At 40.2% G+C, this 143,331-nt stretch overlaps 9 protein-coding genes across 17 annotated transcripts; 6 read left to right on the forward strand and 3 right to left on the reverse strand.

Moving 5' to 3' along the window:
• Positions 1-8,199: 8,199 nt before the first annotated feature.
• On the reverse strand, positions 8,200-9,418 carry LOC120104484 (probable sugar phosphate/phosphate translocator At1g12500; the record flags this gene model as incomplete). The annotated part of the gene is made up of 1 exon (XM_039115680.1): positions 8,200-9,418. A coding segment is annotated over one exon (1,053 nt), but the record flags the coding sequence as incomplete, so codon positions are not given.
• A 2,695-nt stretch (positions 9,419-12,113) lies between these two features.
• Positions 12,114-17,951, forward strand: LOC103697129 (probable 6-phosphogluconolactonase 4, chloroplastic). The gene is made up of 3 exons (XM_008778928.4): positions 12,114-12,508; positions 12,592-12,727; positions 17,251-17,951. Exons 1-3 carry the CDS (start codon positions 12,129-12,131, stop codon positions 17,737-17,739), a joined length of 1,005 nt encoding a protein of 334 aa, XP_008777150.2. The 5' UTR covers positions 12,114-12,128; the 3' UTR covers positions 17,740-17,951.
• Positions 17,952-22,324: 4,373 nt separating this feature from the next.
• LOC120104435 (DEAD-box ATP-dependent RNA helicase 7-like) lies at positions 22,325-30,823 on the forward strand. Its single transcript, XM_039115601.1, has 14 exons — positions 22,325-22,946; positions 25,067-25,201; positions 25,296-25,436; positions 25,560-25,671; positions 27,994-28,064; positions 28,160-28,314; positions 28,406-28,517; positions 28,663-28,764; positions 28,885-28,945; positions 29,020-29,191; positions 29,284-29,380; positions 29,467-29,561; positions 29,791-29,924; positions 30,326-30,823. Exons 1-14 carry the CDS (start codon positions 22,422-22,424, stop codon positions 30,544-30,546), a joined length of 2,133 nt encoding a protein of 710 aa, XP_038971529.1. The 5' UTR covers positions 22,325-22,421; the 3' UTR covers positions 30,547-30,823.
• A 17,167-nt stretch (positions 30,824-47,990) lies between these two features.
• LOC103721385 (DNA-directed RNA polymerase II subunit RPB7) lies at positions 47,991-55,571 on the forward strand. Its single transcript, XM_008811578.4, has 6 exons — positions 47,991-48,267; positions 48,402-48,567; positions 48,677-48,727; positions 48,916-48,981; positions 54,525-54,593; positions 55,237-55,571. The coding sequence occupies exons 1-6, from the start codon at positions 48,152-48,154 to the stop codon at positions 55,300-55,302; spliced, it is 534 nt and encodes a 177-aa protein (XP_008809800.1). The 5' UTR covers positions 47,991-48,151; the 3' UTR covers positions 55,303-55,571.
• Positions 55,572-61,490: 5,919 nt separating this feature from the next.
• Positions 61,491-62,520, forward strand: LOC120104452 (dehydration-responsive element-binding protein 2F-like). Its single transcript, XM_039115645.1, has one exon. The coding sequence runs from the start codon at positions 61,561-61,563 to the stop codon at positions 62,470-62,472; it is 912 nt and encodes a 303-aa protein (XP_038971573.1). The 5' UTR covers positions 61,491-61,560; the 3' UTR covers positions 62,473-62,520.
• A 1,551-nt stretch (positions 62,521-64,071) lies between these two features.
• LOC103721384 (spastin) lies at positions 64,072-87,942 on the reverse strand. Of its 3 annotated transcripts, none has more exons than XM_008811576.4 (14): positions 87,667-87,942; positions 87,235-87,559; positions 87,056-87,147; positions 86,893-86,951; positions 82,422-82,659; positions 82,250-82,345; positions 82,044-82,159; positions 81,860-81,940; positions 74,838-74,961; positions 70,637-70,686; positions 66,861-66,951; positions 65,860-65,895; positions 65,670-65,770; positions 64,072-64,492 (listed from the first exon to the last, which is right to left on the reverse strand). In XM_008811576.4, exons 2-14 carry the CDS (start codon positions 87,555-87,557, stop codon positions 64,376-64,378), a joined length of 1,524 nt encoding a protein of 507 aa, XP_008809798.1. In that variant the 5' UTR covers positions 87,558-87,559; positions 87,667-87,942; the 3' UTR covers positions 64,072-64,375. The 3 variants fall into 3 exon arrangements, with proteins under 3 accessions (XP_008809798.1, XP_008809796.1, XP_008809799.1); XM_008811574.4 differs by having other exon boundaries at positions 86,893-86,954; XM_008811577.4 differs by having other exon boundaries at positions 86,893-86,909; positions 87,667-87,940.
• A 10,484-nt stretch (positions 87,943-98,426) lies between these two features.
• LOC120104436 (pentatricopeptide repeat-containing protein At5g66520-like) lies at positions 98,427-102,347 on the forward strand. 2 transcript variants are annotated; one of them, XM_039115604.1, is made up of 3 exons: positions 98,427-100,473; positions 101,409-101,515; positions 101,603-102,347. In XM_039115604.1, exon 1 carries the CDS (start codon positions 98,496-98,498, stop codon positions 99,804-99,806), a length of 1,311 nt encoding a protein of 436 aa, XP_038971532.1. In that variant the 5' UTR covers positions 98,427-98,495; the 3' UTR covers positions 99,807-100,473; positions 101,409-101,515; positions 101,603-102,347. The 2 variants fall into 2 exon arrangements, with proteins under 2 accessions (XP_038971532.1, XP_038971531.1); XM_039115603.1 differs by having other exon boundaries at positions 98,427-101,515.
• A 3,913-nt stretch (positions 102,348-106,260) lies between these two features.
• LOC103721382 (cytochrome P450 704C1) lies at positions 106,261-122,379 on the forward strand. Of its 4 annotated transcripts, none has more exons than XM_039115605.1 (6): positions 106,262-106,685; positions 120,193-120,408; positions 120,564-120,845; positions 121,044-121,382; positions 121,485-121,688; positions 121,886-122,379. In XM_039115605.1, the coding sequence occupies exons 1-6, from the start codon at positions 106,359-106,361 to the stop codon at positions 122,063-122,065; spliced, it is 1,548 nt and encodes a 515-aa protein (XP_038971533.1). In that variant the 5' UTR covers positions 106,262-106,358; the 3' UTR covers positions 122,066-122,379. The 4 variants fall into 4 exon arrangements, with proteins under 4 accessions (XP_038971534.1, XP_038971533.1, XP_038971535.1 ...); XM_008811568.3 differs by having other exon boundaries at positions 106,266-106,685; positions 120,564-120,836; XM_039115606.1 differs by lacking the exon at positions 120,193-120,408 and having other exon boundaries at positions 106,261-106,685.
• A 5,004-nt stretch (positions 122,380-127,383) lies between these two features.
• Positions 127,384-134,964, reverse strand: LOC103721381 (transcription factor PCF2-like). Of its 3 annotated transcripts, XR_003388357.2 has the most exons (3): positions 133,679-134,964; positions 130,371-130,477; positions 127,384-127,608 (listed from the first exon to the last, which is right to left on the reverse strand). XR_003388357.2 is itself a non-coding variant. In XM_008811563.4 (2 exons), exon 1 carries the CDS (start codon positions 134,786-134,788, stop codon positions 133,679-133,681), a length of 1,110 nt encoding a protein of 369 aa, XP_008809785.2. In that variant the 5' UTR covers positions 134,789-134,963; the 3' UTR covers positions 131,401-131,601. The 3 variants fall into 3 exon arrangements, 2 of the variants coding, with proteins under 2 accessions (XP_008809785.2, XP_008809784.2); XM_008811563.4 differs by lacking the exons at positions 127,384-127,608; positions 130,371-130,477 and adding an exon at positions 131,401-131,601 and having other exon boundaries at positions 133,679-134,963; XM_008811562.4 differs by lacking the exons at positions 127,384-127,608; positions 130,371-130,477 and adding an exon at positions 133,190-133,541 and having other exon boundaries at positions 133,679-134,963.
• Between the last annotated feature and the right edge of the window lie 8,367 nt (positions 134,965-143,331).

Here is a 143,331-nt window from a genome sequence, read left to right on the forward strand (position 1 = left end):
AGCCGAGGCGACCGGTCGGGGCTTCCGGCTAGTCTGCTCCCGGGATGATCATCGGGTTAGCCAGGCATCCGAGGGCCGAGCCTCGGGACATTCCACTCGTTGGTCGGCCACTTGTCGCTCGCCGCCCATCGGGGTTTCTCTGTGCCCAGCCGCGACCGTGTTTCTCCTCTCCTCCAAGCGTTGCCTGGGGGGAACACGAGAAGGGTATTAAACGCTAATTAATGCGTTACCTGGGAAATCGGATCGCCAGTTGCTGCTGGTGAGGAGTGTTAGTTGAGCGGCCGCGATACGCGGGTTCTTCGAGGAGGATGCGGCCTGGGCGCGAGCGGAGACACGTGGACCTAGGGGTATACGTCACCCGGATCGTCCTTTTTAAATTGTCTTTCTGGCCTTGTTGTTCTACTGGTAATACATCCGCAGGTTAGCGGAATTCCAGCCCCTTGGAATTCCTCGGCCATCTAGGGCTTCCAACTGGTAGGAGCCAGGTCGGTTTACCCAACGAACTTTATACGGGCCTTCCCAATTTGGCGCTAGCTTCCCACCTTCCGTAGGTTGAGATGCCTTAGCTCGCCTCAGCACCAGATCTCCAATTCTGAAAAGCTTCGGTCGGACTTTGGAGTTGTAATATCGGGCCGCCCTCTGCTGATACATTGCCATCCGTACCTGAGCCATTTCCCTTGCCTCTTCCAAGAGATCCAAGTTCCCTCGGAGTTGCTCTGAATTGGCCTCGGGTCGGTGCGCGGCCACCCGAGGCGAGGGGAGTCCGAGCTCCACGGGGGCAACGGCTTCCGTGCCATAGGTTAGGCTGAAAGGCGTCTCTCCAGTAGGAGTCCGTTGTGTGGTCCGATACGCCCAAAGGACATTCTCGAGTTCCTCGACCCAAGCTTGCCCCGTCCGGCCGATCCGCGCTTTGATACCTTGGAGGATTGTCCGATTTGTGACCTCGGCCTCGCCGTTGGTTTGGGGATGCGACACGGATGTGAACCGATGCTCGATCCCGAATTCCTCGCAGAAGTCCCGGAAGTGCTTGTTATCAAACTGTCGACCGTTATCCGAGATGAGGACCCGAGGTACTCCAAATCGGACAATGATGTTCTTCTTCACGAACTTCCGGACTTGTGCCTCCGTGATGGTTGCCAGTGGCTCTGCCTCCACCCACTTGGTGAAGTAGTCGATGGCGACAATCAAAAATTTCCGCTGGGCCGAAGCGACGGGGAATGGTCGAGGATATCCATTCCCCACTGTGCGAAGGGCCAGGGCGCGGTGATTGGCGCCAAGGGGACAGAGGGGACTCTCTGGACGTTGGCGTGGCGCTGGCAGGCGTCGCATTTCCGCACGTGGTCCTTCGAGTCCTCCAACAAGGTCGGCCAATAGTAGCCTTGCCTCATGATCTTATGCGCCAAGGACCTAGCCCCCAAGTGCGATCCGCAAGATGCCTTCGTGGACTTCGCCGAGGGCGTAGGCCGCTTCCGCGGGGCGGAGGCACCTTAAGAGGGGGGCGGTAAACGAGGTCCGATACAGCCTCCCTTCATAAAGTACGTAGTGGGCGGACTTCTTTACAAGCCGCCGGGCCTGATCTTCGTCTTCAGGGAGGATTCCTTCGGCGAGGTAGGCGACGAGCGGGTCCATCCAAGACGGCTCCGGATCAATTGCCATCACCGCTCCAGCCCCGTCAATGCTCGGGGCATCCAGGGTCTCCAGGTAGATTGCCCTCGACAAGTTGTGCGCGTCTGCGTCCACTAGGCGGGACAACCTGTCGGCCCTGGCATTTTCGCTCCTCGGGACCTGCTGAATGTCAACACTGCCGAGGTCGGGAATGAGTGTTTGCACCTTCCGGACGTAGCTCTGCATGGTCGGGCTCCGCGCCTCGAACTCCCCTCGAACCTGCCCGACCACCAGCTGGGAGTCGGTGAAGACTTTCAGACGCCGGATGCCGAGCTCCTTGGCGAGTTTGAGTCCCGCGACTAGGGCCTCGTACTCCGCCTCATTGTTGGTCACTGGAAATCCGAACCTCAAGGCATACTCGGCTATCACTCCATCGGGATTGGTGAGGACCAGCCCAGCCCCTCCACCTTCAGGGTTCGACGACCCGTCAATGTGGAGCGTCCAGATCGGGAGATCGAGGCTGGGTGTCTCCGGCGGCTTAGGTTCCGCCTCCTGCACAGTGCACTCAGCGAGAAAGTCCGCGAGCACCTGGGCCTTGATGGCTGGTCGGGGCTGGTAGCGGATGTCGAACTCACCAAGTTCTACTGCCCACTTCACCAGCCGTCCCGCATTCTCTGGATTGCTGAGAATCTGCCGCAGTGGGTTGATCGGTCAAAAGGGTGACAGAATGAGCCTGGAAATAGGGGCGAAGCCTCCTGGTCGCAGTCAGTAGCGCGAAGGCGATCTTCTCAGCCTTCGTGTACCGCGTCTCGGCATCCCGGAGGACTCGGCTGATGTAGTATACAGGCTTCTGAAGTCTTGCCTCTTCCCGAACCAGTACTGCGCTGACTGCGGTTGGGGAGACCGCCAGGTAAAGGTAGAGCATCTCCCCCTCTTGCGGCTTGGACAGCAGGGGAGGAGACGCCATGTACTCCTTGAGCTGGTCGAACGCCGCATGACATTCGGCCGTCCAGAGGAAGTCTTTTGGGCGCTTCAACACCTTGAAGAATGGTTGGCAGCGTTCGGCCGACTTTGCCACAAATCGTCCGAGCGCGGCGACCCTTCCAGCGAGCTCCTGAACCTCCTTCACTTTGGTCGGAGGGGACATATCTTGGATGGCTTTGATCTTGTCCGGGTTGGCCTCGATCCCGCGCTGGTTGACAATGAAACCGAGGAACCTCCCGGCCGAAGCACCAAAAGCGCACTTCGCTGGGTTTAGCTTCATGCGAAACTTTCGCAAGGTGGTGAAAGTCTCCTCCAGATCTGCAATGTGCTGGTCTGCATGGCGGCTTTTTACCAGCATATCGTCCACGTACACCTCCATATTCCGGCCGATCTGCTCCTTGAAGATTTTATTGACGAGGCGCTGGTAAGTGGCGCCAGCGTTCTTCAGACCGAAGGGCATTACCTTGTAACAGTACAGCCCCGGTCTGTTATGAAGGCAGTTTTCTCCTCGTCCTGTGGAGCCATCATTATTTGGTTGTAGCCGGAGAAGGCGTCCATAAAAGACAGTAGCTGATATCCGGAAGTCGCGTCGACCAGTTGGTCTATCCGTGGAAGCGGAAAGCTATCCTTGGGGCACGCCTTGTTCAGGTCGGTGTAGTCGACGCACATCCTCCACTTCCCGCTCGCCTTCCGGACAAGTACGACGTTTGCCAGCCACTCGGGGTAGCTCACCTCTCTTATGAAACCTGCCTCCAAGAGTTTGTCTACCTCCTGGTCGACCACCCGGATCCGATCCGGGGCACAGTGTCTCTTCTTTTGCTTTACTGGTCGGTGGGTCGGGTCGACGTTGAGGGCGTGAGAAACGACCTCCGGGTCGATCCCGGGTACATCGGCCGCCGACCAGGCAAACACATCTGCATTGGCTCGGAGGAATTCCACTAACCGGAGCCGAGCTTCCAAGTCGAGGTTGGCACCGACCCGGACCGTGCGGTCCGGGCGGCCTTCTTCGAGGGGAACTTCGATTACGCCCTCGGCCGGCTCCCCGTGCCGCAAGGCCACTTCGTCTCTGGCGTCAAGTGACTCGACGCTTAGGGCCTCCATGGGCTTCTTCCCTTTGAGAGTTGCTAGGAAACACTGCCGTGCGGTCAGCTGGTCACCTCGGACCTCTCCAATCCCGGCCGCTGTGGGGAACCGCATGAGCAAATGGTAGGTAGAAACCACCGCGCGAAGGGCGTTCAGTCCGGGTCGTCCGAGGATAGCGTTGTAGGCCGAGGGGACACGGACGACCAAGAACCCGAGCCGCACCGTGGCTTCTGCGGGTGCAATGCCCGCAGTCACAGGCAGCTCGATGACACCTTCGGCCGAGATAGCGTCTCCAGTGAATCCTATGAGGGGGGTGGATGTTTTGTGCAACAATTGTCGGGAAAGGCCCATCTTTTGGAAGGCCTCGTAATACAAAATATCAGCTGAGCTTCCACTATCCACAAGAACACGCCTTACATCATAGTCCGCCATAGTGAGAGAGATCACCATGGCGTCATCGTGGGGAGTCTGAACCCCTTTACATCTTCATCACAAAAAGTGATTACATTTCCGACCCGCTGCCTCTTCGCGACGGCCACTCCTGATACTTCCGCCGAGCCCCCTGCGTTCCTCACGGGCCGAGCAGCAGCCCCCAGTGATGGTGTGGATCACTCCCGCAACGGGTCGATTCTGCTCCTGAGGCTCCTGAGGGGCCGGGTCGGCTGGACGCGGGTCTGCGGGGGGACGTCGGTCGTTTACATATCGACCGAGACGCCCTCGGCGAATGAGAGCCTCGATCTCGTCCCGAAGCTGGAAGCAGTCTTCGGTATCGTGGCCGTGGTCTCGGTGGTACTCACAGTACGCCCGAGAAGGCTTCCTCCCAGGGATCTTCTTCATCTGCCTCGGGACCGGGAGGTCCTCCCGCCCCTTGACCTCCATGAGGATCTGGGCCCGGGGGGCCAGGAGTGGGGTGTACCGGTTGAAGCGTCGGTGCGGAGAACGAGGGCGTGTGGCGCCGTGGTTCCTTGCTGGTGACGGGCTTCTGCGCCGGCGTTGAGGCGTCGGGCTCCTCCTCTGGGGTGCCTCTTTTCGCCTTTTCTTCCCGGGCTTTAGAGGGGCCTCGGCGGCCTCCTTGTTCCGGTGGGAGGCTGCCTCCTCGGCGTCTGCATACTGGTTTGCCCGAGACAACAGCTCCGGGAAGCTCCGCGGCAGGCGTTTGTCCAGGGAGAAGGTGAGTCTGCCCTTCCGGAAGCCTCGCTTCAGGGCTGAGAGAGCCACCTCCTGGCTCAAATTCCGGACCTCCAGTGTTGCCTTGTTGAAGCGGGTGAGATAATCCCGCAGGCTCTCTCCCTCGTTCTGCCGGACATCGAAGAGGGAGTCGGAGACCAGTCTTCGCCGGCTACTGACGGCGAAATGGCTGATGAAGAGACGGGTGAACTGGTGGAAGGACTGGATGGAATTAGCCTCCAGGCCGGCGAACCACGCCCTTGCCGGGCCGCGGAGGGTCGCCGGGAAGGCCTTGCAGAGGAGAGGATCCGATGCTCCATGGAGGAGCATAAGAGTCCTGAAACTCTCCACGTGGTCCCGTGGGTCCGCCGCCCCGTCGTAGGGTTCGATCGCCGGCATTTTGAACCCTGGCGGGTTTAGGGTTCGCAGGATCCTTGAGGCAAGCGCCGGCTGGGAGGAGATTTCCAAGTCGGCGAAGGGATCTTTGGAGTGGCCCTTCAGGACCTGGAGCTGTCTGTGGAGATCGTCCACCCGCCGGTCCAGGGAGCGCGACCGGTGGGTGGGAGACAAGGAGCGGCGCGAGGGGGACCGACTGGAGTGCGGGCCCCTCGAGGACTGGGGTGTCTGAGAACGCGCCCGGGTCCGCCTCTCGTACCCCGCGCAGCTCCGATGAGAAGGTCCTGGCAGAATGGACCGCACTCGAGAATCCTCCCCGCGCCGGCGCTCCTCTCCATGGGAGAGGAAGGAGCGCGGGTTGTGAGGAAGAGGCGAGTGCTCGGGGAGCAGCGGCTCCTGAGCCCGCTGCGGCACCCGAGAGATCACACCCTGCAGATTCTGCACTGCCTCCGCGAGGGTGCGAACCTGCTGGGCTAGCTGGTCGAACTGAGCAGGTTCGACCGTCTGAATGGGAGGAGAAGCGGTGGAATGCTGCTGAGAGTGTGTTGGGGACGCAGCAGCCTCCCGGCCAGAGGCGCGAGAGGCTCCGCGACCGGAAGCATTGGAAGCTCCGCGACCACCTCGCCGTGCCATTACGATCGTTCTGAGATTCGGTCCCTTCCTCTAGCGCCAACTGTTGCTGGTGGTCCAAACCGAGAACGATTGACACGACGGTGTGAACGGGGTTCCGCCTGAGTTGTCTTGGTTGGTGCTGGTTGCGCTCCACCTTCCGCCAAGGAACCTGCAAACAAGCCTTGCACCACCACCAGGGTGGTGATGGCCCTCCGACGGTCAAGTCAGAGGAGATTGGAGGAGGAGAGATGATAATCACAAGTGGGAGAGAGTGCTCTGGGAGGTATTGCTTACCCCCCCCTTCTCCCCCAGCCGCATATATACCTGGCTGGGAGGTCTCTCAGGGGGGTTTGTCGTCGTGGGGCACGATAGAATGGCCACTGACATGGCCGTTACGGGGCGTCGTGGAGCAGCGCTGGGTACGGTCATGGCAGGGCGTAGTGGAGCTCCGCTTTGTACGGTTGATACAGGAGATCGTGGGCAGCATCGGGTACAGCCGTTGCAGGGAGTAGTGGAGCAGGAGGCCGCGGCGTGCCTCTGGAGAATAGCCTGTCGTTATCAAAAGATCTCCGACTCGGGGTCGGAATGCTGGATCATAGGGCAGCCGACCCGGGGTCGGGCTGCGAAGCCGAGGAGGTCCGACTCGGGGTCGGAGTGCTGGATCATAGGGCAGCCGACCCGGGGTCGGGCTGCGGAGCCGAGGAGGTCCGACTCGGGGTCGGAGTGCTGGATCATAGGGCAGCCGACCCGGGGTCGGGCTGCGGAGCCGAGGAGGTCCGACTCGGGGTCGGAGTGCTGGATCATAGGGCAGCCGACCCGGGGTCGGGCTGCGGAGCCGAGGAGGTCCGACTCGGGGTCGGAGTGCTGGATCATAGGGCAGCTGTAGCTTTCCTGGATACGCGTGCCGATCACGTGGGGCATGGCGGCTCAATTCCCCCATAACACTTCTGATTCGGCTAAAATCTGTATTGCAGTATCTTCGGATCCACATAGATTTTGAATCATGGCTGTTCTGATACCATTTGTAACAACCAAAATCTCTTCCAAAAAGATTAGTCGAAAAATATTATTTAAATTTCTTGATATATAAGTATTCAAAATCTACCGAGTAAATAATCGATGCGGAATTAAGCACATATCCTCCTAGCGTACACATGTGGCCAAGAAGATTGTAGGTATAGGTCTTGTTATCCTTTCATCTCCCAGTAGCACAAAAATTAAAGGAAATAGAAAGACCACTGGATAAGCTCAGGGTTAGAGAAGAAAAAAAAATCTATAAAGAAATATTATTTCTAAAAAAAAAACTAGCACTAAAGGGTAGGGCTAATAATTGAGTAGGCTCCCATTGCCAGTCTATTTTTTCACAGCCCTTAGATTTTTGTGTGAGAACAGGGCTAATTGCGTGCAAGACCACTCATAAAATGATATTTTATAAACTTTCGATCATGAGTTGGCTTTCAAGTACACTAGATCCAAATGTCACAGCTTTCAACTTTTTTTATTATTCTATATGTATATATATTATTACTTTTTGAAGGCAATCCAAAACACGTTCCAACATCCGCGCATAATGAGATCTGTTTGTAGATCTGAAATTGGATGCTTGGAGTGAAGTTTTATATCGTAGTACCAATTTATGATTTCATCCAAAAAAAAAAACTAAACCAAAAATATTATTTGAGTTTAAATATTTAAAATTTATTCAACGAATAATTGATGTGAAACTAAAACACACGTCCATATAGATCTTCACATACTTCCTCTATTTAAATTCTGATATTTTCGTTAGGCTAAAATCTATATTGCAGTATTTTCTGGTCCGGCTAAAATCTGTATTACAGTATCTTCTGATCCACATAGATTTTGAATCACGTCCGTTCTGATACCATTTGTAACAACCAAAATCTCTCCCAAAAAGATTAGTCGAAAAATATTATTTAAATTTCTTGATATATAAGTATTCAAAATCTACCTAGCAAATAATCGATGCGGAATTAAGCACATATCCTCCTAGCGTACACATGTGGCCAAGAAGATTGTAGGTATAGGTCTTGTTATCCTTTCATCTCCCAGTAGCACAAAAATTAAAGGAAATAGAAAGACCACTGGATAAGCTCAGGGTTAGAGAAGAAAAAAAAAATCTATAAAGAAATATTATTTCTAAAAAAAAAAACTAGCACTAAAGGGTAGGGCTAATAATTGAGTAGGCTCCCATTGCCAGTCTATTTTTTCCTACCTTTGGCTTAAAGGGATACATTATCAATTAAAGGGCAAAAGCAGTGGAGAAGTCCCTTTCCATCCTCTCTTTCATCTCCTACCTCTCATGGCAATGGAAGAAGAGAAGAGAACATATGAAGGAAAAAAATGCAGTCAAATATATTGCAATTGGAGACCAATTAAATTTTTTTTTTGGCAAGAAAACAACGACAACAACGCATTATGTGGGTAAGAAATAAAATTTGAAGGAAGAAAAAAATTGTTGGGGATCGGAATGGGAGGTAATTGATGGATGAGAGAATTACGAGGAGGAAGAAGGAGACTTGGACCTCTTCTTCGCCTCGCCGTATAGGACGACGCCCATGATGGTGATGGCGAAGCCGGTGATGCCCATCACGGTGACGGGGTTGCGGAAGATGAGGACGGAGACGATGGCGGCGACGGCGGCCTTGGCGTTGCCGAGGACCTGGAGGGTAAGGGCGCTGGTGTGCTTGGTGACGAGGAAGTTGGTGAGGTTGACAAGGTAGGCGACGGTGGCATTGGCGAAGAGGAAGAGGAGGAGGCGGGGGTCGTCGGCGGCCTTAGCGGCAGTGGCGGCGGCGACGTCGCCCTCGGACCAGAGGGAGAGGGGGAGGAGCATAGCGGCGGCCATGGGGGCCATGTACATGAGGAGGTTCATGGAGTTGAGGCGCTCGGCGTCGGAGGTGAGGAGGAGGCCCTGGACGACGGACTTGAGGGCGCGGCCGGCGGTGGAGCCGACGCAGACGAGGAAGCCGAAGAGGTGGAAGAGGGGCTCGCTGTTGCTGGCGAGGACGATGCCGAGGACGACAGGGAGGAGGGCGAGGTAGACGGTGGCGGACTCGCGGCGGCAGGTGACGAGCAGGGAGAAGACGGCGGTGAAGAAGGGGGTGGTAGCGCCGATGGCCTGGTTGAAGGAGACCGGCAGGTAGCGGAGGGAGGTGTTGCCGCAGACGACGGAGAAGCAGAAGATGGCGCTGAGGGCGGCGATCTTGAGGAGCTGGCGGCGGGAAGAGACGGGCTGGAGGGGGACGAGGCGGAGCCACCGGACGGCGGCGGCGCTGTAGGCGGAGCAGGCGAGCATGTGGAGCGTCGTGAGGAATATCGGGTAGCGGTAGCCGTAGATGCTGAGGAGGTATTTGTTTAAGAGAAGGACGCCGATGTTGGAGAGGTACCAGGCGCCGATGATGAGGGCGGTGGAAACGGTGGAGGAGGAGACGGCCGCGGCCGTGGCAGCATCGGAGGTGTGCGAGAACAATGGGAGGAGGAGGGAGACGAATGATGAGGGGCCGGCGCCGGGGAGCTTGACGCCGGGGCGGGGCGTCGCCGGGAGGGGTCGGAGGGATGTCGATGACCGGATCGGCCTCCAGCCGGGGGTTGCTCCCGCGCCGCGTCGTCCCGTGCCCTTCCACCATCCTGTCTCTTTTCTCACTCTCTCTCTCTCTCTCTCTATAACTGGAGAGGGGGAGAGGAGAGAGGAGAAAGGGGAGGAGTGTCGGCGACCGGATCTGGAGGATTGGGGTAGCTCTGTCTGGCTGAGGAAAGGACGGACGTGATCGGACTGGGGGATAGCAGGAGAGATGAGGGAGAGCCCGCCGTTGGATTCGAACGGTAGGATGATGGATTGCTTCCGGTGTAGAGTTAGGAATGGAAGGTGTTATTTTACATTACTTTTGTGTCGGTAGATGATGGTGCTAGCTCAGCTTTGGCCTTGGTGATATCTTAGTTGGCATTGACCATTAATCTTTCATTCGTAATTTTGAAAACATTGCTAAATATTATTGATATGAAAAAAAAATTAATTCATGGAAGTATTTCAGCAGGTATTTTGATAAGGGTTTCTATGTATCAATTAAGATTGCAGTTCATGTCGATTCTTTCTAATTTTTTTTTATTATCTCATCTAAGATTGGTTGGAAACCTTGGTTTAGCTTGGTACAGCAACCTATTTACATGATTGGGTCCATAGGTCCTTTCAGAACTTATGCAGTGTATTGTTCCTTAGTTACCATTCAAATGCTTTTGAATGTCTATGGTCATGATCCAGGACAAGCAAAGTATGAGGGGAAGAAGGAGAATAGGTCTTTCTACGATGGACAGGAATGCTTGCACGAGAAAGGTGATCAGCATCCAAAAAGTGGTCTTAAAGTGGACTTAATTTTGATTGATCACTATTTATGGAACTTCATTAGGACTCAGTCCAAGCTAGTCCAAGCACGGCCTTTCCAATTTTATCGGGCTTTCAAGTTGGCGGTTCGGGTCAGCTCAAAGCATTGACCGCCCTAAACTTGTTACAAGGATAACGAGACATATTGCCTGCTAATGTTTAAATGAACCTTTTCCTTTCCTTTTACTTTTTCATCTTGAGGTGGCGACAAGGAGGAGTTAAAAGGTTAGCAGAAGCTTTTGCATGGGGGTTTCTTTTCTATTTTGTATTTCCTTGATGGTTCTCCTATGACAGTGTTAGACTTGCCTAACAAACAGGCCGGGTTGGGTTTGGACCGGGCTCAGCCTAAGATACCCCTTAATTTTATCAGGCCCAGATCCAATCTGGCTTTGATTTTCGGGCTTACTTTTCAGGCCCGAGCTTGCTACTTATCGGTTTTGGCTTCCGATGCAAGCACTGAGCATTGCCCAAAATTCTCTCTTTAAAAAAAATAAAAATGTATTTGAAAAAAAGGAAACTGATAGGGAAGAGGAGGAGGAGGAGGAGGAGAAAGGAAAGGTGGGACGAGAAGCAGCCAAATGGATGTGGAGGAGGAGGAGGAGGATGTGGGATGGAGGATAGTCAGACAAGCGGGGAGAAGAGGAGGAGGAGTGGGAGGTGGGACAGAGAGTAGCCGGACGGGTGGGGAGGGAGAGGGTGAGGAGGAGCAGGACGAGGAGGAGGGAAGGGAGAGAGAGACTGACAGAGATGAAGAAAAAAATAAAAAATATTTTTATATTATATTTTTATAATATATTTTATATTATTTGTGTTATAAGGGGAATTAATGGATATTGTATATATGTTATATAAATATCAAGCTTGGGTCGCATCAATGTAAAACGGAGCCCGGTCTTGAATTTTAGGTCGACATGGACTTGAGCATGTTGGGTGGGCTGCCCAATTTTTTAGCTGGTTGAGACAAGGTATAGTTATAGTTATTAAAGTATTGTGCCACTTTAACATATGCTCGGTAAACTAACTAACAAGGTACTTTTAGTATGGGAAAATGATTATAAAGGACAACGGAGCATAATAAAATATAATATGTATTAATACATAATTATATGATACAGTATAGTATTATTGTAATATAATATTATATCATTATAACATAGTAATATAATATTGTATACTATAGCATAATAATTTAATAAAATATTAAATTATTTAACATAATATATCAATATATTATGATATAATGTAATATAATATTATATTTAATAGTATAATATAATAATAAAGATATAAAATATTATAATTATTTACGTAAATTAATTTTATATAATATAAGAAATTTCGCAGCTATGTGATAAAATTAGTTAAAAAATTATTGAAGGGACATTTTGTGTAATTGTTATATTTTATCACGGGTATTTTCGTAAAAAAAAATTTTCCGACTAGGCCTTAAAAGTGTTCTTTTGGAAAATTCCAAATTGAAGCTTATTCTAAAAAGCTATTTTTAGCTTTCTCGAAAAAGCTAACACAATTTTTTAAAATTTTTACCAAAAATTTTTATTTCATTTAAAAGTGTTCCCCCAAAAATCCGCCAAATGGGGCCTAAATAAATGATATACCCTTGGATATTGATCGGTACAACCCAATTTACTTGCTAAGGTTTTCCTGTCATTACTTAAGAATTTTAAATTATTTTTAATTAATAAATATTAAAAATTAAATGATGTTTTTATTTTTTTTATTATATTAGCTGAGATTTTGATGCCTCAGATTCTCTGTTCGAATAAATCGGCAGCCAATTTCCTGTCAGAGCCACGTCATCTGCCGTCGATCTAGATCTCAACGGATATAAATAACGCACTACCCGAAGGCACCCTACAACATGCGTTTTTACGCCGTCTCCCACTCTCCCGCTGTCGTCCCCTCCCACCGCCGGCTGCGCCCGCTGCCAGCCCGTAGCCTTCCGGCGATCCCCGGGTCGCCGGTTCGGACAAATTTCCTGCTTGCGGAGAGAAAGATTTCTCTCGGCGTTGCTCGGAACCCCGTCCGATCCGGCCGGAGACCGATCTCCGCCATGGCTTCCGAAGCGATCTCCTCCACCGCGGCGGCGAAGGGGAAGAAGGAGCTTCTGGTATTCGAGAGCGAGGAAGAGCTCTCCGTCTCTCTGGCGAAGTACACGGCGGAGCTGTCGGAGAAGTTCGCCCAGGAGAGGGGGGCCTTCACCGTCGTCCTCTCCGGCGGGTCTCTCATCAAATCCCTCAGGTATCGAGCTTGGACCATCGTTTTCTTTGGAATTTTTGGAGTTTTCTTCGATCAGGTATTTGAAAAAGCCTCTGAAATTATAGGAAATTGGTTGAGCCTCCGTATCTGGAGTCGGTGGATTGGACAAAGTGGCATGTCTTCTGGGTGGATGAGAGGGTGGTTCCGAAGGACCATGCTGATAGCAACTATAAACTAGCTTACGATGGGTTTCTTTCTAAGGTACATAAAACCCTAAATTTTAATTTTCTTTTCTATTCTTTTCAAAGGCTGTATTTTGAATTGCTGTGATAAATGTAGTTCTTGGTGTTTGGAAAATTTGTTGGTCCCAGTTGTATTTGAAGTAAACCTCGCCGTGAGGCTGGTGATCACGTAGGATATGTTTATGGCTGGTGCCAAAATGACAAGGAATTTTTTCTGAATAATTTATGGTAACCAAGGAAGCAGAAAAAAATGTTTGAAGGGTTTGTTATTTCTTTTGAACGGAACACACCCCTGGCTCCATGCATGCAAGCATTCACCCCTTTGATCATAAACCAAAAACTAATGACTTTTCTTGGCTTCCTCTAACCATTGCATCCTTGTTTTTTGAGGGAGCCATTGCCTCACACCAGCCTATATCCTACAGGAAACTACTGGTTTTACTTGGCCCATTTTGGATTTGTCATCCAATGGGCCAACCCAATGTCTAAATATGATTGTTTATTCTATCATCTCCCACCTGATCATGTTTAGACATGTATAACATTATTCCGTTTCCAAAGGATAATGCTGAGTTTGGTCACACTATATAGTTCAATGCGAACCCTTATTTTATTCTGATTCCCTTAAATTAAGTGTGACCATGCTAACCCACCATTACTTTCTTTCAGGTGTCCCCGAAAACCTATATAGCTATAGATTAATCCCATTTTCTCAACATGCTTCTAAAATCTTCCAATGACAGTGCTTTAGTCATAGGATTTGCTGTCATTTCTTCAGTGGGTATATAGTTGACTTTAATCTTCCTCTTCTCTACCATATCTCATATAAAATGGTAGCTTACATCAATGTGTTGGCCTTTTGAACTCATTGCACCATTCCTTATTAGTAATATTGCAACCTTATTATCACAAAACACTTTCATTGGCCCAATCGATTCTTTAATTTTCAAATTTTCAAAAGCACTTATCCAAACTACTTGAGTGGCTGTCATGCTGCCGGCAACATATTCAGCTTCGATTGTATGTCTAGCAACACAAGTTTGCTTTTTTACTTGACTATGAGACTGCACCTCCTCCAAATAAAAATATATTACCACTAGCAGAGTTTTGATCATCGTGATCCCCGGCAAAATCCACATTTGAATAACCATAAATTTTTAAATCACCATGTCCAAAACATAGTTTCATTTTTCTAATATCTTGGATATGTCTAATTTTTTTTTTTAACTGCTTGCCAATGCTTTTTATTAGGATTAGCTTGATAGTAACTAACTGTTCCAACAACATAGCATATGTTTGGCCTGATACAAATTATAGCGTACATTAAGCTGTCTATAGCTTGTGTATAAGGAACCATTTTCATTACCTTAATTGCACTTTCTGTTTTGGAATATTGTGATTTTCTAAGTATCAAACCTTTACAAATTTGTATAGATATTGGCTTGTATTAATGTGGAATTTTTTTAATATCTCTTCTAAATATTTTTCTTGATCCAAATATAATAATTTGGATTTTCGATCCCTGGTTATTCTGATGCCTAGCACATGATGCTGGATCTATGTCTTTCATTTCAAGTTTCTCTTTAAGATATGACTTTGTTCTCTCTATTACTTCCATATTATTGCCTGTCGATAGCACATCACCGTCACACAATGATAGTATCACCAAACTACTTTGACCTTTCCACACATATATGCAATTATCCATAGGATTGACCTCATATCTAATTTTCATCATAACCTTGTGGAAAGTCAAGTATGACTATTTAGAGGATTGTTTTAAACCATAGAAAGGCTTACTTAACTTATAAACTTTATCCTCTAAACTTTTTTCTTTGAAACTCTTTGGTTGTTCCATATAGATATTTTCCTTTAGTTCCCCATTCAAGAAAGCTGTCTTTACATCAAGTTGAAATAATTCAAGATCTAACTTAGCAACCAAGGCCATTATATTTCGGATGGACACAAATTTTGCAACAGGGGAATAGATATCTTCATAATCTATTCCAGGTTTTGAGTATACCCCTTTACAACAATCTGGCCTTATACTAGTCAAGAGTTCTATCAGGTTTAATTTTTTTCTTGAAAACCCATTTGCATCCTGTGGATTTTCTTCCTTGGGGTAGTTCCACCAACTCCTAGATCTTATTTTCTTAAATAAATCCAACTCTTCAACCATGACATTCTTTCAATGAGTTGATTCACTTGAGGACATAGCTTCTTCATAGGTACATAGGTCCTCTTGGTTAACCATGCAATTAGTATTGAGAACATAATAATCTTTAAATATACATGATGGCTCTCTTTTCCTTTTTCTCCCACTATTTCTTGCATTTTCATCACCTTCCTTTGAATTTTCAAGAAGTGTAACTCTCGGAACACCATTACTTGTCGTGCCTTTAGACAATTCTTGTTCCTTCGATGGTATCAACTTTTCCAAAGGTGTGACTTGATGCACATATTCTATAAAGATAGCATCTCTGATACTAAGAATGGTCATTAGTTTTTGGTTTGAAAAGACATAACCTTTGGTCAAAGGGGTGCATGCTTGCGTATATAAAGCATGCATGGGGCCACAGGTGTATTCCATTCCAAAAGATTCCGCCCATCACTTTTGTCAAACAAGACAAAAGTAATAGCAACCCCTTCAAACCTTTTTGTGATTACCCTATTTAGGAAGTAATTTGCAGTACTTAAAACCTCTCCCCAAATATTAAGAGATAAATCCATATAAGCCATCATAGATCTAGTCATATCCCTGAGTGTCCTATTTCTTCTTTCCGCCACTCCATTTTGTCCTCGAGCATATGGCATAGTATTAAAATAGCGAATCCAATTTTCTTTGCCAAATTTTAAACTTTGTTTCCATGTATTCACCACCTCTATCATTGTTAAGTCCCTTTATAGGTCTCCGTTTGACCAAATGTCATATCTTTTCAAACCAAAAACTAATGACCGTTTTTGTCCTCCTCTAACTATTACATCCTTGTTTTTTAGGGAACCGTTGCATCACATCAGCCTATATCCTATGGGAAACTACCAGTTCTACTTAGCCCAGTCTGGGCTTGTCATCAAATGGGCCAGCCCTCCTTTATCAGCTTTAGTCAGCTGGAAGGAGATCGTACCACCAGATAAGATTTCTAGACATCCTAACAGGCCCTTAATGGTGTCCTAAAGTAATGCCAATGGAGGTCTCTACATACTGTAGCCCTCATCATAACCTTGGCACCATTTGTCCTGTGTGACTTGCCATGTCATTTGGCTGCAAATTATGTATCTTGATCTTTTAGCTACTACTGGACTATCCATTTTGAATCTGTCAAGAAATCACAAGCCCGTGTGTAGCATATCCTTGATTTCTTCAATACAATCAAATCTTGAACAGATTTTAGTGCATAGGCTTTGAACAATTCTCCATTTCCAGAGGGCAATGTTTTCAGGCTTCATCAACTTAGCATCAAACTTGAAGATCTCTTGCTTCCTTACAATGATGACCAAATGTGTAGGCTCCAAGTGACTGTAGTAGCAAATAACCTGATTGTGTTATTGCATCATCACTGTTTGTGTCAACTACTATATTGTTGATATATTGGCCTCATATGAAGATTTGGTGGCAATTACACTTGACACTGTAGGTATGAAGGGCCCAACTTTATGTCTTTGCCAACATGTCAACTTGTTCTCCTTGTAGCATTTTAGTAGCCTAATAACTTATGGCATTCTGGACAAGCAAGAGATTTATAGCCCTTTTTCCCATTCTCGATCTCATCCTTGGCCATTGGGAATCAACTCCCAAAAAAGGTCCCCGAGTCCTTTAGTTGGCCTAGGTCTGTTTGGCTCAAAATTTAACTATACACAGATTGAGATTGAGACAAGCTAGAAATACTTGGCTTGAACTATGCTCATTTGATCCTGAGCCAACTCAAGCTCGCTTTCTTATGCTCAAACTTTCATGTTAAACTGTGCTTGTGCTTGCTTAAGTTACTTCCAACCAGGGTTGGATACACTGTGAGGAGTAGTGGAGGCATTAAAAGATGGGAGAGGAGGAATGTGCGGCTGTTGGACAAGGGCCAATGGCTTTGTGTGTTTCACAATCACCAATGTAATCAAGAAGATGTAAGATTTTCATCAGCCTTCCAGGAAGAAGGGAAGGAGAGAGATGGCATAGTAGGTTATTAAGTCAATGATTAGGGTGCAAGAATTCATGCTTCCTCTCCCAGACACCATATCCATCCCTTCTTTTTGGTGTTTCACCCTAAGTCAAGCCAGTTGCAGGAACTTATTTGTAGGTTATTAGTGAAAATTTAGTTGAGTTAGCTTACATAGTTTCAACTTCTTAATTCCATTTTTCCTACTGTATTTTTTAGTTGTGATTTGAAGTCGTTTTCTATCATGTGGAGAACACCAAAGTGATGAGAGATACATTCAATTGACACAGCTGCAAGTTTTAAATTTTTCTTAGTGCTTTTCACTTTTCGTGTTTCTATGTAATGGTAGTTGAGAACTGCATTGTAGATCACTGTTTTATTTTTCAAATGATAGGTCCCAATTCCACCAGGTCAGGTTTATGCTATCAATGACTCCTTATCAGCTGAGGGTGCTGCTGACGACTACGAGATCTGTCTGAAGCAACTGGTTAAGACGGGGGTGGTTGCAGCATCCTCAGCAACTGGGTTTGCGAAATTTGATCTCATGTTGTTGGGGATGGGCCCTGATGGTCATGTAGCTTCTCTTTTTCCTGAGCACCCTCTCCTTAATGAGAACCAGCGATGGGTTACCTTCATAAAGGACTCCCCAAAGCCACCGCCGGAGAGAATAACCTTCACTTTCCCAGTAATTAACTCATCGGCATATGTTGCACTTGTGGTCACTGGAGCTGGGAAAGCTAGTGCAGTACATAAGGCTCTAGGGAGTGGGCAAAGTTTATCGGATATGCTGCCCGTCGAGATGGTTTCACTTAAGGATGGTAAATTCTCTTGGTTTACAGACAAGGCTGCCGTTTCATTGTTGCAGGATAGAGCAAGTCTATGATTATGTAAGTCGAAGATAGGCTCTATGATAATGGTTTCACTCAATAAAATTTCTGCAGGGTTTGTGCTATTCAAATGCTTTGGAGCATGCCTTGGCATAGTTAGGACTCTGGTTCATGTATGGAGAATAAAAATGTTTAACTTGCTGTCTTTTTTTTTTTCCAATGATGTTTATTTGACATTAAGAGTATCCACAATTTGCAAGTGTAGCTATTTAGTAGCACTAAAAACGGATTAAATACAAATCGGATATCAGTATATCCATATTCGTATTTGCTTATATTTGACAAATACGGATACGGATATGGATTAACCGATGCAAAAGTTTATATCCATATTTGTTTTAGAATGGTACATATTACAAACACATATCAGATATTGATGCATATGAGATTTTTAAAGTATGAACATAAATACAGATGTAAGTCAGATGGTTACACTTTGTTATCATGAAATCAAAGATATCATTACATAGTAGGTAAATTAAGTAATATGTTAATATAGTCATTTATTTGCTATATAAGATTAAATAAGATTATAAATGAAATCAGCTATTTGGACATACATTACATAGTTATCATATCTATTTTTTTTATGGATATAAATATGAATATGGATATTAGAATTTGTATTCATATCCGAATAGATTTGAATATAAGAATGTATGTAGATGGATATTATCCGGTTCATTTTTATTTAGGAGATTTCAACATTGGCTTTAATGCTCAGACTAGTTTGGCAAAGATGCAGCTTTCTGTGCAATGGGTAATACAAGAATTAAAAATGCCATTTAAAAGGCTAACTTCAAAAGTTAAAGTACTTTAATCTTTTAAAAGACTAATTTCTAAAATATGGAGCTCTAATCATGAGGACTTACTGCTTGGAGCATCTACCATGGCTGTGAAATATGTATTTACTTGACATCTGAACTATATTTTTATGGTATATATTAATGGGTTAATCAAATAATGAAAACTCTCTGTACCATGTCTCCTGACCAAATTACTGGAGTTCTGAGCAATGGGGAATATTTTGTAACTTGTTTTAGCAGATATTCACACTGTTTCAAGCTATTCTTTGAAACGCTTTTGTAGAATGTAGATTTAAAAGAGTATCTATCGAGGCTTTGACTTGGTGCGTGATCTTATGGGTGGGGGAATATTTGTGCGCTTTGAAGAAGAACAAGTGTTTTCCTTTGTAGCTTTTTCTATCTGATGACAAAAGAGTAATTCTATCATCAAAATACATGAAAATTTGTATGCATCTGATAGGAGTGTCATGTCCAGGGAGAGGCAATGCCTTGTATAATGTCATGATGAATATATAATGTGTTTTGGGTGCAATAAAGTATTGCAGGTATGGATTCATAAAAGTTTCTATATTGCATAAATTGAAGATGCAGCAACATAACATGCTCAACAATGGTAGTGAGATCTTCAACAGACAACACATAACTAAAGATGTTTGGATACTTGAGATGCTGATTTCATTAACGATGTAAATCAGAGCATAGGGATGAACAGGCACAAGGAAATTTGTGGCTTTGTACTACTTGAAGCCATGACAATGGGACAAAATGACTAGTCCATGTAAATTAGTAGCCAGAGGACTTCCTAACTGCATTGCTGATGGAGACTATAAAACCTATTGCGGTTTTAAACTCAGCATAAATATTTAGTGTTTCAGTCCACTCACATCTTCCTGGTTGTTTGATAAGAAACTTTCTCAGATAACATGCATGGTTGTGTGATAAGAAATCAGTCATGATTCCTAAGCCTGTGGTCCTTCCAAATTGGACTTTTTTTTCCCCAGTAATTTGGATAAATTAAACCAATCGAGCGTAAATATATTCATGAGAATCAGCATTTTGGATAGTTTTCTTTCACTAATATGCAATAATGTACATTGGGGTGCATGTGTATGTGAAAGAGAAGGTAGTGGATTAGGCCCGCTTAGCATGTGCCATTGTCTCCAAAAGAGAACAAATTGTTGTTAAAATAGTCTTTTTGGCATGACCAGCAACAACTCTGGGTGTTGGTTGTTCCCTCCCTCCTATTAGCATGACCTACTGCCACTGTTTTTCTTTTGTTGATATGCGAGTAAAGAACACGCCAAGAGTGTCAAAAGCAGGGTAAAGTCGTGTAAAAATGAGTAGTTTGCTGCATGACCTATTTTGAGCCGGTGTAGTTCGCTACAGGTAAAGCTATCCGATCAGCAGCATTGTTTGCTTTCCTATAGATATTGGTTATTCTGATGTCATCCCGTGCCATTGATAGTTTTAAAATCCAAGTAATGAATGCTTCGGAATTCTGCTTCAAGATAAAGTTAGGTCTTCCGAAGATTGAAATAGAATATACCGAGCCTTCCAAGACTCCCCTTAAACTTTGCTAATGGTACTGAACAATTATAGAGATGACAACCACTTGTTATCAGAGCTGATCTATGTGTGTCTTTTCAAGTAGCAATTTCGGTCTTATTGTAGTAAAGTACACATATGATGACTAAAATATAACTTTTTTTCTAAAATATTCTTATAGTATTTTACTCTCAACAAACTATGTGCTTTCAGCGTGAACTGTCATTATAGTGCAACTTTATGATAATCTTTGTGCGACTTAAAAGCCTTTCATCTTCTGGTGTGACTCTAGATGGTTTTAAATAAAGTTGGTGCAACATCAATGAAAATATAGGTAGCTTGATTGATGATTGATTCAACTTTTGTGGGATGGAGAGATTCAATCAATAAGACTCCACTTAGTTATCATGTTTAGATTTTGCTACTTAATTATTCTAGATTAACCTTTAATTATTCTCTTGCTTCAATAATTATTATAAAAATATATTATTATTATTATTATTGTTATTATTATTATTTATTGATTTATTATGAAATTTCAATTTTTTTCCAAAGCAGGATATGTGTCTAATCGAGAAGGTTGGACTCTTCCAACTTCATGACCCACGGTTGTAGCAACCCAGGAGGATACAAAGTCCAACGGAGTCATGCATAACTCCATGGACAAGAATACTTCCAGTTCCCATGTTGTGGAGAAATCTTGAAGAACCACCCCAAGGGGATCCCTCGAATCATTGCCTGCAGATAAGCTGAGAGGGAGGTGAATCACATCATCACTTGAGTTATATCCGACGCTCCTTGCCTACATGTATTGTGGTACTGGAGGGCAATTCGATGACAGTCATCAGTTGGATCTAGAGGAGCGCAGGGGTGTGGGCGATAGCCACCCGTTGCTTAGGGACATTCAAGCTATGGTGCGGGGGGATGGCCGTCCAGGCTAAGCATGTGTATCGTGATGCCAACAGAGCAGCAGATTGGGTAGCCTCTTATGTGGCTAATCATTCTTAGGATACTCTTTGGCTGGGGGAGGAGGACTTACCCAGAGCACTCCGGGATGCATTATCTTTTGACTTTCTTGGGTGTATCCGTACCCATCGTGTATGATACATCCACTTTAGTAAAAAAAAAAAATCATATCATCACCTCGTGGAGCTTGCAAACGAGATCAATGACATGCAAAAAAAAGAAATAAAAGCCATGAATTTCTTGGATAAGTGGTAAATTCACAACCCTATGGCGCATCATTCACTACAAGATGCATGGCCAAGACATAATTTTGCAAATAAAATTGAAAGCCATGAAACCAGCAATAGAAAATAAAACAAAAACTGACAAGTTTCATGCATATATTATACGGCTTGAACCCAAAGCATGTAGTTTTCACACCTAAGCATGGAATAATCATGGCAAGGCAACTATAAGCAACATTCAAGGAGAACCATGGAAGAAATTTAACAATGAAAGCGGCGTGGATGGATTGGCCGGCCGAGATTGTAGGCGGCACAAGAAAGACTGATGGCGTTGAGATCTAGATGGCGACAGGGAGAAGGGAAATAGAGGGAGGAAAAAATTAGGTTATATTTGCCCGAGGGGAGTTGGGAAGTCTCGGAAAATAGTTAGCTAGGGCTGAACTCTAACTTGGTTTGTTTTATATCGAGCTAAGCTCGAGCTGTTATCGTATTTTTAAGATATCTAGTAAGAGTTTAAGATCATTCAAGACTTTCTTCTATATAGTATGGAACAATAATTCTAATTATATGTTAATCTCATAGTTGAAATATGTTCAAATCTATCAAATCTATATTAATTTGTAATAGATAATTATAAAATAATTATTTATTATTCTATAATAATAATTAAAACAATATATATTATTTATTTTAATATTTTGAATTTGAGCAAGTTAAGTACAATTTTAGTTTTAAGCCATTTTCAACTGATCTCGAGCTAGCTCGCGAACAGCTTGCTCGTTTGCTAGCTCTACCATTAGGGCTTGAGTAGATTGGGATTTGGGTTGGACTCATCTCATTCTCACCTAATCAACCTTTGGGCCGGGTATCAGATTTGGGCCCAAACATGGCGCGAAAATTGTCGGGCCTCAGATTCCAAGTCGAAGGCCGAAATTTGTCTCGTCCCTTCTTGCCTTCTTGGGCACGTGCCAATTTTCCTAAGGTTTCTCATCTCACCAAACCTATAAAAGCCAGGCCCTAGTCCTTCTTTCCCCCTCTTTCCTCCTGCGCCGCCCCCTTTCGCAGGGGAAACAGCGCCCTTCCCTCTCGCCTTCACTGAGCTCGTCCTCCTCTCTCTCTATCCCTCCCCCATCCCTGATGCCTTCTCTCCTCCTCTCCTCCCCCTCGGAGCTCGATGAGCTCAAGAAGTTGACGCAAAAGAAGTCCAAAAAGGAGGAATCCATGGCCGCCGAGCTCTACCAGAACGGCTCCTTAGAAGACGAGAAGAAGAGCAAGAAGAAAAAGAAGCACAAGAACCTCGATGCTGAAGACGGGGAGATCGACGACAGCGACGGAGAAGGCTCGGAGAAGAAGATTAGCAAGAAGAAGAGAAAGGCTTCTGATGAGGAGGGGAGCAACACCATCATCGACGCGGCGGCGGTGAACGGTACTGCTTTGAAGAAGCTGAAATTGAAGAAGAAGGATGAGGATGGGGAGGTGATCGCGAGAGGAGAGGACGAGGGTGCTGCGAGCCCGAATGCGGTGTCCAAATTCAGGATATCGAAGGTCCTGAGGGAGAAGCTGAAGTTGAAGGGGATCGAGTCGCTGTTCCCCATTCAGGCGATGACCTTCGATTCCGTACTTGATGGGTCTGATTTGGTCGGCCGGGCCCGGACTGGTCAGGTAGAAATCGACACCTTTTTATATTTTCCGTTCTCAAATTGTTGAAATATTAAAAGGCAACCGGACGACAATTGTTATTTCTACGAAACATCTTGCCTGTGGTTGTAGAACGCTCATGCTGACCTGTTTTTAAGTGAGCAGTCAATTAATTTGCTCGCTTGGGATTTGTGAGGAACTTTTCGAAGATAATTAAGAGTGAAAATGTCGGATATTGAAAAACATAGTTGGAAGAAAATACGATAAGTAATCGAGTTGAAATTAGTTTATTCATATCATTTTTTAACATCATATAGTTAATACATGTTTAAAGTTTAATCTGTCTAAATCAACATTAAATTGGATTATTCATATAATACTGATTTTCTGAAATGACCATGGCATCATATATCTGCTTCAATTTTCGCATCTGTAGATGTTGCCGGTCAAATGTTTCATGGGATAACTCCATTATTTCGTGAGGCAGTGGCCTGGAGTTTTGTGTGAAAGTTGAAAACTTGAAAATTTTGGTTTTGCCTAAAACAATCCAAAATTGTGGCTGATTGTGGAGTTTTGACCAAAACAAGCCCAGAAGGCCAACATTGTATATGCACTTTATTTATATAAACTTGGATTTTATGCATTTTAAGAAGATTAAAAATTATCAGACATTACATTTGAAAGAGATTTAGAAGAAAATGAATTTTTTGACATAGTTTTGGCTATTTAAGAACTCAAATTTCAGTGGAAATCTAGATTACCACCAATCATTGAAATAATATATGTGTGTGTGTGTGTGTGTGTGTTCTTTATTTTATATTTTCCAAATTATTTTTTTGACATCTCAAACTGAGCTATTGAAATGATATATCTGGAGTTCAAAACAAAAATTCTTCAAAATGATGTTTGTTTTTAAGTTTAATTTTCTCTGGTATTTTTTATTTTGTTTCTAATTTTAACCAACATATTTTATTTTTTGTGCCCATTGAATTAACTATTTAACATTAAAGCCGGCACCCACTCAAACCTTCAAATTGAAACAAAAATTCATCAAGCCAGGCAAGAACTGAAATATGGTTTTCAAGCATTGTGTGAGACTGACTGGACAGACTCAAGAGGATAGTATTGATGGTGTGGTAGTATTAAAATTTCATGACATATCTGTATTTAATGCCATGCCTTTATTTATTGCAAACTAAGCATCATCTTTCTTTTCATTTCTTTCCAATCTTCAGTCCTCGGTTTACTCATTTATGAGCCAATCCAGAGGTTCCCCCTTTATGTGTTATATTCTAATCCAAAACTGTGACCCCCTTTCTTCAATCTTTTCATTTAAACCTTGCTATCTTATAAATTTTCTCCCTTTACAGGATTGTACCCAAAATTACTATTCTTTCTGTCTGAAATTTGTCACAGTCATATTAGCATCAGTTTTTAACTTTTTTTAATACTCATGCTTCATAACACTCAGTTTCTACTATTCAACTTGTTGGTCAAACCCATATGTTTTTCCTGCCAAACTGGTCTTTAACTTTTTTATGTTCTTCACCTGAATTCTGTCATTCTGATACTTGCCCCTTGCTTCCTAACCCTCTCTATTTTCTTGTTATCATTATAATGCTATGAATTTCATCTCTGCTGTTTTTGAATGCAAGCTGTCATTACTTAATTCATATCTGGAAATTAATGAAATGAGATTTGCTTACCTGTGTCAATAATTAGATCGCATTCATATTTTATCTTGTAACTTCTGTTTTAGGCAATGCGTGAATTGGTTTCACAGCTTTATATCTACTTTAGTATCATCCAATTGTCAGTCCATTATTTGTCTTTGGACATCTCACATGATGTTTATCTTTGAATCTGAACTTGCAAGGTTGTTTGTGTAGTTGTCTGGTTGGACACCCAGGTTGCTAGGTTGCTTGTATAGTTGTCTGGTTGGATGCCTATCGTGTAAGTTAATGAGTTTTTGTTACATTGAATTATTGTCTGACTTGCTGTTGCTTGTTGATTGATTGTTCAGTGGTGAATTATTATCACATTTTGATGTATTTCTCTTTTTGGTAGTCTCAATTTTCTTATTTATCGTTGTGTTTCCTCTATCCTTGATACTGATGCTGTACATATTCATTTAATTTTGATAGGGTAAAACCTTGGCCTTTGTGCTTCCAATTTTGGAATCTTTGACAAATGGGAAGTACAAAGCAGCCAGGAAAACTGGCTATGGAAGGCCTCCGAGTGTGTTGGTACTTCTGCCCACTAGAGAGCTTGCAAATCAGGTAAAATGATACCAAATTTAGAGATTTTTGTTGAAACTGCAAACATATTGTCTTTCTTAGTGTCAGGCATTATTTGACACTATTATATTTTCAGGTGTATGCAGACTTTGAGGTTTATGGTGGTGCAGTGGGGTTATCTGCATGCTGTTTATATGGAGGATCTCCTTACCGTGCTCAAGAGCTTGCTCTGAAGCGGGGGATTGATATAGTTGTTGGAACACCTGGGCGGATTAAAGTAATCTATTTCATTCTTTCATAGATTTCTTTGGCTCCTTTAGGTCTATGATTTATCTTGTAACACTAACTACTTTTTGAGTAGTAATAACATGTACATGTATTTAATGCTTACTGGTTGCAGGATCATATAGAGAGGGGAACTCTTGATCTAAAATTTGTGAAATTCCGCATCCTTGATGAAGCTGATGAAATGTTGAATATGGGCTTTGTTGATGATGTTGAGCTAATTCTTGGTATGAATTCTCTCTTTGAAGCTTGTATAATTGTTATTTAGGTCTCTGCTTTTCTGCTTGTAGTTCAATTTATTTATGTTAAGTTAATCTGACTTGATCATACTTAACAATTGAGCTATTGCTGCCAAAATATTATAGAAGATGCTAGTGAATCAATAAGACTGGTATGTTGTTGATCGTTGATCCGCACTATAGATAAGATCACATGTAGTATATCTGTACAGAAGCATTTGTGGCCATTATACTTGCTTCAGTTCATCCTAACCACTGGTTTACTCCAATGATCCAAAAGCGAGAGGGTCCTATGTAAGTTTCCTAAAAACGGTCTCTATGTTCCATCTAACTATGATACATTGAATTCAAAATAAGTCAGTTTTAGACTAGCCCTAAGTTCCTAACCTAATCAAGTTGTTTAGTTATGAGGCCTGAGGATTCTCTTCCCTCCCTTATATTTTTTGTATATTTCTCCTTCGGTTTTGGGTATTGGTGAGACTTAGCTTACTCTAACCAACTAAAGTCCTTAATGATCCATCTAGTCCATGAATACCCTTTACCTTTGATGCAATCTATGATAAAACTTGAAGATGGAAACAATTATCCTTCTATAGACATGTATTATCGATCATAGTCCCACGTAAAATTAGATAGAAAATAGGCCATACATGTTTGCATAATAGCCAATATGAAAACATCATGAAAAGAAAATCTGGACAAACAAAAGAAATTTGATATTTGCATTAAAAAATTCAATTACAGCAAAACAAACTTAGGAGGGGGGAAAGGACAGAAAAGTTGAAAAGGAGGCCCTATAGCATTTCTGAGTAAGTTTTTTCCCCCTATACAGTAATATACTTCTTTTGTCATATATTTCATGTGCTTATGCTGAAGGCAATGACAAAGAAAACATTTTAGATCACCAAGTATTGTATAATTGCAAATATCTATCTTAATAAGGGTGTGCTAATAAGATCCAATGCCCTCATGAACTGCCTCTTCTGGGTATGGTTCAGGAAATTGGTGCAATACACAGAGGGAATTGGATCTTATCACAACATTGCAATCTAAATTGGTTCTAATCATAAATTGTTGAATGCCCCTTTCATATACTTGCCCTGATTCTTTTATAGAATTTGAATTTTTTAATATTTCTTAGGATTTATTTTGTCCTTGCTACAAAAGGGGTATGCTACAAAAGGAGCTGAGTCCAAGTGGAAACAATATAATATTTCCTTAACAAATTCTATTGCTATTTTCTGACTCAACAAAAATCAATACATGTCCACATCAAACAGTGTGAGAACACTAGGTGATAGGATTCACTCTTAGCATTGCCTGGGGGCTTTTCGTCCCTCGTGACAAAGCACAAAATTTACACAAAACTTTGAGAATAGTGCTCGAAACATTATATATTCTCTGAGGCTTTAATGGTGCACAAGTCAGATGGGATCATTTTCTACACCTGATTCTCAAAGTCCTTGATGATCTGTGCTACAAATAAGGTTTCTGCTGCAAACACAGGTAGAAGGGGGATAGGGAGAGAGACATAGCAAAAAATTAGGTAACTGCAATGGATACAGCAGATTGTCAAGTAGACTCCAGTTCCGTGTATTTTATTGGCATTAGTCCATAAGATCCTTTTGTATTTTTTATTGAGACTGCGCAGGTTATAAACAAAAGAGTTAATCGCTAGAATTTTCACCATTTTCACTATCTTATACATTTTGATTTGCAATTTGAGTTCGCTAATTTCATTTTTGCTGCTGGTTATGTGCATTTGAATGTTTTTATTTACCAGTGTATATAAGATGTGTAAAGTATTATTAACATTTATCTTACTGCAACATGAAATCTCTGTACTGCATTGAACAGGAAATGTTGATGGATGATTTGATTTTTCTTTTCTTCCCTTGTTTTTAAAGCACTGAAGCCCTGCTTCAAATTCATCTTGTTGTATGGTAAAATGAAATATCATCATAACTTATGTACATCTAAACAATTTAATGCAAATGATGTATTGGATCTGGTGGAAAAGTGTCACTTTGCGCATATAGATCCTATCCATATGCATGCTATAAAATTTAATAAATTAATGCTAAGATAGGCTTTCTGCACTTCAAGATGATGTTTAAATTAAAGCCCTGCTTTGTTGGATTGTTTGTGTATCTTACAATAAGTTGTATGCCTCTAATAATAAGTATAGCTTGTGCCTGCTTATAATTTGGGAAGCTTGGGTGTGGGTGATAAGTAACTGCATGAGTAAAATTACATGTATATACAGCTAGTATTAATGAAGGGTTTCCCCTTCTATCCTTGATTTTGCAGGTAAGGTTGAGGATGTCAGTAAAGTCCAAACACTTCTCTTTAGTGCTACCCTGCCTGACTGGGTGAAGAAGGTATTTTAATCTGTTGCTTCAGATATATCCAATTAAGGGCATACAAGCATTTATGTCTCATTCTGCCTATTTAATATGTTACCAAATTTTGCCAGATCTCTGCAAGGTTTCTGAAACATGATAAGAAAACTGCCGATCTTGTTGGTAATGAGAAGCTGAAGGCTAGTGCCAGTGTTAGACATCTTGTTCTTCCCTGTACGCGTCAAGCAAGAGTGCAACTTATTCCAGATATTATTCACTGTTATAGCCGGTTTGTAGCTTTTATCGGTCATATTTTTATTGTTTTCCTTTTCTGCACTAAATTTTCTAAATGTTTTCTATGTCAAAATTTCCTTGCTCAGTGGAGGCCGTACCATTATTTTTACTGAGACAAAAGAATCTGCATCTGAACTTGCTGGATCATTACCTGGGTCGAGGGCTTTGCATGGAGATATAGTGCAAGCTCAACGGGAAGTAAGTAGTAATGATGATATTAAAATTATGCTTCACCTGGAATTACGCTGAATGCACATGAGGCACCTAATAAATTTTACCACCTGCCTCAGTGACTTTTCAGCAATATAATCCTTCATAATTTGTAGGAGTTGATTTTATGCAGGTTATACTTGCTGGATTTAGGTCAGGCAGGTTTTTGGTTTTGGTGGCCACAAATGTGGCTGCACGTGGCTTAGACATCCAGGATGTGCAATTGATTATTCAGGTATTCATGTAAATCCTGGACTGTGTCATGTTAGTTATTGATCTATAAGTTTCAGACTTCGTAATAAAAGGTTGGTTTATTAAGTATTTGGGTGGTAATAACTATGTTTACATTTCCCAGTGTGAGCCCCCACGTGATGTTGAAGCCTACATCCATCGTTCAGGGCGAACTGGGAGGGCTGGTATTTTATCACTTTTGATTTCAATAATGATTTTGGAGTTTGATGAGTTGCTAACAGATCGAAGTTACTCTCAGGCAATACTGGAGTTGCTATATTGCTATACGAGCCCAGATATTCATATAGCATTTCTAGATTAGAAAGAGAATCAGGTGTCAAATTTGAGCACATCTCTCCTCCGCAACCTGCTGATGTTGCTGAATCTGCTGGTTCTGATGCGGCTAAAGCTATCTCAAACATCTCTGACAGGTAATGCTTCTGTTACTTGAAAAAGTAGAATTGCCTTTAATAAATATATGTTGATTGTTAGCTCAGTGCATAAATTTTGGTTTATAATGCAGCGTGATTCCAGTTTTTCAGTCACAAGCAGAGCAACTTTTGAGTTCCTCTGGTTTATCAGCTGTGGATTTACTTGCAAAAGCACTGGCAAAGGCTGCAGTAAGAAATACTGTTATTCTCTCCGGAGCTCTTAATATTGCTAAAAATCCTCCAACCATTATGATAAGTTCCTTTTCCTTTTGCAGGGATACACTGACATAAAACAAAGATCCCTGCTCTCTTCTATTGAGAACTATGTAACCCTACTTCTTCAGGCAGGAAAGACAATCGACTCACCAGCGTAAGTATAGAACTTGATTCCCACCAATTGCAGTTTACTTTTTTTCTAAAATAACCATTCGAAAAAAATACACAACATTCTTTTCCATGCTTGCTAAAAACATCAATTGCTCGTTAACAAAGGGCATGATGACATTCTGTATTGAATGGTGGACCCATAATCATTTTTCCAGAAAATTAGTCTTATAGTGATCCTTATCTGATTCTGGTTTCTCTGATATCAATCTCAGGTTTGCTTTTAGTATCTTGAGAAGAGTCTTGCCTAATGAAAATATTGGCGGGGTGAAGGGCCTTTCTCTTACCGCTGATGGAATGGGAGCGGTGTTTGATGTGCCTGCTGATGATGTGAATGCATTCGTTGAAGGTATGTTGAATTATACCATTTAGAAATTATCCGGTCTGTGTTTTAATTGTGCCTTAGTTTATTTAGTGTTTCTGTATTCGGGTGCCAATACATGAACTATTGTCTAAGTTCGGTGTTGGTGATTGTCAGAAATGTCAATCCCAGTATATACATTGTTCTGGTAAACTGGCAAAGAATTATGTTGTTCAACTAGTAGACCTCAACAAATGAATTATTAGGATGCTAAGACAATTTACAATTCAGATTTTGTCATTGTTAATAAAGATACTGTCTACATCTGGAGCTTGGATATGGCTAGTGCAAGATATTGGCAATGCATAGCATTTTTTATACGTGGTTCTATACCAAAATAATAAAATATGCTAGACAAAATTTCTAATATCAATTTTTTTGAACTTTAGGTCAAGAAAATGCTAACATGGTGACCATTGAGGTCTTGAAAAGCTTGCCTCCTTTGCACGGTAATGATCAGTCCAGAGGTGGTGACACAAGACGAGGTAGGTTTGGTGGTGGCAGATTCTCTGGTGGGAGAGGTGGCAATGGCAACTCAGGCAGAAGAAATGGAGGTCTTCATGGGAAGGGAAATGGTGGTGGCAGAAACAGGTTTAACAAGAGGTGGTAATGCAGTTTTTGTTGGCAAGACATTCTGAAAAGGATAATCTTAGTTTGTATGATTGAAAATTTTGAGAGCTTTTCCATGGAGGAATTCTACTGTCCTTGGAGAGATTCATTCCATAGAATTGGTTTAAGATTAGGCTTTAGGCATCTTTTTGTTTTGCTTTTTAAACAATTCCTTACTGTTATTATTTAATTGGATTGCCAATGGTTAATGTTCTAAAATTATTGTAGAAGGGTTTTGTTGGAATACAAAGGTATGAGATTCCATATAGTTTCATGAATAAGGTTTTGTATGGGTATGCAGATGTGTGGTTTAGTTTGCAGTGCGCTGCCTGTGAAGCTGCAAACAGCCTGCCACAGCAAGATGGGGCTGTAGATCAGATTCAATGGTCCCTTGTGAATCCTTTCTTCCTTGCTGATTTGTTTCCTTGGACGCATCAACATAGATGCAATCAACGTCAGCAATCAGAATCCTCTTTATGCTGTCATCCTTTGTTTGCGAGTTAGCAGGAACAATGCTCTGTATGGTTGTCATCCTCCGTTTGTAACCCAGGGAAAATGAAACATAACTGCAACCTTCTTGAGCAGACCTTATTCAGATAGCCATGGAGGATATCAGGTAGCCCTTTCGCTGTGGACGACATAAGGCAAGATCAGGGGGGGCGAAGAACGTGACAAAGCAAATGTAGGAACATGATGTGCAGACTCTGATCTACCCTTCCGATGACATTGGCCGAATGCATCCAATCACCTCAAACTTGTGTCCCAATCTCAGCAGCACGACCACAAAATTAGTGCAGTACAAGTTGCGGATAGTTTACTTAAAAGCATAACAAGCCATTTGTTGAAAGCATGATTGAATTATTGAAACAGGTTAAAGCAGGATGATGAACGTATCCCTTGCTGCTGTCAAGGGTTTAAGCTTTCATTCTCAATACAGACATTTCAATGCAAGGGATAAAATTTAGACTGATAAACATTGTTGGAAAAAGAATAGATTGTGAAACATTGAATTCCAGGTAAAACCCTATTAATATGCTAAATTATGTAAAATGAAAAGCCCTTACATGTCTCCATATGAGGGATAAATGTTAACATCCTACTTGGTGAGCTTGCAAATGTATTAGAAAGAGGTTGCAGCAAAAATCAAATTTTGAGGTTGAATCTGATTAGAGCAAATTTGAAGATAAGGTTCCCAAAGATCCAAATCAATAATCTCAATCTGCATGTATTTGATTGAATGCTAGAAAATTTTAACTATTTTGGATGTTTTCAAGACATAAATCAAATTAAAACAGTATATTTGTTATTTGAATTATCTGTTAAGAAAACAAGTCTCAGTAAATGCTTTCTTGTTTGATAGATAGCTTAGAGATAGTTGATTACATTCAATAGTTTGAATTTTCATTTTCACACAACGGATCATGATCTACACATCTAAAAATGGCAAGAAACTAGAATATCATGCTTTTTGGAACCCAACTTGGTGGGGTGGTGGGCTGTAAAAGAGCAAGAGAGTTTCTTTGTGATTAATATTGTGAAAAATTGAGAGTAGACCTTGGTGCAAAATAGAAGCTATAAGAGGAGACCTTAACATGTATAATTGGTTATAGAAGAGGCTTTGACACAGTGATCATAAAAGGCAAATACAATGTTGATACCAACTGAAGAAGCAAATATAAGAGCAATAGAATAAACCAGCTTCAATGAAAGAAATTAAAGATACCAACATAAGTCATAAATTAACTGACATATAGCCTCAAATAAGTTGATATATACTAAATAAATAGCTCATAACTTCAAAATCTCATAGTATGGCAATATGTATTTAGGCAATCGGATGACATTAATGGCTGAAGTATCTGAAGAATCCATCTCAAACACTTCAAATATATGTCATGAAAAAAGAAATTAGCTTGAATTTGCGATCACAAGTTTAACTTATGATGAAAAGCAGGCTAAGCAACACATCGAAAACAAACCGGCATGTTTTGAGAAAGGATAGGTTAGACTTCCAGAATATATGTTAGTCAATAAAATTTTTCAGATTATACAAATGACCTAATAAGATCTAATTAGATTGAAATCATAAATATCTAGAACTCCATGAGATCTACTTAAGATATTGCAGGAAACAAATTTGATAAGCCAACTAAAAGTTTATGTTGTGACATGGCAAATGCATAAAATTCCCATTTCATAGCCTCTCATCTTTCCAATAAAAGAGTTCCTACCATTATATTCACAATCAATGACCATAAAGGCTTCCCCAAGTTTCATTCTTGAAATAGAAGCAACTAATACGTTAACTATCAGCGTAATATCTGATATCAAAGAATTAAGAGGTTGTTTGGTTACCTGCATCTGGGCCTCCGATGTTACATTCCGGTTGCAGGTAGACAGATGCAGGTGTTTGGTTCTTTGCAAGAGTCATTAAACCATCACCTCCTTTTCTTCCCAATACTCATATGATAATAACATTGCTATGATTACAATAATTCAAAAATATCATGATATTATTATAATCCTTATAATAATAGTTCTTACATGATGAAACAATAATTATCATGATATTACATAGTGTTGCCCAGATAGACAACCCAAGAGGGGGGGTGAATTGGGTTTTAAAATAATTTGGGTATTTAAAACGATGTGGATAAGTAATTAAAACTAGTGTAAGTTATTTAATTAATTACTATGTGCTGTGAGTGATATGAAAGGAAGAAGAATAGAGACACGCAATCACAAACACCAAGTTTTATAGTGGTTCGGAGCTAACCCTTGCTCCTACGTCCACTCCCCAAGTCTCACTTGGGAATTCACTATAACCCGCTTGGATTACAACCGGTTGTTTTCCAAGCTCACAACCAAACTTGTTGTTTTACGAGCTCACAACGAACTCGGTCGGTTTTTCCAGGCTCACCGACTAGAACCACCCCGATTGTTTTCTCGGGATCACAATCGAACCCTTACACACGTTGGTTTTACACTCGGCTCACCAACCAACCTCAAACCCCTTGATTCAGTCCCCCGATTGAACCAAGCAAATACAATGTGTAAATAAAAAGAAGAAACAGAAAAATACAGCTTCTCAAAAGCAGATAAAAGACAATATGAACAATAAATGAAGTTAAGAAGCCTCAAACGCTTTTAGGTTGGAGAAGAGGAATGGCTTCTTAAACTTCTGGTCTCCTCTTGAGTGAGTAGTCGACTTGAATGCAGGAGGAGAAGGCTTTAATTGCTGGGAAGATGTAGGTGGATGCAGTAAATGCAGATCTTCCTCTTTTTCGTTGAAGAACACGTTGCAGAGCTTGAATGCTTGATTTGTTGGAGTGGAATAGTTCTTCTCTGCCTTGCTACAGTCTTTTGTGGTTATTTAAACCAACCCCCACGGAAACTAGCCGTTAGAGAGCTTTTTCTGCCCGTTCTGCACACTCTGCGCACCCTGACAATGTGTCCGTTGGTGGGTTAGAGTCGACTCGCGCGATCAGGAGTCGACTCGGCGGTAGCGGGAGTCGACTCAAGCTTTTCCGGAGTCGACTCGGCAACTGTTCCAAATTTGAATTAAAGTTGCCTTCACGACTGGGAGTCGACTCGTCTTGACCTGGAGTCGACTCGCCAACTTCTGGAGCTGACTTGGCAATTTCGGAGTCGGCTCATCCACTGAAGTCCGTGGATCCAATTTTGAATTTGATCCACTCGAGTCGACTCGACTGTCCTGGGAGTCGACTTGAATCTCAGAGCCCGAACTCCCGATCCTCTGTCTTTTGGCTCGTCCAGTCTTGGAGTCGACTCGAGCTTCCTCGGAGTCGACTCGGCTCTCAGTTTCCGAAACTTGGTCTTCTGCCTTTTTGATGTGAAGCTGTCTTGGAGTCGACTCGAGCTGTCTGGGAGTCGACTCGAATCTCAGAGGCAGTAACTTGGTCTTCTGTCTGTTGATGGTCGCGGAGTCTTGGAGTCGACTCGCGTATTGCGGGAGTCGACTCGAATCTCAGAGTCAATAAAATGCTCTCTGACTTTTTCTTTGTGTACCGCTGAGAGTCGACTCTTGCTTTCTTTGGAGTCGACCTGCCAACCATCGGAGTCGACTCGCGTTCCACTGGAGTCGACTCGAATCTCAGACCCGAAAACTGCTCTCTGACTTTTTCTTTGTGTTCCTCTTGGAGTCGACTCTTACTACCCTGGAGTCGACTCGGTGAACATCGGAGTCGACTCGCGCACTTTGGGAGTCGACTCGTTGACAGGTTCTGAGTTGAAGCTTTCTGTTCTTCTGTCTGTTCTCAGTCGGAGTCGACTCGTACTGATCTGGAGTCGACTCGAGCTCGTGCCAGTGAACTTGATACGCTTGGAGTCGACTCGTGATACTCTGGAGTCGACTCGAGTCTCAAACTTTGGTTCAGACTGATTTCTTAACTTATCCAAAATACTATGAACCAAGTCTAGAGACACGTAGACAGTATTTTCACTGAAACACTTAATTGAATTCATTAGTAAACAAGAATTATACTCAAATGCTTTGAGCTCATCAAAATCAAATGGGGTTTTAATCAATCACTCCACAATCTCCCCCTTTTTGATGATGACAAAACATTGAGTATATGTAAAGTGAATTGCACAATAAACAATGAAATAAAATCCATAAATGAATTCAAATGTCTGGTAATTCAATTTATCCAAGCTTGAAAGGAGTGAAACAATAAATTTCGGAGTCAAAGCTCCCCCTTTCATTTGGAATTATATAAGCCTTCATATCATGCAATCAATTGTTTGGCTTATATATGTTTAATAATTTAGCTTGCTTAAAATTCAGATTCTCCCCCTCAACATATGCATTCTACTATGTTTTGATTCTCTGAATTTTCTTTTAATGCTTTGAAGTTTATGAACTGAAATTTTTAGTTTTTAGAGGGAAAATCTGTCAATTTGTTCTTGAGTAGGATTCAGCTAATCTCCGAATATCCGTTGAATAGATTCTGGAGATTACTCCATTAGGAGCCCCAAAAGAGAGATAATGAGCCTCGAGGTACCGAATCCACTAAGAACAAATTTGTGTGTTTTAAGAGTTTATCTTTTTATTGATTTCCATTGATTCCTTTTACATATTTTATGCATATTTCTCCCCCTTTTACATATTTTATACATATTTCTCCCCCTTTTTGTCATCATATCAAAAAGGAGGTAATCAAAACACACAATCAAACATAAATCAAAAGACACAGTATTGAAGAAAAATGCGGCTACTCATTGTATTAATTTGTATGTAAGTACATTTCAGAATACAATAAGTAACGTAAAGCAATACATGTCAAAGCAAAATACAAAAAGTAGCTACGGTCTTCTCGAGGATGTAGCTCCTCCTCTCGAGGATGTGTCTCCTCCTCTCAATCTGTTCTCCTCCATGAGGAGGGTGACCGCATCTGTAAGATGCCCGAGCTGAGTGATGATGGATGAGGTGGCCCTGCTGTGTGTAGTGGAGAGCTCAGTCACCGACGTCTGAAGTGTATCCAGCTTGTCGATGAGCACATTCGACAAGCGCTCGGCCCCCTGGGTGGTGGTGCTCATGTCCTTCTGGATGTCATCGCGCATCTTCCGAGTGATGCCCGTGACCTCACTCATACTGGAGGACTGACCCTGGACCAAACTCCGGACATTGTAGATCTCTTCCCGTACATGAGCCGTCATGTCAGTCACGGCTGTCAAGGAAGGGACCAACTGAGAAGATACGGGTGCAGGAGTGGGAGCAGGCACCGAACCTCGGAGCTCCTGGAGCAGATCTCGGACTATCTCCTGCCGCAGCTCCCGGAGCTGCTCAGACGAGATCCGGACCTCCATAGGCTGAGTGGGTGGAGCTGAGGAGGAGGGTCCGGCGGAGGTGGTAGGAGCAGGAGGAGTGGATGGAAGGTCTGGATGGTCTGGAAGGTCTGCGTAGTCTGAATCGGGCTCAGGACTGGGGGAAGGTCTGGTGGTCTGTGAGGTGAGGGACGACTTTCTAACCCAGATCCCCTCTCTCTTCCGAAACCCCATCCTGTGTAGGGTCCCTGCACGCGTGCGATCAGTCCATCGCAATGCGCGAAAGGGCTCCCCCTCAGGAATGGGAATCTCGTACTCCCTAAACAGAAGGGTGAATATTATGCCGTATGGGAGGGTGAGCCTAGGTCTATCTAGGGGCTCACACATATACCTATAGATGAGTTTGGGGAAGTTGATCGGGGTGTCCTGAAGAATATAAAACATAAGAGCTAGGTCTCTCTCATTTACAAAATCAAATCTCCCTGTCTTAGGGAAGATGGACCTAGACAGTATACTCAAAAGGATTCTCACCTCAATCGGAAGTGAGCTAGCAGAAACCTCGTCTAGAGGTGACTGGGGTGGATGCCCTAGAACGGCCGTAAGGGCCTCAACCCTGTCCTCAGGGTGTGTGGGAGCCACCCCTACTAATGGAAGGTGGAGGATGTGGGCAATAAGATCCTCCGTAACAAATAGAGGGACACCGGCTATTGTGCCCTCGATACCCCCATCTCCCCGATGGACGGTACCATAGAACTCTCTAACAAGGCCAGGGTAAGTGGGGAGATCTAAAGTGAGGAAGTACTCTAATCCCTGTGTCCTAAGCCTATCACCTATGGTGAACCCTTCCCGGGAGAGATAGTCAAAGTCGACATATCTCCCGGTGGTGACGGCCTTCCCGGCCAATGGCCTCGCGGGAACCGCCCTAGGCGGAGAACGAGCCGGAGGTGGTTGCCTCGCGGGATCGTGCCGTGCCTTGGAGCGCCGCTCGGGACCGGCCTCGGGTCGGGACCTCTTCCGGACAACGGTCTTACGCGGCATTATGACCTAGACGGAATGAAAAACCTAAAGGACGGAGAAAGGTCGACGGAGGAGGCTTGGGACCGACCGGGGGCGACCTAGGAAGGGATGAAAAACCGAAGAACCGGTGAAAGATCGACGGAAAAGGGGTTGGAGACGATCGGGGACGACCTAGGAGTCGGCTCTAGGGCTTTTGAACAGTGGCGGCTTGAGAGAAAAGTGTTTTCGAAACGACAAATCTAGGGTTAAAAAGTCGGATCCCGACTGCGAGTCGACTCCACTGAGTCGCGAGTCGACTCGACCTCGAGTCGACTCCAGAATATGCGCGAGTCGACTCTCCTTATGCGCCTGTAGACTTCGAGTCGACTCCCGACTATATGCGAGTCGACTCCCCCTCTGCTGCCATCTTTGCGAGTCGACTCCCGCAAATGCGCGAGTCGACTCCCCCTTAGGAGCCGACTCTGAAACTTACTCGAGTCGTCTCTAACCTTGGCACGCACCTAAAAATCATGCTATAATCATGCCAAATGAGGGAAAAACACTAAAGTATGATCTGATTTGATGATTATTGAAAAGAAACTCTATTTTAACCACAATCTAGTCATCAAAATCAATGAATCTAGTGGAAACCACCACTAGGATGGATCAATCACTCCTAATCCCCTCCTAAGCACACTAAACCTCTCTTCACTTAGGGGTTTTGTAAAAATGTCTGCTAATTGATTATCAGTACAAACAAATTGGAGTGTCACATCACCATTCAATACATGATCTCTTATGAAGTGATGTCTTATCTCAATGTGTTTAGTTCTTGAATGTTGAATTGGATTTTTAGTTAGATTAATGGCACTTGTATTATCACAATTAATGAGAATTTTATCTTGTTTAATGCCATAATCTTCTAATTGTTGTTTAATCCACAAGATTTGAGCACAACAACTCCCGGCTGCAACATATTCAGCTTCAGCAGTAGATAATGCAACCGAGTTTTGTTTCTTGCTAAACCATGAGATAAGATTTTCTCCTAGAAATTGACACGATCCACTGGTACTTTTTCTATCAAGCTTACATCCAGCGAAGTCTGAATCTGTGTATCCTATTAAGTTTAGGCTAGATTCTTTAGAGTACCATAGCCCTATGTTCTTAGTTCCTATTAAGTATTTAAAAATTCTCTTAACTGCAGCTAGATGTGATTCTTTAGGATTAGCCTGATATATAGCACACATGCAAACACTAAACATAATATCAGGTCTACTTGCAGTAAGATACAATAAGGATCCTATCATACCTCTATAAAGTTTTTGATCTACAGATTTACCTGATTCATCTTGATCTAATTTGCATGATGAGCTCATGGGGGTGCTGATTGACTTGTTTCCCTCCATATCAAACTTCTTGAGCATCTCTTTGATATACTTGGCTTGATTGATGAAGATGCCTCCTTCAGACTGTTTGATTTGAAGCCCGAGGAAGTAGTTCAGCTCTCCCATCATGCTCATCTCAAACTCACTCTGCATCAAATCAGCAAATTCTTCGCAGAGGCGATTGTTAGTAGCACCGAAAATGATATCATTAACATAAATCTGTACTAATAACATATCTTTGTTTTGCTTTTTCAGAAATAGGGTTGTATCTACATTTCCCCTAGAGAATTCATGTTCTAATAGGAATTTGCTAAGTCTCTCATACCATGCTCTAGGTGCTTGTTTTAAACCATAAAGTGCTTTGTTCAGTTTATATACATGATTAGGGTATTGATGATTTTCAAAACCAGGAGGTTGTTCTACATATACCTCCTCATTAATATACCCATTTAAAAATGCACTTTTTACATCCATTTGAAAAAGTTTGAAGTCCTTAGAGCATGCATATGCTAATAATAGTCTAATAGCCTCAAGTCTAGCTACAGGAGCAAAGGTTTCATCAAAATCTATACCTTCTTCTTGATTATAACCCTTTGCTACTAGTCTAGCCTTATTCCTTATAACAATTCCATTTTCATCAAGTTTATTTTTATAAATCCATTTCGTGCCTATAATAGGATATTCAGAAGGTCTCTCTATTAGATTCCATACCTTGTTTCTAGTAAATTGGTTTAATTCTTCTTGCATTGCATTTATCCAATTTACATCATTTTCGGCCTCTTCTATGTGTTTGGGCTCAAAGTGTGAGACAAAAGCTAGATGGTTATTTAAATTTCTAAGGGATGCTCTAGTCCTAACCGGTTGAGATGGATCATCTAGAATTAGTTCCTTAGGATGCCCGTGAGCATACCTCCAAGCTTTAGTTAGCCCATGATCCACAATAGCCTCTTGGCTTGATGGTGCTCCTTCACTCAACTTTTGATTATCATCTTGTAATGCCATCTCATCTATCTTTTCTTCAAGAATTTCAACATCATCATCAAAATTAACTTTCTTACTAGAGGAGATGTCACTAGAGTCATCAAATACAACATGTATAGATTCTTCTATAACTAAGGTTCTTTTATTAAAGACTCTATAGGCTTTACTAGTTGTAGAGTAACCTAAGAATATTCCTTCATCCGATTTAGAGTCAAATTTACCTAGATTATCTTTTCCATTATTATGAACAAAACACCTACATCCAAAAACATGAAAGTAATTAACTTTTGGTTTTCTGTTTTTCCACAGTTCATAAGGTGTTTTCTTTATGATGGGTCTTAATAAAACTCTATTTAATATATGGCAAGAAGTATTAATGGCTTCTCCCCAAAAGTACTTAGGGAGGTTACTTTCACATAACATAGTTCTAGCCATTTCCTCTAGAGTCCTATTTTTTCTTTCCACAACTCCATTTTGTTGTGGTGTCCTAGGTGCAGAAAAATTATGGGTTATCCCCTTTTTACTACAAAATTCCTCAAATGACTGATTTTCGAATTCAGTTCCATGGTCACTTCTAATGGCTATGACTGAAGACTCTCTAGCATTTGTTACTTCCTTATGGAACTTCTTAAAAACAGAAAATGCTTGATCCTTATGTGCTAGGAACATGACCCATGTGTACCTAGAGTAATCATCTACAATAACTAGACCATATTTATTTCCACCTAGGCTTGTTGTTCTAGTTGGTCCGAATAGGTCCATGTGTAATAATTCTAGAGGCCTAGAGGTAGAGACACATTTTATGGATTTAAATGAGTTCCTAGATTGTTTGCCAAATTGACATGCTTCACATATTTTGTTCTTTTCAAATTTTAATTTTGGCAAACCTATCACGGAATCTCTTTTAACTAGTTTAGTTATTGTGTCCATGCTTGCATGACCTAACTTACGGTGCCATAACCAACTAGCATCATTATCTTTAGTTTCATTAACAACTAAACATTGGTTATGTTTTGCAAGATCTTCTAGGTCAACAACATATACATTTCCACGTCTAATCCCTTTAAAAACTAAACTATTGTCATTAGGGTTTGTTATAATGCATAGTGATGGTTTAAACATAACATCATATCCTTTATCACATAATTGACTAATGCTTAACAAGTTATGCTTAAGACCATCAACATATCTAACATTATCTATAAAAGTTGAAGGGGTGATTTGAACTTTACCAATACCAATGATGTGAGCTTGGTTGTTGTCTCCAAAAGTCACAGCACCTCCCTTCTTAGCTTCAAGGGTGAAAAATTGATCCTTATCACCCGTCATGTGCCTTGAGCAGCCACTATCCAAATACCAGCAGTTTTTGTTGACCTTGGCTGCAAGACACTCCTACACAAGCAAATCATGTCAACTTAGGTACCCAAGTTTTCTTGGGTCCTTCATGGTTAGTCAAGTTGGTTCCTTTTAGAACCCATACCCTTTTAATTTTCCTTCTTGATTTACCTTTCCTAAAATTACACACATTTGCTTTATGACTTATAGTTCCACAACAAAAGCAGGTTATTTTCTTAGTTTTAGTTTCCCCAGCTTTAACAAAGAAGTTACTAAGAAGTTTTTGTTTATTTCTTGGTTTATATCCTAAACCCGCTTTATTAAATACTGCTCGTTGACTATTGAGTATCATATTTAACTTTTCAGAACTATATGTAAATTTTCAACTAAGGATTTGTATTTGTTAAGTTCTTTAGTTAGTGTTTGATTTTCTGTTTTTAGATCATTTAGTTTGTTTGTTAGATCCTTGTTTAAGATTTGTTTATGGTTTTTAAATTCTAAAAATTCCTTAGTTAGTTTTTCATTATCTTTAGTTAAGGTATTAGTCTTTTGAGTTAAAAGTTGGTTGCTTGTCTTAAGTTCTATATTTTCTTTGGTGATTAAATCCTTATCCTTAACTAATTTATCGTATTTATGTAGGTATGATTGATTAGTTATTTTTAGTTCTTTATTCTTAAGATTTATTGCCTTATATTCTATCATTAATTCATTAAAAGCATCATAAAGTTCATCAAATGTAAAATCAAGCTGTGTTTCGGAAGTTACCTCATTTTCATTGGCCATGAAGCAGAAATTGGCCTTCTCTTCTTGTTCTTCATCCGATGATGAAGATGATGTGTCGGAGTCCGATAGGGTGGTGACAAGGGCTTTCTTCTTCTTGTACTTGCTGCCCTTCTTTAGTAAGGGACACTCAGCTCTGATGTGTCCCGGCTTTTTGCACTCATAGCACCCAATCCCCTCATTTTCCCTTTTCTTACCTTTGTCCTTGCGGTAGGAATTTGAGGGGCCTCTCCTTTGATGATAAGCCTTCTTGTGGTTGATGAATTTTTTGAACTTGCGCACAAGAAGTGCCTCACCATCATCTTCCTCATGTTCTTCTCCTTCACTGCTGCTACTGCAAGATAATTCCTTGTTAGATGAAGTAGATTTTAGAGCTATTACCTTTTTCTTGTGGGAGGACTCTTCCTCGTTGTGTTGCTTCATGGTTAGCTCGTGCGTCATTAAGGATCCAAGAAGCTCCTCGAGTGGTAATTTGTTCAAGTCCTTGGCTTCTTGGATTGCCGTCACTTTAGCTTCCCACGACCTTGGTAGACACCGAAGGATTTTCCTGACAAGCTCACTGTTAGTATTGTTCTTGCCAAGGCTTTTTAGGCCATTGACAATGTCAGTAAACCTAGTGAACATGCTAGTGATTGTCTCATTAGAATCCATTTTAAATAGTTCATACTTATGAACCAATATATTAATTTTGGATTCTTTAACTTGATTTGTGCCCTCATGGGTCACTTCAAGTCTATCCCAGATCTCTTTTGCAGAGTTGCAAGTAGAGACCCTATTGAATTCATTTCTGTCTAAGGCACAGTAAAACACATTCATAGCTTTAGAATTTAGTTGTGCCTTTCTCATGTCATGTTCATCCCAATCCTTTTCTAATTTGGGTACCGTGATACCCTCTACATATGTGGATGGGATGTATGGGCCATTTACTACAATGGTCCACATCTCATAGTCTTGGGCTTGGATGAATATTCTCATCCTAGCCTTCCAGTATGAGTAGTCGGATCCATTAAAGAAAGGGGGTCTTTGGGTGGACTGACCCTCAATGTGGGAAGATCCAAATGGGGTTATCATTTTGATCTTTTAACTCTTGAGTGGAAGAGTTTAGGCTCTGATACCACTTGTTGCCCAGATAGACAACCCAAGAGGGGGGGTGAATTGGGTTTTAAAATAATTTGGGTATTTAAAACGATGTGGATAAGTAATTAAAACTAGTGTAAGTTATTTAATTAATTACTATGTGCTGTGAGTGATATGAAAGGAAGAAGAATAGAGACACGCAATCACAAACACCAAGTTTTATAGTGGTTCGGAGCTAACCCTTGCTCCTACGTCCACTCCCCAAGTCTCACTTGGGAATTCACTATAACCCCCTTGGATTACAGCCGGTTGTTTTCCAAGCTCACAACCAAACTTGTTGTTTTACGAGCTCACAACGAACTCGGTCGGTTTTTCCAGGCTCACCAACTAGAACCACCCCGATTGTTTTCTCGGGATCACAATCGAACCCTTACACACGTTGGTTTTACACTCGGCTCACCAACCAACCTCAAACCCCTTGATTCAGTCCCCCGATTGAACCAAGCAAATACAATGTGTAAATAAAAAGAAGAAACAGAAAAATACAGCTTCTCAAAAGCAGATAAAAGACAATATGAACAATAAATGAAGTTAAGAAGCCTCAAACGCTTTTAGGTTGGAGAAGAGGAATGGCTTCTTAAACTTCTGGTCTCCTCTTGAGTGAGTAGTCGACTTGAATGCAGGAGGAGAAGGCTTTAATTGCTGGGAAGATGTAGGTGGATGCAGTAAATGCAGATCTTCCTCTTTTTCGTTGAAGAACACGTTGCAGAGCTTGAATGCTTGATTTGTTGGAGTGGAATAGTTCTTCTCTGCCTTGCTACAGTCTTCTGTGGTTATTTAAACCAACCCCCATGGAAACTAGCCGTTAGAGAGCTTTTTCTGCCCGTTCTGCACACTCTGCGCACCCTGACAATGTGTCCGTTGGTGGGTTAGAGTCGACTCGCGCGATCAGGAGTCGACTCGGCGGTAGCGGGAGTCGACTCAAGCTTTTCCGGAGTCGACTCGGCAACTGTTCCAAATTTGAATTAAAGTTGCCTTCACGACTGGGAGTCGACTCGTCTTGACCTGGAGTCGACTCGCCAACTTCTGGAGCTGACTTGGCAATTTCGGAGTCGGCTCATCCACTGAAGTCCGTGGATCCAATTTTGAATTTGATCCACTCGAGTCGACTCGACTGTCCTGGGAGTCGACTTGAATCTCAGAGCCCGAACTCCCGATCCTCTGTCTTTTGGCTCGTCCAGTCTTGGAGTCGACTCGAGCTTCCTCGGAGTCGACTCGGCTCTCAGTTTCCGAAACTTGGTCTTCTGCCTTTTTGATGTGAAGCTGTCTTGGAGTCGACTCGAGCTGTCTGGGAGTCGACTCGAATCTCAGAGGCAGTAACTTGGTCTTCTGTCTGTTGATGGTCGCGGAGTCTTGGAGTCGACTCGCGTATTGCGGGAGTCGACTCAAATCTCAGAGTCAATAAAATGCTCTCTGACTTTTTCTTTGTGTACCGCTGAGAGTCGACTCTTGCTTTCTTTGGAGTCGACCTGCCAACCATCGGAGTCGACTCGCGTTCCACTGGAGTCGACTCGAATCTCAGACCCGAAAACTGCTCTCTGACTTTTTCTTTGTGTTCCTCTTGGAGTCGACTCTTACTACCCTGGAGTCGACTCGGTGAACATCGGAGTCGACTCGCGCACTTTGGGAGTCGACTCGTTGACAGGTTCTGAGTTGAAGCTTTCTGTTCTTCTGTCTGTTCTCAGTCGGAGTCGACTCGTACTGATCTGGAGTCGACTCGAGCTCGTGCCAGTGAACTTGATACGCTTGGAGTCGACTCGTGATACTCTGGAGTCGACTCGAGTCTCAGACTTTGGTTCAGGCTGATTTCTTAACTTATCCAAAATACTATGAACCAAGTCTAGAGACACGTAGACAGGATTTTCACTGAAACACTTAATTGAATTCATTAGTAAACAAGAATTATACTCAAATGCTTTGAGCTCATCAAAATCAAATGGGGTTTTAATCAATCACTCCACACATAGTAATGTAATAATACTATATATTCGTAATCTAGTAATATAATGATAATACAAAGATATACAAATATCATAATTACTATTACAATAATATGAAAATATTTATTATAATATAGTTACTATCAGTATTAATTATTTCAGTAAAATAATATTAATATTGATATGAATTAACATATTTTCATATTATATTATATAATCAATATAATTATAACATACTATATATTATTGTATTGTTATATTTATATTATTATAATTATATAACACAATAATATAATATAATAATGTCAATGGAGGTACTCTTATCATGGTTAATTACAATATTGTCTTTAAATTTTCTTTGCATGGTGGATTCTATGCACCTCTGGTGGATTTTATAGCAAATTTTGGTGGATTCTGGGATCGATGATGACACATTTGGTACATTATGGCGAGTCAACTGTCCTGTGGATTTTAGGTAATGGAGAGCGCCTTTGATATATAGCAAGGTAAGTAACTAATTATCCTTAATCTTTTAATGCTTTGTTTTATTTTTTTCCCTTTGGTTTTATAAAATTTATTGACCTCTGTACTCCTAAATTAGCTTAATTCCTGCTTAGCTAGTACAATCTTTTTCTCTTTGTTGTTCATGCCGGGCAGTCAAGCCTATTGCAACTCTTCTAGTATCAGAGCACAAGTGTTTTTTTCCTTCAAACCTTGATTGTTTTTGTGATGCAACTAAGTCCTTTTCCAAATTTTAGTTGCTTTCAAATTCTTATTTTCCTTCAAATATTAATTACATTCAAACTCTTAATTGCTTTTGAACTTCAACTTGTTTGAAAGTGCTTGCTTAAGTTTTCAAATTAGATTAGGATTGTACTGCTTGGAGTTGAACTCAGGTCCCGTCAATTGATCTAGTTCACCAATTGATCTAAGGTCCCAAAGGGTTGATCGGTTTTCACCTTCTAATGGAGATCTATTCTTGTCAAGATCACCTAGTTAAAAGCTAACTTAAATACTAAACTGATCAATGTTGGTTCTCTTTGGTGCAAAAGTAGAACTGCTCTCCCAAGTGTAGGAGAATCGCACAAGTAGTATACTCGGAAGTCCGAGGTCGAATCCTCAGGGAGCGGTCTATGAATTATTATTAGCGTAATTTTAGATGTAATTTTTTGTTGATTTTCAGAAATTAAAAGCAGAGAATAATAGGTAATTAAACAAAGTTCAAGAATATAGAGAAGGCTAGGGATCCGGAATTCTCCTTGACAATATTACTTTCAATAAATAAACTCGGCAATTCTTGATTAAGGATTAATATGATAGAGTAGTTCTAATCATGGAGTATACAATCTGAGAACATGAATTTAACATCCAAGTATTTATCGTGCCGGTTACGTCTACGACAAATCAAGCATTGAAACAATCCATGCATCAATATATATAAACCATACAAGATCTATCTAATAAATAAATATGCAAGAATCCAAAACATACCAATGGATATAAAACAATTAGAATAAAGGTTTAGAATGTACTTGATGAAAGCAACATGACAAGGGTTCATCCATCACCCTTTTGCTAAAGAAATTAGCTTTCCATTACAAAAATCACCTCTCCTTTTGTTTTTTTTTCTTTTCTTTTTGGAAATAGGGCATACCCTGTTTCTCTTTTTCCTTTTTTTTCTTTGAATGGCTGCTTCCCTGTTTTCTTCTTCTTCCCACGAATCAGCCTCTATTTTCTGATCAGAGGCCTCCTCATATAGATCCCCAGAGCCCATGGGGGACGAAAGAAGAGAAACAGGGGCTCACATGGATATGATTCACATTCTTATTAAAGAATTAAAACCATTGGATTTCTTTGTAATAATACCATCTTTGTTGGATAAAATCTTATTATATTAAATGTGACATTTGTGCAACATGGAAAGTGTGGTTGTGTTCTTTCCAATTTTAAGAATAATTCAACCGATATGCTTATTTTTATTGCGGCAAAGATTGGGGAGAGAAGAAAGATAGAATTTGATTTTCAATATGTTTATACTAATGATTATACTTATAACTGATACCTCATGTAGACTATAAGGTACTCACTAGTTGATCCTTTTAATCCTAATCTTTCAAGTAGATTTCATGAATGATAGAAGATAAAAGTAGTAAAGCAAAATCCATTTAATAGTTGGTAACACTCCAATTCAAATATGCTGCATTTATTTCAACCTTGATAAGTTTTTTTCTTTTTCAAATTTGGCTCAACATTAATTTTGAGTCTTTAATCAATTAATGTTCAGTTGCGTAACATTTAAAAGAAGCATGAAGCATATGTTTGAGTTAATCTTGAGCTTAACTTGAGCCATTCAAATTGATAGCCCTGGCCACAATCTCCCTCCGCTTTAAAAGCACCATTCCATCTATTGCATGATGTTTCTCACCACCTCTTCGCTTCTTTTTGGCTCCTCAAGCTTTAAGTGGGATGTCTTCTACTTCCTACTTGTGCATGCATTCAAGGAGAACAACAAAGAAGTAACAGAGAGCCACTAGAAAGTTGATCAATAAGCAATAAATGAACAAAAAAAAAAGAAAGGGGTGCACAACTCTAGGTAAGAGGAAGATCCTTAAATTTTCACTTTAAAAAAATGGTATAATACCTCAATCCCACAGCAAGATCCCATTTGGATAAAGTTTGATCATATGAGATGTGAACAAACCCCAATCGAACCTTAAAAGTGTTATAGTCCTATGTTGACTGATAAAAGAGTGCCATATGGATTAATTAGCTTGGGTTGGTTCTCCTTCCAACAGCTTGAACTTTTGGACTATGAGTCCTAAATAGTATCAAAGCCGGATCCATTATGCGTCACAATCTTTATTAGTTATGTGGTTTCTTTACTAAGGGATACTAGGGTCAAAAAAGATCAGAAGCATGGACAGGCCTTTCTCTCTAGAGTAGAAGCTAACCACGGTAAGAATTGTGATTGAATGGAAAAGGTTATCATAGTTGCTTATTAACTAATAAAAAGATGCTACATATGGCATATTTAGCTTGGAAGAGATTAATTTATTGATCCGGTCCGTGACAAAAGGCGGCCCTAAAATTTGGGCCTGTCGAACAGACCGAAAGGAGGATCCGAAACCCATCGTTCTTGAAACCCCTCCACGGCTCGCTCCCCTCTTTTTTGTAGCCTTCGAAAGACCAAATCCACGGAGAACTCATATTAAGCGCGAGAAGGAAGAAGCCGCAGCGAACAGAGAAGAAGAGGGAGGAGGGAGCGATGTTCTTCCACATAACGCTGGAGCGGAACATGCAGCTCCACCCCCGCCACTTCGGCCCCCACCTCCGCGAGAAGCTCGTCGCCAAGCTCATGAAGGACGTCGAGGGCACCTGCAGGTCTTTCTCCTCCTCCCTTCCTCTCTCTCTCTCTCTCTCTCTCTCTCTCGCAACCCTAACCCTAACCCTAAGGTCCCTAACCCTAACACTAACCCTAAACCTAACCGTAAGCGTAAGAGTGTCCTGTGCCACAGCGGCCGGCATGGCTTCGTGGTGGCGATCACCAACGTGGAGGACATCGGGAAAGGCCTCATCCGGGAGGGCACCGGCTTCGTCACCTTCCCTGTCAAGTACCAGTGCGTCGCCTTCCGCCCCTTCAAGGGAGAGATCCTCGAAGCCGTCGTCACCATGGTCAATAAGGTCGAGCCCCTTCCCTCAGAACTATATTTTATATTTTCTTTTTTCAGAAATTAAATATTTTTTTTGTTTGTTTGATCTTTTGGAGTGGGTTTTGCTTGCGTCCTTGCAGATGGGATTCTTCGCGGAGGCTGGGCCGGTGCAGATCTTCGTTTCGAATCATGTGAGTAAAAGTCTTGGCAATTTAATTGAATGCAAGATAGAAAGGGAATTGGACTGTATGAATATTGACATTATAAAGAAATTATGGTGTCCCATGAATCAAAATTATGCATGTGTTTGTTTGTCTCATGGCGCTTGTTGTTCGGATTATCTTTCTCTCCTTTTCTCATATTTTGTTATCTCTTTTAGTTGATCCCGGATGATATGGAGTTCCAGTCTGGGGACATGCCAAACTACACGACATCTGATGGATCGGTACGCTCTGTTCTTGGTTCTATATGGTTCGTCTGATTTCACATTTGCAAGTGAAATTAGATGTATATTTGTGCTTTCACTATGTTGATGGAATTTGTGATATTTATGTTTATAGTTGCAAAAGAAGATGTCTAATGTGTGTTCACTGTTGAAAGTTAATACTGGCTATCTTTCTCCTCCATCCATCAGATATGTTGTCTAGGTGATGGTTTTGGGGCAACCTGACCTTTGAAGTAATTTACAATTGATGAAGTATGATTTGGGGGATATATGAGTAAGGCATACATACGTATGTCCAAATAAACTAGCTCGGCATGGAATTTTGGTATTTACCAATTTCTTCGAAGGATATGAGTGGTTAATTGTTTATAGAAAGTGAAGTTTAAACCTTGGTTATATATAGTTGAGCATTACCATGAGCTTTATTCTACTTATCATATGAATGATCAGTTTGGGAACGTAGGCGAAATTCTTCATAAGACTCGTCAGCCACAAAGCTGCAAATTTTCTTCCCAAATGCAGAGGATTCTTGCAGGAATATCCTGCAGACATCGGGCCAGTTGGCCCACCCAACTGCATCTCCTAAGGGCCCACCAAAGTTTCGGCCTAAATCCTAGCTTGTAGGCCTGTTGGTCTACTGGAAGAAAAAGAAAACCACGAGGTCTTTTTTCGTTCCCACAAGATCAGAGTTGATATATGCATGCTCAAATGGGATGCCCAATTCATGAATTCAGCAGGAAATTGAGCCCAATTCTACTGAATTACCCAAATAGGCCCTGAAAGGTGGGGGAAACCCTCTAATTTCCACATGAGAGAAGCTCATGCCCCCTGTACACCTTATTGAAGTATCATCCTATACAAGTATCCTACAAATGACCACCATTCTTATAACATCATTGAAAAGAACCACCATGTATCGCTCTTTCATGGTTTTCTCCAGAAAATGTTTATCAACCCCCTTTGTCAGATGCTCATGGACTCCATATACTAATGTATTCTATAAGTACAGGTATCATGGGATGCATTGGCAAAGAAGCATATCCATATCTTTTCATTTCCTTCAAAATTTCAATTCATCTGAGTATTCCATAAAGGCTGAAATTCATTTTCAACAAGAGTACCCCATTTTCCGAATATGTATGATTGAATGATGTATCACTCATTTTACATGAAATGAGACAATTCTTTTTTATGTCATCTGGATGCTTGGGTCCATTCAAAAAATGATGAACGAACTTTTTTTCCTGGATCACAAGGTGTTGGTTCCTTGGACTCCTTGAGATTGATGTCTGAAAATTCAGAGTGAGTTTTATGTAAAAGAACAAAGATGATGAAGTTTTGAAAATGATGCATAACTGAACAAAATGATTCTTTTGTAGTAAAATCAATTTTAAACATACTTAATTTAAATAAGATATTTTCTATATGAATCAGATTTCAAGGGTTTTCTTGTCTTGGTTCTAACCAAGTTAGTACGAGTACCCAAAATGGGTTGGAAAAGCATCTGTTAGAACTTGTTCTAATATTCTAACTGAAAAAGGGAATATTTAGTATTGTTATTATTGTTGTTATTGTTATTATATTTTGTTGCGACACAAGAAAGGGCACATGTCAGACCGATCAGCCTTGTGCTTCCGGTGCTTAAATAAGTGGTGTGGGAAGTATCTGTATGTCTCTCTCCATCTGTATGCCTCTACTTCTCTCTCTTCTCTCTCTCTCTCTCTCTCTCTCTCAAGGCTGTGCATTAGTTTCTTCTTAAAGTGGGTTTTCATGTGATGTTCCCTGAGCTTTTTAACATTGAAATGAAAAATGTTCCTCATTGGAATACACCTCTTCTCTTCTGCTTCCTCTGTTCTTTTTATTTAGTGATTTCTTGTGTTAATATTTGCTGCAAATGCATTACTTTTTGCTTTCTTGTATGGTTTTCTGCATGAATACCACCTAAGTTCTTCGTCTAATCTGTCCTGTACCAATTTCTTTGTAACAAAATATTAACCTAGATCTAATGATTTCTGCACCTGAATGATAAGTCTTATCCTGCAGGAATGTTTGAAGAGCACGAAGTTCTTTTTACATAATTTGATCTTTCCAAACCATGTGTAGATCCTAGTTGATGTGAACTTTGCGTTAGATCCCTTAAATTGTTCCATTCCTTTATTTCCAGCAAACCATGAGATTCATCAAGAGCAACAATTCTGTACAGCTTTCATGTCGACTCTAGTAGTGTACCTTGTTGGCAGAGGGGTGTATTGTGCTGTATCGATCTATACATGTAAGGTACTGGGATGAGGTCTGGTATTGGGATTTCAAACCCCTCTTAGGCAGGGTAAAAATGTTTGGGTCTTCAATTTTTATTTTGTTCTTACGGATGTGCTTCCCTCGCATTTTGCACTGAGCCACTGACAAATTCCATGGTTTGCCATCTATATAGTTAATGCAAAGTGAAGATATCATGCCTTCTCTAGGCAGTCATGAAAAGCTCAATCTTCATCCCCTGATAAGAGTCAGCTACTTTCAGTCAAAACTGTTTCTTGTGCTGTGATTTATGTCTCTGCAGAGGAACCTGTATTCATTTTTAGATGAAAATTGATCTTAAGCCAAATCCATGACTCCTAAAAGGCTTGCAGAGCAGAAACTAAGAGAGAACAGCCATATGATCTGAAAGATGTAAAGACATCTAGAAATTCTGTATTTTCTGAATTGAGTGTCTATACTCGTATTTAGTCGCTTCATATATTTCTTCTCTATCTCCTTTTAGCATCACCTGTTCTTGTCCTTTTAGATTGTATCATAAATTATTATTTTTTCACTAGAAATCCTTCATATGGTCAATTTTCCAATTTCTTCCTTTATTTATGCATAAACAAAACAATATTAGTTTTAGATCTATATATTCCTGGACCGAAAGCAGAAGCTTTTGCTTGCTGGAACTTCCAGAAGGCACACATGTTTTTGGCATAGAGATTTTCTTTCGAAGGGCCCTAGAAATCCTAGCTGATTAGACCTTTGCATTCGAGCTAATTCATCAAGTCTAGGAAACTGCCCGGTTATTTCTTGCTAATGTAGTTTCAGACTCATTTATCATCAACATACATGGACAGGTGAAGCATTAAAACATTTCAATAGATTTTTTGGATTCTTATTCAGCCAATGATTCAAATCGCAAGGATTGGTGCTGTATCAGCGGCTGGTTGGTCCATCATGATCCTCAATATGGGGCCAGTATACCTTGATACAATATAGCAAAAAAATGTGTTCCAAGCAGTAAGGTTGTCTTGATATGGCATGATGAGTGACACGGTGCAGTATGATGTGTACTAGGGACCCCTATATCCTAGATGGTGTCAACAGTCTTTTGATCCATGAATCTACCTGGTGTCAATTGCATTTACCTCTTTTGTCATCCTTTTGAAGTCCATATAGCACTTCCATGTCAAACCAGTGCCTTGTTGATTAAGCCAGCTGCCTTCTGCTCGGAAAAGAAAAAATTCCAGATTGCACTTAATCTCGCTAAACCTACCCATGTACTAATTTGGTTTCCAAATCAACCATTTATCGTTCATGGTTGACTGAAGGACCCTTGTGCCGGTAAAGACACTCTTGTTTCTTCTTAAACTAGTGATGAAGATGCCCCGAGTTACTTTTTGGCCACAGCGTTCATATTATGAAAGTTTTCAATGTTTCTGTTTACAATCATATTATGATGATTAGGAGAATTGAATCTGTGAGTTTGATGTTGTAGGCATTCTTCATCCTTGATTAGGAGAATTGCATTCTTTGTTTCAATTTGAGACTAGTGTGGTCTGACATCCTTGAAGGAAAAAAAAGCAGCAGATTTACTTACTTTGATTTGAGTTTAATTGGTGACTGATTATTCATAAGATAAGCATCATGTTTTTGTTCAAAACCAGATTTGGTTGAGCAGAGGAAAACACATACAAAGGGTTGAACACAACTTGGAGTGTCGCATCAGCTTTAAATTTTGAAATTCCTTGAAGAAGAAGAGCGAAGTCCACATTTCAGTCACATCAGATTGACATATGGCTGTGGGCCTGGGGCTGCCCCAATATATAAAGCCATTGGGAGATATCCTAAGTTAACTGTACTTCAAAATGACCATGGTTCAGTGGGTAAATTCATAGGTGGGGGTTAGGTGCCAATGGCCTGGCTATGAGCCCTGTCTGCATTATTATTCAATACCACTGGTGGGGGACAAAAGCCCCTTCCAATTGTCTAAATGGGGAAAAGAAAGAAAAACAAACTCTACTTCGTGCTAGTTGAGTTGCATAGTAAGGTAGCTCATCAGGGATTCTTAGTGCTTTTCACCATCCGTGTATCTTTTGAAAAAGGTCAAACTAGGTGAAACAGGTCAAACTCCTAGTCTGATTATGTTATCGAACTTCTATCCTGCTTTTGAGAACCACAGGAACGAGGCAGCTAAAACATGAAGATGTGGGGCCCAAAATTAGTCTCAACATTACTATAGGAAATATGGATTGATTTTCTATAATAATTACAGCATGCCTCTGGAAGGGTGTTGGCATGAAATGAAAATTGATTCATAGACCATTTATACCACCCGTAAAGACTTACAAGAACAGGCGTAAAAAGAAACTAAAACAATCCCATAATCCAAAAGCTGAGGATGGAGTCTAATATTCTAAAGCTGAAATACAAATATATTGTAAAGTCATCTACTCTTCCTTTTCTACTTCGTTTTTTTTTCTGCATAATCAGCCAACTTACCACATTCATCACATGTTGAGTGATTGCATTTCCATTAATAATTTTTTTTTCATGAACAACGTATCTTAGTCCTTGCTCATTGCCAGATTAGACTTTCGATGCTTTATAGTCCGATACCTGATTCTGTCTCCATGCAAACACACTTCCGAAGTTAAAAACTGTCATAAGAGTTTTCTTTTAATGCTAGAAAGTATGCCATTGTGAGTGTGACACTCAAAACTTTTGAATTTGTCACTACCAAATGAATTGCTAAGGTTCTGCTTTCATTTTGCCAATTTTTTGCTTTTATTTTTATAGAAGTTCTTCATGTCTTTTTAATCTTGTTAGCCATGGGCGCCTTCAGTCTTGCAATATCCAATTGAGATCTTGGTATTTTTTATTATATACCATTGATTCACAGCGTTTGCTGAAAAATAATAAATGGACATAATTTTTTTTGCACATTTGAAATCCAGAAACAAGATTTGCTTCACATAAATAAGATTTCACCTATGGCATAGTTGGTTAGCAACATAGCGTGAAGCCTCATGATCAAATCAAGGCTTAATCACAAAATGAAAGTTGCCAAATTGTCCTGGTATTTCCTTTAGGTTTCTCCAAAACATCACTTCTACAAATATTTCTAATGCATGTTTTGCTATATCATAAAATTTGATAAAATAATGAGCCCCACTTCTTAAGTTTCTATAAGTTGAATGGCTTTCTGGGTCTTCTCTTGGGGAAAGAGAAGATCCATGCAAATTGAAACTTGTCTGAAATTTTTATATCTGACTATACCAATTTTTGATGTTTTGTAGGTCAAAATTCAAAAAGACAGTGAGGTGCGGCTGAAGATTATTGGGACACGGGTTGATGCAACAGAAATTGTATGTTTTCTCTGCCTCTTATTTTGCGCTGCAAAGTTTAACTGCTGAATAATGAGACTTGTTTGCAAGTAAATTTCTTTTAAGGGCATCATGAAATTAACTTATGTTTTACTGGCTGTCACCTTATTTTCTATCCTTAGTTTATTTTGTTACTTTATAATGCTTTGTTTTATTTGCTGATGCAACTACTTAGGGTGTGCTTGGTTCACTGTAAGTGGCTGAAAGTGAGAAGTTGGATCATAGAAGTGATTTTCAAATGTGTGATTCAGTGGATGCTAATTTATGCACCGAAGTACTGAAGTGACTTGGGCTGGGGTAGTCTGAAGTCACTTTCGGGTACCTTATATCCTTGGCTTCTGACCACCGATAGTGGACCAAACATGCCTTTGTCGAATTCTCTGTTACTCTTTTGAATTCACGTTTGGTGTATACATGTGTTATCCTTCATGTTATCCAGTTTGATCATTTTAAACATCAGGTTTTATGTGGACTTGCCTTCTTTATAAATACACAAATATCTTTTGTTGATTTTTCTAGAATTCAAGTGATAAGCAACATATAATGCGATTATTTACAGGCATCAACTTTTTGTACTACTCTTAATCCTTGATTTATAATTTTTTTTTTCTTCTTGACTTTCCAGTTCTGCATCGGTACCATAAAGGATGATTTCTTGGGTGTGATCAATGATCCAGGTGCAGCTTCTTAGTAACATCATTGAGAGAAACACGGTGCCAAGAAGATGGTGGGTGCATGAAAACTTTTGCCTTCAAGTGCAGTGAAAATTTGAAATTCCTGGCACTACTAAGATATTTGTGGTGGTGCATTTATATTAAAATCGATCTGTCCTGTGGCATTTAGCCAAATCGAGCCAGTTTGCCCTTAGTTTGCTTATGGTCCTGAAAAATGAAAAAAATAGAAAAATGATTAGTTATTTGTTACTGAATACAATCCTTGTTTTCATTGGCCTGCTCTCACCTGTTTTTGTTTGCCAGAAAAGTTGAATGATATCTTTTAAGTTGAGACCTTGGTCTTTCACCAGAGGAACTGACTGCGTTTTACTTAGGCTGCCGATATTTTCCAGGGCAAAGTCTTTTTTCGTTTGCGGGGGTAAGCAAAGGGCTCCAAGGAGACTTCGCTAGCATGGGGTTGAACAACATAATGCTGTCTAGAAGGGAAATTGGACCACCAAAATCTACTACCAACCATCTCAGCTCTCTCTTTTGGCAGCCAATCCTTGGCCTGTTTTTGGGGATGTTCTAAGTTTTACTAGAACAGGTTTGCAAGAAAAATTAAAAATGAATTGAGTATTACAAAAATAGCTATCTGGTTATCTTCCATAACGCTTGTTTTTTCAAATCTAACAAGTCAAAACCTGAGAATTGTACCAAAAAAAAAACCCTGAGAATGGGTTTTACAAAAAGCAAGAATTTTCCTATTTTTTTAATAAAATCTATGTTACAAAGAATTATGTTTTATAATTATCTTTTGTACGGGTAGTCAAACGTTCCTTTAAAAAAGTGTGGGCGACTTTAAAAATTATTTGACATTGTTTGGTTACCACCGATTCCAATCATATGTAATGAGAATTATGGTTGCAATTGGAATTATGGCAATGGAACTGCAATTAGAAAAGTTGCTTTGGTTGTATAATAGACTAAAGCAAATGCATTTATAGCTGTTTGGTGGTATTACATTGAAGGGGATGTGATGATCTTGCAAATAACTTGGTCAGGTTATCCTCTTGGAAATAGTGAATTATGAATTCTTAAATTACATTTGACTAATAAATGATAAGTTATTATTTTTTTAGTATTACATAATATAAAATAATTAATTCATTATTTAAATATAGTTATTACATACTATTTATTATTCATTAATATATATATTTATAGTAATTATATATTGTTATTATTATTATATTATAATAATCATGATCATTATAATAACAAATATCAGTATCATTATATTATATTGTAGTTATATATAATAGTATTTCTTAGATTATTATATTATATTATAATTTTATACAATATAATTCATGATATTGTAATGCAATATGCTCTAGTTATAATATTATTTATAAAGCATAGTACATGTCATAGCATTAAAATATAGTTAAATATTTGAATTAATATGATATATTATTGGTTTTTTGATATTTACGAAAGAGTTTATGTTAAATCTTTGATAAAAGATTTCTGATTTAAGAATCAATTATAGGTGATCCAAATGGAAGATGCATATCGGTGAAGATTATACAATTAATTATTATGGTACATAAATTAAAAATCCAGTTCATTGGATATGATCAAGATATTTTTAAATATGGGTAGGTCTGGATGATAAAATTATAGTAAAACATTGTATCATGCTATTAGAAAAGCTTATTGTTGCATTCATTCGACATTTAAATTAGAGATCATCAGAATACATGAATTTCGGATTTGATTTTCAGTTTAGATGGTTAATTATTGAATCATGTGGTAAATATTATATAATAATAATATTCTTATAAAAACTATTATAGCATTATAATGTTAACTATTATTTAATGTTGTAATCATAATTATGATATTAGTTTTGTTGTTAAAAATATATCGTATATCAATGTAATGATCATTATATGAGATATAATCATATATAATTAATATGTATTCATAATATATATTATATAAAATTAGATCATACTTATTATGTCAATACAAGAATATTAAAGTTGCAATGCAGGTTGACTAGTTGAGAGGGTTAGAGAAGACAATATGGGTAGGATAGGAATTGCAACTTAAGTTATGGTAAAAAATGACTGCAATTCCAATTACTGCAATTAGGTTTTCAACCTGTCCAGAAAATGAAAAAAAAAGATGACTCTAATATAAGCTCCATCAGTTGTTGATTGCCCTGGAAGTTTTATTTAATGGCATTCTAATCGTAAAGTTCATTGATAGCTAACTGCCTCCTGCATGGAGGAGTATTTAGGATTGCAGACAAGCCAAAACCGGTCGAGTGGACCTTTGAGCTGCTTAGGCCTGGCTTGTCATGTGAAAGGGTATTGGAGGTTGAACTTAAATAGCTTGATTAAGCTTGCTCTTTTCCTTATCGAGCAAGCCTATTAGTGAGCGAGGGTCAACTTTATTTTTATATCCCAATCCTTAAACTTGATTGTTGTATGAGACTAGGTTTAAATAAGAGGGCTTGAGCATGGCATGTTTCTTGATGGAATCAGCTCAATTGAGCCAGTTATTAACTCTAGTTGTTCATAGGCAGCATGGTTCATCTATGGCCCCCAAAATGAGTGAAAAGCACTGATTTGAACATGAACCATGCACTCAGACCCTCTTGTGATGGTTCTAACAAATTTATGCAACGCTCATATAGTTTTGATTCATGTTGTGTGCAATCATATGCACCCACATCTAAATATTGATTAGATAACAAGAAACAACTTATAGTTTACCTTTTAAAGGTTATAAACTTATAATGCATAGGGTTGAAAACGTATCGGATACGAATCAGATATTGGTATATCCACACTTATATCTATATTTTTCAACAAAATACGGATATAGATATGAGTATTAGATGGATATAGAAGTTAATATTTATATTTGTTCTGAAAGATACGAATAATACATATATATTGGGCCAGGGTGGGATGGGTTTGGGGGCTTATAAACCACTGCCCCATTGATTAACGGGTCAACAATTTGTGATCCAATCTCTTTAAGATGTGGGACAAGATTGAGTGGGCCATGGGTAGGCCTGGATATGCATGCTTCCCTAGATGTCAGTGGGCTTTCTAGACGTAAATCCTGATCCAACACATCCCTGACTTGCTTTGTACCCAAGCCCGAGGTCTCAAAACCATGAATGGGATTTTATTATTCTAAACCAAGTATGCTCAAACCATTCGGTCATATATGCATCTTGCAAGCCAAAATCAGACCCAACCTTTTGCTATCCAAATGAAACCTCTTAAAATCCACGTACAGTACCCTCTAGGAATGGGCACGGACACACCAAGAGAATGGATTGGATTCTGGTAGCACCAAATTGTGGATCACACACACAGAGAGAGAGAGAGAGAGAGAGAGAGAGAGAGAGAGGCAAGGTGAAAGGACAGCAGATCTCGGGAACCAAGTCATCCATTGTGAAGGAAAACATGTGAATCCAGGTGCTCGTGAAAGCTAAAAATGTTTGTGAGGTGGATCTTAAAATCTTTTTAAAGTTGTCATCTCAAGTACATACATACACCCATGCTCTCTCTCTCTCTCTCTCTCTCTGCATTACAAGTATCACATGCGGAAGGAATTAGTTAATTAGCTACATGGCCAAGGTAGAATAGCCTTGTTCCTTAAAAATACCCCTTGCTCACGTGCACGTAAGTTGGTCGATGAGAAGGCAGGCATTCGCATGCATGCACGAGAGTCTATCAGCCCGCTCCGGGTTAATGTAACAGTTTGTTGGTTGTCCAATGAGCAACCAACTTAGTTTTGCTCATTCGAGTCAGGTCAGGACCCAAAGGGTCGGTTAAGTGTCAGCTCGATACACTGTGGCTCGGCATGATTCGTGTGTATGGTCTGGCAAAATTCAAGCATGGTCGGTCCATCTAAGATTAACTAGCCTTCAGGTTCATGCAATTCAAAATAAGGATAGGATTAGAGTAGGTCATGGGCATGCATCAAATTTAAGGTAGGGAAGCCAGGTTGTTTCTTCTTCTTCTTCTTCTTCTTCTACATCTTTTTTTCTTTTTTCATTTAGCAAATCGAACGTTTCCTTCGAGAAAGGTGCTAATTGAAGTAACAGCAGTAGTAGATAATTTATCTTATTAGATAGGTGTATAGCTCAACAAATAAGCTAGGGTCATGAAGTAAATGTACTCATTAACAATTAATGGGTCCGGTTAAATAACTAACATAAAAGTTCCAGGAGCCAGACAAAATATCTAAATTTTTCAAGCTTATGTTATAAGAGAGCTGAACTTAATAGCCTAATTTAATGTTAAGTTTGTATAACAACAGATGTATCTAAATTTTACTAATCAAAAATATAAACTAGAGAAAAATAATAAGTTGTTTGGTCTTATCTTCTACTTGGTTATAACTTGGTAGAACTAATATCGGAGACCACTTTCAAGGAGGGCACTAGCCAAACTAACAAAAGGCGAGCAACCCTTATAGTAAATGTCCTACTCACAATCATTCTCCCTATTGTTTAGGCAATAATAAACCAAGTTTATTAACACTTTAATAATGAAGAAAGATCGATTTGTCATTTTCCTCTTTGCCATCGTAATTGGTATTTGACTTCATTACAAAAAAACAAAAAGGAGAAAATCAAGTTAGAAATTGCCTCTCATTTCCCTTATTTCACTTCAATCTGGTCATAGATTATTGAAAAAAGGGAGGGTGATGGTGTAGGGCTTCTTGTTATTTGTGACTTGGAACTTGCAGAAATCCTTATTTGCTAACAAACAAGATGTAGGTGTTTGTTCAAAATTAGATAAACCAAATACTGGCTCACTTGGTCATCATCATCCAACAAGTTGCTTATACTAACTTATCAACAACAAACTCTGTTTTCTCAAAATGGAGAAACAATTAAGAACAAATGTTAAGATAGGAATAAGATTATTTTCTTGGGATAAGTTTCATGATAATTCTTTGTTTTCTATGAGACGTACGCTCTTTCTTAATTAGAAAATTTTCGCATTATAGCACAAATAAAATTTTTCTTTGGCTAAATGCCTCTTTCATTTATAGTTGATAATTTTCAAAACCGATGCCTAAAATATTCAGATGATATTTACCTAGTGAAATAAAAATTTTAAAGATATATTCTCCCATTATTTTATAAAACTAATGATTAGATCATTTCATTAAAACATTTAGTCAATTTTCTTAAGAAAATTAGTTTTGTTGATTAATAGTATGCCTCTTTTTTCTTGAGTAGATCATATAGGATCTTGTATTGAACGTAACACATGCAATTAATGTGGCTCAGCATTTTCCTCTTAAACAGTTTTTAATCTTTCCACTCAACAGGTTTTAATCTGACCTAACCTAAAGGCCTATAAATATATTATCACACCCAGTAGTAGTAGTCCAACATGCATACAAGATAGGCTCTTCTTTAATTCAGGGTTGAACTTTATTCAAGAGGATCACTATTTCCTGAGCCCTCTAAAGAGCAAGTCCTTAAGATTGAGATGCCGACCAATTATCCCAAGAATTTTTCTTATACTTTTTATCTTTTCTAATTAGAAGAGGAATCTGACCGAAATTTAGAACCACAACCTTACCATTATAAATATAGATTTCGTGCATGAGTTTATCATTAACTAATGAAACCAAAAAAGGTTGAAAATCTTACTTCAAAAATTAATTTATCTTTATTATTTTCTACGAGAGATCTGAGAGAAGTGCTTCTTTTAATCTCCGATCAATTAGAACTGAAGAGATTCAATCTTATCATTTGATGCCTCCTATGTGTCTGTCATGTCCCATGTACAAGTCTGTGCAATCTTGCTACATGGACAGTGTGATTGTGAGACTAAACATCTAAAGTGGGTGAAAAATAATCCGAACTCTGCATGGGCATATGTATATATATATAGTCAAATGCATCATGCAAATTGATGTAACTAGAATGAAATGTGCTTATTATGCAAGTGTTTTGAAGTGTAAGAAGATCAATTACTTGTCTAAATCCAAAGTAAATGTATGTATGTATGTATGTATAAGTGTTGCCCTCCAAAGTAAAGTTTCTGCATAGAGATGCCTAACGGTCACATGCCTTCAAAGAAGAAGACCATCTCAAACCGTGACAACATTTAAACCAAACCCCTCACTCCTACTTCATCATATCCCGCGCCCTCCCTACTCCTCCCTCCTCACTCCCCTCCGCTTCTCCGTTCCACTCCACTCGCTGCGGCCCTCCTCCTCTTCTCCTTCCGAAGCCCGCGATGGACAACGCGAGAAAATTCCCCCCTCTGAGGCCATGGAAGAAAGGCCCCGCCAGAGGGAAGGGCGGCCCCCAGAACGCCTCCTGCGACTACCGGGGAGTGCGGCAGAGGACGTGGGGCAAGTGGGTGGCCGAGATCAGGGAGCCCAAGAAGCGTACCAGGCTCTGGCTTGGCTCCTTCGCCACCGCCGAGGAGGCCGCCATGGCCTACGACGAGGCCGCCCGCCGCCTCTACGGCCCAGACGCCTACCTCAACCTCCCCCACCTCCGTTCCAGCAACATCAGCTCCTCCACGACCATCGGCAAGCCCCCGCACCGCTTCAAATGGTTCCCTTCCAAGAACTTCACCTCCATGATCCCCTCCTGCGGCCTCCTTAACCTCAACGCTCAGCACAACGTCCATGTCATCCACCAAAAGCTTCAAGAGTTCCAGAACTCGAGACCTTCGTCCTCTTCTTCCTTGTCTTCCTCCTCCTCCTCCTCCTGTCCTGGTTCTTTTCGGAGTTTGGAACCGGCACCGCCGGTGGCCGCGATGGAGAAAACACACTTGGAGAGCTTCGACATGGCAGTGGAAGGAGCGAGTTCCATGCCGATGGAGATGGCACCAATCCCTGGGGACGAGAAGCCACAGATTGATCTGAAGGAGTTCCTTCAGCAACTGGGTGTGATCAAAGAAGAGGAGAGTAAACCGGAGGCCGATGAGGGTGCCGAAAGCTCGGTAATGGCGGAGCCAACTCAAGGTGGCAGTGGGGTGGCTTCAGAGATGGTTGGTTTCGGCGAGGGTGACTTCAACTGGGACACTCTGGTGGAGATGAGGGCTTTGGAGGATCACTCGGTGGTTGGGGATGGTGGGCTGCAGGTCGACGATTTGCATGAAGAGCTGAGCTTGCCAATCTCTCTATGGGATCTCTGAAACACTCGTCAACTTTGGTGATGATAAAGCTTGAGCTAGACTTGGTAGAAGCTACTTGGTTGCATGTTAGCCTGCTTCTATGTTTTCTTTCACTCCTTTAGTTAGATTCGTGGGACTAATAAGGAAACTTGTTTGGCATTTAGGAGGATAATGGTTGATCTTGTGTTAGATTTTTAGAAGGTAATATGTGTTTTTGCTTAAGCTCAAAAAAAAAAAAGAAGAAAAAGTTTTCATATATTCTCCTACTGGAGTGGTGATGGCTGAATTTCTATGGCAACACTAGTCTCGTCCAATCCCCCGTCTAATTTGAGTTTGGATCATGTTTGGGTGGAATCCGACCCGACCTAATTAGCAAATGAGGTGGTCCAGGTCTAAAAACATGACTCAATATTTTATACGAGATAGGAGTTTCACCACTTCAGTACAATAATGATGAATTATTTAAGTTTTTTTCTTTTCCTTTTTTTTGTTTGTTTATATAATGGAGGTTCAACGATATCTTCATTATACTTGGTGCTAGTATATGCATATGGTATTATTGATACAGCACATCAACAGCAATATTACTGGAAGTGATGAAACTGTATTTGGAAAAGTTGAACCAAGCGACAAAAATTTATAAACCCGATCACAGTGATTGCTTTAGTCATTGTTGGTTATGATTACGATCAGAGTTAGGCTCTTTTTAGAGTGGTGCTAATGTGGTTTCTGAAACAATTGCAGCGAAAATGATCGAATGTTTTCATTTGGCAACTACTATATCATGAGCTAATATGACAAGTTTTTTTTATTCAGGAGACATGCAATCTATTAAGGAACTACTACATATATGTGATATTATTGAAATCTGGCATTAGAATCAAAAAGAGATACTTTCTTGAATGTGAACCAAAAAGGGATATTTATTTTCAATTAGAACACTTTTGACTCCCTTGACTCTGTATATTGTGCTTTAGAGTTTTACCGCAAGGGCCAAATTCCTTTACTTGATGAACTCAATACATGTTCTCATAGAGTTCGAGTCTCGCCTATTTTATGGACATGTTGAGACAGAAAAGTTAGGGTGGGATTTTACATAACATCAACTAGTTATCGCAAATAAATCTACCTTCTTTTCCCACTTCAAACCGGAACAAGGACGAAGTTTCTGATTTTGCATAAGCAATACAAATCGAGTTACCAAGTAAAACTCACATGGTGAATGGCTTCAATTAAGCAGTGTAATAACAAGTACCTGGGGGATGGGGAGATAGGAAGTAGAGCCAGGAGATGAACCCTGTTTAATAGGCTGATTTGACGCTTAACATTGTTCACACCCAGGGATGCTATTGGGTTGGGTTGGGTTGTGTTGAGTTTTAGTAAAGCCGGATCCTGACCTGTTTGAGTTCTGGATCTAAATTTTGTTCGATACCTGGTCTATGAAAGTTTTGGGTTGGATTTTCAGGTTGGGTTTGGGGACCTTTGGGCATGTTAAGACCATCGCCTACCTGTGCATCAATCCAAGCATGAATGGGCGATGAGAAAAACCCCATCCTTTACATTTTCCTTTTAAAAAAAATCTGCAATGTTAAAAAATGTACATAATACAAATTTACGGTGTAGGAGACGATTCCACAAAAAAAAGGTTAATATTTACATAATTTATGTATATGTACATAATAACATTTTTCACTAGTCAAACAGCAAAAGGAACTTTCTAACATGTCAATTTTCATAGTGTCTAGAAATAATAGACACAACACCTCTTTACATGTTGAATTTAATGGTCACCAGTCTAACTTGGCGAGGCAAGAAATCAGTCGATTAGTCCAAAGCGCACAGATACTTCAGCTATATCAAAGCCATGATATGAATATTTATTTGCAGTTCTGCAACAAATCTGCTCTTGCAAATCTTTGCATCTTCAATTTGAACCAAATTGCTTATTCCACTCCTCAAGCTCTTCCCACTTGCTCTTCTGTAAGCTTGGTCTGATGACATCCATTGCCCTCCGAAAATCATCATATCTTAATGGCCGTACCTGAAAAAGGGGGTTCAAATTCTACCCTTTCTGGATATAATATGAGTGCAATATTAACAATATAAGTATTTAACAATTTTCCTTTCTAAAGAGCATTTAAATGGGATTATCATGCGCCGGACTTCCTCCAAAATTGCAAAGCTAATATGAGGAAAAAGAGTCATGAAATTACTCCTTTGATGCAATACAAGACATTCAAACACTGTTTTCTTTTCTTCAAAATGGAAGTGCACCATGGCATGACTCCTACAAACCATTAAGAAGACAAGTACAGCAGCAAATAAGCACTGGCCACTAGTGAATGCACATGATGCTTTGATTCTAGTTTATGAATTCTTCAGATCAGATTTTGACACTAGATTTTGACTCTCCAACAGAGAGAAAGCAAGCAAGTGCATTACAAGTCTCAATCTAAGTTACCTGATTCATTGGTTTGCTTGGCTCACGTTCGGATTCATAATTCGAAATTTGCTACCTATCAATGAATTTGATTCGCTGAAAGTACGATTATAAAATATATTGCTATTAGAAAGTCCATTAGTTTTGATTAGATATGGTGGTTGGTAAAATTATATGTTGGTAAATCCAGATGAGAATATATATATATATACCATGAACATAGATTAAAGTTTATTGATATATGTCAAGGCTTTTAATTTTGAGGCTTTAACGTTATATATCAATCAGTTCTATATATGACTTGCATGGTTAAGCTTTTAAATCATCGAGTTCTTTTAAGAGTCCAATTTTTACTCTTCCCACAATCTATAAGAATTTAACTGAACCAACCATTCCTCCTTTCCAACAACATGGGTAGCTGGACTTCTGAACCCGAAGATTTGAGATTCCATGGACTGCAAACTAGAGAGCGCTCCTTAAGTATATGGTTTATGATGAATCATGTTACAAATCAGTACTTTTCATGCTGGTTTGCAATACATATGTGTCACAGCCAAATAGGAAACTCTGGTCTTAGTTATCAGTTTTAACTACCACAAAGGAGGAGAGCAAAACTGGAACTGAAAAGAGAGTGATCCCCCGACAGTTATATAGAGTCGAATAAATGCTGAGAGACATAGTAGAAAAGAAAAACTGGAAGTGCAAAGAGAGAATGATCCCCTAACAGTTGTAGAGTCAAAGGAATGCAGAGGGAGATGTTACAGATATTGATTGCCACCTGGTTCGCATTTATTTTAAGAATGTTTTGCGGACCAAGTTCTCTGATTGGCATCATTGCAGCTTCTTCACACAAGGCTTGCAAATCACTTCCCGAATAACCTAAGCATACAAACAATTACATATGCAAGCATTAGATCAATGCTGTAAACTTCATACAGATATAGTATAGTAACATCAAAGATTTCTACCTTCAGTCTCCTTGACAAGTCTCTCCAGATCACCACCTGTGTAACAACAATTCAGTTATGATGAATCTTGTGCAACACTGCTTAAAGAAGTTTCTTAACAGAGGTCTCAAGTAAGAATTTGAATCAAGTATACAAACCCATACTTGAATTCGAAACTAACGCAACAATGTTCCATAGAATTCAAGATATATTTTACTGGCATATTTAGTAATTATAATCATAAGCTTGTGAACGGGCAGGAACTATATGTTACCACAAAAACACAGGTGGGAAATATCCATTTATTTGATGTCAGCTTTCCGAATGTTGCCCAGTGCCCACCACTTATGTACATCCATGATCATATCCATAGACTTAGTTGGATATCTAACCATTGCACTTCAGGCTTATGGTCACCTGTCTTTTCAGATCACAACCAAGCTCATTTTCTAGGAAAGCATAAATACAATTACTTGAGCAACAAAGGAAAATGGAGAAAAAAGGTTTCTGCATTGTTCCAATTTCCAGTTGTCAGTTCATGTTTCAAAATTCTGGTTCCAGTGAGGAGTCAACAGAACAAATGCATTTCCCAAATCCATTGAGCGCTACTCTACTACATCCAGTAAATGCAAGTCCATCTGTCGTTCTGCCTACTCAAAAGACATATTAATGATGCAACACTTGGAATGAATTTCTAGATGGACAATCTATAGCATCTTGTTAAACATGTCATAAATGCCTAAGATAAGCTCTTTTCCAAAAAGACGTGCTATGATTATAAAGTTAACAACCATTCTTTATTCATACCATGGTCACAAGAATCTGGATTAAGCTACTAACTGGTAAATAGCTTGAATACAAATTTGGAAAGGCTTGATCGTTATGGTCATAGTTTCTTGACCATCAAAGAACAATAACATAAGAAGCTAATCTTTGAAACAATTGCTGTAGGAAAATGAATTTTATTCTGATGGCAATGACATTTAATATAAAAGATGCAAATCAAAAACAAGTGCACTTACTGGGCAATGAAAATGCTTGACCTTTTAGCTGATTTTTCAGGAGGAGCCTCCTAATATTTTCATCCGGTAGGGGGATATAAATTCTTTTCACCTGGTTCAATGTTTCATGAAATGTAAAATATAATAAACAACATTTACTAACAAATTGATGCCAGATCTACTGATGTCTGAGAAAAGAAACAAGAGCAGTGTTCTTTCAGTTAATAAATCCCTAGACTGATGCGGTGCTTCCTATTACTCTATTTTGAAGTAACATCATACAGGAAGCAAGGCAAAAGAAAATTCGACATCTGTTGAGTAATTTGCTTGAGTGATATTTCTGAGTCAGTAAGTCAATCTGGAGGAACAATTTTATTGATAGAAAAAAAAAACAAAAAAAAATTGTATATACAATTGGATAGAGCACAAACAAAAGGCAAACCTTAATGTACCAGATCAAAGAAACAAAAGAACCCTTTAGATTTAAATACATAAGAATGTAAGATTTAGACATGCAGAATTGTTCCAAACTAAAGTTCTAAGCAGTAAAGAGATTCACAAAATTAAAGAATATCTGGTCATTACAGCAGGCAAACTCAAATCTCTTATGATTATTGCAAATTTCGGTACCCACAAATATCCTTAACATTAAATAAATTTAAGCTTTTGTTTATTGTTAGAGATAATAAAGTAGCCTTCTATACTCTATTGCATACATTTCTAGTATGGTTTTTTTTAATAAAGATTACACGATTTTGTGCATGATATTGCCGAGAATAATTCGTGAAAAGATAAAATAATCTGTAAAATTGAATTATGCTGGTTCTTCATGTACATCCGACCCGATATAGTGTCTTGCTCACCCGTCACTACTTTACTTTTTAGCTATTTATATATATTACATCCTCTTCTGAGAGCTGGTACTTCTTTTAACTGAACACTTAATTCTTAAGTTTGACAGTACTGAATCCAGGTTGATGACCTTCAAAAATTGCAAAAGCAGCAAAGCCCTATTTTAGGTGACTTAATGTAGAAGACCCCCACCATTGGACTTAAATTGCTGCAACTGACTGAATACTATTATACTTTGACTAGCGAAAGCTTATAAACTATGGTCAGCTGAACCGATACCAGGTCCCATACCAGGTCCCATACCGGTCGGTGGGTGGGTTGGTACAATACTGATTTGGTACCGTACTGATATATGGTACGCTTGGGCGTGCCGGTAAAGCCCAATTTTTTTAAAAGTTTTTCAAATTTGATTATTTGGTAATCATTTTTTTTCAACTTTTTCAATGATTTTAAGTATAATTTGATTTTTTTTCATATTTTTTGATATTTTTATGATCCTGGTATAACCTAAATGATACATTTTGTTGTTTTAAAGTGATATAAAATATAAAATAATTAGTCAGATGCTGCATGCTACAAGAAGCAACATAAAATATTCTAAAATTAATTAGTGAGATGAAAAATATAAAATAATACAATTAATTACAAATATTTAAAGTACAATATATATACCGATATCTAAAATCTCTAGCGATGCCCCTCATAGAAATCCGGATTATTAGCATAGTCAGGAGGCACATCAGCCCACTCCTCTAACTAAGCGGCGTTGTAGTCTTGTATGTTCATCCCATATGAAATACATTCTGTATTATAAGCACTCTCGGATCTCTTATTGAAGCTTTAGCTTTGATAGATATTCTCTGATTGAGATAATACGGCTATGAAGGAGCCAATCAGAATATGCCGACGGCAAAATCCAATATGTGAGATGCTCCGTTCTGCATAGGATAGTAACCACCGAAAGACGATGCCTCAGATGCATCAAATCCATATCCGTATCCGTATATGTTATAGAATACTTGTAGCTGCAGGTAATAGAATCCAGTACACGACTTAAAATATGATACATCTATGGATTCTACTCTACGTGCGAGGTCATCTGCAGTTATATCGCATCCTCCTGAATGACCTCGAGGAGCCCGTCTCTTATATACAATCGTATTCTCGTAGGCTCTACCAGATCATGCACCGTCATGTGTAGCATATGTAAACTGAAACTCACCGGTGAATTGAAAGCCACCAGCTATGGCTGTATCTCATAAACAATCGTTTTATGTTCTCCACTTCCTTCCTAGCCAGCAGATCCATAACTACCAGAACTGTCATTTAAATATTTTAAATAAATTTTAAATTAAAAAATAATATTTAAATACCATAAATTCAAAAAAATATATTTTTACCTCAAATTTTTTTTTTGAAATATATATTATGTACTAATAAATTTTCATAATTTTTATATATATTAATTATATATCTTTAATTATTTTGTAAATTAAAAAATATTTTTTAAATATAAATATTTTAAAAAAATAATTGAGGCTCAGATCCATATAGAACCCTACAATGGATGCTACATAAATTTTTTTAGGCCTATGGGCATGCATTAAAGGCTATTTATATCTCAATTCTTTTTCATATTCAGGCTTAGCCCACTATGTGCATGATCACATCAAAACTTGAATAAATGGACACAAAATTTATCTGAAGAGTAGCTTGCATGCCCCTAAATATGCTTCTGATTTTACCTTTTTTTTGAATCTTATTTTTTATTTTTTAATCTAGAAATATATTTTAAAATTTAAAATAATATATAATCTGAAAATTATAAATTTTTATGTCATCGTACAGATCATCCATTGATCTACAACATATCATAAAATTAAGCCAAAATAAAAAAAATTGGCATGATCTCCTCTTATTTTGCAAATTTTAACGTATTTTTTTGCGTCCAAAAAAAAAAGAGAAAATGAGATAGAGAAAAGGTAGCATACTCCTTCAATTGTGCTGAATCAGCATATTTTTCGCTGTAGAAAAAAGGGATTATTCAGATAGGTTGGGAATGTCGGAGAAATTTCTCGGGCCTTCCCAACCTATTTTTAAAACAAAAGAAAGCGGGGGGGGGGGGGGGGGGGGGCAGTTCGGAACCGGTCCGACTCGGTGCGAACCGGACGATTCGCATTGGTTCCGTCCCATTCCGGCTGGTTCCTATCAGCTCGGGATAGGTTCCAGCCGATTCGGAGCTGGTTCCAAAAAAAAAAGGTGAAGTGACTCGATTCCTCATTGGGTCAACTCAGGATGGGCCGAACCGGGCGGTTCAGTGAACCTTGTTATAAACTATTATCAAACTGTAAGGACATGGCCCCGAACTAGTATCAAGTTCCAAAAATACCAGACTATGAAGTTAGTTTTCACTAGGAAACTAACTTCATATCAACGTTATTTTTATATTGCTTGTTAGATTTCAACTCTTTATACTAATAAGAAATGGTAATTTTCTAAGTCTTATTGTAACTTCAGGCTTTTCAATTTCTAAACTTCAAATAAAAATGGAACAATACAAATTAACTTTCTGAAGAATCTAGTGCATATTGTGTATAAAAATCAGCCCTTGGGTGGATACAAACTTCTATATACTAGAAGTATTGGTTTTGGAGGTTTCATGCTATTACTCAAATCACTTGGGGCATGGTTGGTGTCGCGTCTACTTTAAAAGTTCTTATGGAAGAGAAAGCTAGAAGCGAGGTTTCTTAGCTTTTCCTAAAAGCACTTTTTTGCTTTTTCTTCTTGTAGAAGAACTTCTCAGATGAAAAAATCAAGAACTTTCTTTGGAAAGTACCTTTTTACTCTACAAGTTACGACAGTACTTTTCTTAAGCAACACCAAGCACATCCTTGATATAGTGCCTCAAAACAGAATATCGTACTCATGCAAAATATGATACTCACCAATCTTCGTAGAACAGCATCATCCAATTCTTGTGGCTTATTAGTTGCACCTGTATCAACATTTAATATGAAATAACATTTTACCAGTGGCAACACCAAACAAAAAAACTTATATCAAGTGCAAAAAGGTATTATCTCGACAAACTAAAGAGCAGCTCAAGAAAAAGAACCAGACTTACATAAGCACCAAATTTTCATAAGACATAATAATTATGGTGTTACACATTATGTATGCATGTACCTCTTTGGGGTTCTGCTATCAAAAGAATAAGTTGCTTTCTGAAAACATCAAAGTTTTGTAAATTTAAATGCTTAGGTATTACAGTTAGCACAATGACATTCTGATGAGATGCATCAGCAGGCTTAGAATAATTATCAATTATGCTTAGGTTATTTTAAATATTACAAAGGCTAGCAGTAATATGACATTTGACCACTCATGGAGAGAAATCTCCGTCATTAGCAAGGCATCATGCCTTAAAAGACCAAAACGTGGTGAAATTTACTTCAAAGAATTTTAAAAATACAACAATAAACTTTTATTATATATTAATTTGCTAAACTTATTATGCTTTTGACCTAAGACCCTCACCATTAATATATATCAAAGTAGGAGTTAGACAAAATACTGAAACGGAGGGGTTTTTTAAATAAGAAAGTGGGGAAACATTGAAATTTATTATTACCCTGCTTGGAGAGAATGTTGTGTATATGAAAGTAGGGATATGTGGTGGTTTAATTTTATGCCACACGCAGCGGAAATTGTATATGAGAAAGTAGGACATTCTGCAGGTTATTATACCTTCTGCAACAAATGACACATGGCAGCAAAATGTTTAAGTGTCATTGTTTACTTTATGGCACATGGCCAAGGAATTTCAACCACATGGCATTGGAGAATTTTGGCTCACATAGAGAGATGACTTTGACATGTATGAAATTTAGTTTCCTTATGGATTGTTCCCTATACTTGTAAATTGCAATTAAACCCCCTCCTCCCCCGCCCTCTCTAAGTGTGTTTACATGTTTATAGTATTCTAAACAGATTGACAGGCTTGAGTCAATGTTGAACCCCACATATAATGGAACCCATTCACAAAAACCAAAATATGTAATGAAACATATTTTATGGTTTCCTAAAAGGAGCAAAGTATATTATCAAACCCATCAATGATTACTGAACCAACCCAAACAGGACGGTTTGGGTCATATTGAACCAAACCGATGACAAGTATGAATGATTTAGTGGGTTGGTTGGTTCGGTTATAAAACCCTCCCCCACCCCCCTAGTTCACTTATTAAACCACACTGGTTTTGCTTATTAAACCCTTCCTTCCCTAACCCGCTCATGATGGCTTGAGTCTCCGCCCCCTCTCGTTCACGAGTCAGCGATGGTTCAAGAGAGCGCCCCCCACCCCGCATTCGAGAGTTTCAATGGTGTTAGATGCTGCTTGTTCTCTCTCGGCCGCCGCCAGTAAGTTCCTCCCTCCCTCCCTCCCTCTCTCTCTATCACTCTGCTAAGATTAGGATTATGGTTTCCCTCAGCATTAATATATATCAAAGTAGGAGTTAGACAAAATACTGAAACGGAGGGGTTTTTTAAATAAGAAAGTGGGGAAACATTGAAATTTATTATTACCCTGCTTGGAGAGAATGTTGTGTATATGAAAGTAGGGATATGTGGTGGTTTAATTTTATGCCACACGCAGCGGAAATTGTATATGAGAAAGTAGGACATTCTGCAGGTTATTATACCTTCTGCAACAAATGACACATGGCAGCAAAATGTTTAAGTGTCATTGTTTACTTTATGGCACATGGCCAAGGAATTTCAACCACATGGCATTGGAGAATTTTGGCTCACATAGAGAGATGACTTTGACATGTATGAAATTTAGTTTCCTTATGGATTGTTCCCTATACTTGTAAATTGCAATTAAACCCCCTCCTCCCCCGCCCTCTCTAAGTGTGTTTACATGTTTATAGTATTCTAAACAGATTGACAGGCTTGAGTCAATGTTGAACCCCACATATAATGGAACCCATTCACAAAAACCAAAATATGTAATGAAACATATTTTATGGTTTCCTAAAAGGAGCAAAGTATATTATCAAACCCATCAATGATTACTGAACCAACCCAAACAGGACGGTTTGGGTCATATTGAACCAAACCGATGACAAGTATGAATGATTTAGTGGGTTGGTTGGTTCGGTTATAAAACCCTCCCCCACCCCCCTAGTTCACTTATTAAACCACACTGGTTTTGCTTATTAAACCCTTCCTTCCCTAACCCGCTCATGATGGCTTGAGTCTCCGCCCCCTCTCGTTCACGAGTCAGCGATGGTTCAAGAGAGCGCCCCCCACCCCGCATTCGAGAGTTTCAATGGTGTTAGATGCTGCTTGTTCTCTCTCGGCCGCCGCCAGTAAGTTCCTCCCTCCCTCCCTCCCTCTCTCTCTATCACTCTGCTAAGATTAGGATTATGGTTTCCCTCAGCCCTCTCCCATCCTCCCTCCCTCTCCCTCTCCTCTCTCTCGCGTGCGCTTTGCATAGCATTAGGGTTAGGATTTAGCCCTGCACCCTCCCCCTTCCTCCCTCTCCCTCCCTCTCTCTCCCTCTCTCTTTCCTCCTCTCTACTTTTCTCCCTCTCCTCCTTCCCTCTCTCTATTTTCGGTACATTCTGGAATGGCACGGTATGCATTCATACCATATCGAACTAGTTGCTGGCCGGTACAACCTCCCATACTAGTTCGGCGAACCTTAAATCCCACACTGTCTCCCCAATAATGTGTCTTCTAGTTAATGCATCAAACTTGAACTTCCTTTAGCCTCTATCAATAACAAGTCCAAGTAGTTTAGGGATTGGTTTTAGCGCTTGATCTATATTCTTTGCAAACACAACTAGCTTCTAGAAAGATTAATTGTAGAATTCCTAAACAACACCAACTATCCATAAAATGTGTTATTTAGGTAAACTAGGATTACTTAACCATAAAATATTATCAATAGTGCACTGATGGAAATCTTACCTCAGCCAAATTTAGAGGTGCGTAGTTCAAGGGGGTAGGATCCCGAAAGGATAGGGAAGCAATGAGGGTCTAAACAGCCAGGGATTGGGCAAAAGATAAGTGCTAGGGCATGGAAAAGGGTGTGATGTAGGATATCCAAGGGAAGGGGATCTAGAAAAGTTTACGATATGATTGAAAAACATAAAGTGCTGGAATTTCAATTGCACATTTGACTTTTAAATAAATTTGAAATATAAAAGTTGAATTTTACTATGAAATTGATGATGGATGTGGAAACCAACCTAGAGATTATAAAACTAGGGTTTAACTAGCGGGTAAAAATCTAAATAAGGAAAAAATATTTAAACAGCTATGCAATGATAGATCAGAACGGTGAGGTTTATAGCTAGACTATAGGATGTTTAGGTATTAAAAGAAACAGTTAGTAATCAATACAAGGAAGAAAAGAACAGGAAAAATTGATGCAAAAGAAAGAAAAAGTAAAGCGAAACACAGATATTACTAAAAGAAAGAAAGGAAATACAAAGAACAAAACCGTACTTGCACTAGGACCTAGGAATCACACCTAGCGTGCGAAGGCCTCCCACCTCCTTTGTGGAATCACACCAAAAGAGTAACGAAAACCAAAGACTCTATTATGTCATTCATAATCTGCATAGTCTGGTTACATCAAACCCCAATAGTCCCCTTTTATAACATGTAGAAGCCCTAATTCAACTCTATTTTAAAATCCCAAAACCGTCCCTAATAAAGCATGGTTACTGTAGCAAGAACAGTGTCGTAAACACTATTGCGCAACAGCAATTAGGTTCCTAGATAAGAATTGAGAGTGACTTGAGACCTTTTCGTCTCAGTCCTAGAATCCAAAATAACCCTAAAATCGAAAACATCCAAAAAGTAAAAGAAAAATACAGAAAATTATAACTAAATTAAATTTAATAAGAACTCTAAGCTGCAGCCCCATGATGCGACATGGCACAGACGTGGACCTCCATCAGGATGGGTTGATATAGGAAGAAGATATATGTACACGTATATATGCTTGTATTATTATGCATGTATATTTATGTAGAATAAATTAAGAAAGCTATTCTGACTCCAGAAGTGAAGAAACAAACCACCTTTATTTAAGAGGATAAACATCAGTATTAGAGCATTTAGGAAGCTTACCAATAACAATTACTAAATCATTTTGATTTGACATCACCCCATCAAACTGGACTAGGAATTCTGACTTCAATCTTCTACTCGCATCATTCTCATTAGCTAACCTTGTCGACATGATGCTATCGATCTGCCAAACAACAACAAATTGGTTTCAGCATAAGTAACAATTGCACAAATACCATCCAACTAAATAAATTGAATCACTCAATTTAAACATGACATGGTTATGAATAATACTGAATATACTTACCATGGTAAGTTTTGAAGCGAAAAAATAAAATCCAGGTCTTCTTATAATTAAAGTTATAGCCTACTCTAGAGTGATTGAAGGACTATTTTCTATCTTCCACTATAGGTGAAACTTTCTGTTCTTTTACAGTAAATCTAATACTCTAAATGAGAGAGAAGTGATATAAATTGAATATTTCCCGACCAATTATCCACAAAGTCATCTTTGATGTGTTCTAGACATTCAACATCTTAACTACGAGCACAAAAATTGCCCTTTCATTTTTTAAAGATCATATGATCCAGGATCCAAATCTTATGATTTGGAACAAAATGATCTATCTAATTGGGGTGACAGAGTATCATAAATTCGAGATGCATGCCATAGATCAAATAATCCCTGGATCATAAAATGTCACTTGATCATGCTACTCACATATTAAATCATATGGAAACTCCAACATTTTTAGATTCATTTAACTTTTTGAGATTTAGAATGACTTATTATCACTAATAACTGGTAGCATATACAATTAATAACTCCCATGGTTTTTAACTTCTAACAATAAAGAGTAAAGAGATTAAAAATGTAGTGATTAATTGTGTGACTATATGTGGCTAAGAATATGACATTAGAGTTGGGCATTATCAGCAATAAGCCCATGAGAATGCCCAGCAGTTGCACCTCTCCACATGGAACGAGGTTTTAGGTTTGAATCTTGAAAGTGTTGTTTCTCAAGGTGTTCCCACAATTATTCTCAAAAAACTAAAAGAAGAAAAGAAGGAGCATGAGCTTGAGGGCAAGTGTTGAATAATTCAGCTTTAAGGGTTTAATTAATGTGTTTAAGTGGAGCTATTGTTTTGGATCCATTTCTTGAGCCAGAACCAATAGGAAGAATCTAGTTTTTCAAACTAACCAAGTTTCTTTAATGATTTTCCATATCTTTATTGCTATAAATCAGACTTCAACGACTCACCCTTTAATATCATTTACAAAGTTTTTGCCACTTTTTAGTCATCCAAAACTTGGTGGTGAAAATGCACCCTTGTTAAGCGTAGTTTCTTCAATGACTGTAGTAATAAGCTCATTCCATAAATTTTAAATCTAATTTCACCTCTTTTAAGTCTCAAGTTGCATCAAGATCATATCAACCTCACCCCCAATGAAGCCAATTCAATCAACACAGATACATGCAACATGCACAAACAACACAGGCATGCACACATAGGCATGCATGTGTGTGTTCATAAGAGAATTGAGATAGAACCTCACCTATAGAGAAGCAGTTTCAATCCTATCACCATGATTAATATAATGCACTATCCCAATGGAAAATCAATATTAACATGATTCACATCACCTAATGCCTAAAAACAAAGAATCAGATGTTTTTGAGATTTCATATGTACTGAGTGGTCACAAAGTGAACAGTTTAAAGTACTTTAAACAGCAAGATAAAGTATTTGGATAATTGGATTTGACTTGCTACTTGAAGCATCCCATTGATCTAAAGTTCAGTTAATATGTATTTAAGACATAAACTATGATCTATTGTGTGAATTTTTCTATATATGTGCACCACCGCCCATTATGTCAACCAAGCGTAACCGCTACTATCTGTTTTATAATCATTCAATGCATAGGTAACAAACTCCCAAGCACATGATTTTTGGTTTTCAAGCATTTTAGGTGATGCAAATAATCTCTAACTATGTGGATTTTCTATTGAGATGGCATATTATGTAAATTACAATAATAGGATTAAGGCTTTAATCCTCGTACTGTAAATCTATCTTGACTTTTTGTATATGTATACATCTAATCATCATTCTTGCAGTCTTTGTAATACAATGGATTTGCTTCTTACTTCTTCCTGAAGTCAGCTTACCACTAATCATCACGAGTTTTCAGCACATGCTTTGGATGTGGGTTACTCAAAAAAAAACTTCAAGAAAATAAGCATTGTCATCAGTTGTTATGCATTTTAACCAATCTGAATAGCCATTCAAGCAATGCTACAACGATGTAGAGTGAATTTAGTTTGACAAGATATAACCATAAAATCAAGAGATAATATAAACAAAAATCTTAAGAAATGGAGACTACAATAATGATCTCAAAGGCCCTTAATAATATAAGACATACAAATGACATGCTTTAATAATGGTTATGATTTGATTTATTCACTATTTACAGAATAACTATTGTCTGCTAAAACTCGCTACGCACTAGCCAGGGATTGGTGCAATACATGGGGGATAGGCAGGTGTCACATAGCGTTCAGGTGCAGTTTGATCATCCTTCAAGTGCTGCATCAACAGCTAGTTAAAAACAGTGACCTTTGGGATTTTCTTTTCTATCAGTACATGGGAAAATAATCTCAAACATAATATTACTACTATTTTTATTGTCAAATTACATTGTTTCTTTGCTATCATAATCTATAATTTCTTTATATAATGACTAGTGCACCATAATCTTCCTCCTCTTTCTCTCCTCCTTCTGCCTCCTGTTATCCAAATTCTACTGGCATCCATCCACCTTTCAACCTCTAGCCTACCCGCCATTGATACTTTGTTTCCTTATGAACGGCAACATTTAGCTTGATCGGGTCACTGATACCATTGCCACCAACCTTCATGATGGCCTCAACATCTCACATTTCAGCTTTTGCAGCTTTTGTCACAGTCAGCCCCTCCAATGATGAGCACATCCTCTGCTCCACCTCCACCCTCCATAACTGTCAGCCGCACCATCTTAACACAATGCTGGAATTTCACACACACACAAACCCATAAAAAAGAAAAAAGAAAAAAAGAAACAATGCTGGAATCTACAGGAGAGGGACAGAGAGAGGAGGGTGGATCAAGAGGAAGAGAAGTTGAGCAAAAAGGACATTACAGAAAGGGTAGATAAAGTAGTTAAGAAGACACCATCCAGACTCTGTAAGCTAGAGCAATTAAGGAGCAAAGTCGAACAGTGGAAAATACTGAATGGGCAAAGGTCCAAATCAGGAAGAGCTAGGAGAAATCTTCACACACCTTCCAATAAGTAACCACTCCCTCTTTGTATTCCTCCATGGCCCCCAATCATCTTTTTGTTTTTAAAGACTGATTAGTTGCAATTGGATTTAACATTCGCAGGGTAAAATTGGTAATTGAGAAAGATAGCAAGAAGCGCTGCCTAATTTGTGAGCAGTGGTAGATGGACCGCATAATGACATAATTATTATAAGGATTTGCATTTACCTCTCAACATTAACTTACATAGGTCAGTGCTCCTCCCCATTTCTTAGTGGATGAACCTTTAAGTACCTTTTGAAACTTAACGTGTCACCATCAACTTTCTTTACATATTTCTTATTATCCATGGATTATCTAGCAACTATTCTATATACCCTTGTAACATAATCTACCATGGATCCTTAAGTCATTTTTGGCATAATTTAGAAGTTCCAATATTTATCCTTCAGTTGTTTCTCTAAGGAATGCTACTGCTTCTTCCAATTTAATAAAATTCCCAAAAATATTACCACTTTAGTATTAGTCATCTTGTAGTATCATCATTTCTCGAGATCTTCACAATAAGCACTCATAGAAACTAGCTGCCATGCTACATTGTGTCAAAAAGTCCCTAATATTTAGAATAATACTAATCTCTCTTCTTGTTAACAATTACAACACATCTATTGCCTATTTATTCAATTTTTCAAAATTATTTTATGCTTGTTTCCTTGCAAGTGTATTTCCTATTACTAGGTCATGTAAGCAAATGCTCAAGTACTTTTGCACTCATTGCATTGCCACTAGCTACATAGTTATCAAACTTAGCTTATATCACCATATAACTTCAAAATAGTAATTCTCTTCATGTTAGAAATTCCAATACATCTGCTACAAATTTAGTTCACTTTCAAAATCAACACATGCGTGTTTCCCTATATGTGTACTTGCTATTGCCAGATCATGTTAGTATATGTAGTACTATGACTGCACTCTTCTTAAGAGTGGCAATGGTAAATGTAGGCATTGACCAGGCCAAGACTCAACTCAGTATCAAGGACCTATACCTAACTTGAGCCCAAGCTAGCCCAGCCTCAACTCTAGAGTCTTCTCCCTAAGCCCAACCCACTCATCGAAATCTAGGCTTGAACTAAACTAACCAAATTCAATCAACCAAAGCCAAGGGTTCATCCCCTTCCATAATCATGGTTTAGAGATAGAGAGGGGGAAGAGGAGATTGACGGTGAGTGCCAGCGGCAATAATCATAAGGAATGTTGATAAGGTTATGGCATAAGCAACCAAATTAGAGAGGAAGAGAGGTTAGGAGTTGTGGTGGATGCGAGAGAGGTAAAGCAACAAATACTGGGGTCGAGAAGACTTTCATCCAAAGATGAGAAAGAACAGGCCTGGAATTCAAGACCAGATTTTGTGAGAGAAGAGGGGGATTTGAGAAAAGATAGTTTATATATATATATGAATATGCACGCATCAACATCTGCGGAACCATCCCGAATCGCCCGAGCATCCCGATCTATACTGGCGGTGGACCAGAACGGTTCCGGCAAGAAACCGAGATGTGTCGCCGGAGGAGGAGGAGGAGAAGGAGAAGGAAAGAGAAGAAAAGAGAGAGCGAGTGGGAGAGGGAGGAAGGCCGGTGGAGGGTCGGCGAAGGCCGGCAAACGGAAGGAGGCAAAGGTCACGGTCGAATTCCTATTTCGTTCGAAACAGAGTTTCGATTGCTAAAATTTTTTGCGATATTTAAGTGAAGTCGGCAAGCGAGAGGGAGGAAGGCCGGTGGAGGGTCGGCGGAGGCCAGCAAACGGAGGAGGCGGAGGTCACGGCCGAATTTCTGTTTCGTTCGAAACAGAGTTTCGACCGCTAAAAATTTCGCGATTAAGTGAAGTCGGCAAATAGTTTGCCGACTTCACTTAAATATTGCGAAATTTTTTAGCGGCCAGAACCTTATTTCGAATGAAATAGTTTCCCGACTTCACTTAAATATTGCGAAATTTTTTAGCGGCCAGAACCTTATTTCGAATGAAACAGAAATTCGGCCGTGGCCTCCGCCTCCTTCCCCATTTGCCAGGCTCCGCCACCCTCCGCCGGCCTCTGTCTCTCCCCCTCCCTCTCCCCCTTCTCTCTCTCTCTTTTTCTCTCTCCCGTTCCCCTCTCCCTGCCTCCTTTGCTATGTCGATACAGGCTCGGCACAACACAGTGCAATCCTGTACCGACTCATGCTGCCAGGCAACAGGTACGATGCCCGGTACCGGCACAACAGACCCTGACATGCATCTATATATATGTATTAATAAATAAAAAAATTAATGATATACAATATCAAGGTTTATTCATTTGACTTTTGGTAAGGCTGAGCCAGGAAGATTTAGCTTAACCTGTGCTTAGCCCAAAATTCAATCAAAATTGAAGTCTTACCGGCCCGACCCAATAAGGCCAGAAAATCCTGCCATGCCTGCCGAAAATTAGACCAGGAAGGTCAAGCCAAATCTGCCTAAGTCTAGACAATGCGTTGGATCAGGTAAGGTAATCTCAATCAAATAAGAAAAGGCTGAGCTAATTCCAGCGAGCTAACCCAAACAGAAATGATTGATGTATGGCAAACCCAAAAGGTCCAAAACCAATACTCTAAAATTTAAATAGATTATTAGAAGTAAAACCTAGAAAAAAGAAAAGAAAAAAAAGGCTCACATGTCACATCCATTTCCTGAAACCTTTACATCTCTTCAAAAACCTTAAGCTTCTTAGATTCAACTTTGCAGCCTCCTCAATGTGTGAAGTGCTAGCCGTGGACCTGGTGACAGCAAAGGAAATCAAGAGACAAAGCTCCTGCTAAGGCCCATGCTGCCAAAAACACCGCTTGCTCAAGCTTCTAGGCTCGATCCTAAACCTTGCACCCAAAGTTCCCTAGAGGACCTTGTTTTGGAGATTGGAGATCATAAACCTAAACCCAGCTTAACTGTATTTAGGTCCATTCTGGGTACACAGAAACTGACACTCGAGAAAAATTTGCTTAATGAAATTTGGGCAGTTCAGAGGGAACAGATGATAATTTGCAAGCCCTAGTTTGTATCATGTACCATTATCTCCATCTAATATCATTTATACAACAATCAAGATGCCAACAAATCTCCAACTCTCTAAAGATTTTAATTAGATCGGTCCATATACCCCCAAAATTGTCGTCTTTCTTTCCTTCAGCCCTACCTGTGGTTCATATGCACCAAAAGCATTAGATATCACCTCCCTAATATCAAGCTAGTAGCCTAATTTTCAACCTATTTAAAAGCACAAGGATATTAGTCATGCCATTGTCAAAGGATGCACATTTTTTTGCTTTTCCAGATTTAAGAATGTTAGATATTGCAAAACAAATGTATGACAAACCCAGTCCATATTTGTCATACCACAAGCATATAAATTCAAGTCAAAATAATCATTACATAAGTCTATCAGCAAAAGATTAAAAACAAATATTTTCTAAGAATGCCTATAACATATAGGAGCTAAGAAGAAAAAACCCTAATAAATGACTATAGAAGATGGAGGTTGTAAGGAAAGACCTGGAGAAACTTGGAATAACATCAGAGGTGGACCTAAATAGGAATAATTGGCAAATGAGAATCCACAAAGCTGACCTCAAATAGTTGGAAAAATCTAGATGATTATGATTATAAAATAGACTATAAAAACAACAAAGAGTTTGTGCACACATCGTCCCTAAAATTTTAATCGAATAGAAAAGGAAATGAAAAAGGAAGAGCAAAGAGTGACTGACTTCATCCATGAAGATTACAGATGGTTGTCTAGCAACAGCAACCATAAAAAGAGTCCGAACGAGCTTTTCTGCCTCTCCCACCTATTGCATCAAAAGTAAAGAATGATTTATATATATCACAACTGAAAGCAGCAAGAAATGAACCACCATCCAGCAATATAAGTAGCTCTATCGTAAGAATTACCCATTTCGATGTTAAAGATGAGGCAGAAATATTAAAAAAGGTTGCCTCTGATTCTGATGCAACAGCTTTGGCAAGCATTGTTTTCCCATTACCAGGAGGTCCAAAAAGGAGCAAGCCTGAGTGAAATGACAAATTTTAAATCCAAATATTAGGATCATACAACATTGCAATTTTGAAATAAAGACAAATGCTTTTAGAAAATATACCTCTAGCTGGCTTCCTAAGGCCGGTAAATAAGTCTCTTCTCTTAGTTGGTAGGATTACCATTTCCATAAGAGCTTGCTTTGCCTTTTCAAGGCCAGCTGCACACAAGATAAGACAGGTATCATATGCTGAACAGCTTTGCATAAAAATGAATATGATCTTGTAAGTTCTTACCCACATCATCCCACTTAACAGCAGGACTTCTGTCTACTATGACCGTGTTTATCATTTCAACTAGCCGGGCATCATAGCCACTCAAAGCATCTTGAGCAGATTTTGCACCCCCATTACCATTTTTCTGATTCCCTGTTGTTAGAGTATTCTTTAAACTGGGCAAGTTCTGTGGTACAGGTTTCTTTGCACCAGTTGTTGTTGATGAGACTGTTCTCACTAGAGTATGGCTTGGGGAAGCCTACACAGAAATAAATGCACATGCAGTATGGGGGGAAATCAACCAAATTGCTACTGATCAAGTAATAGCTACTAGAAACAAAGGCACCCAAAATAAGACTAGTCTGTCAGCCTATCAGTGAAGCCAACAAATTCATCTGAATGTAACCTAAATATTTACTTAGTTTACTTTCGTACGAAGCATATCAACAAGTTATAACAATGGAACTGCCGAAGCTGTAGTAAATTGGGTGATGAAGCAGCTAAATTTGGAAGCAATTTCTGGATGTTTATTTTGACAACGTAAATTAACATTTAACAATCTGAATAGCATTAGAGCTGCCCCATTAAAAGGGTGTTAGGTTAAAAACTACTATTATGGCTTCAAGTGCCAACCATGCTGGCTGGCACTACCATGCTAGGCCAACATCACGACCATCCATGCTTGGTGGCACATACCACCAAGGTCAGCAGAACCGGTATCGGGCACTGTACCGGTTCTCCGGTGGCACGAGTTGGTACAAGCCGTATCAGGCCTGTATGAACGGAGGAGAGGGCACGCAAATCGTGGGAGAGAGGAAAAGAAAGAGAGAGGACAGAGAGAAAGAAAGGGGGTGGGAGGCTAGCGGAGGGTGGTGGACACTGGCGGAGGCCGCGGGAGGTGAAATTTTAGTACTTAAAAATCGCAAAATTTTTAAGGCCGTGTCCGAACCCCTGTTTCTTTCGAAAAAGGAGAACCGGCTGCGGCATCGCCTCCCGCGGCCTCCACCAGCCTCCGTCGGCCCTCCGCCGGCATCCCACCCTCTTCCTCCCTCCCCGTTCGCTCTCTCTCTTTTTTTCTCCTTCTCTGGCTCAGGCAAGGAATTTCATTTCTATTGCCAGAATTGTACCAGTAAGCCGCTGGTACAGCTCAGAACGGTCGGAACCGTCCGATTCGGGACGGTTCCGCCGACCCTACATACCATGTATCAAATCCACTTTCTAATAAATTAAGCACAGAATGGCATATGTGCCGGCATTGCACTTGTCATGCTGGTAGGTGATGCATAGGCACAAAAACCAATAAGCAAATCCTTGATGACCACAAACAATGATAATTGCTAAACGACCATAAGTTTCTGAACCAACTTCAAAATGCAACAACACAAATGGATGCAGCTAGGGAGATGATGCAGACTCACAAAATTAATAAATGAAGAATGTATGCAATGTCAGAAACCCAAAAGCTCATAATTCATAAAAAGATATGCTAGACATACATCTGAAACATATGGCAAAAGTTGGAAACCATTTCCTATCAACCCTTGAAATTATGTTTTGTCTCCAAACCAACTATACAAGTTATGACTAAGCAAGCATGGTTGATCAATTTTGAGGAGTGTTTTCAGTATAACAAACATCATAGAAGAAAGAAGGCAAAAAAAAAAAGCTCAAATAATAGCAGGGCTGCTAGAAAAGCTTACCCATAAAGAAGTTTCTATATATTGCTTCAAATTAAAGGTAAGGATCAATATATCACCATCAACCATGATGCAATCAACATGATGCACTATAATACCAAAAACAGTGCTATTAGAGGAGAACTTGTGATAGTTCTTGGTGAACTGCACCACAAGGATAGATGACGGGAATGCTTCAAGCATGAACAAATAGGTTGACATGCATATGGTGTGAAGAGAGTGATTGACAATTTATTTTTCTGATCTAAATATGATGTCTGCACCTACTCAGTCATGTGACATGTTGTATAAAACATTTACCTGGCAGAAAAGAAATTATTCTTTGCAAGGAAAAACATGGGGATGTTTTGAAAAAGATCGTATGAGGCAAAAAAGTTATCCTCCTCAAAAAAGATTACCAAAGACGAAAAAAAGAAAAAAAAAACCATACATTCAATCAATGTAAGGAACTTGTGACCACAAACTCTAGTAATAAAATTCCTTATTGTCATTTTTGAACCAAGAAAAAGTTCATGCACTAGTCAATGATATACTTCAGTAAGCAATTTGTCAGTGTATAGCACCTTCTGAAGTCATCAAAGTGAGTCTGAATTCTTTTAACCTCCTTATAGTTGAATAAAATCAGATTACATGGGGATAGACTATGCAATTATCCAGCGCTAACATTTAGACAAGTGAATATATGCTAACAGACAAGCAAGGGAGAGCCTTTCAAGCAACATCTACAAAATCAGTACCGGAAGTTAAATTAGTATTACTGGTTCAGTGCGATACATTGATATGCCACTGTATACTTCCCACACCAAGACATGGTCAAAAAAAATTTTTCCACTCCCAGCGATGGTATCGTCCAATCAATACCAAGTAGTACTAGGCAATTCTGCTCAGTTTGGACCCTCATAGTCTAGTTTGGCTCATATGCTAAACTAAAACCTTGGTGTTGTACCAATACCTTGTCGACATGGTACATTACGGTAGTTACAAGGCAATATGGGTTGGTATGCTCTCAAGATACAAATCATTTACTTAGGAGCTTGCTTGGGAATTGTCGCTCAAATTTGAAGAATGTGCAAAGCCCTAGTTGGCTTATGCAAAGATTTTAAAACTAGCATGAACTAGGAACCTATAAAGGGTAACATTCATGTTGGTGAGTCTATAAATACTAGGTTTAGGTCCCCCTCTTTGCAAAATTGCAAAGCTCCAAATAGATTTCCATCAATTGTACAATTGGATATAATGTAAGGGCCGGATAGTGACAGGAGGAATCGAGGTCTGCAAGTATGACCGAATTTCACAATCTTACCTCAAGCATCTTTTTGACAATCATGGCAACATGATCAACGTGTGGTGTAAGAGACATAGTTTGTTAATGATTATGGATGGGGATGAAGAAAATTATATTCCGATTGCAAGATTATGAACTGAATTAAGTAAAGTTTATTTAGTCGTTTCCCAATAAACTAAAATTTAATCTTTGTGATTGTCAAACCCTTATTCATTTGAATCCATGATTGTATGGAATAATGGGGTTTTCTCTTGATAGGGAATGAAGCAATGTTTCCATCAAATATTATTCTTCTATCACCAAAAACTGATTGCTAAATTAGTATTTCCATTAATATCGACACAAAAGGGGCCATACCCCCAGCCAATAGGTCTAAACCAGAAGCACCACTCCAACCCCCAATCTTGATCAAGATAGGAGGAAGATGATTATAGGAAATAAGAAGGTCAGGTTCCGGATTTGACAAGCCTAGACGAGACTTATAGTTGAAGAGAAAGAAGGAGCACACGGACAAGAGAGATAGGAGTGGAAGAACTACTCTACGAGATTGTTATTAATAAAATGCAAAGTAACCGTAGGTTGCCCAATACAGCAGGCCCTTACCAAAAAGATAAATCACTTTGGAAAAGAGATTAATTATCTACACAAAACAGGAATTAGTCGCCCACTACAGGTGCCTTGAACTCTTTCAACCACCCAAGTAGAAATATATCCTCATAAGCGAGCTCCTGCCAGAAGATCTTACCAAACCAATTGGATCCTCAGGCATACAAACAGACCCCGAGAGACTCAATTATACCTACAAAGCATGGTTCCTCTTGTTGGCAATCAATCATTCTTTTATTTCTGATTATGGATTCGATGGGGAGTTCGTTAGGATTTTGTAATTGTGAGAATATGGAAAATCTAACCTGATGTTCATAGACTCCTTTTGAATCCTATCCATGATGGTGTGCTTCTTTATGCTAGTCTTAAAAAAATGTACAAAACCAACAAAACTTATGGGTGTTAGTGAGACCATCTTCCTCATGTTCCTAGTCTTAATTTACCATATGACTGGGCAGTAAAACCCAGGTTTTATAGAACATGGGATGTTGCTAGACGGCATCATCAAATTGTTAATTACTCTCCAGTAGCAAGAAATCATCCAGTGAACTAACAATGTCGGTAATTTTATATTAGATTCAATATGCAAAGACAAAGAGACCCAAAATGACAAAATTAGATTAGTTTAAAAATTTTGTTACGCCGGCAAAGAATTTGGAATCAGATATGCAGAAGAAATGAAACGCAGCTCTGTAAATTGCTTGTTTAATTGATTAAAAAATTACCTAGAGCACACCTTAGAGATAATTCATCCTAAGTCTTTTTAAGTAATACCAAAAGCTGCATAGTGCATATAATGAAACAATCAACAATTGGGATATCTTATATAAAAATTTGAAAGATGGTTAAAGGAAAAAAAAATATAGATGCAATACACTTACAGTTCAATTAAATTAATCCATACCTTCTTTGTTGCCATGCCTGTCAACCACAAGAATGAAGCACACAGTTCAGGTCCTTTTTCTTCTTTTTTTTAAGAAAAAGGAAAATACAGTTACAGCACAGCAATCAAACCATATCTAAATGTTATGATAACTTTCCTAAAAAAAAGGGACAGAAAAATATACCTGTTCTCTGACCCAGAACCTGTAGTCTCTCCGCAACTTTTTCCTGCCATTTTGAGATCTTTTGCTGATAAGCCTTCACCTGATCATTCTCACTGCCAAGAAAGCCAATAAGGAACATTTGCCCCACGATTGCGCATAGTCTGCAACAAATAATAGATAAATTGCTGCAAGAAAATCACCTGGATGGGAGAGCGGCAGGGACTCTCGCAGCCTTCGCTTCGAGCATCACCCGATGCGCATTCCTATAGTGGGCGATGGCATCCTCCGCAAGACCCCACTCCTCGGCCCGCACTGCCTTGTCTATCTCCTCCTTCGCCAGCTCAAAGTAGCCCTTCAGCTTCAGCACGACCCTCTCGTTGACGACCGACGGCCCCGCGGCCGAGCCTTCCATTGTCCGATCAAAGGCAGCGGCCGGAGACGGAGAGGGATCAGAAGAATCGGAGGGGCGCACGCCGGAGAAGAACTTGGAGAAGGTATCAAAAAGGCCCTTGAGATAGCTCATTCCTGGGAGGAATTGGAGGAGAAAAAGGGAGAGATAGAGGGGGGTTAAATAGAGGCAAAGAGGAGGGTTTCTTGAAGGGAGGGTGGATTCTTTATTATAGATCGATCACCTGTGAAGAATTGGAGAGCGAGGAGATGTTATCGAAGAAATCATATTATGTATTCTACCGAATTAGAAGATTGAGAATGACGAAAAGAAGTTTGGGAATTTTAGGATTCCAAAAGAATGGAATTGCTTCTGAAACGAAAGAAGATCGTTTTCCAGCGGTTAATCGAGCAAGGAAATAAACAAGGACTCGCAGACGCGAAAGGCGCAGACAACAGGAGGAGTGCTGTTGGCGAAGGGACGGGTGGATTAGCTGGGCGACCTCGCCTACGCTACGCCGCAGCTAAATTTCGTGACCAATGTTTTTTTTTTTTTTAGCTCAACTAGCCCTTTTTTTGCCGGAGTATATTCAATATGAACAGATAAATTTTACCCATATCCTCTCCATTTATTAGGAAGCTCCACCAACATCGCAGTCTCTTTTATGTATGAATATGTCACATCAGCATCATCCAAGCACCGGTAGATCAGATGACGACTCCACCAAGCAAACCAAGCGGAGGGTATTCAGTCTTCGCATTTAATCGATGCCCACGTATTTCGAACCTGGGCCATTCCGATGGAGTCTTAATCTCGTTCTAACTATGTTACAAAAAATAATTTATTTGTTTAAAATAGGTCTATTTGCAGCAATAGTTTGTATATCTAACAAATAAGAAGATAATTCAAAATAATGTAAATTTATAATCAATGTCATTGAAGTACAAAACATGTACTATCAAATTAGACTAGGCTATCAAAAATACCACAACAGTAAAATAAACAAATTGACTTAAGTTTTCTTATATTTCAAGCAACTAACTATTGCAAAATCCTGCATCATATTTCTTGTCCTACCCATTTATTAGCCCCACAATAGCTTGCTTGCTTTGCTCATGCCGTATCTCATTTTTTGTCGATTCCATCATTGCTTGTTCTTAGGGTTGGTAGTTTGATTAGTTGCCGCTGTTGCACCACTATAGGCTCCTTGTATCATACTCTCTTTGGCTCCTGCTGCCACGCCACCTTTTGTGGCTAATACTCTAGCATTTTCCTCTCATCAACAACTTGTGATCAATTTGACTTCACTTGCTTCTGATCAGTTTCCTGAGATGCATCTGTAATCCTAGTCCTTCTCGGCTCGTGGTAATTTTATCTTTAGTAGCAATTGTTGGAAAAATTAAATGCGCACGCAGCTTTTTAGGCCGCATGCGCATTTGCCGCTTAATTACGATAGACACATCCGCAAAAAGACCAATAAGCCCTTGTAATCATCCCTATATATACCTCTCAATTTCATACTATTCGGAACACAAAAAATTAGAGAAAAAATACCAAAAAAATTCTGGAGAAAAGTTCTTCCTCTTAGCCACTTCTGATTTTTATATTTGCAATTCTATTCAGTTTATTTTATTCTTTTTATTTCGTTTTTCGTTGGATCTGTAAATCCAATCGGGCTCGATTTGGCTTCTTCCGAGACGTACTGAAGAAGAAGTTTAGGGTCGTTGTATATCTGAGAAAGATTATCGGGAGACGCATATGTAGAGGCAAATACTTCTTTGGGACAGCGTCTACGCGCTTCAACCTGCCTTCAATTAGGCTAGTTTTTTCTTACTCTTGTTTTAAATTTAATATTAGTAGATCTGTAGGATTTGCAACCTTATAATTTAAATATATTAAATAAATAGATTTATTTTGTGTCATAATAGATTTCATTTGTAGTATAACAGATTTATTTTGATGCTAAACGGAATAATATACATATATATTATTCCGTTTAAGACTTTCTATTAATTACAATTATTAGATTTAATTTATTTATTTAAGTGATATATTGCTAACAATCCAAAGAAGTGTTTGGTTTATTTTTTTTTTGTTAGTAATATATAATTCAGTAAATCATTCTAAAAAGGTAATAATTTGTTTAACCTCCAAGAGGTTTATCATACCTCCATTTGGACTCCTCAAGGAATAATTTCCAAATCCCATTCAAACGAAATATTCAGAAATTGGTTAATACATAATAATTAATTCATTGAATTGACAAATTAGATTTCAATTACAATAATTGATTTGCCAGCATAAAATTAGTAATCAATTATTCTACTAAGATAATAAATTTTATAATTCATTGAATTAATATTTTAGATCAATTATAATAATTGATTTGCTAACACAAAATTAGTAATCAATTATTCTAATAAAGTAATAAATTATATAATTCATTGAATTGGCATTTTAGATCTCAATTACAATAATTGATTTGCTAGCACAAAATTAGTAATCAATTATTTTAATAAGATAATAAATTATATAATTTATTAAATTGATATTTTAGATCTCAATTACAATAATTGATTTTCTAGTACTAAATTAATAATCAATTATTACTAATTCGACAAATTCAAACAAAAAATTCAGAAATTGATTGATACATAATTTGCACTTAGGCTTTTGTAAAAATTGAATTTGTATAATTCTAGTGATTATATCCACTAACTAATAGTATCAAAGAAAAACTTGTCAAAATGGCATACGTGCCTAAGAAAGACTGGTACTTAAGTGAGCTTAGTGCTCCACCACCGATCTAGAGCTGATCTGGCTATTATTTTTTTGGATATATCAACTAGACATTCAAAATTCAATACAAATTTTAGTGCAATCATTTGACATAGACTTTTTGCCTTTATTCAGGTTTTGTCTTTTTTCTATAACCTTAAACGTATGGCCTCTAACACTAGTGACCACCTTAGTGCTAAACCTGAAAATTTTGATAGCCATAACTTTAGGAGGTGGCAGAACCAAATGCGATTCTGCCTCACCACATTAGGGTTGATCTCAGCCATAGATGAGAGCACTTCTGAAGTTGATAATGGGTCCAACTCTACTACTTCACGACCTGCTACTCGCCAAAATCCAAACTCAAACCGGAGTTCATCCTCCTCCCACACTGAACCTTCTGCCTCCACCAGCATACCTTCTAGGACACCTAATGAGATAGACTATTATTGCATCCATAGAATCCTAGGTGCCCTCTCTATAAGGATGTATGACATTTATTACACAGCCAAGAGTGCCAAAGAACTCTGGGACACCCTAGATAGCAAATATGGTCTTCATGATGCTAGGGTAAAGAGGTTCAAGGCTTTCGACTTTAATAACTTTAGGATGGTGGACTCAAAGCCAATAAATGATCAAATCCATGATTTTGAAATCCTGATCCACCAGCTTAGGGCTAATGGAACCAATTTGGATAAATCATTCCAGGTAGCCTATCTGATAGATAAACTACCTAATTTCTATCTGATTTTGCTAAGATTCTGAGCTATGCCCAAGGAGATCTCACCCTAAACCAAGTTTTGAACTCCATTAGGATTGAAGAGCAGCACAGGCTTAGAAGTAAAACCTCTACTAAGAACAAGAATGATGCTTATAATATAAAAGCCCCACCTAGGAAAAATCAGAACCGACCCTTCAAAAATAAGCATTACAAAAAGAAACCCTACCACCATAGAAATCCTAACCACCATAATGGAAAACCAATCCAATCCTAGGAGCAGAAGAAGAAGAAAGAGCAAGATGGTATTCGTTTCTACTATGTGTGTGGTCGGACCAACCATTTGGCTCCTAGTGCTTTTATAAAAAGACTGCACCTCTTCAATTTAAGAAAAAAGGTCCACACACAACCAGTGCTCAAGTCAACATAGCGACTTCCGGTGCTGGCTCCTCTGAGACTGCTTTCAGATCTCAAGTGGAGGAGCTGTAATCATAGCAAACAGCTCGGAGGCGCGTGTGGTAGGAGTGGGACGTGTAGACTTAAAGCTTATTTCTGAAAAAGTTCTGTCCCTGTACAGCGTCCAATATGTTGCGGTCGTTAGAAGAAACCTAATTAGTGGTTTCTTACTTATTCAGCAAGAATTTCCTCTAAAAATAATGATCTAATCTCATATGAAGTTTGGAAACATAGAAAATCTAATCTTAGCTATTTGAAAATGTGGGGGTGCTTGGCAAAAATGAAAATATCTAATTTTAAGAGAAAGAAAATAGGGCCTAAAACAGTGGATGCCATATTCATAGGATATGCAGCCAATAGTAATGCCAATAGATTTCTGGTAATTAATTCACAAGAAAGTGATATTAATAACAATACTATTATAGAAGCCAGAGATGCAATATATTTTGAAGACACCTTTCTACTTAGGACTAGAGTAGATAGTGGTATAGCTAGTAGCTCTAGTAGAATAAGGACAAGAGAAATAGAAGTAGAAGCAGAACCTAGGAGGAGTAAGAGATCCAGAGTAGAGAAAACATTTGGAGATGACTTCATACCTTTTTTATAGAAGACTCTCCAACTACTTTTGAGGGCGCAATGAAATCCTTGGATTCATCCTTTCGGAGAGAAGCTGTGGACAATAAGATGCAGCCAATTATCCAAAATCATACTAGAAAACTAACTGATCTTCCTTCTAGCTGTAAAACTATAGGGTACAAATGGATGTTTAAGAAGAAACTTAGGCTTGATGGCTCTATAGATAAATTTAAGGCTAGATTAGTTACCAAGAGTTTTATACAGAGATCTGGGGTAGATTTTTTTAATGTCTATGCACATGTAGCTAGGATTACTACTATTAGGATCGTGATAGCATTAGCCTCCATCCATAAATTAGTGATTCATCAGATAGATGTGAAAACAGCTTTTCTAAATGGAGACTTAAATAAAGAAATTTATATGGACTAGCCAGAGGGATTTATAATCTCAGGCTAAGAAAATAAAGTTAGCAGACTAGTCAGATCTCTTTATGGTCATAAACAAGCACCCAAGCAATGGCACTTGAAATTTAATGAAACCATACTGATATTTGAATTTGAAATCAATAGTACAAGCGAATGTGTATACCATAAGAAAGTTGGAAATAAACTTGTGATCTTGTGCCTCTATGTAAATGATATACTGATCTTTGGGACAGATCTTGAGATAGTTGATGAAGTAAAGCAATTCTTAAGTCTTAAGTTTGATATGAAAGATTTGGGACAAGCTGACTTAATTTTAAATACCAAAATAATTAGAAGTGCAAATAGTATTAAGTTATCCCAAAGTCATTATGTTGACAAGATTCTCAATAAATTTAATTATACCGATTGTCAGTCTGTCTCTACTCCTTTTGATCCATCTACACATCTTAAGAAGAATTTAGGAATTTCTATCCTTCAAAGCCCATATGCTCAAATTATAAGCTCACTAGGATTCCTAGCAAACTACACCAGGCTAGACATAGCATATGTTGTAAATAGACTCCGCAGATATACTGTTAATGCAAATAGAGATCACTGGACAGTATTAGAGAGTCTCCTTAGGTATTTTAAGGGTATTAAGTCCTATAGTTTGCACTTTAGTAGGTTTCCTGCTGTTCTAAAAGGTTAAGTGATGCCAATTGGATCAGCAATACCTTAGATGTTAAATCCACCATAGGATATGTCTTTCTTCTAGGAGGTGCTGCTGTGTCTTAAAAATCCACCAAATAAATCTTGATATCTATGAGTACCATGGAGTCTAAACTGATAACTTTACACATTATTAGCACTAAGGCTGAGTGGCTCAGAGATCTACTAATAGATCTTCCTGTAGATGAGTCACCTTTACCATCTGTCTCCTTACATTATGATTATAAATCTGCAATAGATAAGTGCAACCAAAAAAAGCCAATATAAAAATGAACAGGCACTTAAAAGTGCATCATAAATCATTAAGATATATATTGAAAAATAATATTATTGCTTTGAATTTTGTAAAATCAGAAAATAATTTGGCTGATCAGCTTACAAAAAGTTTGTCTATAACAATAGTTCTAGAGTCGTCGAGGAGGATGGGGCTTAACCCATAAAGATAGATCACCACAGTGGGAACCCAACCTTAAAAGGTTCAATGGGTAGAAACAAACCGGAGTATGACTAAGAGGAGCACTGTATTATGTTTTCCTCATCCCTATGGTGCTAGTGCTCATAAAAGCAAGCGGTAGGATGAGTTTGTTTGTATAACTCTTAATGAGTCCGAGACCCAAGAAGCAGGAGCTTTCTTGCTAGCTTCCTTATTAGGACTCATCTATATGTACAGTCGTGAGACTGCGATTATGGAAAATGGATGATTTCCTAAAAAACACATAAGAGATACCTACGCATGGTCATATTAGCGCACTTAGAACCCAGATCGGGCTATATAATGTATGCTGTTAATTTAATCTGAGCCATGGACCGAGGTTCAAGGTTAAGACCACCTTGGCTTCACAGATGTAATCAATTGTCACTAAGTAAAGGTTCAAATCGAAAGGTACCTACACCTATTACATAATATAAGATATCTAGCATTTTGTTTTGATTTTAAAATTATTTAAAAATTAATTTTTGTAGAGGATTGTTGGAAAAATTAAATGCGCATACAGCTTTTTGGGATGCATGCACGTTTGCTGCTTAATTACCACGGAAGCATCCGCCAAAAGACCAATAAGCCCCGTAATCACCCCTATATATACCCCTTAATTTCATCCTATTCAAGACACGAAAAATTAGAGAAAAAATACCAAAAAAAAATCTGAAGAAAAATTCTTCCTCTTAGTTACTTCTAATTTTTTATTTTTGCAATTCTATTCAGTTTATTTCGTTTTTCGCTGGATCTGCAAATCCGATCAGGTTTGATTTGGCTTCTTCCAAGATGTACCGAAGAAGAAGTTTAGGATCGTCGTATCTCTGAGGAGAATTGCTAGGAGACCCGTACATGAGGGCAAACACTTCTTTGGGACAGCATCTACGCGCTTCGACCTGTCTTCAATTAGGCTATTTTCTCTTACTCTTGTTTTAAATTTACTATTAGTAAATCTGTAGGATTTGCAACTTTATGATTTAAATATATTAAATGAATAGATTTATTTTGTGCTAGAATAGATTTCATTTGTACTATAACAAATTTATTTTGATGCTGAATAATATACATACATATATATATATATATATTCCATTTAAGACTTTCTATTAATTGCAATTATTAGATTTAATTTATTTATTTAAGTGATATATTGCTAACAGCAATTGCTCCTTTATAAAGAGTAGCTCTTTCTCTTTCTCTATAGACTTTCATTGAGTTACCTATCAAATTGTTGCTCCTTCTGCTTGCATACCTACGGTCTTTCTTTCTACACTTGCCCCAACTCCTAAATTCGCATCAATTTGCTACCGCAAGCAATGATCTCTCAACCTGAAACTCACTATATACCCCTTGATTATGATCATGTCAATTTATCTGGGGTATGCAATGAAATCAGCAAAAGAAGATTAAGAAGAATCTTCAAGCTAGTGCACCTGTAAATGGCATGATCTATAAAAAAACTAGGAAGAGAAATGTACAAGCAAGAACGAGGGCCAATGGAGGACCACCCCCAATTGCCACCAAATAACATCATAATTTTGTCCATTAGCTGAAATAAATGAAGGTGGAGGCAAGCGTTTGGAAAATCATGACTAGGTGTTCCAAGTATTGACTTAAGAGAGCTTTCCGAGTGGAAATAATGTAAGAAGATGTAGAGCTAGAGACTTAAGGATGATTGGATTGATTAATCAACAAGAATGAATTGTCTTCACAAATAAGGAGCTACAGCTTGCTGACAAGACTGATTGCACCAAGCCATTGCACATAACATCCACCAAGGAAACTACAGGGTACAATCGGTGTTAGTCAATAATAGCTAATGACTAAATATTTGTCCATTGAGCATAAATATTAAGCCAGGATGCAGCCCTCTTTTAAGAAGACCTTATCATCACCATACCATTCTAGGTTCTTGACTTTGATCCTTTAGAGCCTTCTCTTAGGCCATTCTTGGATCCACTCTATAAAAGCCATACCCTCTTCCCTACAGCAATGCATAAAATTTAAAAATAATGGTAACATTGTAATTATAATAGTAGAGCAAGAAATAACTACATCCGCTGAACTAACCAAAGATCAAGTTCAAATAATAGACATCCAGTACACCTTATCGATATTCAATACCATAACTTTCAATTTGAAGAATCTAAGCTAGGAAATAACCTGTAGTGTCCTCAAATTCTGAATCAACACCGGAACTTGTAAGTCTAAGCTAGTCAAGCTTGCACAACCTATCAGTGTGCGACCTTTAGAGCTATCACAAACTACGCTTAAATGCCTCGTCCTTTCGTTAGCACCACAAGCTGAACCTTAGCACTGCACATACCCATTCACTCCAAAATGATTAACCCAAATCAAATGATTACCACTTTGAGTCAAAAAATGGAACTAAAGATCAGGGCAAGATCTTAAAGTAAGAAATTAGGGGATGAAGTACCTTATCCTCCTGAAGAGAAGAACTTAAAGTTAGGAGTTAGGTTATAGGCCATCCCTCTTTGACCTATAAATGTCGACTATAAAAGAACACTAGAGAAGCCAAGATAAGATCAATGGAAAGGCAACCTAAGGTATTTCAATCCAAGAATGCAAGAAAAAAGATACATATTGAAGATGATGTGTTAAAAAAATGATCACTAGGCTATTTGTCAGCGAAAAAGAAACTGAAACAAAGTATAATCCAAAAGAAGATGAAGAAGCTCTTGTACCACATATTGATTGAACCTCTTTGTTCATAACCTCCTGATGTATCAAACTTGCTGCCAAAGAACGATATGTCTCATAGCAAAAAAAAAAAAAAGAACGATATGTCTTCTAAGGCTAATGTTACTATGATTGAAAGTGATTACTCTATCCTTTTTGAGGATGCTCCTTAAGTTTTAATCATTGCTTCTACTAAACCTCTTTGGTAGGACATCCTCAGCCATTGGTTCCTCTTCTCTCCCTCCTATAAATCTCAACCATTCATTAGCCCTCTACTTGATCAATCCAAATAAAGAAAAGATGAGCCAATTCCAATCTTCTATCTAGCATCTCTCTCCATCAGTGGTTTAAATCCTCTCTCCTAATCCTATCCTTTTCCTCTATATGTTTATGTTATCTATATGAAGCAACATACATTATAAAACATGACCTCTTCTAATGCTAGCCATACATGTCCATGATCCTCCCTTCTCCCAGTAAGATCTTGCCACTTCAAATCAATCATGGTCACTACATCTAAAGAGCTCTTACCCTCACCTTTAAAGCCTCTTCTCCTTCTCAAAATCCTAACCATTGAATTCTAAAGAAACACAAGAGGCATGAGTTTTCTAGATCATAGCCCTTGAACCAAGCTACCGCAACAATCCTTTTTGCAATCCCAAGCCAATAAATATTACCCATTTAGCAACCCATGACAACCCTTACATATAGAGCTATCCTATCCCTTAATCAATCTCAACTCTTAAACCACTCATCTTTCTTTATGATAGAACCTTATTGTCTCCAAAATTCAAGGTAGAAATTAGGGAGAAAAAAGAAAGTATTAGGGAGACTCTACCAAAATTTTCTCCTGCAAACTCTAGTATTAATCTTTACTCCATGCTTTCTTCTACCTTCATCTAGCCTTAAAAATCTCTAATCTATATACTTCCGTAGTCTCTTGCAACCAAGAAAAAGGAACATGAGCAAGAGCTTTAGGCAGTACATCCCCTCTCTTCTTTCTCTCTCCCTTTTTTCTTTTACTCTTTTCTTTATCGCTTTATTCATGAAACCCTAGTCCTAGTCCATTAGAGATAGGAAATCCTTTTCACCTCTACAATCTTCTAAAAGAGAGAGTGGTAGGGTGTGCCTTCAAGCCTTTCCTCACCATGAACCTCAATTTGAATCTATAACTTACCTCCCATAAAATTTATAGCTTACTTAGAAGGCTAGGTGGCAACTCCCATAACCATGGGATAGTCTACACCCTATGGATATATCTCATGGTGTGATGATTTGACTCTTAATCCTCTATAGTGCATATTTTGCACTATAGAGAGTTATGTATGCTTGGATAATCACCACATCACTCATCTTGGAAATAGAGGGCTCTTGCACAATCTCTCAACCCCTTATTAATCCCATGTTTGAAACCCCAATCCGACATTCTCCATTAGACTCTCGAATGCATGGTTGAGAGATTGTGTAAGAGCCCTCTATTTTCGAAAGAGCAATATAATGATTATCTGAGCATGTATAGTTCTCTGCTGGTGCAAAAAATGGACCACTGAGTATTTAGACTCGTGATGAATGACATCTTCTCCATGTCTTCTTCCGCCATTTTGATCAAGGTGTATTTTAAGATTCTATCCACAAATAATAGCACTTTAATATATTAAATTATTAATTTTTAATCATATCTTAACTTATGGTACAATATTGATTTTTAAAAAAATATAACATAGGTTTATTTATTCAAATGTACTTTTTAGAATTTGTTTTAATATAGTTAGTACCTTTGTTATTCTTCAATATTTTTACTTAATAATAATTTTATATATCAATATTTCATATTTTATTATATTTATTCTTATATATTTTTATTTTTTATTTTTAATATGAATGCCATCTCTCTGTTTTTTTATTATCATAGGGGTATTTTACTAGGCAGCAATATTATTTAGCACAACTTTTTTTTTTTTTACTAAAACGGATGATTTATATGATTCTAGTATGAATATATCCAAAAAATTGAAAATAGTAAATTCAGAACTTTTTCTTTCTGATTCATAAGGTATCTTGATTGATATATACAAGAATACCCAATCTGTAGCTTTGTTGGCCTATCTGCTACTAACTTGCGATGCGTTTTCATTTCAGCTTTTATGCCAAACGGGGCCAACTTCTAATGCTAAAGTCGTATTAGGAGCGTCGCACATGGTTTCCACCTGTCATGGAAGAGCTCGCGTGCGCGAAGGATGAGATGCGCGACCGCCCTCGCCCGCCTCATCCACCGATGCCAGAGCCTGCGCGAGCTTCGCCAAATCCACGCCCTCATCACCACCTCCCCCTACCTCGACCCCCGCACCGCCGCCTCCCTCCTCTCCCGCCTCCTCTTCTTCTGCGCCACCTCCCCCGCCGGCTCCCTCCCCTACGCCTCCGCCCTCTTCCGCCGCCTCCCCTCCCCGACCCTCTCCGCCTACAACGCCATGATCCGAGCGCACGCCATGCCCACCTCCTCTCTCAGCCCTCTCTCCTTTTACGTCCAAATGCTCGCCGCCGGCGTCCGTCCCGACCACCTCACCTTCCCCTTTCTGTTCAAGCACTGCTCCCTCCGCCTCGACTCTGCCGCCGGCCGGAGGCTCCACGCCCATGTCTCGAAGCTGGGCTTCCATTTGGACATCTTCGTCGAAAATGCCATGGTCTATATGTATTCGAGCTGTGGGCTCGTCGATTCCGCGCGGAGGGTGTTCGACGAAATGGCCCACAGAGATATAGTCTCTTGGAACTCGATCTTGATAGGGTATTTGAGGTGCGGGGAGCTCGACTTGGCTCTGCGTCTGTTTCTGGACATGAAGGAGAGGAATACAAGAACTTGGAACTCGATCATAACTGGCTTTGCACAGGGTGGCCGGTCAAGGGAGGCATTGGCTTTGTTCCATGAGATGGTTTTCTCGGCCAATGAATATGCTAAGCCTGACAAGGTGACGGTTGCCAGTGTAGTCTCAGCATGTGCTTCGCTGGGAGCTCTGGACCAAGGGAAATGGGTGCATGGTTACTTGAAGAGGTATGGGCTGGAGTTTGATGTCGTGATTGGAACCGCATTGATAGACATGTATGGAAAATGTGGGTGTGTGGAGAGAGCTGTGGAGGTCTTCCAGGAGATTCCCAAGAAAGATGTCTTGGCTTGGACAGCGATGATCTCAGCATTTGCCATCCATGGGCTTGGAGAAGAGGCTTTTGGTCTTCTGGAAGAGATGGAGAGGCATGGGACAAAGCCTAATTATGTGACTTTTGGTGCACTTCTAAATGCTTGCGCTCATGCGGGCCTGGTAGAAAAAGGCCGGTGGTGTTTCAATGTGATGAAACAAGTCTACTTCATTGAGCCTCAGTTGCAGCATTATGCCTGCATGGTTGATTTGCTTGGCCGAGCAGGGTTATTTGAAGAGGCTGACAGACTGATCAGAAGCATGCCTATGGAGCCGGACTCGTATGTTTGGGGGCATTGCTTGGTGCATGTAGGATGCATGGAAATGTGGAGGTCGGAGAAAGGGTGGCTGGTTATTTGATTGGCTTAGATCCTCTGAACCATGTATTCTATATAATTCTATCGGATATATATGCCAAGGCTAATAGGTTTGAGGATGTAAAGAAAGTTAGATCTGTCATGAAAGAGCACCGGATAAAGAAAACTGCACCTGGTTGCAGTATGACTGAAGTTGATGGCCAGGTGCTTGAGTTTTCAGCAAAAGGAACACCTGATAACTTGATGATGGAAATGGGGTGGGTGTTGAATGGGATCAATGATGAGTTGAAGTCCACAGGTTACTTACCCACTAACGATGAGGAATTGTTAGAAATCCCTTGGACTTGTTGACATGTAGCAGCTTGTTTGAGTATCTGATGAAGATTCCAGGTTTGTTCCTTTTTTTGGGTAAATTCACAGTATCATGAGATTTAAAGCAAGTCTCATCTACGTTCTTTATGGCAAATGAGGAAAGGGACTTACTTGGATCAGAACCTTGGCACAAAAAATTCTCTATATATGAAGTGCGGCCTTTCAACCAATTTTCAGGAAGGAATGATGATAAATAATCTAGAGATGCAAGGAGACAGTACCGAATGTAGAAAATCCTTTGAACAGTGAATGAATGAGCAAGTATGCTGCATCAAAATCAGGGCTGACAGCAACTTGTTCAAAGTGCACCTGTTCCTATACAGATAACAAAAAGAAAGGTGGGCATGTAAAGTATTCAAATTGCAGAAGTATCATAACCTTATTCTTTCATTCTTTTAACTAAATCAGATTACCATTGTTTTTTAAATTTGAGAGCTTATTATAAGGTTCAACAGTTGTTGAATATGCCAGAAAATTTTGAGGCTTATGCAACCAAGTGGATATGCTAAGTGCTTTTTGGAAGAAATAAGAGGCCAGGGAATATTTCAGACATTTCATGGCCAACATCGAGGAAATCAAGACTTTCATGCTCACGAATTGTAACTTGTGTCTTAACATGCTAATTGTGCTGTTCCACTCTTCAACTGCTGAGTATGATGGTACATAGAACAATAACTTTGACCCTAGAGGCCAGATAAGTTGTCCTGCAACCTATCGTTTTATATATGGAACTCGTGTTGTTATGATCTAAGATGCAATCAGATGCTACATTGCAATCATGGGCAAAGAACATGTCCGATAATGTATATGCTCTTCACCTATACATCTGAAAATTATTCTTGGCATTTGTAATTCATACAGTAGTAAAGGTTCTCTTTGAATTAATGAACCAACTTCAGAAAATATGAAAACTGTTGCAGTTATTAGGCTCCAAGCAAATAGGCCTGGCTGTCAATGTCATGGCATGAGGATGGCATGGCACTGTCTTCTTGTTCTTTCTGCACAGACTAATGGATATATAAACCAGCAAAAGCCTTTTTGCCAATGGCAAATCATTCACCACATCCCCTTTCATGGCTTCCCAACTCTCAGGATTGGTAGAGCCTTTGAAGTGAGACTTCTCTATGCTATTGGCTCAGTTATCTCCTTTTGCATCTTCTGAATCAAGGGGTCAATCCAAAAGGCTGATAGATTCCTCATTGCGGGCACCATGTTCCATCAGAGCATCTACTTATAATTCGCTCTTTGATTTCCAAACCAATATTGCATGCAGGCACCAAACCTTTTTGGCTGATCAAGCCTTCAGATAGCCCGATCTTTATTGCTCACCCTGCCAAAATCAAGCACATTCTCGAGTTCAGCTTCTCCAAATACAGTGAGGTGCTTGATTTTACCGTTACCTTTTATTCTGTTCCTCTTTCTTGATTATCTTAAATTCTGTTAATATAATTTATGGTATGTTAACAGGGTCAGTACAGTTATCACATAGTGAAGGATCTCTGTGGTAGATAGTAAGAAGTGGCGCCACCAAATAAAGCTTGCAAGCTTCGAGTTCTAAACCAAGGTTCTTTGAGACTTTAGTAGTGTCATGTTTCAGAAAAGAAAATCTCAGATGCTGCAAATACTGAAACTTTAACAGATACGCAGATATGATTAAAGTCATTTGGATAATAGAAAGGTGGCCATGCATGTCGGAAGAATTGGTCTTGTTGTTTGTCTTCTTGGCAGGATCTTCTGAGGAGATCGACTTGGGGCTCAATCTTCAAAGTCGGGTTCGGTGTCAAGCTAGGCACTCTCTCAGGATCGAATGAGTTTGTGGCTTGGTTCAGAAGGGCTCTTAATGACTCTAACTCCATTGTTTTCTGGTGTCATGCTGATGCATTCTGGAACATCAAGAGGCTTCTGACCATTTGGTTTGAAGCACAGCTCAAGAGGAACCTCAAATTGTGATTGATGATAGTGTTCCAGTTGATTCACCACAAGACGAAGTAGATGAAACTCGGGCAAGAAGATGGTAGCATATTTCAATTGTTTTCTTTGGAAGCCGATACACCAATTTCATCTTTACAGTGAATGCGGGATTATGCATTCTATTCTTTTGCCTTCTTGGAAGATATGTTACCAAGATTTATAATAATAGCAAGCAAGCATGAACAAAAGAACCTAAAAGTCCCTATTTAAATTTATTGAACATGTTCGATGTTGACTGGTACATATTGTTTCCAGATTTATCTTCGGTAGAGAGAAAAATCTGTAGACATAATCATTTGTATAGGTATATATATATATATATATATATATATATATATATATATATATATATATATATATATATATATATATATATATATATATATATATATATATATATAATGTGGGTGTGTGCATGCGAGTGGGTGTGCCAGCACGTGTGTGTATGCATCTATGTGCGTGCTTGTGCATGTGCGTGCGCGCATATGCTTGTTTGTGCACGTGTTTGCACATGCGTGCACGTGTTTTTTTTTTTTTTTTTTATGCATCAATGAGTTTGGTTTTGCACGGAACGTTATATCTACTCATCGCATGATTACTTGTTAAGGTTGTATGTTTCCTTTTGTACATATGTATTCTATATTGCTGATTTTGGTTTACATAGAACTTGATGCTCATGTGCATCAAAATTTGCAAGAAATATGGTATTGAATTGTATTTACTTAGAAAACATGATCAATTTATATAATTGGACAATCAGGTGCGATACTTGGAACTATCCATGTTGTTGGTAGCCATTATAAGCTAGAAATATGACATCATTGATGCTCCACTATAAGTTAGAAATATGGTATTATTGATATCTCATCGTAGGCTGGAAATGTGTATTATTCATATCCTATCACAAGTTGAAAATGTGATTTTTTTTTTTTCTCTCGCTATAAGAAGATTTAGAAAAGAAAAGAAAAAGTGGAAACAACCTCTATTCCTTTCTTTGGTGGTACTTCTCCATATCTTATCTAAAATACATCCAATGGAGTCAAAAATGTCCCTAAGTTCATGGAAGATTGCAAATGAATTTGAGAATAAGAGCGTGGGGAAAAAAAAATTCTTCATGGTGCACTGAAGATTATAGAGGCAAAGTATTGCAAGTGACCATGGCTATACGAGATCAATCCCAAATTGAAGCACCTAACAATCGACCAACACGGCCCGAACCACTGAGTTAGATCCATAACCTCGCCATCGGACCATCTTGGAGGATCACTAGAGATCCTAATTTCATTGAAAAGGAGGGAGCTTTTGAGGAGAGAAAAATCTCAACTTGTTCTTCTATTCGTTGTTTTTTTTTAAAAAAAAAAATTTAACTGCTTCAATTAGAGGAAAAGAAAGGAGGAGTGTAGATGGAGATGAAGGAGGACAAGGAGGAAAAGTGGGCATGTGGACGATGAGGAGGCGGTCTGGCTGGCTGAAGGAGGAACAGTTAAAGTTGGCAAGCATATCGAGGACCTCCTAGCTCTCGCTCCTCCGCCTCTTCTTCCCCTAAGTCCCCCTTCATCATTGAATTCCAGCAAGATTGTGCATATCTCGTGGACTCGGGAGCACTGATGGATTCTCTGATGGTTGTGCCGGTATGGTCTCATGTGGAGGTTGGGGCTATTAACATATTTTTTAAATAAATTTCTTTCACCGAGTTGAAGAAGATTGAGAGAAGCCTTCACTAGTCTTCTTCCCATGATGGAAGGTTGGGATGTAATGAGAAATTATATTCTACACCCAGTGCACTAGCTTAGCAGTACACCGAACCATTGATATGCCACCATATGGACATTCTGGCCATCTCAATGTAAGGACAAAATGCACTAGTCTGCCTCCTCATCTTTGCCGCCATAGCCGTCGGCGATGCCATCTCCACTGTCTCCATCACCATCATGCCCTTCTCTCCTGCTTGCGCACATCCAAAGGCCTTCTCCCATGTTTTAAAAGCTACAAGAAGGGAAAAAAATGCTATGTGCCTGCTCATCTCCATTGCCACAGCTATCGACGACCCCATCTCCACTGTTTCCATTACCATCTTGCCCTCCTTTGGCATCCATGGGATGGGGGGATCGAGAGCCCTAGCCTTGGATGAAGAAGGATTAGGTCTCGATTTGCGATTAGGAATCGAAAGGATTAGAGAAGAGAAAGGGGAGGGTTCTTTCTTGCCTTTTATCTTGTTGATTCTTCGATAATTGCTTGCGAGAGGGGAAAGAGATTGGGGAGAGAGAAGCTGAGAAAGAGAAAATGGTGGATGCCTTCACCTACCCAAATCAAGCAAAGAAAAGAACACTTTCCTAACTTCTCCCGACTTCAAATGGTAGAAAAAGACAAATGCCCACATTGCGGCATATCATTGGCCTTGTGTACCACTGAGCTGGTACATCAGGTGTAGGATATAATTCTTTGAAATGTAATAGGAGGAGATATTGTTCTCTAGGCTCAGTCTAATAGCTCAGTTATTGACCAGGCCTATAGCAGCCTGCCACATGGATAGATGGAACCACCTCAACACAAAAAAATAAAAGAAAAGAAAAGAGAAGAAAACAAACCGAGCCCTAGCCCTCTCTTAAGCGCTCCACCCTCTCCCGAACAAAAACCCTAGCAACTCCTCTGCGCATCGTCGGCATCCCACATCCTCTGCTTCTCGAATGCTGCTATATTATGCCCTCCCCGAATGAGTTCGAAACCCTATGTACAGACATTGCATGCTTTCTCTTTAGATTAGGATGAAAGCAAAAGTGGAGAGAAATTTTTTCTTCTATTAAAAAATTCACTATAAATCATAAGATAATGTATAACATAGCATTAAATAAAATAATTGTCATAGAAAAGAGATTATTTATCTTCAACTATAGATATTTCTCTATGATTCACAACTGGGTATAGATGGGGAGAGAAGAAAAGAAGAAGTAGATTGAATCAGGGAAAGAGGAGGAGAAGAAAAAAAAATCGAACATTTTGTCTTAAAACAATGATTTTTTTAATTAATTCGAGCCAAAATTTGGCCATTTTAAATGCAACCATTACAACCAAGGTGGAAGAGGCCATCGTTCTTGGGGTAGTCCTTAATGCGCTTATGGACCATGAAGTACATGAAGCAAGCTTTGCAGCCAACGACAACTAGGATCTGACATGAGATGTAGGTAGAGCTCAGGAAAAGTAGATAGGTTTCCAGTTAGGGAGAGGACAAAATGTTCAAGAAAGGGATATGGCTCCGTTTGTTTCCATTATTCTTTTTTTTCATTCAGAGAGATAGGGATATGTTTCAAGCCGGTTTTGGATTGAGTTAGTAAGGCACTGGCTTTTGTTGACACCTCTAATTAATGCCAAGATTTATGAAACAATCAACTAACAATTGTTATTATCCTTAGAAAAAAAATTTTAAAAAAATATTTTTCAAATGAATGCTCATAAAAATATACAATCTACTATAAGTTTAAATAAATTATTGAATTAAATATATTTTATGCTATAATTAGTATAAGCAAGTTATTGGCTAGTCAATTTTGTGCTTATTTCAAAATTTGACTAGAATTTAGGTCTCCTAATTAATATATGAGCCGAGATAAAATTAGATTTAGTGAGCCCGGTTCGATAAAACTCAAAATAGAAGTATACAAATGTACTATATGTTTTTAATTATCATTTTTATAAATTATATTAGGTAAATTACATATTAAGATTTTAATTAGAAAAATACATATGATCAGAATAATTATTTCAAAATATATATGCATCACAATATCACCTACACAGGCTTTTAAGATTTGCTATTTAATATTCTCAATTTAATTAATTTGTTTTTGGATATGTAAATTATTTATATTAACTATTATATGGCGGGACTGCACACAGTTTTTAGCTCCCATGGACAAGAAGACTGATGTTTTTTATTTTCTAGATAAAAAGTTGATGAAGCTAGTGAAGAAACAGAAAAGCTAAAGCAACATAGAAAAATTTATGAAAGAAAAAAAGAAATCGCAGTGCCTTCTTGGGAGAGACTTTTTCATTTTTTTTGTGTGAGAGATTTCTTACTGTGGTAGTCTTCCAGGGAAAAAGAAATATATATGTTACATCAACAGCCAATCACCTAACCAAAAACGATTAATTATGAAAAGAAGAAGCTTTCTTGTCCAACCTGCCAACCTCTCCTTAGATATCTCAGTGGAAAAGTGGCTGGAGACATCGCCAATCATTCTCTCATCAACTCACCATGTTCTTTCTTTCAGACCCCCATCCCCTTGGTTTCGCAGCCATGGCAGCAGCTCTGATCCTGCTTGCTGTTGCCTTTGCCTTCGGAGTCCTGATTGTCTGGAGATCACTTGGAAAGGCCACTAGGAAGAAGAAAAGGTATCCCCCAGTCGCTGGAACCATCTTCCATCACTTCCTTAACTTTGGTCGGCTCCATGACTACTCCACAAGCCTCGCTCGCAAGCACAAGACCTACAGGCTGCTCTCCCCTTTCTGTAGTGAGGTCTACACTGCTGATCCGGCTAATGTGGAGTTCATCCTCAAAACCAACTTCTCTAACTATGGGAAGGTATACTTGATCCACCCAGTCATCTTTTCTTCTTTTTTTCCACCCTCTTGAAAGGTGTAAGGGGTAAAAATCCATCGATATAATGCAAAATTCAGGCTATAGATCTAGTTTAGATTTGCTTCATTCTATCCTTTCTAAGAATAGTATTAGTATATACGGTATAGGTCATGTGCCATGGAGGTTAATGAAAGGCATTGAAGCCTTTCTTCTTTCTTCTTCTTCTTCTTCTTCTTCTTCTTTTATTTGCGTACAAATCACTCCAAAGTCTTTCAGAAATGATTTAGTCTTTTACAAAAAATGCACATTACATCTTATGCTGCATCTTGTAATTGGAGCCTTGAATTACATGTTGAAGGTGAACCTATCAATTTGAACGAATTGATACAGTGATGCTGATCTGTTATTGCAGAAATCCATGCCATCACTTTTTGGTGCTAATACCTTTTTATATAGGATTTTAGAGTAAAATTTCAGTTTTTTAATGTATGGAAATGGCCAGCCTTCCATAAATTTGTATTGGACAGTCAAGTCATGATTAATTTTTTGTATCCGGCTTTGACTTATAAATTTTCTCTCCATTAACTTATAATCCTTCAAGTGTAAATACAGTCCATTAGATTTTAAATTATCGTTACATGTACAAATGTGTAATATAACAGGTTCATCCCTGACTTCAAGCCTCATGAAAAAAAAAATGTAATTCGAGTTATTTTTTGGAGTCAATAACAAGTCGTCATAAAGTTATTATGTGACAGGAGTTCTAAGCACAACATGAACCATGGAGTTCAGATTGCAGCAGGATCTTTTGTCATTGTCAGAAAGTCAATCAAAATCTGATTTTAAAATTTCCTTAACTTTGTTTGAGATTATCTCCTTGTGGATTCAAGAGTTTTGTATTAAAGGAAGAAAATGTTAGTCTTTGCAAATGATAGTGCTTCCAAATGCAGTACTTGCAGATGGTTCTCCGAGGCATTTATGATGCTAAACTGTTTATCGACTCTGTATTTCCTTTTTTTATGGGAAGAAAATTGAGCAGAACCTGGTCAAATTCATTAAGATAATGAAGTTAGAGAGAGAGAGAGAGAGAGAGAGAGAGAGAGAGAGAGAGAGAGAGAAGTAGAATATCTTACTTATAGGAGGAGCTCAACTTAGAGCAAAACAGAAAATGAAAGGAATTTCATCTGAATGCTACCACAACTCCACAGAGGGAGGATCATAACTCTACACCTACCAGATACTGGTCTAAACCAGTCCTTGACCAAGGAAATAGCATTAGTAATAAGCTCTTGTATCTGGCTGTCAATGTTGGAGAAAACTCTTCCTGTTTTTCTCCAACCACAGGCACTGGCAAATGATAATAGGTAAGTAATCCCACCTGTCTCCATCTAGCTTGAACTTCAGATTTTGTCCATGCAGACCACCAAGAAAAAGTGGTTAAAAAATGTTTCAAATTCAAGAGAGATCCAAAGATAACAGAAAGAAAGATCGAAGGACTAATACATCCTTTCTTCCTCAGGTTCTCGGTGATCTGAATTTTGTTGAAAATGGCATGCCAAGAGCTAATCAGAGATTTAACTGGGAGAGGGAGTTTTGAACAACAATTTGGAAAAGCAGAGATAAGACCCACTTCATTCAAGAACTTGTAGAAAGACAGAACAGAGAAGAGTTCATTTGAACCCCATCTCCACCTTCGCTGCAGCAGGGTCGTTAGTGATGCATCGTGTAAGAGTCATAAGCTCTTAGAGTTTAATATGTTGTTCTAATGTTTGGGGTTGGAAAAGGTTAATCTGCCTATTTTGAAGATAACCATTGTCAAAGCCTGTGTCAGAGATTCTCTTCCAAAAAACAAAAAAACTGCATCAGAGACTCAGTTTAACTGATTAAGAGCTGCTGGGAATAATTAACATAGGGAGTGCAGAAGCCAATCTACTCTGAATTTCTTAAACACTGTATTAGTTTGTTAAAACGGACTCTTTCAGTCTAAAAAGCCAATATTCTCAAAACCTTGCAATTATCTGAGAATTCTGAGTTAAATCCAAAAATAAGCAGTGCAGATAATCTTTCAATAATTGTATTAAGTGAAGAAAACATTACTGATCAGATATGCACTCTTCTTTTAGACAAGGCCTATTAATCTCATATTTCTTGTTAAAAGGCAAAATGAAAGGGGTTTTTATCACAATGCATTCCATATACATATTCTTCTTCCAACTGGGGTTTGATTTTCTGAGAGAGATTAGGATGTTCCCTTAACACAGGTCACTGTAAGATGCTTCTTTATTTATTTATTGATATTTTTTTTTGTGAACTAGGATCAGAAAAATTCTGGCTGAAGTTGGGATGAGGAAAGGACTTGAACCTAGGTCCTTGGAACGAACCTCCAAAGATACCAACTGCACTAGTTGGCACGCTCCACTGTAACATGCAAAAATTAGAATGCCAAAATTGAAATGTTTCCATCTTTTCTCCTTTGAAAATCTGGGAGTCACAAGGCCCATAAGTAGGAGAAGAATGAAAAAATATGGCGAAAGGAAGTGCTATCTATCTTTACTATAGCAGGTAGGCATTCTCTAATTATTTGAACATCCACCTCTGAAAACAAATGTAACTTATAATGCAGCTATGAAAGTAGAGGGAGGAATGCAGCAGTGGTATTCCAGATTATGGTATTAGAAGGATGGTGATAATGACTGTACATCAAATATAGTGAGTATATTTGATGTATAGTCAAATATACTCACTATATTTGAAGAAGACGAAGACGAAGAAGACGAAGAAGAAGAAGAAGAAGAAGAAGAGGAAGAGGAAGAGGAAGAGGAAGAAGAAGACGAAGACAAAGACGAAGAAGAAGAGGAAGAGGAAGAAGAGGAAGAGGAAGAGGAAGAGGAAGAAGAAGACGAAGACAAAGAAGAAGAAGAAGACGAAGACAAAGAAGAAGAAGACGAAGAAGAAGAGGAAGATGAAGAAGAAGAAGAGGAAGAAGAGGAAGACGAAGAAGGAGGAGAAGGAGAAGAAGGAGGAGGAGGAGGAGAAGAAGAAGAAGAAGAAGCAGAAGAAGAAGAAGAAGAAGAAGAAGGAGGAGGAGGAGGAGAAGGAGGAGGAGGAGAAGAAGAAGAAGCAGGAGGAGGAGGAGGAGGAGGAGGAGGCGGCCTCTAAGTGGTCTTTTTGGTGAACCAAGCAATGTTTGAACTGAATTTCATTTTTATGGTTTCATCAGGCTTTGGTTTGTCACGCCCCGGATCCGGATCCGTGACACGGCCGTGCTATTGCCGACTATCGCCCACAGTAGCACGCAGCCTCATACAGGGGTAACAGGTAGCCAAAAAGGATTCATCCTTATATATATATTAACAGTTTGCAGTACAACCTTCAAGTTTGAAACCAAAAATACAGAACTTCTATGCTATTCAAATGTACAGAAGTATATAAGCTTCTCCAAAAATACGAAGCTCTGTAACAAAATAAAAACATATCTGATGGCGATCACTGGTGAGGATCTGAAAGAAAAAGTAAATGAACGGATATGAGCTACACGGCTCAGTAAGTAATCCTGCATAATCCTACCGGATCAACCAGTAGGCTAAACATGTAAATCAGGGTTTTGAGAAGCTGACATGCATGTTTATCTAATAATCATCCTGGCATAATAAGTATGCAATTTAAACAAAGCAGTAGTGCAAATCACAAAATTTTCATATTATATGCATATGAAACCGTGCCCCCCGGCATGCCGTGGTCCTTTTACTCTCGGATGCTACTGCGAAGTCAGACTCGGCCACTGGCGGGGCCAGCTCAGTTACTATTCAGCCACTGGCGGGGCAAGCTCAGTTACTATTCAGCCACTGGCGGGGCAGGCCCAATTCCAATTCAGCCACTGGCGGGGCAGGCTCAGTTACTATTCAGCCACTGGCGGGGCAGCTCAGTTACTATTCAGCCACTGGCGGCTCAGTCATTCTCAGTAGCATCTTTGAGCCCATTATAGTGCCTCTGGGCTAGCTAAGACTTTATAAACTTACATGCATGATTATAATATCAGTATCATCATGTTGCATACATAGCCATAGCTTCTGGGATCATTAAAGTTACTTATGCATTGTAACATATCATGTATGAAACATATATACTTAAAATAAATGCTTAGGAAACATTAATAACATAACATGATCCACAACAGGATTAGGACAGGTTACTTACAGTGATTCGTTTTCTCCCAAGTTTCTTACGTCCTGGTGACGGATCCTGAGTCACCTAAAATCACATTATAATGAGCATATTATTTTCTTTTACTTGTTTGGATTCTACCCGAAATTTAGCCCAAGTCTAATGTGTTCATATTGGAGCCTTGATTGGGTCCATATGGTTTAATTGGCCTTCTAATTGGTCATTAGGCTTAATCCCAAGTTTAATTTGGGTTTAATTTTGGTTAAATTTATAGTCTGGCTTGTCCAGACTTAGCCCAAATTTGATTGGGCTCGGGTTTAGTCAAATTTGGCTAAACCCTTTCCCCCTTTTTTTTTTCTTTTTCTTTTTCTTTTTCTTTTTCTTTTTCTTTTTCTTTGGGCTTAACGGGTTGCGGGTTCGGATTCGGATCCGACCCGCGAACCCGTTATCGGGTTCTTTCTCCCCCCTTCCAGAGGCTTCCGCCTCTTCACCTTCTTTGTCTCTACCGAAGCCCATGCTTCCGGCCCTCTTCTCCGGCTCCCCTTCTTCTCCTCCGGCCAGATCTGTGGCCTTCTTCTTCTCCGCCGGCCGGATCTACCGCCTCCTCCTCCTTCCGACCTTCACCGAACCCTCCCCGGCCAGATCTACCAGCCCGGAGTGGTGTTTCCCCTTCGGGGCGGCGACGGTGGGAGGCCGGCCCTTTCCCTCTCCTTCGAAGTGGTGCCGGAGGAGAGGAGAAGAGCCGGGAGGTGGGATCGAGGCCGATCTCCTTCGGGAGAACTTCTCCGGCTCCGACCACGGCGAGGTAAGGCCGTGGTCCGCGGTAAGTATCCCCCTCTTCTTCTTTTTTTTTTTTTTTTTTTTTCTTTTTTTTTTTTTCTTCTTCCTCTTCCGTTTTCTTCTCTTTTTTTTTTTTTTCTTTTTTTTTGTGGGAGTCTCGCCACCACCTCTCGGCCGGCGGAGAGGTGGGGCTCGGCTGAGGCTGGCGGCCTTGAGGCCGCGTTGGTCGCCGGCACGGCAGACCCGGCGGCCCTTGGCTGCCCCTCAGCCCTAGGGCAGCCACGGCCGGGGCCTGTCACCCGCAGGCCGAGTCCGGCTGGGCTCGGCCCGGGTGGCGTGGGCTCGGCTTGGGCCGTTCTCAGGCCGGCCCGCGGCCTGTTGGTCCGGCCCGCAGCCTGTGGGTCCGGCCCACGGCCCTCCTCCTGTTCTTCTCTCCCGTGCCGGTCTCCTTCCTCTCTGTGCCAGTCTCCTCCCCTCTGTTTCATCAGTGAAACAGAGGGGAGAATACCCTACAGAGGGGTATCTCCACTCCCTAAAACTTTATTATTTAACCTAAGGGCCACTTACCTGGATTTTTGCTGGTTACCGTTGGGCCGTTCCTCCCCCTCGTAGTCCCTCCTTCCTCTTGGAGCTTCAGGGCTCTTCCGCCTTAGGCTCCAGGGCTTCGGCTCTCTCTCTTTCAGTGTTCTTGGGGGCCTCCGACTTAGGGTTGCCGGCAGGGACTTAAATAGTGGTTTAGAAGATGAGACCCCCCTCTCTGAGAGGTCCCATCCGCTCCATGCCTCCCCTCTCCGGGAATGGCCGCCGCCCCCTCTGTCTCCGGTGCGCCGGCATCGACTGCCAGCAGGGGTGGGGGTCACCCTTCCCTGTCGGTCTTATCCCTTCGTTTTTTTTTTTTTTTTATAATAATCATTATACTGGCTACAGTAAAATTTGGGCCCAACCCTTAACTGGGCCTATTTTTCTATTGGGCCTAGTAGGTTGTGGGCCCGGACATTACATTCTTCCCCCCTTAAATAAATTTCGTCCTCGAAATTAAACATACCTTGGTTCTCGAAGAGCTGAGGGTAGCGTTGTCGCATCTCTTCCTCCAATTCCCAGGTAGCTTCCCTTTCAGTGTGGTTGGTCCACTGGACTTTAACGTAGGGAATGGTGCGCCTTCGGAGGATTTGCTCTTTTCTGTCTATGATGCACAGGGGAGCCTCCTCATAGGTTAAATCTTTATTTAATTGCAGAGGTTCATGTGGTACCACATGGCTGGGATCCGGGACGTACCTCCGTAACAAGGAGACGTGAAAGACGTTGTGTACGCCTGATAGCTCTGAAGGTAGGGCCAATTTGTAGGCAACTTTGCCTATTCTAGCAAGAACCTCAAATGGGCCAATGTAGCGAGGACTTAATTTGCCGTGTCTTCCGAATCGGGTAATACCCTTTGATGGTGAAATTTTTTAGGAAGACAAAGTTCCCCTCCAAAAATTCCGAGGCCCTTCTTCCTCTGTCAGCCCATCTTTTCTGTCTATCCTGGGCAGCCTGAAGCCTTTGCTTAATTAGTAGTACCTTGTCTCTGGTGTGCTGGACCAGTTCGGGTCCTAGCATTTTCCGCTCCCCGACGTCATCCCAGTGTAAGGGGGATCGGCATCTTCTCCCATAGAGAGCTTCGTATGGGGCCATCTGGATACTGGAATGGTAGCTATTGTTATAAGCAAATTCCACCAGTGGTATGTGACTATCCCAGTTTCCACCTAGGTCCACAGTGCAAGCCCTCAGCATGTCTTCCAGAGTTTGGATTGTCCGCTCTGACTGGTCGTCAGTCTGGGGGTGGTATGCTGTACTGAGCCTCAGTCCGGTACCCATGGCCTTCTGAAAGCTTTCCCAGAATCTGGACACGAATCGGGGGTCACGATCAGAAATGATGCTCACTGGTACTCCGTGCAGGCGTACAATCTCATCGATGTATAATTGGGCCAGCTTGTCTAAAGGAGTACCAATTCTGAATGGCAGAAAATGAGCTGATTTTGTAAGGCGATCAACAATCACCCACACTGCATCATTCTTTCTCACCGTTTTGGGGAGTCCTGTAACAAAGTCCATCGTGATGTGCTCCCACTTCCATTCAGGAATTTCTATTGGTTCCAGCAACCCTGCTGGCCTCTGGTGCTCTGCTTTTACTAGCTGACAGGTCAAGCATCGGGCCACAAACTCAGCTATTTCTCTCTTCATCCCCTTCCACCAGTAATGTTCCCGAAGGTCCCGGTACATTTTAGTACTGCCTGGATGAATAGAGAAACGGGATTGGTGGGCTTCTTCCATGATTTCCCTTTTTAGGTCAACATTTGCCGGTACACACAGTCGGTGGCCAAACCTTAGAGTGCCATCTGGGTGCATTTGGAGTTCGGGTCGCAACCCTTTCTCCACTTCATCCTTGAGCTGACAAATGTGCTCATCAGACTGCTGGGCAACCTTTATTCTATCAATCAAGATTGGTTGTATACTCAAGGCGGCCAGCAAAATTTTTGTAGTTTGGGTAACCACCTCAACCTGCATTTCATCGAGATCCTTCTGAATCTGTGGTTGAGTGGTGAGTAAAGCGGCGGAGCTTATAACTGACTTTCTGCTTAGGGCATCCGCCACCACGTTGGCCTTTCCTGGGTGGTATTTAATACTCAGGTCATAATCCTTCAAGAGTTCCAACCACCTTCTTTGCCTCATATTCAATTCCTTCTGGGTGAATATATACTTCAGGCTCTTGTGGTCGGTGTACACATCACAGTGTTCGCCATACAAATAATGTCTCCAAAGTTTCAAGGCGAACACTACTGCGGCCAACTCTAGGTCATGTGTCGGGTAATTCTGTTCATAGGGTTTCAGCTGTCTCGAGGCATAGGCTACCACCTTGCCATCTTGCATCAGCACACAGCCTAGCCCGTTCTTGGAAGCATCACTGTAGATGGTAAATTCTCCAGTTAAGGACGGTAATGTCAAAATTGGGGCAGAAACTAACCTTTGTTTAAGCTCCTGGAAGCTCCTCTCACACTTGCCGTCCCAGATAAACTTGGCCCGTTTCTTAGTCAACTGGGTCAAAGGGGTAGCTATTTTGGAGAACCCTTCCACAAATCGCCGGTAATACCCGGCTAATCCCAAAAAGCTTCTTATTTCCTTGGCGTTGGTGGGACGAGGCCAATCCACCACCGCTTCTATCTTCTTGGGGTCCACTGACACTCCTTCCTTGGAGATTATATGGCCGAGGAACGCCACACTGTCCAGCCAGAACTCACATTTGTTCAGCTTGGCGTACAGTCTCTTCTCTCGAAGGATTTGTAGCACTACCCCCAGATGGTCTTCATGTTCCTTCCGACTCTTTGAGTATATCAAAATGTCATCGATAAAAACTATCACGAACTGATCCAAATATTGTTTAAAGACTCTGTTCATCAAGTCCATAAATGCAGCCGGGGCATTGGTCAGTCCAAAAGGCATAACCAAAAATTCATAATGCCCATACCTGGTTCGAAATGCAGTTTTTGGCACATCCTCAGATTTGATCTTCAGCTGATGGTAGCCTGACCTCAAATCTATCTTGGAGAAGACCTGGGCGCCTTGCAGCTGATCAAACAGGTCATCGATCCGTGGTAGGGGATATTTGTTCTTTATGGTTATCTTGTTCAATTCCCGGTAATCGATGCATAGTCGCATACTCCCGTCTTTCTTTTTCACAAATAGGACAGGAGCTCCCCATGGCGACGCACTGGGCTGGATGAACTTTTGTTCCAGGAGTTCTTGTAGTTGTACCTTCAATTCCCTTAACTCAGCAGGGGCCATCCGGTAAGGAGCCTTGGAGACTGGCCCCTCTCCTGGTGCGAGGTCGATTGTGAATTCGATCTCTCGGTCTGGGGGTAATCCTGGTAATTCCTCCGGGAAGACATCCGGATATTCTCTGACTACTGGAATATCTTCCAGTTTGGTCTCTTTCTGGGTATCCATTACACAGGCCAGATAGGCCATACACCCTTTTCTCACAGCCTTTCCAGCTTTCAAGGCAGAAATAAAGTGTAGTGTAGGAGCATCTTGAAGGGGTATATCGCCCTGAAAGAAAAATTCTTGCTCCCCAGGTATCCGAAATACCACCCTCTTGTGGTAACAATCAATGTGGGCGTGATACTGTGACATCCAGTCCATGCCCAAGATAATATCAAAGTCTTGCATGTCAAGCTGTAAAAGATTTGTCTCTAATTCTTTTTCCCCTATCTGAATTATGCAATCTTTATATTTAATGTCAACAATTGCGGTTTTCTGAAGGGGTGTAGCAACATGCCATGGTTCCACTAATTTCTCAGATGTGCTATGTAATTGTCTGGAAAAGCTAACCGACACGAAAGAATGCGTAGAACCAGAATCAAATAGAATGAGGGCAGGAATCAAGTTGACCAGAAGTGTACCTGTCACCACTTGATCGCTAGCACTGGCATCCTGTCGAGTCAGTGCGAAAACCCGAGGGTTACCCCTCGATCTCTGGTCCTCTGGTGCAGTATGTCGGGGCTCGTCCTTCTTTCGGCTAGGGCAGTTGCGGGCGATGTGTCCTGTCTGCCCGCAAGAATAACAAGCTCCGGTCTTCTTCATGCAGGTACCCCTGTGGTTTCCGCCACAGGTGGGGCAGCCTCTGCTCTGTCTCTTCTTGGGCACAGCCCCCTTGCTGCCTCCAGCCCCACTACTCGGTGCTCCTGATGACCGGGTCCTCTTCAGGTCCTCCCTCTCTCTCCCGGACCGTATCAGGTCAGCCTCAACCTTCAAGGCTCGGTCCAGTACATCTTTGTAGCTTGAGAATAAATGGGAGGATATTCGGGACCGAATCCCGTACCTCAATCCCTGCTCAAACCGGTTCACCTTACTTCTCTCATCCTCCATGAACTGGGGGCAAAATCGTCCCAGTTCGTTAAATTTATTGGCGTACTCCAGAACGGACATCTGGTCAGTCTGGGTTAGTGTCAAAAACTCATTCTGCTTCGCCAGGTGCACTGAGTCCGGAAAGTATTGATTGTAAAACATCCCCTTAAAGTCCCTCCAGGTGAGTCTGTCAACGGCATAAGCCGTCTCCATGGCCGTCCACCAGTATTCGGCGTTTCCTGTCAGCATAGAGGTCGCTAGCCGGACTGTCACCTCATCAGGAAAGTGGAGGGCTCGGAACATCTTTTCTATCTCCCGGATCCATGTTTCAGCCGCCATAGGGTCAGACCCACCCTCAAAGGTCGGGGGGTTCAGTCGGCGGAACCTCTCATAGCAGGAGTCTGCTGATGGCATAGCGGCCAACTGCATCATCTGCTGCTGTTGCAGCACTTGCGCCATAAGCTGATACACTCCGGCTAGGCCTGCCTGACCTGCTGCAGACCGTGGAGTATCCGGGAAAACTGACCGCTCGCTGGGCTCCGGGGAGGGTGGTCTCCGGTCGTCATCCATATCTTCCTAATGATCACCTAGCAGTCAAAATTTTTTTAAAGTGAGGTTATGATAACTAGCATATTATAACATTTTCTATAACGGTGACATTCTTAACTACCCTTTTCCTTAGGCATTTTATGGTTATTCTATTGTTTAACCTAAGGCTCTGATACCACTAGATGTCACGCCCCGGATCCGGATCCGTGACACGGCCGTGCTATTGCCGACTATCGCCCACAGTAGCACGCAGCCTCATACAGGGGTAACAGGTAGCCAAAAAGGATTCATCCTTATATATATATTAACAGTTTGCAGTACAACCTTCAAGTTTGAAACCAAAAATACAGAACTTCTATGCTATTCAAATGTACAGAAGTATATAAGCTTCTCCAAAAATACGAAGCTCTGTAACAAAATAAAAACATATCTGATGGCGATCACTGGTGAGGATCTGAAAGAAAAAGTAAATGAACGGATATGAGCTACACGGCTCAGTAAGTAATCCTGCATAATCCTACCGGATCAACCAGTAGACTAAACATGTAAATCAGGGTTTTGAGAAGCTGACATGCATGTTTATCTAATAATCATCCTGGCATAATAAGTATGCAATTTAAACAAAGCAGTAGTGCAAATCACAAAATTTTCATATTATATGCATATGAAACCGTGCCCCCCGGCATGCCGTGGTCCTTTTACTCTCGGATGCTACTGCGAAGTCAGACTCGGCCACTGGCGGGGCCAGCTCAGTTACTATTCAGCCACTGGCGGGGCAAGCTCAGTTACTATTCAGCCACTGGCGGGGCAGGCCCAATTCCAATTCAGCCACTGGCGGGGCAGGCTCAGTTACTATTCAGCCACTGGCGGGGCAGCTCAGTTACTATTCAGCCACTGGCGGGGCAGCTCAGTTACTATTCAGCCACTGGCGGCTCAGTCATTCTCAGTAGCATCTTTGAGCCCATTATAGTGCCTCTGGGCTAGCTAAGACTTTATAAACTTACATGCATGATTATAATATCAGTATCATCATGTTGCATACATAGCCATAGCTTCTGGGATCATTAAAGTTACTTATGCATTGTAACATATCATGTATGAAACATATATACTTAAAATAAATGCTTAGGAAACATTAATAACATAACATGATCCACAACAGGATTAGGACAGGTTACTTACAGTGATTCGTTTTCTCCCAAGTTTCTTACGTCCTGGTGACGGATCCTGAGTCACCTAAAATCACATTATAATGAGCATATTATTTCCTTTTACTTGTTTGGATTCTACCCGAAATTTAGCCCAAGTCTAATGTGTTCATATTGGAGCCTTGATTGGGTCCATATGGTTTAATTGGCCTTCTAATTGGTCATTAGGCTTAATCCCAAGTTTAATTTGGGTTTAATTTTGGTTAAATTTATAGTCTGGCTTGTCCAGACTTAGCCCAAATTTGATTGGGCTCGGGTTTAGTCAAAATTGGCTAAACCCTTTCCCCCTTTTTTTTTTCTTTTTCTTTTTCTTTTTCTTTTTCTTTTTCTTTTTCTTTGGGCTTAACGGGTTGCGGGTTCGGATTCGGATCCGACCCGCGAACCCGTTATCGGGTTCTTTCTCCCCCCTTCCAGAGGCTTCCGCCTCTTCACCTTCTTTGTCTCTACCGAAGCCCATGCTTCCGGCCCTCTTCTCCGGCTCCCCTTCTTCTCCTCCGGCCAGATCTGTGGCCTTCTTCTTCTCCGCCGGCCGGATCTACCGCCTCCTCCTCCTTCCGACCTTCACCGAACCCTCCCCGGCCAGATCTACCAGCCCGGAGTGGTGTTTCCCCTTCGGGGCGGCGACGGTGGGAGGCCGGCCCTTTCCCTCTCCTTCGAAGTGGTGCCGGAGGAGAGGAGAAGAGCCGGGAGGTGGGATCGAGGCCGATCTCCTTCGGGAGAACTTCTCCGGCTCCGACCACGGCGAGGTAAGGCCGTGGTCCGCGGTAAGTATCCCCCTCTTCTTCTTTTTTTTTTTTTTTTTTTTTTTTTTTTCCTCTTCCGTTTTCTTCTCTTTTTTTTTTTTTCTTTTTTTTTGTGGGAGTCTCGCCACCACCTCTCGGCCGGCGGAGAGGTGGGGCTCGGCTGAGGCTGGCGGCCTTGAGGCCGCGTTGGTCGCCGGCACGGCAGACCCGGCGGCCCTTGGCTGCCCCTCAGCCCTAGGGCAGCCACGGCCGGGGCCTGTCACCCGCAGGCCGAGTCCGGCTGGGCTCGGCCTGGGTGGCGTGGGCTCGGCTTGGGCCGTTCTCAGGCCGGCCCGCGGCCTGTTGGTCCGGCCCGCAGCCTGTGGGTCCGGCCCACGGCCCTCCTCCTGTTCTTCTCTCCCGTGCCGGTCTCCTTCCTCTCTGTGCCAGTCTCCTCCCCTCTGTTTCATCAGTGAAACAGAGGGGAGAATACCCTACAGAGGGGTATCTCCACTCCCTAAAACTTTATTATTTAACCTAAGGGCCACTTACCTGGATTTTTGCTGGTTACCGTTGGGCCGTTCCTCCCCCTCGTAGTCCCTCCTTCCTCTTGGAGCTTCAGGGCTCTTCCGCCTTAGGCTCCAGGGCTTCGGCTCTCTCTCTTTCAGTGTTCTTGGGGGCCTCCGACTTAGGGTTGCCGGCAGGGACTTAAATAGTGGTTTAGAAGATGAGACCCCCCTCTCTGAGAGGTCCCATCCGCTCCATGCCTCCCCTCTCCGGGAATGGCCGCCGCCCCCTCTGTCTCCGGTGCGCCGGCATCGACTGCCAGCAGGGGTGGGGGTCACCCTTCCCTGTCGGTCTTATCCCTTCGTTTTTTTTTTTTTTTATAATAATCATTATACTGGCTACAGTAAAATTTGGGCCCAACCCTTAACTGGGCCTATTTTTCTATTGGGCCTAGTAGGTTGTGGGCCCGGACATTACATGGTTTGTTAACATTAGTTTTCTAAACAATTAGCATTTTCAAGATAGTTTAAATTTGCAAATATTAAAGAACCCTGTAAAGAGGTTTTATTGAATAACTAGTGATAACCTCAGAGATCGTTCTCTGCAACATGCACAGCCTCTCTAATATATCTGGCAAGTTCAGGAGAAGCCAATAATCTTGTTTTTGTTACAAGATATCAAAATTAGTTTATGTTGCAGGGACAATATAACTACAACAATATGAAGGATCTCCTTGGTGATGGAATATTTGCAGTCGATGGTGAGAAATGGTACCACCAAAGAAAAGTAGCCAGTGTTGAATTCTCCAAGTCGGTGTTGAGAGATTACAGTAATGCGGTCTTTATCTCCAATGCAACTAAGCTTGCTTCAGTCATTTCAGAGGCTGTAAGATCAAGCAAGATAGTGGATATTCAAGTGAGTGATAGAATCATCGTGTTAGGTCTTTGTTTTATTACCTTATACTGGTCTTTGTTTTATTATATATACTAACTTTATAAGCCACTAGAAGGATAAGTGATTGAAATCCTTCACTTAAAGTAGTCACATAAATGTGGTTGACCTACTTGCAGGACCTATTCATGAAGTCAACAATGGATTCAATCTTCCAGGTGGCCTTTGGAGTGGAAATAGACAGCTTGTGTGGATCTAATGAAGAAGGGAGCAAATTTGCTGAGGCATTTGATGACTCAAGTGCCTTAACCACATGGCGTTATGTTGATATCTCTTGGAAAATTAAGAAGCTCTTAAACATTGGGTCTGAAGCAGTGCTAAACAAAAGAATTCAAGTGGTTGATGACTTTGTGTACAAAGTGATAGACAACAAGATAAAGCAACATGATTTGGTAAGACTGGTACATATCCCTCTCTCCTTTCCTTTTCTGTTATCCTTTATTTTTATTTTTGGCCATAATTAATGGTCAAAATGGTACATAATAGAAAAATAAAGAGATATACAAACATCCTCATAATAATAAATAGACAGGAGCAGGCCTTAGAGTGTTGTGATTTCTAATTGAATGCCTGATTCTTTTGCATGAGTGGCATTGCAGTCGAAGAAGGAAGACTTCCTCTCTAGATTTCTAGTTGAGAGTCAGCAGGATCCAGAAAAAATCACACACAAGTACTTGAGAGACATCATCCTGAACTTCATGGTTGCAGGAAAAGATACAACAGCAGTCACTCTTTCATGGCTCTTCTATATGCTCTGCAAGCATCCTTCTGTCGAAGAAAAGATAGTTGAAGAATTGATCCTTGCGACTAAAGAGATTGGAAATGATGCATCCATAGGAGAATTTGCAGCAAGTTTAACTGAAGAAACCATTGACAAGATGCAGTATCTCCATGCAACACTGTCAGAGACTTTAAGGCTGTATCCTGCAGTTCCCCTGGTAAATTTTTACTGCAGAAGTCATTCATGAATGTAATAACATGCAAAATCCAAGATCATGTATTAATCTCATCATAAGTTATCTGACTGACATGCCATCCAGAATCCCAAGATTTGTTTCGCGGATGATACTTTGCCAGATGGGCATGATGTGAAGAAGGGGGATATGGTGGTTTATATGCCTTATGTTATGGGCCGAATGAAATTCATATGGGGCGATGATGCAGAAGACTTTCGGCCAGAGAGGTGGCTTAACAGTGATGGAGTATTCTCTCCTGAAAGCCCATTTAAGTTTACCGCGTTCCAGGTAATTTTTGTTATATAATTGTAGAATTCTTAATTGTACACTTTGTTGAGGGGGTCGCAACATAGAGATGGTTCACTTGAGCATCTAATGTCTTTTGGAAAAAAAAATGTTGAACATACATTAATTTTTCTTCATCATGGTATTAAGTTAAACTTTCAGCAAGACAATGACATGGACTTCTTATGGTGGGCATGCAGGCTGGTCCACGTATATGCTTGGGAAAGGAATTAGCTTACCGGCAAATGAAGATCTTCGCCGCATTGCTTTTGAGTTTTTTCAGATTTAAGCTGAGTAATGAGAGACAACCTGTTAACTACAGGACCATGCTAACACTTCAAATTGACAAGGGTCTTCATCTCTATGCATTCCACAGATGAGACTAGAATTCTGAGTTTTCAGTGCTACATTTACCTGAGCTGGCTTGGTAACTTCATGCCACAAATGTAAAGAACCAGCAATCTGATTCTCCAGTTAACACCATTTCATAATGAATACTAAAAAGAACTCTGTATTCATCAAGAAGGGCATGCTTCTTCTTTTTTTTTAATTCTAAAAAGAAAATCTTTATTTTATGCTCTGAAGAAAGCCGTTCAAGATTTGTCATGTTAACAGTCAGTCGTAAAATTTTGTTTTCAGACATGCAGTGTACATGGCTAATTTTGAATGAAGAGCATTTGGTGGGTAGTTACAATAAGATGCTTAAATGAAATTTGATCTGATATCTGAGTGTGATCAGGAAAACAGAAAAAGAATTATTTGATCACGCAAACATGATGGACAAACATGTTCATGTTCCTCTAAGGAAACAAACTCAGACTTGATTATTAGTCTTTTCTTAGTAGAGTGCCTAGGTGGAAAAGACTTTGCCATTGACCTGTACATGATTTCTTCTGGAGTGGAGCTGGGGCTTATTGGAGGGTCATCTGTCCTCACTGCTTGGGGGCAAATCTGTAGGAGTAAAGATCGGAGGGCCAAAGAATCTTCATGCAGCAGTCGTGTTGATTGGAGGGAGCCTGCAGGAAATCTGCAGAGTTGCTCCTCTCCTGGTTGAGCTTGGGAAATAGAAAAATTCTCAGAAGTTTATCTTTGAATCAAACCATTTACAGGAAAGTGATGCTTGTTGTTTTGTCTCCTTTCTTTCAGCAAACTGTATCTGAACATCAATTATAGGAGGTGGCACAGCTGCTGCAAGGGCTTTGCAGGTGCTTTGATGTCATTTGACATACCAGGAGAATATGGCATTGGTGCTCTGGTGGCATATTCTACATTCAGTCCTACCATTTCCTCATCGACAACGTAGCGTCATGCCCTATCACCAAACACCTTTGGCAAGTAGCTGAAAGTAAAAAGAGCATCTTGGTGCGCAGGATTCCTGCTGCTGGTAGGTCTAGGGAGAATCATTTGTATGCAGCCTTATTCTCTCACATGTAAAACGACTGTTTAGAGGTTATTTTCACGTTTCAAACTTATAACCTAGGTCACAATGGAGCAACCTTATCTTTACACTAAAACCTGCAATGGTGATGATTTTTTGTTGAGTTCATTATAAAAAAATAAGATTCTTATGAATCAAAATATGCCATCCAGCCTGGATTGAAAGAAAGTCGTATGCCATCTTGTTGGCGTGTGGATTGGGATTTTTTCAGCAGCCAACGTTTGTTGCCAATATGGATGGAAAGAAATAGCTGTATCTTTATTGGCGAGGAGAGTTTGATCACTAGTAATTGGCCTAGAGAATGGGTGGAGCCAACTCTTGATAGAAAGAAGGAAGCCTGCGCTGCTTAGAGGTTATGTTTGTGCTCTTAAAGGGGCCTCTTGGAGCTGATTCTTGCATTTGAGATCCTACCTCACGCAGCTTTTGTGACATGGGTTTGGTGCAGTTTGGTCGGATTGCATAGGCCAGTATTGAGGTCTTCCTTGCCTCGTCATTGTTGAAAATATTTTGCTTAAAAACTGCTATATCTTTATTTTATAGAAGTATTATAAGTAAATAATCTACTAGAATAAAATTAAAACATTGAAAAGAGCTTGTTTGGGTCGAGGCGTGTGATATACACTGCCCTAAGAGCATAATTTGCCCCCTACATGTAGGCCTACGATGATCTCATCCCCAATGTACAACAACCTGGCTCAGCCCGATCCTCCTCTAACGAGCACGATCGCTGTAAAAGCTTGACCCGATTGGCTCCTTCAGATGCCTAGAAAAAATAAAAAGATAGAAAGTAGAAAGTTGAAGAATGAAAAAACTCTCTATCTATAAAAGAAACCCTCGGGAGACAGAGTACCAGTGAGAAAGAGAGAAATTGGATTATTTTTGAATTAATCTCAGAGGAGTCTATTTTTAGACTCTATCCGGAAGACCGAAGAGATGCGATGGTTCTAAAGATACGTCTTGTTTCAGAAATATTGTATCTTTTCGGAAACCAACGTTTTCTTTCGAAGAGTCACAACTCATCTGAAAGAGACATCTTACAAAACGATATTTTAAAACATTTAAAACAATTAAAGTTTAGAGAATAAAAAAATTATTTTTTTATTAAAACTCCAACAATCTCTTCCAAAAGATTTAATTTTTTTGAAAATTATAAAGTAGAATATCTGAACAACTTATATTATGCAATAGGTTAGGTGTTCTAAGGACTTGAACCTCACTTCGTATTGATAGTATCTATCTGAATGGATTAGACCTTGAATTAGGTCCTTTGACTCAGACTTCTACTTATCACATACATAATATGAATCAATTGGGTCTTTATGTGGTCAGCGATATTTAAAGGCATTGCGCTTAGTACCTTGATTTTTCATGAGAATTTTATTAGGGTAAGCCCAAACCCCTAGTCGTGACCTATACGACACTTCTCATATAGGTAAGTCCTCCAAGGGTATTTGTGACCTAATACCTTACAGATTTTCTATCTTAGATTCGTTAAGAGTATAACTCAACCTTTTCAATATATATTTTTATCACTAATAAGAGCACTCATCATAGAGATGGGAGAAGATATACTCTGAAAAATATGCTTTAAAACAATTACTCAATCAACTTTATTTCTACCACTCACTAAGCAGAAGGGCGCGGAATTCAATAAATCACATTGGAAAGAAAACCAGCGAACAGAACAATACCTGTCGAAAATAATTCTTTTTTAACCATCAGCACCTCCCCAATAGCCTGTGGTAAGACAAGGAGAAGAGGTAGAGAAACTTGAAGAAGTTGGATTTTTAGCAACTCGAGAAGTGATATGTAGATTAACCCTCACATCATACATCTTGTCATATCTATATCGAGCTTGTTTTCCCATCATTTATAAAGAGATTATATGAACCATTGGAGGTACTTGCCCCAACCATGGCTCTTCTCCTAGTTCAAGGAGAGAGGATTGGTGTTGTATCTCCCAAAGATACGTAGGCATCTAATATTGTTTAGCCTCTTAGACTCCAAGGGGTTTCTATTGAAGATAGAAAAAAACTGGTGGTTTATATCGTCTAGTTGGAAAAACAATGATTAAGAACCTAGATGAGTGACTGGGAATAAAGCTTTTACAAGATAGTGGGTACCACAAAGATTCGCCGTCTTGGTACCAGGCTCCATACTGGTGCCACACTAGCATAGTGTCGGAACAGTACGATACAGAGATTTTTTTCTCGTACCAACACTCGGTACACTATCCATATCGGATACCGGTACTGAACTAGTATAGTACAATACGCTCCGTACCGTCCAGTTTGGGTCGGTACGGCATACCATGGGTACCACAATAAGTCTCTCCTACTATTGAAGCAAAGACAATGGTAATGCAATTCTCGATTTAGAGGAATGTGAGTGGAAAATTTCTACTGAGGGAGAGAGGATAGATCAAGGTCTCTCCCTAAAATAAACTAGGAAAGTTGACTTAGAGCAACCTCTATATTGGCTGTATTTTGAATTCAGATGGTGTCAGGACCATTTGCTAATTTGGGTTATGTGTTGCTGGTAGACTAGAAGGTTAATGGTTCTTATTTTCTATTTATCGTATTTTCTCTCCGTGGAAGTAGGTAGGGTTTTACCAAATCACATTAATCTCGTATTACTTTCATCTTTGTTTATTTTTCTATTAAACTGCAGCATGCACGGTGTCTTTTTATTGAATCACAAGAGAGTATACCGTTTTTTCTACTATCTTAACATTAATATCATTCCTCCCTCCATCTTTCTTCTTGAAGTAATTCATTTTGGAGACTAGAAGCAATGACCTTTGATCGGCCCGGCCAACACTTACATTATTAAAGATCAGGTCGAATAATTTATGGATGAGTTTTCTAATAGACCATGATCTTCATTACACCTCGATCACCATGTCGAACAACAAACACAGTATCAAGTCTTATTTTCCCTCAACAATTTGCTTGACAATTTCGCCTAGGTGAAGATAACTTTTCTTTGATCAATCCCTGTGCCAACATCAACCCACCCAAAAATCAAAAAAGGACATAGCAAAAATCAGGGACATTATTGATAATTATCTGAGGAATAGGACTCAATTTCACTTTGTTCCTGGTGGAGTACTTTTTGATCAATCAAGTGATGTTTGGTCACTTTTGAGCAAAGTTTTGAGCAAGGAATATTGTTTCTAAGTTGGTGACTGGAGGTTCCCCACCATCTTCAAAGCCGAGGTGGACATCTTTTTTCCTTACCTCTTTCAACTTTTGCTGAAGTAATAACTTGTTTAATACAGCTTCTTCTCAGCCAACCACTGACATTTCTTCCATGAGCAAAAGCCAACACCTCCCAAAGTGGAATTCAGCAAGAAAGGAGGTCAAAGAAGAGACTTGGTAAGTATTTTTCGACCTTTGATTTATTTTTAGGACAATTCTTGATTCAACTTTAGTTTGCAAAGGTTACTACTGCTTTGCCTGGGTTGCTGTCAAATGATCTATCAACCATCCTTTGTAGCTCGACCATTGGCACCCTCATTCGATCCCAAGCAAAGGGAAAGGGAAAGGTTTCCGCTTTAGATAAGGATGAAATGATGATGAGGACGGCATTCCCTTAATCAAACACAAGCACCACTCGACACAACCTCCAAATATCTTTCCACCTCCTCCAATGGAGATAAATAAACTCTGCTAAACAGCAGAGCCTCAAATTCACGATGAAGTTTAGGTATATTTTACTTGAAATTATTGTCATGAATAATTTGAATTTATTCATGCTCGATCTGATCCTTCTGTGTCCATGCCAGAAGCTCAATCGAGTAAGCAAATTTTCTGAGCCAGTGATCTATAAGATTATCAAGAATGAGTCTAAGAGGCAAAGACTTTGCGCAGCAAAGCCTCCGAAGCCAACTCCGATTCCAATAGATGATGATAGTTTAGCTTCCATGGCTTCTAAGCTTGGAAAAACTATCAACTCCCCATCCTAGGTATACTTCCTTTTTGTTTATGAGAGAAACAAGAGCATCAACAACAAATTGTAGGGTGCAGCAACATATATCATCAAACATCAAGTTAAATCAATCATGAACCCCATTATCAAGCCATATATCCTACTTCTCATTTGCATTGTGCTACTTCATTCTGCCATGGATGTGCTCAGCATTATCTCGTTTCAGCATACGTTACATGAGATGAATCTTAATAAAAACAATACCAATGTACCAAAGGAAAAGCATTGTAGGAAAGAAAAATATTATAGAAAACTTTTCCTGCCTCAATCTTATGGAGGGGTAATCATGTATATTTATAGTTGAGAATGTACAAGAGATTACAACTAGGATGATACAATGATAGAAAGAAATGATAAATAAATTTCTAGAATCAATCCTAAATTTATGCTATTCAAAATTCAAAATACAAAATTCAAAATTTCAAACTCCTTAAATCATGGATCCTTGATATGTGGCTTGATATGGAGCTGAAATGAAGATATTGCCAATACCCTCTGCAAGTTAAGATAGGTACCGTTGAGAGCTTGGAATGCAACTATTGAAAGCATCAGAAGGCGAGTCCTTTGGTAAATATATCAACGAGTTGGTTGTTGGGGGACATGAATCGGACATGAAGCTAATGACGAGCCACTCGCTCTCGAACATAATAAAAATCAATTTCAACATGCTTGGCTCGTGCATCAAATATGAAATTGGTAGTGAGATATATGATAGATTATTACACCAAAGTATAAAGCTTAAAAAATGGGAGATATCTAATATCTATAGTAAAGACTGAATCCAAATTAGTTCAATAATAGCATTGACGAGCCATTTGTATTCAGATTCGGTACTTGAACGCGTCACAATGCATTGCTTTTTAACACTCCAAAATATGAAATTAGGACCAAAAAAATATTGAAGCTACTTATAGAATGCCAATCATCAGGATCACCGGCCCAATTGGCATTAGAATAGGCATGAGGAGAAGAGAAGGAGCCTTTGGTTAGATAAAGACCATAGTCAATAATATGCATCAACTATTCATAAATCGACGGTGCGTGAAAGTGAGCCTATTCATGAATCGACATACTTGGTTGACTGCAAAGCAATGTCATAACACGTAAGAGTAAGATATTAAAGCACACCCACCACACTTCGATATTGAGCCAGATCAGAAAGTGGCAAACCATCAGAATGAGAAAGTTGGGATCCAACAGATATAGGTATTGAGACAGGCTTAGAACCATCCATATTGGTTTTGAGAAGAAATCAGAAATATACTTTAATTAGTCAGATAAAGTCCAGAAGTAGTAGACTTAGCCTCAATGCCCAAAATGTAGTAAAGAGAGCCTAGATTCTTTATAGCGAATTTAGTTTGTAAGAAAGTAATAAAAACATCCAATGAAGCAGTAAGAGTGTCAGTAGAAATAATATCAACATAAACTATGAGTGCCACATATTCTTTGGTGCACTTGATAAAAAATGAGACATAAGCCTTAGCCTATTAAAGCCTAGAGTATGTAAGTGAGAGTCAGCCATTGAAACCAAGTATGTAGCACCTGTTTAAGACCATAAGGAGAATGCTGTAGCTTACAAACATAAGTAGGATGGTCTGGATTAGTGAAACTAGGAGGTTATTTTATATAATCATCCTCAGCAAAATGTCCATGAAGAAATGCATTTTTAATGTCCAATTGCCCAATAGACCAATATTTGAAAACTGCAAAAGAAAGAACAATGCGAACTGTGATAGGCTTGATAAATGGGTTGAACATCTCATCAATCAACACCCTCTTGTTGATTGAAGCCCTTAGCAACCAAGGAAACTTTATAGTGCTCGATGGAGCCATCAAATTGCCTTTTGATTTTGAGCATTCATTTGCAGAAAATAATATATTGTGAAGGAGAGGGTGGAACTAAAATCAAGTACCATTAGAAAGCAATAGAAAGCACGATAGTGTACTCATCTGCCATCACTTCATGCCATTGAGGGTCATGTTGAGTTTGAGTGAAGCAAGTAGACTTGGCAGGGATAGTGGGAGTCACAAATGCCCAAAAATATTTCGTGCTAAAGTGACATGGCATGAGCTTGTCATCCTTGGAGCATGTGACCATATGATAATCACCAATATAAGAAGAAGTCACTAATTCGAGAGCAATAGGTTCAGCAGTGGCTATAGAATGTTGGTCACATGTCGTGGTTGGGTCATTATCATATGTTTGTAAAGAACCAGGTTGAGTTTGAGGATTTGGGGTTGGAGATACGAGTGGATTATTTTGACTAATCATTGGGCTCGAATGCAAGCCATGTAAAGAAGAGACAATAGGAAAGCTATCGGTTGGCCTGAAGCATCACTAAAAGAGTTCTATGCATAAGAAAATACTGTCTCATCAAAGATAACATCATGAGATATGAAAATGTGCCTAGAAAAAGGATGATAGCATCGATACCTATGAAAACATGTAGGATAACCACGAAAGACACATAGAAGGAAAGACACATAGAAGGAAAGACACATAGAAGAGAACAAAATTCTAATTTATTTTTATTACAGGAACAAAGATAAGAAAACATAAGAATCCAAAAACATGAAGAAAATTATAATCTAGCTTTTTTAAACATTTTTTCTCAAGGTGAAGAAAAATGGAAAGCATGTGTGGATAAACGATTAATGAAAAAATTAGTCATTTCAAAAGCCAAATCTCAAAATTGAGAAGGAAGATTAGATTGGGCAAGGAGAACAAAGTCTACTTCTACAATATTACGATGTTTGCACTCCGTAGCTCCATTTTGTTAGGAGGCATGAGGGCATGAGAAATGATGACCAATTCTATGACCATACAATTTTTGTTGAAACGACTGCTATTAAAACTCATGAGGACAATCAGTTTGGAAAAATTTAATTTTGCATTGTAAGCAACGTGCAACCGAAAACTAGAAAGATATGATAAATATCAGAATAATTTTTCAGTGGATAATACCAGGAGAAACAACTACAATCATCTAAAAAATATATTTAGTACCGAAACTCAAAATATGATATAACAGAAGAGTACCCCCAGATATCAGTATACACAAGTTCATGAGGAGAAGAAGAGCTAGAATGAGAGTGTGAAAAGAATAAAGAGTGACTCTTACTTAGTTGACATGCACAGCAAATTGAAACTTTATTATTGTTATAAAAATTCAGACATAAATTATTAAGAATTCTAGAATAAGAGGTATAAAAGCATGGCCAAGACATTGATGCCAAATAAATTAAGAAATACTAACTGAAACAGCATATGCAACAGAGCCTTCTTGGTGATACTCCCAAGTGAGAAACAACAAACTTTGTTCTTAAGCATACCCTTGAGGAGGGTTTGAGCAAAGGTGAGGTCCTTCACACAAAAATAGTTAGGATGAAACTCAAAATAACAAAATTGTCATGTGCGAATTAAGATATAGATAAAAGATTTTTAGCGATTTGAGGAACATGTAAAATATTACTAAGTTAGAAAGAATGAGTAGAAGTGTATAAAAGAGAATGACCGATGATTTTAATAGCCGAACCTGAACCATCTCCTATGTTAACCTAGTCATAACCATTGTAGTTGGAGCTAAAATAAAGATTGGACAAATTTAGAGTCATGTGATGAGTGGCACATATATCTGTGTACCATGTTGGATCATTCACGATAGCAACATTTGTTTGTGCAGAACAGCTTTTGCTTAATAGGACTGATCGAAACGATGATAACACTTCAAGATCGTGTGCCTATATTTGCAGTGGACTTGACAACGTATCTTATTTTGAATTCAACCATTAGTAGCGTTTGGAGATCTTAAGACACGATCCTTTTGATGGTAAGGTCCCTATGGAGAAAATGTAGATGCTCCATCATTAGATAAATTATACACTGGCTACTGGAGACACTGTGGTTGATCTCATTGGCTGTCTTTTTGCATACAATTTGCAGTGGGTAGAATCCCACCTATAACCATATAGAGTTCTGAAAAATTTGGAGTCTCAGTCGGGTATCATATTGGAGAAAAATAGCATGTAGTTCTTCAAAACTAGGGACAATCCTCATGGCAAGAACTGTAAAGACAAGATATTAGTACTCTGGACGAAGGCCAAGCAAGATTTGATGGCGTAAATCGGCGGGCAATAACAGTCTATTAATGGCAGTCAAGTTGTCTAATATCTTCTTTGTCCCTTACAGATAATCCTTCATAAAGAGCAAGGCCTTGTTAAGAGTATGGAAATCCGTCATAAGAGTACTATAACATGCTTCATTCTGGATGGCATAAAGCTATTTGAGAACAAGCCAAACATCTCATGCATGTGGCAACCCGACGACATGAACCATCATTGCATTGAATATATTATTGAAAAGCCATGCCAGAGTGTTCTGATCATGGAGAAGTCATGACTTATAAGCCGGATTAGAGATCGGCTTCTTTATTCTTCCATCATCTAAAATTGTGATTATCGTTGGAGGTGAAAGCAAGGTCGTGCCACCTACAATATTTCATAGTTGGTTGGTTATTAAGAGAGGTTGAATACTTCCAGGTAATAAATTATCCCAATTAAGTTGAAAAGTAATTGAACGTAGACCGGTAGGTGTAGGCATGGAGTTGAAAAAAGATGCCATTGTGATAGGTAAGGTTAAAGACTTTGATACCATATAGAAAAGAAGAATACTATGGAAAACTTTTTCTACCTCAATCTTATGAGGTGGCAATCATATATATATATATATATATATATATATAGTTGAGAATGTACAAAAGAACACAACTAGAATGATATTAAAAAATAATAAATAAATTTCTAAAATCGATCCTAAATTTATGCTATTCAAAATTTAAAATTTAAAATTCAAAATTTAGAATTTAAAATTCAAAATTCCAAACTCCTCAAATCATAGATTATTGATCTGTGGCTTGATATAGGTACGAGATAAAGATACTGCCAACAGTCATAATACACTCTTTATAGCCTCAACTTCAGATATTTTTATTTGCAAATCTTCCTATTACAAAGAAATACCTTTACAAATCTCCAAATTCATGCACTAATAAACAAAAATTCTGTCCCAAATATGGAGTTGCGAGGGTACCAGGTAGGTGACAATCCATCTAAATTTAAAGATGGTGGATTCTTAAGCAATTAACTAATGGGATTGCACTGCAATATCCATTACGTTTTGTAAGACCAATTCATCAGGATTTAAAAAATGTGAATTGCAAGGATGACATTGTTAAGTGGTTTCCAGAGGAGATTGTGCTGCAATAATCCACAATGTTTTGGATGGACCTAAATGGTTTTATTACATTATAGTCCTTATCTGCTTTAAAAAAACTTTACACCTTCCAAGCTTTTTAGATGTGTCCAAACCTAGTAGGTCATGAAATTTTTAATAAAGTAACTCATTTCCTCGCACAAACATGGACGTGGTGGAGGTGCAGGCTTCGTCATCCGTGATCATGATGCCAGGTTAGTGGCACTGGGGGGGCAGCGGATCTTCGATGCATCGGTGGTGTGTGCGGAGCTCCGAGCCGCATGGAAGGGCATATCTTATGCGAGACGGATACTGCATGCCGACCAGGTCATTCTAGAGGGCGACTCAGCCACTGTGATTGATTGGATTAGGGGTCGTGGTCGTGCAGGTGAGGGCAGACCGTTACTCATGGATATTCGCGGACTTTTGCAGGCGTGTGGAACCTATCAGGCTACACATGTCTACAGGGAAGCGAATTGTGCAGCTGATTGGGTCGCTGCCTATGCGGCTCACCATTCTGGTGGTTTTACTGTGAGGGAGCCCGACACTGTGCCGGAGTCTCTGTTAGATTTACTTGCTTCTGATTTTGTAGGCCGTCTTCATACCCGTAGGGTATGAGCCGCCGTTGCACCAAAAAAAAAAAAAAAAAAAAAAAAAAAAAAGTTCGCCATTTTAAGGTCAAAATAATATGCACCATCCCAGCCGGAATCCACCAAGCGGAGATTCGGCGTGCCCACGCCTACCGGACTCCACGTGTCGCCTCTCAGGAGAGTCGGTTACTCGGTTCCCACCAAGACACGTCTAATTATTAGATGGACGAAGTTCAGTGGACCAGCCAATAGTCACCCGCCACGTTACTCCTTATATTTAACCAATTCAGGATCAAATGGGAGGGGCCGGTTATCAGCCGTACATCTGGATCCCCTGGACCTGGTCCATGCCCTAATTTCTCCGCCGCCCCACGCTTCCAGCTACCACCGGACGCGTATACCCTCCGGGGTGGGGCCCGCCGCCAGGCTCCCGCCCGCCCTTTCGTTCGGTTCCGCTTCCAACCCAATCACGTGATGGACAGGTGGTGGCTCCCGCCAGTGGGGACCACCGTCCCTAAACCCAATCAGGAGCTCTCGAAAGGGTGCAAAAAGTTAATATGTACTCACGTGCGCTGGTGCGTCCCACTCTGACCAAAAGCTTAGGATAATAAGTGGGGCAAAAGGAAAAATTTCGTCCATGGGCCATGGCCGCTCTACTGAACTAAATACAACTGCGTTTTTTTTCTTCCTAAATTAGAAACAAAGAACAAGGGAAGAGAAAAACCTAGTCTTCTGGGCTGGATTCCGATAGCGGCTCGTCGTCCTCTTCTTCTTCCTCCGGCTCCTGCCGTTGTTGTTCTTCCGCTTCTTGGCCGTGCCGGCTCTCCACCGACTCTCCCATGAGCTGTAACTCCTGCGTCTTCCCCGCCTCCCCGGCGGCGGAGGCCCCGTCCTCGCCCTTCTTGCCATCGACGGCCGCCGAGCCGTCCGCCGCCGGCAGCGGCTGTGCGTCCACCGTCGTTGCAAGATTCAACCCAGGCATGCTGCCGGGGAACACCGCTGGAACTGGCCTGGCACCTGCGAGGTTGATGATCTGCGGCGATGGGAACGTCCATATCTGCGGCTGCTGGCTCGACGGCCCTGCCGGGATTGCCGACGAGGGCGGCAGCATCCAGAGAGCTCCAGGAGGTATTACGCTCGCGCCGACGGTGTTCCCCATCGCCCACATCGGTACCAGCCCAGCCGGCGCCGCCCCCACCGCCGCGATGGGGGCCATCCCCGTCGACATGGAAATGGCGCCGCTGCCCTGGAGCAGCGGGTCTGCAGCTGAGATAGGGTAGTACGGAACTGCTGCGACGCCGCCGCCGCCGCCGCTGTTGGCGGCCGCCCGCGTGGGTTGTAGCTTTTTCCTCCGCTTCGCGCCGGACTCTTCCCCTCCAGCGCCGTCCGCGGTGGAGGTAAAGCACCTGGAGGCGGAGGCGGCCTCGGTGGGGATTTTGAGGGTACCGTCGACGGTGGTGGCGATGGCGGGGACGGTGCCGGTCCCGGTGGCGGCGATGATGGCGGGCTCGGCGTGCTGGAGGAGCCACCGGATGGTCTCCCCATCCGACTTGTGCCCGAGCTCCCGGGTTAGTTGAAAGATCCTCGCAGCGCAAGCGGCCGGCATGCGGATCCTCCGCCCGCGGCCCTCCACCTTGGTGTGCCGGTCCTTGCTCCGCCCGCCCGGCCGCCTGAGGAACGGTAGCGCCCCCATGAACTCCATCGGCTCCGGCTTGGGGACGATCAAACGGTGGTGAGTCGGCCTCGCCGCGCCTCCGCCGCCATCTCCGCCCATTCGAAGACCAGTCCTCTGGCTGTCCTCGTCCTCCTCCTCCTCTTGCTTCTGCGAATCCATCCCCTTTCCCCAAGATCTAAAGCTAGGCAGCTCTCCGCGCGTCCTTCGCTTGCCGTCCCTTCCAATAACCAAAAAAGGCGCAGCCTATTTGCTTTCCCTCCTCGTCTCCAGCTCCAGAACACGCAATTAGAAAGCAAAACCCTGATACTCCAACCCAGGGCTTCCTTATATTTATCCTCTTATCTCTCTCCTCATCTGACCCACCGCCCCCAACTTATTCTCGCTCGCCAAACCGCCCGATCCGGCCGGGCCCCACGGGATCCAACGGTCCAAATAATTTCTCGTATCAGGATATGGGCGGCCTCGATGTTGCAATTTAATTTAATTTAATTATTCATAAACATCGAGCTTATCTCGTCCGTCCGTTGGGTCCTCCCCTCTCTGTGACTCACCATCACCGTCCCTACCGGGCCCGTACCTCTTCTAGCCGTCCGTCAGGTGCGGTTCACATCACTCCATCCTTTCTCCGATTTCATCGGCTCCAACTCCGCGTGGGCCCGTTATATTACGTGCCTCGTGTCGAGTTCTCTGTGGATAGTTTCTTTTTGCGGCGGAGCTTGGGCAACAGAGGATCCAGTTCCCTTTTTTTTGTATGTTGATCGGATGGCCGATGCGTGCGGAGGCGACAGGCTGGAGCCAACCGAAGGTGGGACCACGGAGTTACCCAGATCTACAGATTCTACACGTATCTCTTGTTTTTTTGGTGGGCCGAGTGATGACGTGTCACGTTGGCCGTGGATCAAACTTTGTTTAGCTGACATGACGCGGTCCATACACCCCGTTTAAACTTTTAGACGTACACGCCGTTTTCCTGAACAGCTGCACCCCCTCGAGCCGGTCACTTTTTGGAGAAGTTTTCACTATGCACATCAGCACGGTTTTTCTCATATGAGAGTCCTATCTTCAACCTTTCTTATGGTCAACTCCGATAAATCTATTTTGAACAAAGACATGAGAAGAGGCACGAATTTTGTTATATAGGACACATACACTAGGATAGTGGATGCATGTAGCTGTCAGTTATTTGACATCTCGGTTCCCAATGCGGAGTTGAGAGCTACTTAGACGGATCTTCATCATGCCCGACGCAATTTACAAGCTAGCTCTATTATTCTGAAGGATGACTCGACCACGGTAATCAGTTGGATCCATAAAGGCCCAGGGTAACGGCCGCGACCACTCATTGCTCCGAAATATCTGGATAATGATGAGGGACAAAGAGGCCTTTCAGGCCAAGCATGTTTTCCAAGAAGTCAATGGAGTTACGGATTGAGTAGCTGCTTATGTGGTCAGTCATTTTGGTAGTACCTTGTGGATTGGAGATGAAGAGTTGTCCTGAGTATTCTTAAGCATTTTATTTTTTGATTTTTTTGGGACCTACCCGCTTAAAAAAAAAAGAAAAAAAAAAGAAAAGAAAAAAAAGAGGAAGAAGAAGAAGCACGAACGGGAGGGTAATAACGGTGGTGGTGGTGCGTGCCACCGCTTTGGACTGTCTACCGAGTAGCTTCTTCGCATCTGGGCCGTACGATCGACTGTACGATCTGCGATGTGGGGGAAGATGGTGGTGGAGATCCATTGATTGGATGGTGGGGATTGGTGCAACTCTTGTCGGGGAGGGGATTCAATCAGCTTTGCTTGTGGACGAAATTAGATAACAACAAATAGGACGGGTCTCTCGAGATGCAGCTGGAAAACGACCCGATAAGAATTTATTGTACCCAGCCCACATGACATCATAGGTAGAGATGGGTCTTAGTATTCATATAAATTTATGTTTTTTTTTGGTAGAATATAAATTTATGTTTTGAAATGGGGAATAAATTATAAAGTGCGGCTAAGTTGACCCAAACCAAACCTAGAGTATGCCTCAAGCACGCATGAGCTCACACATGCTTAGCTGTAGGGATGGCACATAGTTTGAATTTGATTTGGCTTAGTGGCTAACTAACATATAACTTACGCAATGCGTGGGAATCGGTTTGCTTAATTCTACAGTTCTGATCATTTGATCAGGTATCCCATATGGATATACCATTTCATTCTTAATCTCTTGTCTAATCAAGACGAAAAATTAGCTGGGCATCGCATTTAATTCTTAATCCCTTATTTAATCTAGGCAAAAATTTATTCAGGGCTTACTAACCGATATTTCGTGTACAAGTTCTCTTGAAGTGAAACATGAACACTAGAAATTGCTTTCTTATGATGCAATCACTGTGTAATATGTTGGGTTCTTCACTAGAGAATGGAAATGCTTATATCTTTCTCTTCACTTAACCACCTAGGAATTGCTTCGACACTAAGAATTGCTCTTTTCTCACTCCCAACTCCTATAAAAATTCCTAAGCTAATGTATGATCCACCATTAGATCACATTCTAGTTAACCCCAAAAAACCTGACATCTATTTTTACTCATCCACATAAAAAAAAAGTAATACAGATATTAAGAACAAAAGAGACAATAGTATTATTTTTTTTAAAATTTTTTGGAGGATATACCACAATAGTATTTTATCCATCATTATGATATTCATATGGTGAATAAAAAATTTTGTACAAGTTGAGCCTCCATTTTAGATAGAAGGATTTGAATTTCATATGCACATAAAATGCAAGAATAATATACTTCTTGCCATTAATGATCATTTGGATTTGAATACTTACATGCCACTTTCGGTTACGTTGTTCCATTACCAATACATGCATCCACATATGGATAGGGTAGTTGGGCTTCCATTACCAATACATGCATCCACATATGGATAGGGTAGTTGGGCTTCCACATATGGTCCACATATGGTAGGATGCTTTCGTATTACAAATTCGATTTGAGTTGACAACCACCATCCTTGCTCGAATTAATGACTTCAAGTCAAAAGGTGGACCATCTTTTGCTATTGCAAATCCAATTTGTGGTCCTCTTTTTTCTCAGCCTGTAGGTAAAGCAGCTTCAACATTCTCCAAGGACAAAGGTATTCTTTGAGACTTATGTGATGCTATTAAGAAATATAAAAAGTTTTATAAGATTAAATATGTTGTATATCTAGGGCATGTTAATGAGGTTTGGAGACGAAAAGTCAAGCTTCATTTGAGGGCAGACATTGAGGCAAAATATGTGGCTAGGAAGAAATAGTTAGGGCAACTTATAGATTGGTTGGCTTGTGGCAAGCTATTCCATGCATGGTTGGCTATATGCCAACCTCTAAGGCCAATGACTATATTTGGGATTGTGGATCTGGTAGCTCTCATCGAATCCACTATAAATGGTTCATTCATCTTGATTGGGTATTATTGCTTGTATTGAAATTGTGAATTTTTCAGAGGGCAATATCTTTGTAACTTTTGGCTATAAGGGTGAGTTCTTGATAATTTGATTAATATCATTTCTTCACTAACTTAACCCTTTTATTTTATTTTAAAGATCTTGTGGAGGCCATCCTAGTTTATTCTGCTTAGTCTAAGGCTAAGCCATCAACCTTCAAATGGAAGAAGGCCATGGTTATCAAACCTAGGCCAACTACACCATTGGACCCTTGTAGCAAATGGAGATGAACCTATAGCTCAAGTGAGAAAGCACCCTCTGACCCTCTAGTAATCTAGGAGGACAGTGAGGGGTTAGATAAAGGGTTCTCTTATCTAGAGTCAATAACTTGACCAACATTACCACCTCTCTATCGGCCAAACTTCACTAAAAACTCTCTTGACTCCAAGAGCGAGCTATAGAGCCTCCCGAAGATTTAGTCCATTCTCCCAACCAGACAATGCAAGTTGGGTCACCATAGCAGTTCTACTCAGAGCCTCAATCACCTTTGTAAGGCCTGAAAGCTATCATCGAAGCTGGCTAGGCCAATGTAGAACCCTCACCAATTTTCATTCCTCCCCGATCCTATTATAGAGTCCACCTCTAAGTTTTTGTTCTCAAGCTTTTCAACCAATAGCCAAGAAGTTAAAGTAAATAATCAATTATACCTCCTTTTTACTTATGGTCTTAATTTCTAATAGGTCAATTCATGCTTGCAGATAAGCAGAGGCCACGATCGCTCCATCCTAAGCTCGTCGATCCTTATGAAGGCTTGGTTAGCTATACATTCAGCCAGGGCCATCCTCGGTCAGCATTCTTGTTTTACTTAGTACTTCAGCCAAAGTTTTGAAAGCCAGGAGGGCAATTCAAAGGCTCTTTAATCTCGATCTCAATGACCTAGTTATCCCTCGAAGAATGACCATATCTAGAGTGCCACAAACACTCTATTGCATGCCATTGATCTCCTAGTTGGTCAAGCAACAAATTTGACTAACAAGAGGGATAGAATTTCTTACTTCATCCGAACCCATCACCACTATCTTCATTGGCCGATGAAGTTGAGCAAGAGACCTCACAAATGGAGGAGTTTAAGATCAAAGTAGTTGTTCTTGAAGACGAGCTCAAATCAATTATGAATACCTACAATAACCTCTAGGATAACATTCGATCAATAAAGCGTCCAATTAGTACTTTAGAAGCCTAGCTGATTAAAGATCGTGATAAGTTGAAGGCTCTAGAGATGATTCGAGCCGAGCAGAAAATGAACGATGTGGAGAAGTTCAAGGCTCCGGATGAAGCACGTGCTTGGCTTCGCAACTCTGTTTTCCTGCTTCCCAAACTTCCTTTTAGAATGGACAAGATTGATGAGAAGGCCAAGCAATTATAATGTGAATGCCGCAAATCAAGAATATAGAATATAGCTAGGAATCTATAAGCTCCCTCATCCTATAACTCTAGCTTTTATGACAAATTATTGTTATTGTATCCTTTGTTTGTAATCCCATTTCTAGACTAAACCGATAGCTCTCCATTCTAGTCCTCCGATGGACATTTGCATGGTATATTTCATCTATAGGTGGTATGAGGATTCTTGATGAATAGCTGACTTCAAAACAAATAAAGTTTTTTCCAAACGATACCAATACCATGCTGCCTCTTGGCATATGAGTTTAACACGCATGATGGTTGGAGAAACAATGGCGGTATCCAATAACATGGATTTCCTCTAGCCCTCATAATGGCGGTAAACTATATTGTAGGGCAATAGAAGTGCTATCACTCATTCATTACCAATAAAGGATTAACAACTCTAATCGTAGAGATTTATGTCGGTGTGATTACATCGATATTTCTCCATGTAGCCATCTACAAATCAAGATGGCCAAACCTTTTCTTAGGTTCGATTGTCAACCTAATATCAATTAAACTATTGGTGACACTGATTCAGTCTATCTTGATCTTGCATTCACTTGTAGGATACCTTCCTCCTCGCCTCGGTCTGTAAACCTTATGGGTTCTCTAGGATAGTCTTTAGTCATATTCATCTTGTAGACCATAAATTGGAAGTTAGGTTTCTCTAGAATTCTGAAACTCTTATACTGAAAAATTGAGAGGCCAATTTGCCCACCGCAAATATGATTAGTCGGGTTCACCACAATATACATCAGAGCATATTGTGGCATGTCATATTAGCTCTCGATAACTGACACAATCCTTTCGACCAACTTTGTCATCAAGGCTAAGGACATCTTGTGTTGTTTTACAAGTGACCTCGACACATCGGCCACTTGATTAGTAATTACTTCTAGTATATTGCGTTGGCTCTCGTTCTTATTGAACTTGAACTATATAACCATATCTTGTAAAGGACCAGCTAGTGGATGGATTAATTTTGCCTGAGGAATATGGCTTTTGACGTCGGGCTCTCAAAGAATAGTCTGATCACCAAGAGCTTTAATTCCCTATGTGGCTGGAGAAGCTTGCATAGTTGGCATAGCCTGTGAACTCTAAAATTTTCGACATGGTAAAGTGGATACCCTATTAGTCTTGATGACTAAGTATCATTTCTCTTTCAGGTGGCATCTTAATAACTCCTCGTACACCCCACTAGGCATGTCAGAAAAGATGTGTTGGTGTTGGATTCTCTATAGGGTGGAATGCCGCATGAGTCCCTAGCTAGATTATGCAAGTCCATGGGCATGCCACCATGTCAAAATCTAAAAAGAAAAGAGGATAAAAGGGTTGATGGCATGGCTACAGATCTACACTAATAGCTATGGATAAACTAGGATAAAGCAAGATAAATAAAGCAAGGTACTTAAAGTGTAATTGTAAAAACAAGAATAAAGATAAAAATAAAGGCAAACGATAGGTGTTTGATTGATCGAGGGTTGTCTTTCAAAGTTACATCCTATTATATATACATCATGTCATAAATGATCTTGTAACCATTTATTCCAGATGGTGACACCTGCTCATACCTGACCTCCACTCCTCTAATAGTTTTAATGACTGACGCTAGATATTTTTTACTCTCCACATTTCGATAACTATCATGCCTTGTATTATATCACGATTTCTTTTGTTAGGATAATGAGAATGATCTCCAATAGGTCACTGTATCTAATCGACTTCAAGCTCTATATCAATTGTCTTCGCTCGATTTGTCTTCAATAGCTATTCGGCCTACCAGATGAGGATCTTTGAACATTTGAATAATTAGCCTTCATATCTCGTAGGATCTCCATGCATAACTAGGATGATAATGTCCCTTAGTACAAAATTTCAATGTGCATGATATTCGAGTGGAGCATAGCTTCTCCTGTAAACATGGTTGCCCCCTAGCCTTTGTTATCACAAGGCCACCACATTGTCGCCTATCTACAAAGGGATGGTTGATGTCCTTAACTGAAGTTTGCACCCTCAGTCCGACATTATCTTTTGTACATGATTTTGTTATCTCAATTAAAACATTGTGAGAACATCATACAATTTCCAATCATATTTTCTCGAATAGTCGAGACTAAGCTGTTAGTTGTAAAGATATCAACATTCGACTCCATAGACTGATAGGCAAATTCACCTTTAGTTTTTCTATCGGTTGGGATGACTATAGTCTGCATCACAACATGCTATGATCGAGAATTAATCTTTAACAACAAAATTAAGCTTCTTCACTTGTTCTGTTATTATATTTAGAGCTACCTTATTTTGCTCTACCAATGACTTTAACATGGCAACTGCTTGGCATGAGAACATCTTCAATAAGCTGTGCCTATGTTCCTCCGGATAAGACTGAAGTTGTATGACTATTTCTTGAAGAAGATCTATTATTAGATGAGCCAACATCATCTAGGTAGCATTTATAACCTCCTAAGCAGTATTGCAGTAACTATACCATGTCCCACTAGACACCATAAAACTTGTTTGCCCTTTCTTTGTCTTGTCCAACTATGCCTAAGGACTCGTTTGTGAGCAAAAAGGGTGATAAGACAAATGGTAAGAGGTAGATAGATGTGTGGGTGTGCCATCCACGTTAGAGCAGTTAGAAAGATGGTGATTAGAGGGAAGATGTGAGAATAGCATGGGTCTAAATATCTTGATTTTCAAGAACTTTTGCTACTTCATACCACCGTTCGAGAAAGAACGTGGGGAGAAACTTTTATTCACTTCATTGAAATCCTAATCATGATAAAAGTCCCCTATATATAGGGCCCAAACAAGAATAATTAACATAAACCCCTTACACAAAAATAATTCCCAATAAAGCCCTAAAATAACACAAATAAAGCCCTACCCAAAAATTAAAATGCAAACAAGCCCATAAATAAAATAAAATGTTAATAAAAATAGTGGACTAGACGGACGAATGATTAGCTCTGATGTCCCCATCAACTCCTTCCGGATGGAAAAAGCTCGACCTCGTTGAGTGTAGGTATGTCCGGCTGTCGTACTGCTCTAGAAGGTCAGGATCAAGACTCTGCAACTCGGCTCGCAAAATCTACGTCACATCCGATTCGGGTCGACCTTTCTACTGGACAAGGTAACGCCGGTAACTTTCTCTCTTGGTAAATATAACATGCTCATCTAATATATATTCTATGTGTTCTCTGCATGCATAAAATTTTAGAGTGGAGGATCAATAGCAGGTGATGGATCAAGGTGATCAATAAAGGTGGGTGTATCAACAAAAAGGTCAGAAGGAATGAATGTTGTCTTTTGTATGGAACTCAATCTTCAATATTAAATGTCGCACTGATTTCATAGTCTTCAGGAAGATCTACGACATAAGCATTCGAATGGATTTTCTTTAGGACTTTGAACAATCCCGCACTACGAGCTTGCAACTTTTTGAACGTTCTCGAAGAAAATCGTTCAAGTCTAATTCTCACCATGACGAAATCTCCTACATTCAACTCTTTGTAACGTCTATGCAAATCAGCAAGGGATTTATATTTTAAGTTATTAGAGTGAATACGTTTGCTGATTTCCTGATGCAATGAATGCAGGTGTGATGTAAATGATTGTGCAGACTTACAGACTCTATGTTGACGAGACATGAAAATTAGGTCTACGGGCTGCCTAGGTTTATAACCATTCACCATTTTAAAGGGACTCATACCTAAGGACCTATTGACCGAACTATTATATATAAACTCGGCTGTCAGTAACACTAAATTTCAGATTCTAGCACGTTTATCTTTCAGATATTTTAACAGGTTTCTAAGGCTACGATTGACA

Source organism: Phoenix dactylifera, chromosome 18 (assembly GCF_009389715.1).
Source record: "Phoenix dactylifera cultivar Barhee BC4 chromosome 18, palm_55x_up_171113_PBpolish2nd_filt_p, whole genome shotgun sequence".
NCBI lineage: Eukaryota > Viridiplantae > Streptophyta > Magnoliopsida > Arecales > Arecaceae > Phoenix > Phoenix dactylifera.

Coding starts and splice junctions, on each gene's coding strand:
- LOC103697129 (XM_008778928.4), top strand. CDS start 12,129: ATGCGTTTTTACGCCGTCTCCCACTCTCCCGCTGTCGTCCCCTCCCAC. Junction 12,509..12,591: donor TCTCTCATCAAATCCCTCAG/GTATCGAGCTTG, acceptor CTGAAATTATAG/GAAATTGGTTGAGCCTCCGT. Junction 12,728..17,250: donor ACGATGGGTTTCTTTCTAAG/GTACATAAAACC, acceptor TTCAAATGATAG/GTCCCAATTCCACCAGGTCA.
- LOC120104435 (XM_039115601.1), top strand. CDS start 22,422: ATGCCTTCTCTCCTCCTCTCCTCCCCCTCGGAGCTCGATGAGCTCAAG. Junction 28,518..28,662: donor TAGTGCAAGCTCAACGGGAA/GTAAGTAGTAAT, acceptor GATTTTATGCAG/GTTATACTTGCTGGATTTAG. Junction 29,562..29,790: donor AAGACAATCGACTCACCAGC/GTAAGTATAGAA, acceptor TATCAATCTCAG/GTTTGCTTTTAGTATCTTGA.
- LOC103721385 (XM_008811578.4), top strand. CDS start 48,152: ATGTTCTTCCACATAACGCTGGAGCGGAACATGCAGCTCCACCCCCGC. Junction 48,568..48,676: donor TCGTCACCATGGTCAATAAG/GTCGAGCCCCTT, acceptor GCGTCCTTGCAG/ATGGGATTCTTCGCGGAGGC. Junction 54,594..55,236: donor GGGTTGATGCAACAGAAATT/GTATGTTTTCTC, acceptor TTGACTTTCCAG/TTCTGCATCGGTACCATAAA.
- LOC120104452 (XM_039115645.1), top strand. CDS start 61,561: ATGGACAACGCGAGAAAATTCCCCCCTCTGAGGCCATGGAAGAAAGGC.
- LOC103721384 (XM_008811574.4), bottom strand. CDS start 87,557: ATGAGCTATCTCAAGGGCCTTTTTGATACCTTCTCCAAGTTCTTCTCC. Junction 86,955..87,055: donor GGTTCTGGGTCAGAGAACAG/GTATATTTTTCT, acceptor CTTAAAAAAAAG/AAGAAAAAGGACCTGAACTG. Junction 82,346..82,421: donor TGTTAAGTGGGATGATGTGG/GTAAGAACTTAC, acceptor TCTTGTGTGCAG/CTGGCCTTGAAAAGGCAAAG.
- LOC120104436 (XM_039115603.1), top strand. CDS start 98,496: ATGAGATGCGCGACCGCCCTCGCCCGCCTCATCCACCGATGCCAGAGC.
- LOC103721382 (XM_039115605.1), top strand. CDS start 106,359: ATGTTCTTTCTTTCAGACCCCCATCCCCTTGGTTTCGCAGCCATGGCA. Junction 106,686..120,192: donor ACTTCTCTAACTATGGGAAG/GTATACTTGATC, acceptor TTTATGTTGCAG/GGACAATATAACTACAACAA. Junction 120,409..120,563: donor GCAAGATAGTGGATATTCAA/GTGAGTGATAGA, acceptor ACCTACTTGCAG/GACCTATTCATGAAGTCAAC.
- LOC103721381 (XM_008811563.4), bottom strand. CDS start 134,788: ATGGATTCGCAGAAGCAAGAGGAGGAGGAGGACGAGGACAGCCAGAGG.